This window comes from Sciurus vulgaris (assembly GCF_902686455.1).
Source record: "Sciurus vulgaris genome assembly, chromosome: 16".
Classification (NCBI taxonomy): Eukaryota; Metazoa; Chordata; class Mammalia; order Rodentia; family Sciuridae; genus Sciurus; species Sciurus vulgaris.
Genome location: NC_136477.1, coordinates 9796789 through 9940050, shown reverse-complemented (window position 1 = coordinate 9940050; position 143262 = coordinate 9796789). Strand labels below are relative to the sequence as shown.

Below are 143262 nucleotides of genomic sequence, written 5' to 3'. Positions count from 1 at the left end.
TGAATGCAAAAATGTAGGAATGTTTTTAGTAAATGCACCTATCTTTAGAGATGCAGAAAATATTCATTGTCCTTGCTGAAAGGATAAACTACAAATTTGAAAAATTTGGAGAAGATAGGTGGTATTATAATTGCATATAAGATAACTCATTTTTGAAATAAATGAACAAATTGAAATGAATGATAGAAAAATGAGATTACTTTTCTGTGTGTCTTATTCTCAAGGCACCTAAGCCCTCAATTTTCTGTGGATGTTTTACATTTTACTGTTTAATTGTTTTAAAAATACCTTCTAAGTAGAATTTACCACAATATTATACTGAGGATAGCAAGAGGGAAGTATGGGACTGGTATAATGCAATAGGCATTAGGATATTATGTTTAATCTTTATGGCAATCACAAAAATATGTAGAATATACACAAATGAAGAGGAAATTTCAGAGGAATATGTATATATTAGAACACAAGACAAAAAGCCCATAATAAAATTTTCATTCTGCTCACAAATCCTGGAGCCAGGAGTCACTGCCTGGCCCTGCTGATACTCAGAATGCCCTGCCAGCCATGTCCAGACATCCAGATAGAATTCAGCAGAATAAACATCCAGCCCATCCCCACACTCCAGGACTTGGTGATACAGAACCTGCTAAGCAATGAGGCCTTGCCCATCTCCATTCTGGAGTACCTGACCAGGGTACTCATTCTACAATTGTACAAAGCAGCTTTAAAGGGGATCACGTGGAAATGCTGAAGAAGATGGTGCTGTCCTGCCCCTTGGCCTACCTCCCTTGAGTCCCTGATGAAGACATGAAATGTGCCTTAAAAGACATTTTGGGGCCTGGAGTTGTATAGCTCAGTGGTGGAGCTCTTGCCTAGCATGTGAGGCACTGGATTCAATTCTCAGCACTGTATATAAATACAATAAAGGTCCATCAACAACTAAAGAAAATTTTTTTAAAAATCATGTTGGATGGGCTGGATATGCTGCTTGCCCAAAAGGTTCACCCCAGGCAGTGGAAACTGCAAGTACTGGATTTTTGGAGCATGACTCAGCACTTCCCAGTCATGGGGTCCAGAGCCCCAGTGGGTGCCTGCTTACAAGAGGCCACGTGTCCAAAGAAAAGAGGGAAATGCAGCCAAAGGAGAGCAAAGCAGAACTGGAGAGTGTTCATAGATCTCATGATGGATGAACCCACCAAAAATGAATTCATTTTCAAGCTCACAATGTGGGTCTTGCGGAGAAAGGCCATGGTTCGTATGTATCATGAGAAGCTAAAGATAAGTGATTACTTCTCCCATAAAGTCATGTGTGCTCCGCTGTTGGTCTGTGTTCAGGAGCTGTAAATGGATATTTCCTGGGGTTGGGAAAAAAATGGAATGTTTTGTTTTTATTTACCTGGGCAGGATTGAGGAAACCTCATGTATTTTGTTTCACCAGCAGGAGTTGGCACATCTTCACCTACCACTTGCTAAATAGGTGGTTCTCCCACAAATACAGCCTTCACTTAAGAAAGCTTCCAGGAACTCTACATGCAGGATGTCTTCTTCCTTTACAAAGCACTACATAAAATCCTCCTGAACCAGAGCCCCTTAAAGACTCTCTCTCTGACTTCAAGTCCACTTAATTATACATGAAGCATCTAGCTGCATGTCCACACACTAATCATCTGGATCTCAGCAAATTATCAGTGAAAAAGATGAGTCCCAAGCCCCTCTGTGTTCTGCTAGAGAAGGTGGCAGACACCCTTGAGACCCTGGTCTTAGAGTTTTGTGATATCACAGACTCCCAGCTGAATGCCATCTCACCAGCCCTGGGTTGCTGTTCCCAGCTTAGAACCTTCTGCTTCTGTGGAAACCACATCTCCCTATCTGCCCTGAAGAACCTGCTGCACCATACAGCTAGACTAATGCTGTTGACACAAGCGCTGTACCCTGTCCTCAGGAGAGCTATGATGTCATCCCCTGGACTTATGCAGATGAAGTCAACACTGTGAAATTTGACCAGGTTCAGAGGGGGTTGATGCAGTCAGTAAAGGACTTTGGGCCTGGTCACAACTTCCAGGTTCTTGCTTCCTGCTGTGTTCTCCACCTAAATATACATATTTTATTGCCCGAAATTCAGTAGCATTTGGGTAGTCAGGGGATTACTGACATGCACATAATGTTAGATGTTTCTTGGGCTAGGGATGTGACTCAGGTAGTGTGCTTGCCTGCAGGCATGAGGTACCGAGTTCAATCTCCAGAAGTACAAAAAAATGCTTCTTATAAACTTCAACTTAGGGCCTTGCACATGTAGACACTAGCACTCTGCCTCTGAACTCCATCCATGCACAACCCCTCTTTTTGTTTAAAGTTTGAGATAGGGGCTTACTAAGTTGCCCAGGCTGGCCTAAAACTTGTAATCCTCCTGCCCAGCCTCCTACGTAACTGAAAATACAGGTGTATGCCACCACACCTGACTCATCACCTCTTAACACCTCCACACTAAAGACCAAGCTTCCAAAGCATGAACTCTTGAAAAACACATCATATTCAAACCATAGCACTAGAGGACCTTGAGCTCTGGCCCAGGCATTTCCTTTGCTGGCCCCCCTAATTTGGACATCTAACTTTGAAAGGATGTCCACGAGAAGAGGGACACCTCAGCACATGTGCCAACCAGATTAACAGATTGTGCATCCCAGAATGAATGCTGCATGTAAAGTACAGGACCCTCTGTGCAACCTGCCACAGTAAGCCTATGTCTCAGAGGCCTATTCACCATAGCCCTCCAGATATGGACACTGAGGGTTTAAAGTCATTTACTACTAATGCACTTACATCACTTAATTGAGTTTCTTGGAGGAAACATATAAGTTAGTCATGCTTCATCTTTCATTTTGCATGTTTAAATCATTTATATTGAATGTTTCAGATTACAAATGGGATTCAATTCTATTATGTTTAGTCTCTTTTTTCATTATTGTTTTTCTTTTATCACTGTGCTTTTCAATTGTTTAACCATTTATTGGAGATCCAAGATGGCAGACTAGAGGGAGGCTGTGTTCCTTTTCGTTCCATAACTTGGGTTTCGAGCAGAGGATATCTCTTTCTTCATGAGGCAGTTTTTGCTGCTTTTCAATCCCCTGCTGTTTACCCCATTTGTCTACTGTGAGCACCTGCAGTCTGCCAGCATATTGACTACTTTTTGAGTGCAGGTTGCTCACTGACTGGCACCTTTCATTTGCCATTTGCCTGCCTCTTGCCTGCCCATTATCTGCCTTTCACCTACCCATCACCCACCATTTATTAGTACTCTAATTTACTGTATTTTTTTACTGTGTCTCTGCTTTTTCTTTCTTCTTTTGGGTGGAACTAGGCATCAGACCAAGGACTTCTTGCATGCTAAGGCAAGTACTCTCTGAGCTAAATTCCTAGTTCCCTCATTACATACACACACACACACACACACACACACACACACACACAGTAATGCACTTACATATATATATATATATATATATATATATATATATATATATATATATATATATATTGCAGCTGGACACAACTAAATTTTTATGTGGTGCTGGGAATCAAATCCAGTGCCTCACACATGCAAGGCAAATGTTCTACTACTGAGCCACAACCCCAGCCCTGCTAACTGCATATTTTTTAGTGATCAAAATATACATAACTTATTAGATTACATGGAGTATTGTATTACTGAAATGAAATACTGACACTTGCATCAACTTGGCTTACCTCTCATTATTATGTTGTATTTGTCTTATGTACTAGATATACATAAATTGAGATATCTGTATACCTGTAGGATGTTTTATTCTTTCAACGATCATTTATAAAGAATTCAAGTGCAGCTAGTTGTGGTGGTGCATGCCTGTAATCCCAGATACTCAGGAGCCTGAGGCAGGATGGCAAGCTCAAAGTCAGCCTGGGCAATTTAGAGAGACAAAACAAAACAAAACAAAAACAAAAACAAAAAAAAAAGGATGAGGGGCTGGGTGGGGTACATCTCAGTGGTAGAGTGCCCCAAGTTCAATCCCCAATACTGCCCCCCAAAGACCTCAATTTCCTTTAAAGTACTTGAAAAATGTTCCCACATTCTTCTTGGTATTTATGATTTCAGTTCAGAAATTAATGGAATTTTTCTACTACAAGCATTCATATTAGTTTTCTCAGTCTTTTTTCAAGGTTTTTTATTTTTAATTTCACTACATTTTTGAGATTGGTTTTATTTAGATGTTTTGTTCACTGAACATCTTGCACCTATGTTGTTCACCAAATCTGAGAAAATTTTCTTTTTTCTGATACTGGAGATTGAAACCTGGGTATCCTACCACTAAGTTATAGTCTCAGCACTTTTTTTGGGTGATCTCATCATTTCACAAACATCATAAAGTATACTTACACAAACCTAGATGGCATGGCCTATGAGAAACAGCCCAGATGGCATGTAGTCATATGTGATCTATTGTTGCCTATATTTGGTTGCTATGCTGCACAAGACTGTTTTTATTGCATAGCTTTCTATTCTTCTTTTGAGACTCAAAAGTCACTTAATTTGGCCTTTTGTTTGATAATTGTCACACAGCACTCTGAGACTGTTGCTCATATGGTGAACAAATTGGGATTATACTGTGGATGTTTGGAATGTTACTAAGCTTTTGGTTTAAAAAAAAAAAAATCCTTTGGGAAATGTAGATATATCTATGACCAGGCAAATGATTCAGGTTAAGCAGGTAAATCTCAATAGGGAACCTGTGAGTTATTTCAATGTGAATTCTTTTGGTGTGGGGGCAGTACTGGGGATTGGGCCCAGAGCCTCACACATACTGGGCAAGTGCTCTACCATGGAGCTACACTTTGAATTCTTTTCAAAGCTTTCTGCAGTGCTATTCGGGTCTGAAAGGCTGTTTTGCCTCAGTATAGTTCTCAAAGCATTTCCCTGCCACCACAGGATTGCCTGGAGAAAGTAGGCAAGTGAATGATGTTGACTGACACATAACAGGTGACTCCTGGGAAACCAAAATCAAATTCTGACAATGTTTAGAATAGTGCAGATAGTAACCTCTCAAAGAGGTAGCAGCAACCTACTACTGTAATCTGAGAGCAAACTATCAGATTTTCCAATATGCACGGTGTACAGAGCTGTGTGTTTTGGCTGACTTTATAACATGGGTCACAGGCTAAGCTGACTGCAAGCTTGGGCATACATCCAAACCCCAAATATCAAAGTAAGAAACAAATCATGGAGTGAATCTAGAAAGAAAAAGAAAATCTAGGTCTCTCTATCCCTCCCTAAGTTAAAGGAATTCCCATTCTCAGGTGCAAGGGATCTGGCTCTTCTTCCACAGCCATGAAATTGGGGTCTCTCACACTACCAGGCTATTCACGCAAACTTTTCTCCACTCACCCCTTTTTATCTGAAAAAAAATCAGGTGAGAGGTGCAAGGTTATTTTAACAACATGAGAACTGTATCATGGCCTAAACTTGGCAACTGTGAGTTACGATAGAGCATATTTAAGAGCATGACAACCACAGAATCTTCAATGCTAAATAGGATTTGTGCTGGAGGTACAGCTCAGTGGTAGAATGTACCCTTAGAATGTGTGAGACCCCAGGTTCAATCCCAGGAATGACAAATAGTATAGGATACATTTGTTTCCCAAAGGCTCATTTTTGGCCAGATGCCACCTGGAAGGTGTAGCACCTTGACTGGAATGGTGTTGCTGTACAAGAAACATAGATATATTCCACCAGGAATGATTAAGGTAGACTCACAAATGTCCAAAATAAATATGAAGAACCACTCAGAAGGCTACCTGTCAGCATACAAGATTTCAGGGGTGTGGATGCAATTTCCATATTCTAAACATCCAGTTTTTCTTGAATGTGAACCACTGTTTTTAAAGGCTAAAGGCTAATAAAAAATTATGACTGCATTCTTCCTTACCTTTATAATAAAGTTTTTCTCCACCGTGAGATCAAATGAACATCAAAGTATTTAACAGAATTACAACCTTTCACATATCATACATCGACAGTGTTTTCTCTCTATTGGAAGAGGCTAAATATTTAATAGGTCCCTGAGAAACAGGATTTTCATGTTTATTACATAATATGTCTCCAGGACGAGTTCTCACAATACTGCATCGTGATCAGATTCCAATGGCTCTCATACATTCCTTAAATTCCTGGGGCGTCTTGAGAATAGAAAGCTTTCAAGTCTTTGAAATAAACTGGCATAATTGAGGGCTCCTCCACCTTCCTCACATTAATAAGGTTTATCATCAGTAAAAATTCCAGTGTGATGATTAAGACGTGAAGAATTCCTAAAGGATTTTCGGCATTCCTTCCATTCAAAGGGTTTCTGTTCAGTTTGAGTTATTAAATGTTCTGTTAGCAAATAAAGCCTATTATAGGTGTTCCCACATTCCTGATATTTATAGGGCTTCTCCCTAGTGTGAATTCTTACATGATGATATAGGTTTGAAGATGTAGTGAAGGATTTCCCACATTCCTTACATTCATAGGGCTTCTCCCCTGTGTGAGTTCTTACATGTTCAGCTAGGCTTGAAGAAACAGTGAAGGCTTTCCCACAATACTTACATTTATACGGTTTTATTCCAGTATGAATTCGGACGTGCTTATTAAGACATGAGGAATTTCCAAAAAATTTCCCACATACCTTACATTGAAAGGGCTTTTCCCCTGTGTGAGTTTTTACATGTTCAGTCAGTAGGTAACACCTTTTGTAGGCTTTCCCACATTCTTTACATTCATAAGGTTTCTCTCCAGTGTGGGTTCTTATATGCACAATGAGACATGAGGAAGTTGTGAAGGCTTTCCCGCATTCCTTACATTCATAGGGCCTCTCTCCAGTGTGAGTTCTGACATGTTCAGCTAGGCTTGAGGAAACAGTGAAAGCTTTCCCACAGTATTTACATTTATAGGGTTTTACTCCGGTATGAATTCGAATGTGCTTATTACGGCAGGCAGAACTTCTAAAGGACTTTCCACATAACTTACATTCAAAGGGCTTCTCCACCGTGTGAGTTTTTAAATGTTCAGTCAGCAAGTAACACCTTTTGTACGCTTTTCCACATTCCCTACACTGATAAGGTCTCTCTCCAGTGTGAGTTCTTACATGTTTCCGTAGGTATGAGGAAGCATGGAAGGCTTTCCCACACTTTTCACATTCATAGGGCTTCTCTCCAGTGTGAGTTCTTACATGTTTACGCAGGTAGGAAGAAGCATGGAAGGCTTTACCGCATTCCTCACATTGATAGGGTTTCTCTCCAGTATGAATTCTTAGGTGTTCAGTTAGGTTTGATGCGGCAGTGAAGGCTTTCCCACATGCCTTACATACATAGGGCTTCTCTCCAGTGTGTGTTTGTACATGTGTGGTAAGGCCTGAGCGTTTAGTGAAGGCTTTTCCACATTCTTTACATTTATAGGGTTTCTCTCCAGTATGAATTCTGAAATGTTCAGTTAGACTTGAAGAAGTAGTGAAGGACTTCCTACATTCCTTACATTCATAGAGTTTCTCCCCTGTGTGGGTTCGCATGTGACTGTTAAGATTTGAAGAATAACCAAATACTTTTCCACAAACCTTACATTCATAGGGTTTCTCCCCAGTGTGGGTTCGCATATGACTATTTAGGTTTGAAGAATATCCAAATACTTTCCCACAAACTTTACATTCATAGGCTTTTATGGTATACATTTGAATAGGCACAGTTCCATTTGTGGGAAAAGTAAAATCTCCTGCATACTGCTTTAGTTCAAAGAGTTTTTCTCCATTGTGATTTCTCAAATGAGCCTGAAAGTATGGCTGACTAAGGAAGGCATAGTCATTGCATTCAAAAGATTTGTCTTGTGTGACGTTTCTCTGGTAAATGACATTTGGAGTCAGGCTAAAGGCTCTTTCACACTGACTCAATGCAGATACTGTCTGTTCAGTAGAGGTTTTGTGAGGAGTAGGAAAATACCTTCCATACTGATTAGAGTCACAAGGGTTCCTTGAATTTTGAATTTTCATGTGTGTCTTGAAATATGAGTGTTCACTGAAGATTTCTCCATATTGCATATAGTTATAGAGTTCGCCTGCACAGTGGTTTCCCGCCTGTTGATAAGGGATGAAATACAGTTAAAGGATTTTTCAGACTTAATGGATTGAAAACAAAAACAAAAACAAACATTATTATGATTCTTACTATTTTCATTACATGTATATAGTTCCTGCTCTATGAACTTCTCTCAAATTGAATGAAGGAGTACTGCAAGGATTCTGTACTATCTGTTCTAACCTTAGGATGATTCCTGTATGTTCTCATAAAATTCTTTTAAGAATTCCAGTACCCAACTATATATGTGGGAATGTGTACTTCTTGGAACTCTGAAGGTCCAGGTTTTGAGCTAGGATTAGAGTATCCTAAATTCATCACATTAAGGATCTCAGGATCCCTTCAGAGACATTTCCCCAGCTAGGGTCAATGGCACTTCTCTGAAGCATCTCTTGGGCCAGGGATACAGCTCAGTGGTAGAGTGCTTGACTAGCTCAAGATCTTGGTTTGATATCCAGCACCACCAATAAATAAATAAAAAATAAAAAATCTCATTGATACTGATTTTCAATAAGAGAATTCCCCATCTTTTGCAAGTATGGTAAATGAAGGTTCACCAATACTGCAACTTCCTCCCTGTTGACAAATGGTTAAACAATGATTAAAGAATATCTTTAGAGGGTAAATATAATTTTTGCCATTTTCACTTTTTCATATAGTTATTGCCATGTGTATTCTATTGTACTCAATGAAGGAACAATAGGATTAAAGTTCTGTGATAGCTGTTCTAATGTTAAAAAAAATTAGGATTGTCATATAATTGCTTTAAAAATTCCATGTCCAGTTGCATATGTGAGACTGTGTATTTGTGGGACTCCTAAAGGAACTGGCTTCATGCCAGTCTGGGATATCCCCAAATTCATATTATATTCAAAGTACTTCTCCTGACATATTGCTCCCACTCCCACTTGGATAAATGTTACTATCTATAGCAGAATTCACATCTTCTCTGAGTGTGGAAAATAACAAACATCTTTTGTTGACCTTACCATTTTTATACCACTGGAAATTTGTTCCCTCAAAATATTCTGCTGAAATGCTGACTCTTCAGTGCTAACTTGCATTTTCCATTCTAAATATAAACAAAGACAAATTTAAGATTTGGAGAAAGAAATGGTAGATTATAGAAGTTAAAAATGATAGAGCTTCTGTGTATTTTTTTCCCCTTTCTTTCTTTCCTTCTTTCTTTCTTTCTGGATTGAACCCAGGGGCACTCAACCACTGAGTCACATTTCCAGCCCTTTTTATATTTTATTTAGAGACATGGTCTCACTGAGTTGCTTAGGGCCTCACTAAGTTGCTGAGGCTGGTTTTGAACTTGCAATCCTCCTGCCTATGCCACTACACCCAGCCTGTGTATTTGTTTTCAAATTAAACATTGTATTAAAAAAAGTGGGCTGGTTTGTCAATCACCAGTATACTACTTGCCTTGCATTCCTGGGTTCAACCTCCAGAGTCAAAAGAACAAAACAGAACAAAAACAAAAGATAAAAGAAAAAAACATGGAAAAAAGAAAGCAAAGTTTGAGCATTTTAACTAGATAAAGAAATTTAGCAATGGTAAAGTTGTAGATCACAGTTTTAAACAGTTTATTACAAACTTTCTTTGAAAATTATAACTGATGGTGAACAATAATAATAATATCAGGCATGAAAAGAAGCAAAGATCTAGACAAAGAACAAACAACAAAATGATTATTAAAAAAAAAGACAACAGTTCATTTTGAAGATCACAAGAAAGTCTGAGTAGACAGAGTATAAGAAGCTGAGGATTTTCTACCTCCTCAGAGTAATGTCCCAAACCTTCTTAGATCAAGTACATCTTAAAAAGTTTCACTGTCCTTCCAAACTCAATAAACTTCTCTTTGATCAGTTGCCCTCCAGACTCACCTTGGAGACCTCCTGTCTGCACATTCTCTTCTTGTTCCAACCATGAGATGAGACTGGGTTTGATGGGTTCACATCCTGTACATGGGGAAAGACATTCATGAAACAGGTTCATGCAACAGATCATAAAGAGTATAATTCTAATTATATTGTTTCTAATGAAAGCAGGAAAATTATTTCAAAAGAGTAAAGTATGCAGGTATCACCTCTTTCTGTACCCCAAAATGGTCAGTTACCACTGAATCCTAAAATGCAAATTAATGCTTATTTGCATAAAAACAAAACACTAACACTGAATCAAATAGAAAGTAGAATGAAACAAAAAGATTCTTGTTCTTCTGGGGAAAAACTACACCAGTGACTCACAAATTATAATGCATCAGATGCACCTGGGTGGCTTGCTTAAATTCACAGGACAGGGATCTATCTGGAGTTTCTGATTCAGTATGTCATAGGAAGAGACTGACAATTTACATTTCTAACAGGATGATGGTGATTTGTTCATCTTGGACCACATTTTGAAAACCATCATATTAGATCACGGTTTTGCTTTCCACACTTTTAGTTACCTACCATAAACTATGGTCCAAAAATACTAAGTAGTAAATGCCAGAAATAAACAATTTCAAAGTTTTAAATCACATAATGTTCTTAGTAGCTGATAAAAGCTCACAATGTTCTGTTCTGTCCTATTCACGGGATATGAATCATCCTTTTATCCATCACAAACACACGTTGTATGCTATCTGCCTGTAAGTCTTTTTTTTTTTGGCCATGGGGAGGAGTACCAGGGGTTGAACTCAGGGACACTTGACCACTGAGCCAGATTCCCAGCCCTGCTTTTTGTATTTTATTTAGACACAGGGTCTCACTGAGTTGCTTAGCACCTTGGTTTTTTTTTTTTTCCTTTGTACTGGGGATTGAACTCAGAGATACTCGACCACTGAGCCACATCCCCAGCCCTATTTGGTATCTTATTTAGAGACAGGGTCTCACTGAGTTGCTTATCGCCTCGTTCTTGCTGAGGCTGGGTTTGAACTCAAGATCCTCCTGCCTCAGACCTCCTGAGTCACTGGGATTACAGGCATGCACCACCACGCCCAACCTGTTAATCTTTTAGTAGTCATCTCACTTATCGGGTTGACTGTCACAGTATTGCAAATAACCCTTGTTTTACCTAATAATAATAATGGACCCAAAGTAAACAGTAGTGATGATGACCATTTGAACATGCCAAAGAGAAGCCACAGTGCTCAATTTAAGTGAAAAGTTGAAAGCTCTTGACTTAATAAGGAAAAGAAAAAACATCATATGCTAAGGTTGCTAATATCTACTATAAGGAGTCTTCAATCTGTGAAACTGTGAAGTAGGAAAAAGAAATGCACACTATTTTTGCTATTGCACCTTAAAATATTATTGAATTTGTATGAGGTCAGTTTCAGACCTCCAATGGGGCTCTGGAACATATCCCCCATGGATAAAGGGGAATCACTGTATTAGGGCAGTCTATGCTCCTATTATTTCCCAATGTATTCAGAGTTGAGATCACTGATTGTGCAGTACTAAAAGTACAGAACATCCATCTCTTCCCTAAGCTACAAGGAACGACGGCACTCTTACCTAATGAGGCCAGGTTCTGGTAGTTCTCCAGCATCACATCTCTGTATAGGTCTCTCTGAGTTTGATCCAACAAAATCCACTCTTCTTGAGTGAAATCCACAGCCACATCCTCAAAGATCACCAAGTTCTAAATTGTTACACACATGGCAGCCTGAGTAATAAGTAACAATAGTAACATCTCTACCAAAGTTGACTACACATTGAGGAAGTGAGGCCAAGGGTCTGAGGGTTTTCACTGTCTACTGAAAAGTTCAGTGGTCCCAGGAACTCTTCTCTCCACCCACATGCACTCACTGCCCATCTTCTGAATCATGGCTTTTATGGCCTACTGAAACATAAATTTATCTCACCACACTAGACTAGAAGCTCTTCTCTGTATACTCCTAAACACATTGCACATGCTTGATGAACATGACAAATGAATAGTCTTTCGTGGAAAAGGACACTTTTTTCTTCCTTAACATCTGGCAGAATACGTGGCAAAATGATAATCATACCTCTGTCACCATAAGTGTCATCATTATTTAGTAATTACTGAAATACTGGGATGATTTTCAGGTAGTACCTCGCCGATAAGAAGATGCCATTCCATGGGTAAATTCAGCTGGGGACTCAGTCCTTGACTGAGGCTCTACTGCCTTTAAGTAGTTGTGTAGATAAGTCTGTCTAGAAGAAAATGTGCCTACCTGGGGAAGACACGTATGTTATTTGTCGGACAGTTTCTGCATACCTGATAACAGTTTGTCAGGCAGTCTGCCATCTTTCCTGGCTTTATCTTTTCTTCAAGTAGGCCAAATGTGTCCCTGGAAAGAAGAGCTCCTAGAAAAGAAAGAAGGCATGAAAACCTGGAACTGCCCTAATTCCTACATTCACATGCTTAGAAGCCACTCCACCCTAGTACGAAATTGCCATGTAATTCTGCACATTTGAAACACACACACACACACGCTCATATGTGCGCTACTGCCATACAATGTCAGAGCAGTCCTGTCTCACCTAGAACTAGAAACAGGAATGGTGAACTGTGCTGCCCATTACAAAAACTATGATAGTCTCATTTTACAGGAAAGCAAACTTAAACTCAGAGAAATTGTCTTAATTTATTCATGGTGAAAAATCTCAAGAATATTGTGCAGCACATACACCAGGGAGCTGATATTATCTAGCCCACTTTGACATCTCCAAAAAGAACAGCTGGGTGGCATGACTGCTAAGGCCTGGTCACTGGGCTCTGTTACACAAGGAGGACATATAGCGGAATCTCTGAATCTCTGTAAAAGAGCTTTAAGAGGACTGGTCATGGGTTAATCAATGGCTGTCATTCTGTGAGGCTGAAAGCAAAATTTGCTGGAATGCTCTTTTCTTAGATGCCAAGACCACTTTAGGCAGTTGAGAATCTTAGTGGATAATGGAACTCTCCATTCCTCCTTATACAGCAGTACTTCATCAGTCACCAGACATTGGCTTACTCTCCACAGATGATATAAGTAAAAGCCACTAAATACAGTGTAGTCTGTTGACACAAATATTACTAACACCCACTGTCATATACTGAGGACCAGAAAGTATAAATTTGCACTATGAGGTTGGTATATACATAAGGTCACTTAGGTGTCCTATCAACCATTCACAGTAGATCTCAGTATCTCTATTTAATGCTGGAAAAGAAAAAAGAAAAAAAAAAAAAAAACTGGATTCAAACACTAAAAGGATTTGCTCCCTATCACCCATTTTGGAAGTGGTGAACCAGGGCCTGACTGCAGTTCAGTTGGTTCCTACACTGATCTCCTGAGGTTGATTCACACTCCAGGATGACTAGAAGTTGGTCTAGACCTGCAATGTCTAAAGCACCACAATGTAGTGACTCACCATGTGTCAGTGATCATTTCATATGAAACCAGTATCATGGAAAAGAATTTTTAAAATTTGATTTTTCCTTGCAGTGCTAGAAATGGAACCCAGAGCCTCACACATAGTAGGCAAGCACTCTATTGCCACTGAGCTAATCTCTAGCCCTAGGATTTTAATTTTTTTATTTTTACTTTTTGTACTGGGGATTGAACCCAGGGGTGTTTAAACACTGAACCACATCCTCAGCCCTTTTTATTTTTTATTTTGAGACAGGATCTTTCTAAGTTGCTTAGGGTCTTGCTAAGTTGCTGAAGTTGGCCTCAAACTTGCAATCCTCCTGCCTCAGCGTGACTTTTTTTTTTTTTTTTTTTTTTTTTTTGGAAGGGAATAGGATTTATTCAACTGTGAAGATAGAAACAAAACTCTCACAGGGCAAAAGGGGACCCTGAAGAGGGTTGCCCTGGGTATGACTTTTAATAGTTAAAGTAGCTAAATGACTAAAATTTGGACTCAGTGATGACCTACAGTTAGTGAGGTTGACGTGCCAGACCTCCCTGGCATAAGGTGACAGAAGGAATCCTAGAACCAGGAAAGTTCTACTGAATTTTTCATCTGATTTCCACACCCCTCCCATCCTCACCCTAACCTATATCGATGACCCAGAAGATAATACTCTTTTTATGGAGATAACAAAAAACTATGCCAGGTATTCATGTACTGATACCATCATTGAAATGAGTTCTCCAATTCCAGTGGCAAAGGCCAGAACCCAGAGCAGCAGAAATCAAGTGTACAGCACTTAATCTTTATCCACAAGGCCACATCAACTCTCTTCTTGTTACCACCGCCCATGGGCTCACAAAATACTTTACCTACAGAGACAGCATTCACGTGGCACTGATTCTTATCAAGAGAACCATTCCAGTGCAGATTAGTGCAACAATTAGAGTGTGTGCCTGCAATCAACTAGTCTTAACACGTACCCCATTACCGAGAAGTGGCTGATCTAAATGAGAGGTGGAATGCCTTCCTGAAAACTCAGTTGCAGGGTCAGCTGTGAGACGACTTTAAGAAAGGGTGGAATTCTGTCTCACAAGACACACTGCTTTGAATCAGTCTTATGTACTGTCCCCCCACAACCAGACTACATGGACCCAGAGATGGGTGAGGGTAGAAATGGCTCTACTGACAGAAATTTTGCTTCCAATCCCAATAACTTAGATCACTTTGGGATCTCTGCCCCTATTTGGGCACAATTATAGTCCTAATACCTTTAAAGATTAGATAGCAACCTGGCCATTAGGGGCTTCTTATACCATAACACTAAGAGGAAAATTGGGGGTGGTGGTGGATAATCTACTATCTAGACTGACAGATCTCAATTACCAAAGGGAAACTGGGGTAATGCTATACACTTGAGGCAGAGAATGAAGACTGGAACCTTAATATTTCCATGCTCCACAGACATGTTCATAAAGCTGGGTGTGGTGGTACATAACTGTACTCTCAGCTACTCCAGAGGCTGAGGCAGGAGCAATGTGTGCGCCCATGAGTTCAAAGCCAACCTGGGCAACATAGTGAGACTCCATCTCTTTTTTAAAAAAGAAAGAAAATGTTGATAAAATAACTTGGAAAAGGGAGGACATCGGAAGATTTATGCTCTTTGCAAATAAAGGCTTAGCTCACTAAGCAGTACAGAACCCAGCAGTTTGGGCTGAGGAGCAGGGAAACAGGGAACTGGTCACTGAAGTGGTATACTGACAACATACAGAACATATACACTGATATATATTTGTAAATTTGTTCATATGAAAGTGTTTATATAAACTAACCACTCCTATTTCCACATTCTTATTTCATATGTAACTTATTAGGGGTTAAATTTACAATTTAGTTCTTAAGTAGCAGAATATTCAGTGAAAATGTTACTAAGATGAGGAGCTATTAATATGGCCTGTGATGGTGGACTGTATACTTTCTTATTATGGAAAAGGTTGAGAACTTTTCCCTTTATATATTTAGGTAGACATATACAGTTGTTTTATTATTGTAAGTGAATTCACATGTGTGTGGGGGGATGCCTATGAATGTTGACTAGACAAAGCACAGTCTGTGCCTGTTATCCATTTAGTCATCTCAGCTTCAGATTTAACTTCAATACCTGCTTTACAACAATGCACTGGATTCTTTAAATCTGCATCATTTATACTAAGCCTGTGAAGTTTAGTCAGTACACAGGGCACTCAAGGAACAAACAAAAAGAAAAAAATTTCTATTGCTGAATCCAGCTGTGCATGGTAGATCAGTGCTGCAGGGGTAAGGACGTCCTCTGGTGCTCTGCCCATGCCATGTGGTCAGAACAGTTCCCAGAGGATCTCATCTACACATCAGGCACCACATTCCTGTAACTCTCTTAACCTGGACACCTAAACTCTCAAAGGGCTCTTGCTAGAAGAGGAAACTCAACATATGTGTTACCTAATTTCATAGTTTACTTCCTGTGTCCGACAAGATATAGGACACTCTGAATTCCAGGATGTTTGCTGCTCATTGGCCCAATCCGAAATAAGCCTGTCCCAGACCTTTGTTTCCCACAGCCCTCCAGATGTGGACACTGAGCACCCCAGGTCTCAAAATGTTTGTGGCACGCACATTCTGAGTACCTGCCCTCTAGATTCAGTTTGCAGGTGCCTTGAAGTTATACTGCCATACCTCTCAAAGAAACACTGCTGCAAAGCTTCCTGCTTCTAGTGGTGCCAACTCCCTCTGCACTCTGCCCACCAACTGTAGTACCTCCAGCTCTGAGCATCTGCTTTGAACATTGTGTGGCTGCTGATTATAGGCAAGTTCAGGCCTAGAGAAGCCCACTAAGGCTTCGTGTACTGGGTTACAACTACCATGGATCACATATAATAAGACCCAGCGATCCCTACCTTCTGGTAGCCACCCTCTTGGATGATTCCCTTCTGACAGAAATGTGGTAAATACGTAGGGATTTTGTAAATGTAATTAAAGTCCCAAGTGAGTGAGTTTTATCAATGGGGAAAATGTCCTAGTGGACTTGACTTAATCATAGAGAAGTCTTTTTAATGAGTATCTAGGCTTCTGCAGTCCAGAAATGAAGAGTGGGCCATGTAGATGTGTAGGAAACACCAACCAACCCAAACTCAGTTTTTTCCCCAACACTCACAACACAGATAACTTATGAAATCAGATGTGTTGGAATAGTCCTCATACACAGCAAATAATTCCTTCTGCTGCAGTCCTCTAATTCTTTAATTCAGTTCTGACACTATGTACTTGGAGATAGTATTAGAGCTCACAGGTTGAGGGCTCAGTACCCAAGACTGCTCCCCTTTATCTATTTACTAATTTATTTTGGCTGGGGATTGAACCCAGAGCCTTGGGCAAGCACTCTACCACTGAGCTACACCCTCTGTTGAACACCTCCACCCTTTACTTGCCTGTGCTATGAGCCGGGGTTCCCATAAACCCCTCCTCAAGTACAATTAATTTGCTTGAGCTTCTTACAGAATTCAGGGAAACACATTTACCAGTTTATTATAAAGGATATTTTATAAAGGATACAGAAGAGGTGTATAGGTGAGGTATACAGGAAGGGGTATGGAGTATCATGCCCTCGTAAATGTCCCATCCTTAGAAAATTCACTTGTTCCGCATCTGTGAATTCTCCAAACCCAGTCCATTTGGATTTTTATGCAGCCTTGACTGCATAGACATGATAGGTAACAAACTGTGCAGAAGGGCCTGTCACTATTCTTCTTGGCCTCTCTTTGTGCAGCAGTCCTTCCTCCAGGTTATGCAGAATCTGCATTTGGATTGCTTCTAATTTAGGGCTCTTATAATAATACTGGTATGAAAAGTATTTACTTTCATCCTGACATGTGCATGCACTGCTCTTGTGTTATACACCCTGCAAACACAAAAATTTAGTAGATACTGTTAAGTTTTTAAAATTGTTTCTCTGATAAATTCCCAACCAACAATACTAGTGCATCTTTACAACATCTTCAGAACTCTAAAAAATTGTTTCACTACGTCCCAGGACTGCTAAGTGGCAATCAGAAGGTAACTAGGATATTAACAAGACACTTGACTTCTTCAGAGCCTTCTGGCAGCCTACAGTGACAGAAGAATTATCTGGTCATGTACCTGTAGAGTGACTCTACCCCCAGATGTGTGTCTATGAGGAGACCCACTGAAGGAATTCAATAGTCATTTGTGGACTGCCGGACAAATGCTATTTCCCACAAGAACATTACAGAACAGCTATACACAAACAGAAGACACAAAGAAACATCAAAATTCAAAAATTAGAGTCCTATGAAGTGTCTGTCCTTAATATAAGTCAAATCACTGTACTCCTGAAAATATAGTAGAGTATTCTTATTCAGGATCAAAGCAGACAGATCAAAGCAGACAAGGCACTGACTTTCTTTCTGAAAATAAGTACCTGCAGTTAAAATTTGTTCCTTATTTTTCTCCAGAATAACTTTAAGGCGTGTGTATGTGTGTGTGTGTGTGTGTGTGTGTGTGTGTGTGTATATATATTTTTTTTAAGTTGGCAATGGACCTTTATTTTATTTATTTATTTATATGTGGTGCTGAGAATTGATACCAGTGCCTTGCACGTGCTAGGCAAGTGCTCTGCCACTGAGTCGCAACCCCAGTCCAGTTTTGTTTTTTTTTTTTTTTTAAGTTCACTTAGAAACTGTCAAATGGTATAAAAAATAAGGGAGGGGAAAATTTAATGTACGGCAAAATTAAATGAACATTTGTCTTTTGACCTAGACTTCAATCCTGAAAGTTTACCTTGAAAATAAACCTCCACAAATAGGAAGAAAAAAGAATTATATTTGCTGCATTTTACTCATGGATTAGGAAGAAAGGTTGCTGAAGAATTAAAACATTCCTTTTTTTAATAGACTTTTTAAAAATAGTATATGGACACAATATTTTTATTTATTTATTTATTTTTATGTGATTCAGAGGATTGAACCCAGTGCCTCACAGGTGCTAGGCAAGCATTCTACTAGTGAGTTACAACTCCAGTCCCAGAATTAAACATTCAGAGTGTCAAAAGTTCAAAACAGGGCTGGGGAGATAGCTCAGTCGGTAGAGTGCTTGCCTTGCAAGCACAAGGCCCTGGGTTCGATCCCCAGCACCGCAAAAAAAAAAAAAAAAAAAAAGGTCCAAACCACAAGTTACTTTCTTATTCAAATGGAAAAAATCAATCTTTAAAACAGGTTACTATGATGGCTAGAACCTTAAGCAAGTATCAAACTTTCCACCATTAACAGAAGGACAGTATAGATGTATGTGATCCTGATAAAATGCAATTGGAAGCACAAAATATTACCTAAAAAATATTTGGCAAATGATTTTTTGAATTCTCTACACCAGGCGTTAAAGTTAAAGCCTGGCTTTTTTGGTTTACTGGACAAAACCATGCTTGTTTACTAACCTATCTGGCTGCTTGACTACAAAACAGACATGGTCTGCAAAGCATCAAGTACTTACTACATGGCTCTTTTCACACAGTTTTCCAACCTCTACTAGGGATCCAATCGTCAATTACGGGAAACTGAAGAAATGGAGGGCTCATTTAAACATGCCACGAGAAGACAATAATAAGTAACAGAATGTCTGACTTTTTAAAAGGATGACTGGCTCCTCAAAAAGCCAATATAATGGATAAACAACAGGTGATGCTCAAAAGGACTAAAAGACATAAACAAATGTAATAATAAACCTTGAATGGATTTTAGATCCAAGAACATCCAAAAACATATTTTGGAACAATGTGAATAAATTAACATTTGCTTGAGTAGACATGAGACAATACTATGTATATTAGTTTTCTTTTTATGGGTTTGTGTGTGCTGGGGATTGAACCCAGGGCCTCCTGCATGCACTATACCAAAGAGATACCCACCCCCAGTTCACTATTCATTTTCTTGAATAAAATAGTAGTATTGTGGATTTAATCCCTTTCTTTAGAAGATGCATCACTAAGTATTTAATGTTTAATATCCTGCTTACAATTTATTTTCAACAGGCTTGCTTTCAAATACAATAAATGTACCTGGGGAAAGAGAAAACATAAAAAAAAAATGCTAAAAATTAGTGAACCTACTTGTCACGATTTAGAGATGAGGTGTTCTCCAAAAGCTCATGTCTGAGACAATACAAGAAAATTTAGAAGTGAAAAGACGAGTTGTGAGAGCCTTGTCTTAATCAGCGCATTAATCCACTTGAATGGTGGTGCTTAGCAGGCAGGTAGGGGAGGCCATAGGTTATTGGTGGCATATTAGGTCTATATTTTGTCTCTCATGAGCAGAGCTCTCTCTCCGCTTTCTGATTGCCATGACCTGAGCTGCTTTCCTCCTCCATACCCTTCTGCTATGGTGCTCTGCCTACCTCATGCCAAAGCAACTAGCCACCTGTGGACTGAGACATCTGAAACCATGAACACCAAATAAACTTTTACTTCTCTACATAGTTGCCGGATCTTTTGATCACAGCAGCGAAAAGCCGGCTAACACACTACTACAATGTGTACATGTTGTATGTTATGTTCAAATGACCCGTTAGTAGCTTCAAATTTTTCCAAAGAAAAATGTGGGGGAAAACCATACTTCGTCCAACTAGCTTGTCAAAAGATAAACTCGCTTTTTCTACACCTAGTGCAATAACACCTCCATCCTTTACTAGAGGCCCGGCTTTTAAATTCTGTGGGGATGGATGTACAGCCCTAAGAAAGTCAAATGAAGAGAATGCCTGTAAATTCGAGGTCTTGTTCAGAAAAAGACTTGTGGTCTACAAACGTTCGTGTTCACAATAAAAAAATACGCACACCGTCGGCGAAAGTACATTTATCTTTCTAGCAGAAAATAACGTGTGAAAAATAACTATACGACGCGCAAAGAAACGGCAGAATCTCACACGAAACACCGATTTGCCTAAGAAAAGGAGAAAGAGGTCCTCCTGAGCCCTGCCCGCGTCGCCCGCCGGCGCAGGGCGCGGAGCGCTGGGCTCGCACTCGGGGCAGGCGCTCCAGCCCTGCCCAGCCCAGCCCCACGCAGTTTCCTCGCAGTGCTCACCCGGACTCGCAGCAGTCGCCAGGTACTAGAGGCGGGAGGACACCGCGGCGTCAACACGACTCCAACGGCGGAAAGTCCTCTTCTTTCCAAAAAGAAAATTTACAAAGGGAGCTTTTGAACAGGGCAGCACAGGGGATGAAACCGCCGAGGACGCGTCAACGTCACTTCCCGGGCCCACAGTCCGACCGCGCTCTCGGACCCGCGGCCGCAGCCCCGACAGCGGAGTGGCCAGTCTTTGTACCGAGGTGCCTTCGCGGCCGGGCCAACTCGGTCCTTCAACACCCCTTCCGCCTCAAGGAGGCTCCTCCAGGCGAGCGCATCCGGACCTGGACGGTTCCCACCACTGGGGAAGCCAGGAGGGTCCGGGTCGCGCGGAGATTGCGTCAGGAAAAGCGAGTCGCGTCGTGACGTCACCTCCGCCTCCCGCCGCAGACAACTGGACCTGAGAGGGCAGAGAAATCCTGGTTTATTCCCGCGTGGACCGGGAAGGGCCCCCGGGGGTGGGCTCGCCGTGGGACGTGAGGGCAGAAACACCAGGGCTGTAGGCGGTTAGAACGCGGCCTTCGGCGGGGCTGCGGCGGGACCGGGCCTGCGCGGGTGTGGACGGCGGAATAGACCGGAACCCCGCCCCCCCATGTTCCTGGAGCCCTTAAAACTATGTCACGTGTTAGTAAATCTGTCAATCAGTGGAATGATTGACATACACTCGGTCTAATTGTTAACTTTTCTTTATTTGGCTACCCTACTAAACTCTACATGTCGATTGCTTTACGCTTACGAAGATGTATATTTTTAAAAACCTTGAATTGTTTTTCTTCTTCAGATATATTTTTACTGTTCAGGTCTTAGGAGATGATTCAGGGCCTCCCATTTGGATAGTAAAATAGTGCTGATATCAGGCATTCTTCATTTATTCAGTACATGGAGTGGTATTTCTCCTGCCATACCACTTGGCTGTGGTTTTCTGTAGGTAGCATTTGTAGAGTTAACAAATATTTTTTTTTTCTTTTTCTTTTGTTTGTTGGTGCTGGGAATAGAACCTGGGACCTATGCATTCTAAGCACTAATTCCACCAATAAGCTATGTCCCCAGCCCCAATAAAGATTTATATTTTAAAATCATAATTATACATAAATGTGGGGTTCATTTTGGCATATTCATAAATGTATATGACATAGTTTTGCTCCATTTCAGTCTCCAGTACTAAACCCTTCCCTGATCCCCTTCCTTTATTGATCTTCCCTCTGTGGTTTTTTAATTAGTACATTAGAGTTATGTATACATAAAAGTGGAACTCATTGTGATATATTCATACATGTCCATAACATAGTTTGTTCAGTGTCATGCCACTCTTTTTCCCTTTTCCATTCCTCCTCTCTTCCTCTGGATAACCTCTCTCTCCATTGTTCTCCCTTCTATTTTCTTGAAATTCCTCCCACCCCCTTTTTAAATTGCTTATTTTTCTCTAGTTTCTACAGAAGAGAGAACATTCAATCCTTGACTTTCTGAATCTGGCTTATTTCACTCAGCATAATGTTCTCCAGTTTCATCTACTTACCAGCAAATGACATAATTTCATCATCTTTTTGACTGAGTAAAACTCCATTGTGTGTGTATATACCACATTTTTCTTTATTCAGTTTCTACTGAGAGACACCTGGGCTGGTTTTATAAAGTGGCTATTGTGAATTGCAGTGCTATAAACATTGGTATTCATGTATCAATATAGTGTGCTGATTTTAGAGTTTTTTGCTTTTGTTTTTGGTAAACACCTAGGAGTGGGATAGCTGAATCAAATGGTGGTTCCATTCTTGGTCTTTTAAAGAATCTCTATACTGTTTTGCAAAGTGGTTGCACTAAGTTGCAGGCCCATCAACAATACATGAGTGTACCTTTTCCCCCACATCCTCACCAGCATTTATTATTATTTATATTCTTTTTTCCTTTTCTTTTCTTTCCTTTTTTTTTGTGCTGGGGATTGAACCCAAGGCCTTGTGCTTGCAAGGTAAGCACTCTACCAACTGAGCTACATCCCCAGCCCTGTTATTTATATTCTTAATGGTGCCGTGCTAACTGGAATGAGCTGAAATCCTAGTGTAGTTTGCTTTGCATGTCTCTAGTTATGGCAGATGTTGAACATTTTTCATATATGTGTTGTTTTCATATATTTACATTTCTTCATTTGAGAGATGTTTAATTCATTTGTGCATTTATGGATTTGGTTATTGGGGGATGCTGAATTGTTTGAGTTCTTTATCTTTTCTGAATATTAATCTGCAGTTGGAAGATTACCTGGCAAAGATCTTCTCCCATTCCATGGGCTCTCTCTTTATTCTCTTGTTTCCTTTGCTGTGCAGAAGCTTTTTAATATGATGCTGTTCTACTTATTGATTCTTGGTTTTATTTCCCGGCTTTAGAAGTCTTATTAAGGAAGTCCATGCCTGTCCCAATAGGCTGGAGTGTTGACCCTATGTTTTCTTCTAGCGGTTCAGTGTTTCTGGTCTAATTCCTAGGGCTTTGATCCACTCTCAGTTGATTTTTGTGCGGGATGAGAGATAATTTAATTTTTCTACATATGGATATCCAGTGTTCTCAGCAGCATTTGTTAAAAATGCTCTTTTCTCCATTGTACAATTTTTGAGAAGAATCAAATGTATCTATGTGAACTTGTCTTTTTGTCTTCTATTCCATTGGTCTTCATGACTTTTATGCCAAAAACATGTTGTTTTTGTTACTATAACTCTGTAGCATAATTTGAGATCAGGTATTTTGATACCACTGCATCACTCTTACTGCTCAGTATTGCTTTGGCTATTCTGGGTCCACAATAAAGGTATTTTTAAATACTGGTTTACTACCATTTTTATCAAGAATTCTTGGGCTAGGGCTGGGAATATAGTTCAGCCTTGTTTCACAAGGCCCTGGGTTCAATTCCCAGCATCACAAAAAAAAAAAAAAATATTGTACTGGGGATGTGGCTCAGCGGTAAAGGACTTATTTGGCATTCCTGAAGCCCTGGGTTTAATCCCTAGCACCTCTTAAAACAATAAATATCAAGAATTCTTCAAGAATTGATGATTAGGGCTGGGATTGTGGCTCAGTGGTAGAGCACTTGCCTCACATGCGTGAGACACTGGGTTCAATTCCCAGCACCACATATAAATAAATGAATAAAATAAAGGTCCATCAACAACTAAAAACATATATAAAAAAGGAATTGATGGTTATTTTGCTATGCGAATGTGCAACATTTGGGGGTGGGTACCAGGGATTGAACCCAGGGGTGCATAACCCCTGAACCATGTGCCCAGCCCTTTTTATTTTTTCATTTTTACAGACACATTTTGATTCATTGTACACAAATGGGGTACAACTTTTCATTTCTATGGTTGTACACAATGTATATTCATGCCATTCAAGTAATCATACATATATATAGGGTAATACTGTCTGTTTCATTCTACTGTTTTCCCATCCCCACCCCCTCCCACCCCTTTTTCCTCTACACCATCCAAAGTTCCTTCATTCTTCTCTCCCCCCTGCATCATTATATATTGTCATGCACTTATCAGAGAAAACATTCGACCTTTGGTTTTTTTGGGCTTGGCCTATTTCACTTAGCATGATATTTTCCAACTTCATCCATTTACCAGCAAATGCCATAATTTTATTCTTCTTTATGGCAGAGTAATATTCCATTGTGTATATATATACCACAGTTTCTTTATCCATTTGTCAGTTGAAGGGCATCTAGGTTGGTTCCACAATGTAGCTCTTGTGAAATTAGCTGCTCTGAATGTTGATGTGGCTGCATCGCTGTAGTATGCTGATTTTAAGTCCTTTGGGTATAAACCGAGGAGTGGGATAGCTGGGTCAAATGGTGGGTCCATTCCAAGCTTTCTGAGGAATCTCCATACTGCTTTCCAGAGTGGCTGTACCAATTTGCAACTCCACCAGCAATGTCTGAGTGTGCTTTTCCCCCACATCCATGCCAACACTTATTATTGCTTGTGTTCTTGATAATAGCCATTCTAATTGGAGTTAGATGAAATCATAGGGTGGTTTTAATTTGCATTTCTCTAATTACTAGGGATGATGAGCACTTTTTCATATATTTGTTGATTACCTGTATATCTTCTTCTGTGAAATGTCTGCCCTTTTCCTTAGCCCATTTATTGATTGGGTTCTTTGTATTTTAGGTGTAAAGTTTTTTAAGTTCTTTATGAACTTTGGAAATGAGTGCTCTGTCTGAAGTGTGAGTGGAAAAGATTTTTCTCCCACTCTGTAGGCTCTCTTTTCACATTGTTGATTATTTCCTGTGCTGAGAAAAAACTTTTTAGTTTGAATCTATCCCATTTATTGACTCTTACTTTTATTTCTTGCACTGTGGGGTCTTGTTAAGGAAGTCTGGTCCTAAGTCAACATGGTGGAGATTCGGGCCTACTTTTTCTTCTATTTGGTGGAGGGTCTAGGTCTAATTCCTAGATCCTTGATCCATTTTGAGTTGAGTTTTGTATGGGGTGAGAGAGAGGGGTTTAGTTTCATTTTACTGTATATGGATTTCCAGTTTTCCCAGCACGGTTTGTTGAAGGAGGCTATCTTTTCTCCATTGTAAGTTTTTGGCACCCTTGTCTAATATGAGGTTACTGAACTTATGTGGGTATGCCTCCAGGTCCTCTATCCTGTACCATTGATATACCTGTCTATTTTGGTGTCAGTACCATGTTTTTGTTACTATTGCTGTATAGTAGAGTTTAAGGTCTGGTATAGTGATACCTCCTGCACCACTCTTCCTGCCCAGGATTGCTTTGGCTATTCTGGGTCTTTTATTCATCCAGATGAATTTCATGATTGCTTTTTCTTTTTCTATGAGAAATGTCATAGGGATTTTAATTGGAATTGTGTTAAATCTGTATAGCATTTTTGGAAATATGGCCATTTTGATAATATTAATTCTGCCTATCCAAGAACATGGGTGATCTTTCCATCTTCTAAGGTCATCCTCAATTTCTTTCTTCAATGTTTTGTAGTTTTCATTGTAGAGATCTTTTACCATTTGGTTAGATTGATTCCCAAGTATTTTTTTTTTTTGAGGCTATTGAAAATGGAGTTGTTTTCCTCATTTCCCTTTCAGATGTTGTGTATAAAAATGCTTTAGATTTACACATGTTGATTTTATAACCTGCTATTTTGCTGAATTCATTTATGAGGTCTAGCAGTTTTCTGGATCCTCTAAATATAGAATCATGTCATCAGCAAATAGTGACAGCTTAAGTTCTTCTTTTCCTATTCGTATCCCTTTAATTTCTTTAGTCTGTCTAATTGCTCTGGCTAGTATTTCAAGGACAATGTTGATAGAAGTGGTGAAAGAGGGCATCCCTGTCTTGTTCCCGTTTTTAAAGGGAATGGTTTCAGTTTTTCTCCATTAAGAATGATGTTGGACATGGGGCCCCTACTGCAGAAAGACCCAAGAGATCCTCAGTCAAGTGCCCTTCAAACAAGGGCTGCTGGAATTTGTTGATATCACAGCAACAAGTGACACAAATGAGATTCAAGATTATTTGCAACAGCTCACAGGCACGAGAACCATACCTTGGGTCTTCATTGGTACAGATTGTATAGGTGGATGCAGTGATCTAATAACTGTGCAACAGAACGGGGAACTGCTGACGCGGCTGAAGCAGATCGGAGCTCTGCAGTAATTACAGTGGAGCAGACACCACACAGATGTCCCCCTGGAGAGCTGAATGGAAGCACAGAAGATGACAGCATTTCCTAGTGGATGGGATTTTTGACCACAAATGGATTTTTCTTCTTTTGCCTCGGTATTAAAAAGTGGACCAACTTGTCCCTAACCATAGGGCCAAGAAGATTGATGGATCATCTTGGGTTTCTTCTGGATTGGTCCTTTAGGTTCCAGAAAACCATGACAAGTTTTGATTTAGTATTCACTGATCCAAAAGATGTTTTTCTCTTTAGCATGTGCTTCTTATTAACTGTTCTCTGTGTGCCAGCAAGCCTCTACCTCCAAGCCAGTGTTTCTCAACCGTACGTATCCAGATGCCCCAAGGATGAATCTACAGTTGGTTTTCTGCCATTTCCCGTAAGCTGAAATTATTTTGCTGAACATGACTTTATGCAATTTGTATTATGAAATCAATGGGTATTTTGAGTGTGTTTCTTCAAACCTACCCCACCCTATCCCACTTTGAGGGTCACTACTCTGAGCCACTGTTCTCACCTTGCCATCTCACAGATCTCATTAGAAACATTGCACAATTCTGAAAGGGCCTGAGGACCCAATTTGAGAACCTATGAGGAAAAGTTGAGCATCGGGTTAGTCTTCACCAGGGTCACGTGAATAGAGGCAGCAGGGCAAAGAGGCAAATGTGGCAGCACTAGATAAGATGGTTCCAGATCATCCTGAACAACTGTGCAATCATTGGATTTAGATTCCAGCAAAATTAAAATATAAAATATAAAACATTCACATAGAGAACCTATATCCCAAGTTTGTCCCAAACAATCCTAAAAGCATATCTGAAAGGAGCCAAATTTTGAAAAACACTGTCCTAAATAACTACCTCCCAACACACACACATCGGAAATTTAAGACTCCCTTAACTGAAGTTTGTCTGTTCAAGAATTGCAAGATTAAGTTAATTTCCTTCTGTGTATCTAGTGGGAATGGTTAATTTCTAATAAAGATGTACATACAGAAAAAAAAAAAAAAGAATGATGATGGACATGGCCTTAGCATAAATAGCCTTTACAATGTTCAGGTATGTTCCTACTATCCCTATTTTTTTCTAGTGCTTTGAGCATGAAGGGGTGTTGTATTTTGTTGAACACTTTTTGTGTCAATTGAAATAACCATATGATTCTTATCCTTAAGTCTACTGACATGATGGATTACATTTATTGATTTATGGATGTTAAACCATCCTTGCATTCCAGGGATGAACCCCACTTGATCGTGGTGCACAATTTTCTTAATATGTTTTTGGATATGGTTTGCCCAATATTTTGTTAAGGATCTTTGCATATATATTCATCAAGGATATTGGTCTAAAATTTTCTTTCCTTGGTGTGTCTTCCTGGTTTGGGTATGAGGGTGATATTAGCTTCATAGAATGAGTTTGGTAGGGTACCCTCCTTTTCTATTTCCTGGAATACTTTGAGAAGTATTGGAATGAGTTCTTCGTTGAAGGTCTTGTAGAACTTGGCTGAGAATCCGTCTGGTTCTGGGCTTTTCTTGGATGGTAGGCTTTTGATAGCTTCTTCTATTTCATTGCTTGATATTGATCTGTTTAAATTGTGTATGTCCTCCTGGTTCAGTTTGGGAGAAGCTTATTTCTCTAGAAATTTGTCAATGTCTTCAGTAGTTTCTATTTTGTTGGAATACAGATCTTCAAAGTAGTTCTCATTATGTTCTGTATCTCAGTGGTGTCTGTTGTGATGCTTCCTTTTTCATCATGAATTTTAGTAATTTGAGTTTTCTCTCTCCTTCTCTTTGTTAGTGTGGCTAAGGGTTTGTCTGTTTTGTTTACTTTCTCAAAGAACCAACTTTTTGTTTTGTCAATATTTTGAATTTTTTTTGTTTCAATTTCATTGGTTTCAGCTCTGATTTTAATTATTTCCTGTCTTCTATTACTTTTGCTGTTATTCTGTTCTTCTTTTTCTAGGGCTTTGAGCTGTAATGTTGGGTCATTTAGTTGTTGACTTTTTATTCTTTTCTGGAATGTGCTCCATGCAATGAATTTTCCTCTTAGTACCGCTTTCGTAGTGTCCCAGAGATTTTGATATGTTGTATTGTCATTCTCATTGACCTCTAAAAATTGTTTTGTCTCCTCCCTGATGTTTTCTGTTATCCACGTTTCATTCAATAGCATATTATTTAGTCTCCAGGTTTTGGAGTAATTTCTGTTTTTTATTTTGTCATTGGTTTCTAATTTCATTCCATTATGATCTGATAGAACACAAGGCAATATCTCTATTTTTTTGCATTTCCTAAGGGCTGCTTTGTGGCATAACATATGATCTATTTTTGAGAAGGTTCCATGTGCTGTTGAGAAGAAAGTGAATTTGCTCATTGATGGATGGAATATTCTGTATATGCCTGTCAAGTCTAGGTTATTGATCGTGTTATTGAGTTCTGTGGTTTCTTTGTTTAGTTTTTGTTTGGAAGATCTATCCAGTGGTGACAATGGTGTGTTAAAGTCACCCAGAATTATTGTGTTGTGCTGTATGTGATTCCTGGAAATGAGAAGGATCTGTCTGATGTACATGGATGCACCATTGTTTGGGGCATAAATATTTACGATTGTTATGTTTCCCTGATTTATTGTTCCCTTAAGCAGTATGAAATTTTCTTCTTTATCCCTTCTGACTAACTTTGACTTGAAGTCCACTTTATCTGAAATAAGGATGGAAACCCCTGCTCTTTTACTGAATCCATGTGCATGGTAGGTTTTTCCCATCCTTTTACCTTTAGTCTGTGGATGTCTTTTTCTATGAGATGAGTCTCTTGCAGGCAGCATAGTGTTGGGTCTTTCTTTTTAATCCATTCTGCCAGTCTATGTCTTTCGATTGATGAGGTTAGGCCATTAATGTACAGGGTTATGATTGAGATATGATTTGTATTCCCAGTCATTTGGGCTTATTTTTGGTTTTTAAGTTGGCTTGGTTTCTCCTTTGAGTGGATTTTTCTCTAAGGTAGTTCCTCCCTTTGCTGACCTACATTGTTGTTTTTCATTTCCTCCTCATGGAATATTTTGTTGAGAATATTCTGTAGCACAAGCTTTCTATTTGTAAATTCTTTTAACTTTTGTTTTTCATGGAAGGATTTTATTTCATCTTCAAATCTGAAGGTTAGTTTTGCTGGGTATAGGATTCTTGGTTGGCAATCATGTTCTTTCTGAGCTTGAAATATGTCGTTCCAGGCCTTTCTAGCTTTTAGAGTCTGGGCTGAGAAATCTGCTGATATCCATATTGGTTCCCCCCATATGTAATCTGATGCTTTTCTCTCACAGCCTTCAAAATCCTATCTTTATTTTGAATGTTAGGCATTTTCATTTTCATTATAATGTGCCTTGGTGTGGATCTGTTTTGGTTTTGTGCATTTGGTGTTTTGTAAGCCTCTTGTATTTGATTTTCCACTTCATTCTTCAGGTTTGGGAAATTTTCTGATATTATTTCATTGAATAGGTTGTTCATTCCTTTGATTTGTATCTCTGTGCCTTCCTCAATGCCAATAATTCTTAAATTTGGTCTTTTCATGATGTCCCATAGTTCTTGGATATTCTGTTCATGATTTCTTACCGCCTTCTCTGTTTGGGCAATTTTATTTTCAAGATTAAATATTTTGTTTTCATTGTCTGAGGTTCTGTCTTCCAAGTGGTCTAGTCTTTTGGTGATGCTTTCCATTGAGTTTTTTATTTGGTTTATTGTTTCCTTCATTTCAAGGATTTCCTTTTTTTTTTTTTTTTTGAATCTCTTTTTGTTGAAATGATCTTTTGCTTCCTGCAGTTGCTCTTTCAACTGCTTATTGGTATTATCATTCATTGCCTGCATTTGCTCTCTTATCTCATCCTTTGCTTCATGAATCATCTTAATCATGTATAATCTGAAGTCCTTTTCTGACATTTCTTCTAACATACTGTCATTGGATTCTATTAATATAGAATCTAGATTTGTTTGGATCATTTTCTTCCCTTGTTTTTTCATGTTGTTCATGAAAAGACATTCCCTGTAGCAGTGCGGATCTGGGGTATTTCAGTTCCCCCCCCCTATAGGCTTATAGTGACCCTATAGGTTACCAAAACCTTTTCTTTAAGGGGGAGATCAATATTAGCAGTGCCCATTTCAGACAGTATGCAATCCTCAACCAAATAGCCCCTATGAGGACATTAACAATATTGTCATAATAAAGAGAATGAATTCAATTATTATCTTTGGTGTTACAAACAGATTTGCAATAAGGTCTGCAGTTTCTAATGGAGGACAAAGAGGATGTGGAGGGGTGTAGGATGTAGCTGTTAATGGGATAAGAAAAGAATATATAGAAGTTCTAGAGAATAGAATGAGAGTGTAATCAAAAGAAGTTGGTTGTTAGCATGTGTAAAAGGGAGAAAGAGACTCTGAGGGAACAGGTAAGCAAAAGGAAAAGAGAGCAAGAAAAGTAAAGAAATTTTTCAATAAGGAGAAAAAAGAAAATCTATACTGTAACAGTCATATAATATTCAAACCTCCCAGTCTTCAGTAGCCTGATGCATGAGAGGTACCTGACAATGAGCTTCCAGTCTCCAGCAGGTGTCTCAGGATGGGATTTGCCCCATCCTGATGATGGGAGCTAGGGCTTCCAGGATTATCCAAGATGGCTGCTTTGGCTTCCAAATGTGTTGGCGAATGGGGAGCTGCAGTTCGGGGGTGTGGGTGTGGTTGGCTGGAGGTCCTGGAGGCGGGGTGCGGTTGGTCTGGTTGAGGCATCCTGGAGGTGGGGTGCAATCAGTCGTCTGGGGGTCCTTGTGATAGGGTTCAGTCACTTGGTCTGGGGGGTCCTAGTGGCAGGGAGCAGTCAGTCTATGTGAGGGCCCCAGAGGCAGGGAGTGATCTTTTGGGCTGAGGGATCCTGGAGATGGGGCTCAGTCAGTCCTGCCAGGGGTCCTACAGGTCCTGGCTGTTTTCTCAAAATGGCAGTAGCCACGTGTAACCAAACCTACAGGTACTGTGACAGTGAACTTCCAGGCAAGAGAAGGCAGCTGGCGCTACACTAGCAGTCTGGGGTCAGTTTGCTGACTGCTGTTGGATGATCGGGAGGTGAACCTTGGGTGGTGGATAATGGATAGGTGAAAGGCAGGCGATGGACAGGCAAGAGGCAGGCAAATAGCAGATGGTAGGTGCCAGACAGTGAGCAATCTGCACTCAAAAAGTAGTAGATATCCTGGCAGACTGCAGGTGATTGCAGTAGACTAATGGGGTAAACAGCAGGGGATCGATAAGCAGCCAAAACTGCCTCACCAAGAAAAAGATATCCTCTGCTTGAAACCCAAATTTCTTTGGACCTCACTAGGTTGCTGAGCCTAGTTTTGAACTTACAATCCTCCTGCCTCAGCCTCCTGAGCCACTGGGATTACAGGCTTGTCACACTATGTCCAGCACTATATGCAGCTGTTGATATATAAAATATTTACTTTTTACACAGTCCGAGATTGTTTTTCTATAATTTGAATGTAATAACTTGCCTTACATCTTGTTACTGGGGATAAAATTCAGTGGTCAAGTGCCTGTGTGGTTTTGATCCCCAGCACCGCACACACACAAAAATGTCCTATCAAACAGGATTATATACAGATTGCCAAGTTTTCTTTTGATTTTTTTTTCAGTACTGGAGATTGAACCCAGGGGAACTCTACCACTGAGCTATCTCCCCATCCCTTTTTATTTTGAGTCAGGGTCTTGGCTAAGTTGCCCAGGCTGGTCTCAAACTTGTGATCTTCCTGCATCAACCTCCTAAGTAGCTGGAATTGCAGGCATGCACCCCTGCACCTGACCCAAATTTTCTTTTGAAATGTACAACTTTATGAAAGCTTTATATCTTGGGATTGGGGCTGTAGCTCAGTGATAGTGTTTGTCTGGCATACAAGAGGCCGTGGGTTTGATCTCCAGCACTGCCAAAAAAAAAAAAAAATTAATATATTTTGGCATGTATCTTGGGATAGTGGGTCCAATATTTCTTCCTCTGGAAGGATGGCCAGTTATTGGAGTACTGCTTATTAAGAAACAGTCCCTGACCTACTGATTTGAAATTCCACCTTGAATGAACAATAATTCCTGTCCTACTTGTGTCAGTTTCTAGACCTATGTTAGTAATGTATTTATTTACTCATGTCAATATCAATATCATATTCTTTTTATTCCTTTTTTTAAAAAATATTTTGTTTTAGTTGTAGGTGGACACAATTCCTTTACCACTGAGCCCTATTCCTTTTTTTTTTTTTTTTTTTTGGTGCTGGATACATGACCTCCTGAATGCTAAGCATGTACTTTACCACTGGCCTCAAAAGTTTTGTATCAAGTTCTAGTACACAGTGCTAAAAATATAATGGTAGTTTATGTTTGTTGCCTACTACTACTATACATGCTTCATAGATGTTAAATTCTTTATGGTCACAATTAGGTTGTGATTTTCCCTTTTATTCAATTTATAGAATATCATAAGTTATAATTTGCATACTGTAAACAATGTACTTGAAAACTATATAATTTATTTTTTAGTATATTTGCAGAAATTTGTAGCCATCCCAATTTTAGAACCTTTTCATCACCCCACATGAACTCTTTCTCTTATAGCCATTTTCTTATTCCCTGAACAACCACAGAACTACACACTAATTATCACTTTTGTAGAAATTTCATGTAGTGAAATTTGCCAGTAGTTTCTTTCACTCAGCATTTCTTTCAGGGTTCATCTGGGATATAGCATATCTCATTCCATTTTTTTGCTGAATGATAGTCTGTTGTGTGGATATACATTTATTTATCTGTTCATCAGTTCATGGACATTTATTGTTGTTTTTTTTTTTTTTTTTTTTTTTTTTTTTTTTGCGGTGCTGGGGATTGAACCCAGGGCGTTGTGCTTAGGAGGTAAGCACTCTACCAACTGAGCTATCTCCCCAGCCCCCATGGACATTTATTTGTACTTTTGGAACCTCATGAGTAATGCTGCTTTAAAAATTTACCAACATCTTCTTGTATATACAGAGCTTTTAGGGATATCCCAAGGAGTGGAATTGCTGTCTCAATTGGGAACTGTATGTTTTAAAAATTTGCAGAAGTACCAGGCCATTTTCCAAAAGGGCTGAAGCATTTCCATCCCTGCAGGAAGTGTACGAAGGCTCCAGTGTCTCCACATCCTTTCTAACACGTAGGTTTTCATTTTGGTCATCCTAGTGAAGTGATGTAATTTTAACTTACATTTCCCTCATGATTTCTGAGATTGAGCATCTTTTCATGTCATGGCCATCTGTAGGCATTCCTTGGAAAAATGTCCTTTCAAATCCTTTGTCACTTTGAAAATGAGATTGGTTAATTCTCTTTTTAAAAATTCTTCTTTTTGTAGTTGTAGATGGACAGAATGCCTTTATTTATTTTTATGTGGTGCTAAGGATCAAACCCAGTGTCTCACATGTGCCAAGGCAAGCACTGTGCCACTAAGCTACAGCCCCAGCCCAAGATTGTTTCATTCTTAAATTCTAAGTGATCATCATATATTCTCTATGGAAGTCCCTATCACAATTATGATTTGAAAAGAATTTCTTTGTTCCATGGATTATTTTTAACTCTTCTGCAGGGTGTGGTGCTGGGGTTGAACCTAGAGGCACTTTACCACTGAGTCACATCCTCAGCCCTTTTATTTTCCATTTTAAGAGAGGGTCTCACTAAATTGCTTAGGGCCTCACTATGTTGCTGAGGCTGGCCTGGAACTTGCAATCCTCCTGCCTTAGCCTTCTGAGTCACTGGGATTATAGGCATGTGTCACCATACCTGGTTTCAACTCTTAATAGTATCCTTTGGAATACAAAAGGATTTGCCATTCTTGAATGTTCTTTAAATACAAAAGTTCAATTTTTTTGTGTGGTACTGGTGGTTGAACCCAGGGGTGCTTTACCACTGAGCTACATCCATAGTCCCCTCCCCACTTTTAAATTTATTTTTGTTCTTCCTTCTATTTCTGTGTGATGTTTAGGATTAGTTTGACTCTGCCGAAGTCAGCTGGGAGTATCAAAGTGATTATGTTTAATCTGTAGACCAATTTAGGGAAGTATTGCCATCTTAACAATGTTAAGTGTTCCAACTAATAATCATGATATGTCTTTCCATTTATTTAGGTCTTCATTAATTTTGTGCAAAGTGTAATGTATAAAGCGGCCTGCCTCTCCCGTTACAGGAATTTCCGGCTTATGCTGTCGCCATTTTCCTGCTTCCCACGTTATGTCCTAACATGCTATTTGTTCATCAGTCAGCTTGCAAGAATTCTCCTCCGCTATTGGTTCCTTCCAGCCCGCTAGATTCCAATATCTGGGAGAAGCCACGCGCCATCTTTCTCTTTTGCCCCTTCTTTTCGCCCCGAGCAGATAATTAACACGTCCACATAAAGTCTCTTGCGTGAGACCTCATGTCTGCGGAGCATTTTTTTCTGGGAGCTATTGACGAGCCACAACTGAGCCAAGCAAGCGAGCGGCAGTTCAGCGGGATTGCGCAGGGGCGGCTGCCTTACATCTTGGGAGCGCTAGCCGCTGCTGTGGATCCTATCCTGAGCTGCATTTTTTCCCCTACACAAAGTTTTATAGTTTTCAATATATGTTGCACATCTTTTGTTAAATTTATTCCTAAATATTTTATTGTTTAGTGCCATTGAAAATGGAATTTAGGACTGGGGGGGGGGGGGAAGCTCAGTGGCAAGCACTTGCCTAGCATGTGTGAGGCACTGGGTTTGATCCTTAGCACTGTATAAAAAAAATAAAGGCATGCTGTCCGTACACAACTACAAAAAAACCCGGAATTTGTTCTTTGTGTATGCATGCATGGTGCTGGGGATTAGAACCCAGGGCCTTGTAGAGGTAGAGGCAAGCACTCTACCAACGGAGATATATCCCCAGCCCTGGAATTTGTTCTTAATTACTTTTTTTGATTGCATAATGCTAGTAAATAGAAATATAATTGATCTTATTTTTTCTTTGTTTTTTTTGTGATGTTGGGGATTGAACCCAGGGCTTCATGCATGCTTGGCAAGCATTCTGCCACTGAGCTATATCTCCATCCCCAGAATTAATTTTTATATACATCTTGTCAGACTTGGGAAACCTGATCAGAGGATGGAAACCAGAGAACAGACAGCCCAGATGTGAATCAAAAGGCAACTTTATTGCAGGTCAGCTCTGGGGAGAGATTCACTGGTCCACCACGGTGCTGGGCCAGGGAAGTCACACATGGCCCCTAGGAGGTTGAGTGTTTCTAATCCTGGGATGGGGGAGGGGAAGCTTGAGGACTCTGTGTCCTCCTGGGATTGGCTGGGGTCCTTTGTCAGCGCCTGATTGGTTGTTCCTTTGGACATGCACAGGCTACATTGTTTCTCTGTGCATGCCAGGCTGCTTCATGTCCTGCCCCCATTCAGTCACCCTGAACCGCCCTAAAACATGTAACCTTGCAGAATTCCTTTTACTTATAATAGTTTTTTTTAGTGCATTTATTAGGATTTTCTCCATAGGAGATAGTGTTACTAACATAGATTTATAATCCCTTAAGTAAATTTTTGTATGAAGTTTGAAGTTTGGGTCTAGTTTTTCATTTTACCATTTACTGTATATACAGTGTAAACTCTATATATATCTGAACTTTCTGTTCTGTCCCATGGTAAATCTATTTTAAAAAAAAAATTTAGTTGTAGGTGGACATAATAACTTTATTTATTTCTTATGTGGTGCTGAGGATGGAACCCAATGCCTAGGCAGTGCTCTACCATTGAGCCACAACCCCAGCCCCACATGGTAAATCTTGAATCAGGATAGCTAACTCCTCTGATTTAATTATTTTTAAAAATGACTTTGTGTACACATCCTTCACCATTCAAAGTTTTAGAATCAGCTCATCTCTACCTACCAAATTCCTGCTGAGTTTTCACTGAAATGATTTAACTTGTAGATCAAATTGGACAGAATTAATATATTTACTAGGGTAAATCTTCCAAACCTAAAAATAACACACCCACCTAATTGTTTAGGTATTCTAAACAATCATGTTTTAGGTATTTTAAATAATCATTAGGTATTCTAAACATCAATGTTCTCTGGGTTTTTTGTTTGTTTGTTTGTTTACTGGGGATTGAACCCAGGGCGCTTACCCACTGAGCCACATCCCCAGTCCTTTTTTTGTATTTTAGAAACAGGGTCTCAGAGAGTTGCTTAGGGCCTCACTAAATTGCTGAGACTGGCTTTGAACTTGCAATCCTTCTGCCTCAGCCTCCTAAGCAGCTGGGTTTATGGGCGTGCAACACTGTGCCCTGCAAATTTTTTAATTTCTTTTCAGTACTGGGGATTGAATCCAGGGCCTTGCATGTGCCAGGAAAGTGCTCTACCACTGAGCTCCGTCCAACCCTTTTCTGTTTTGTTCTTAATTTCTAGTCTAATTTTATCATAGTCAAATAATATACTTTGTTTTACAGTTCCTTTAATGTCCCAGGATATGTATGGTATTGGAGAATATTCCATGTACATGTGAAAATAATTACATTTAACTTTTGCAAGATCACATTTTATAAATGTCAGTGTGATCCTTTTGGTAAATAATATTTATTCACTTTTCTTAAAACCCTGCTCATTCTGTTTACTAGTTCTATTTATTACTGATGAAAAAGATTTTAATGTATATGGATTTGTCTACTTTTTTCCCCAGTGTCTCTTTTAGCTTCATGTATTATGAAGTTCTATTGTTAGGTGTCTGTACATTTAAGATACTTTTCAGTGAATTGATATTTTATTATATTACCAGCATTCTGTTATGTTCTTCTGATAATTTTCTTTGCTCTGAAGTATATTTTGTGTAATGTTAAATGTAGACTCTCTAGCCAGACATGGTAATGTATGCCTGTAATCCTACCTACTTGAGAGGCTAAGGCAGTAGAATTACAAATTCGAGGCCAACCTCAGCAACTTAGTGAGATGTTGTCTCAAAATTTTTAAAAGGGCTGGGCTGGGGATGTAACTCAGTTGGTAGAGTACTTGCCTTGTAAACACACACCCCTGGGTTTACTCCCCAGCACTGCAAAAAAAAAAAAAAAAAAAGGTTTAGGGATGTAGCTTGGTGACAGATCACTTGGCTTCAATCCCAGGATAAAAATGAAAGGCCCAAATGTAATGTCAAATCCAAACCCACAAAGGAAAATGAGTTCACTTCCCAAGAGAACAGTGAAAGCATAACTATGTGAAACCTTGGAATATATTGGCATTAAATTAGTACTGCTGAAACTACATTGAGGATTTACAGTAAAATCTGAAAATTCCTTCTAATGTACATATGAATGGAATCATGAAAGATCTTTGTATTACCTGGTTTATGACCTTACAGACTTAATGAACTGAATGAAAACTGAATCTCCATTCCACACCCCGCATTCTTTATCTCTAAACATAAAAATCTGTTCTTATTTTCAAGGTAGAATTTTAAGTGTCCATATTTCTTAAGCCACATTTGAGGAAGTCATGTCTTTGGTTTAGATGTCTCTCCTCATCTTGTACATAAAACTTCAACAGATTTAATATTGTCATTCATCATCTGTCAAATTATTTATATTCTTCAAACCAAATTTCATAATTCTCAACATTTTCCTATATCAGTAAATAAGGTTTGGAGTAGTATATTTGATGGAGACCTGTTTCTTCCTTGTCAGACTGGACTTCTAGTTGCCATTTGGATTGGGTTTAGAAGATGGGGAAGCAGAGATGGTTCTTGGCCTGAGTCTCTTTAACAGTAGAGACAACAGAGCAAGACTGTGAAGAGACTGACTGTTGACTGCAGGGTCCTGCCACCTGTCTTGGTGGTGGAATTGGTAGCATTTGGGACAGCAGAGATATACTGAGAGGAGTTACTTGAAATTGTCACAACAGCTGTTTAATTTGAATAAACCTGCAATGGGTAGGAGCAGTGCCAGAAGCAGCAGCCTCAGCCTAGTATGGCCACTGTTGCTCTGCTCCTTCCGTGCTCAGCGCACCTCCCTGGACACCAGGTGTGTGGAAATCTGCTGGGTCTGGGCTGGCACAGGCAAAATGGGGTCCATCCTTTTAATTACATTTAATGTGTCTGAGTATGCTGAGATTCAATTCTGTATTATTATCTCCATGGTCTCCTTTCTCATTATCCAGTTTCCTCTTTATTACTATTCTTTTGGGTGAACTACTTTTTTTTTCATGAGGTTTTGAATTTTTTTTTTACATTTGTTTATTTTTATGTGGTGCTAAGGATCGAACCCAGTGCCTCATGCATGCTAGGCAAGTGTTCTACCCCAGAGCAACAACCACAGCTGCAGGTTAACTATTTCTTAAGGACTGTTTTCATTTACCTTTTTTAAAAAAACAATCTCATTGTATCCTTCTTAGTGATTAAGACATACATGGTTAAAAAAAAAAATATATATATATATATATACATGGTTTCTCTTCTCCAGTCTACATGGAATATTTTACCATTGAAGTAGAAGATAGAATCCAAGACCATAGAAGTCACATCAGCCTTATATCTTTGTTGTAAATGTCCTATGGATTATACCTACATAATTCGAAATCCCCATGTTTGTTTTCAACAATATATATTATGAAGGAATCACTCTACCTTTCACCAGTCTCAATGATATGCTTAGTTTGGTTTTTGTTTTTTTGTTTTTTTTTTGGCGGTACTGGGGATTGAACTCAGGGCCTTGTGCTTGCAAGGCAAGCACTCTACCAGCTGAGCTATCTCCCCAGCCCTATATGCTTAGTTTTGACTATATATAGATTAACCAAGTTTTAGTTTCACTGAATTTCTTGAATCTATAAGTTTATATCTTACACCAAATCGAGAAATTTTTCATTATCTTTCAAATATTTTTACTGAATCACTCCTCTTCCTATACGACTCTGATGGTTGTTTTAAAAATATATTTTAGGTGTAGATGGACATGATACCTTTATTTTTTTACGTGGTGCTGAGGATTGAACCCAGTGCGTTACATGTTCAAGGCAAGTGCTCTACCACTGAGCTACAGCCCCAGTTGATGGACTATGATGTTGAAAGCTTTTTGGTATTTTCACAGTCCCTTGAGACATTGTTGATCATGGAGAATTTTGAATTATGTTCTGACATTTTTAATATTATGACACTCTGGGTCTTTAAATCATATGGAGAATGTAGATATTTGTATTTGGGTTCAGTGTGCAAATTTCAGGGTAGGGAGTGCAGCTTAGTGGTAGACTACTTGCTTAGAACGTGTAAGGCCCTTGGTTGAATTCTCAGCACTACCAAAAAAGAAAACTGCAAGTTTCAATAAGCATTTTGTGGTTCTGGTTTCAATGTGAATTTCATTTCTAAAGCCCTTTCCATGCACAAACTGGCCTACACTGAGGGTGGAGGTGATCTATCTCATAGTCTTGTTTGTAAAGGTCTATGCTATGTCTCATATCCACCACAGGATTGCCCAGATGTTGGAGACATGTAAATGGAGGGGGTAAAATGGCATTAATTTCTCTCTTTTCTGTCACCGTGAATCCATCTCTTCCACTGCTCTTGACAGAAATAGAGGACCTGTGGTAATCTCTTGTCCATAGGGAGAAAAATGACCAATGGTATAGATTTGGTATATAAATTTTTAACTAGAATTATAAAATGTGGAAGACAAGGTAATGGAATGTATTTAAGGTCTCAAATTTCTGAAACATAAAGGCATGGTTGGGGAAATTTGGGCAGGCCAAAATGAAGATATTGATAAGACACCATCAACGAAAGGAAAAACACGAACATGTAAACACCTACAATCTTCTTTTATCCCTCCTGCATGTGGTAATAAAAAAATTACAAGTCAGGCATGGTGGTGCATGCCTGTATTCCCAGCAGCTCAGGAGGCTGAGGCAAGAGAATTCAAGTTGAAAGCCAGCCTCAGCAATTTAGCAAGGCCCTAAGCAATTCAGCGAGACCCTGTCTTTAAATAAAATACAAAATAGGGCTGGGGATGTGGCTCAGTGGTTGAATGCCCCTGGGTTCAATCCCCAGTTCCCCCTCAAAAATTACAAAGGTTGGGGATATAGCTCAATGACATAGACAGCATTGGCCCAGTATATATAGCTCTCGTGTAGTACAAAAATAACCTAAGAAAGCTAACATCTTGTTGTGGGATGTGTACATAACATCTGTGGGAGGTAATAACATCTATGAAGAAAAGCCAAGAAATGGAATCCAAGTATGTGGATTCATAAAGATGACTGAGTAAACAAAGAGGCTCCAGTGACTAAGTTTTTTCCTTGTAGTACTAATAGAAAGGGCACAGCAAAGGCCACACAGGACTACAAGGTGGTGAGACAGAGTTGGTCAGGAGACAGATGCATGAGCAAGAAGAGAGCATCAGCCACAGCATTTATTTGAGTTTCCATCGCAAAGGCAAAGCAGGGCACAAAAAAGTTTAGGATCAAGTTTGAATAATTCTCATGGGTAAGGGCATAGGAAATGTATCTGTCTTCAGCCTTTCCCTGTGTTGATTTTGGGCAGGGGAAATACTGACTTGGTATGTTAGTTAGACAATCAAAAGGCCAGATTCTCACTGGCCTTTTGATTGGTGCGCTTGAATATGAAATTCATGTCTCCACATATGTTGTTTACTATCTTGAGGAACAACAGCACTAGGAGGAGCAGCCTCTTCCCAGACCCCCAGGTTTTCAGCACATCCCAATGTACAGGAAATAAAAATATATGAGTAATGCTATTGGCCCTCAGAAATATACCAAACATGATAGTAATCCCAGCAATTCAGGAGGCTGAGACAGGATTTGCAAGTTTGAGGCCAGCCTCAGCAATTTAGCAAGGCTGTCTCAAAAAAAAGGGGGTGGGGTGGGGATGGGTGATGTAGCTTAGTGAGATCACCCCTGAGTTCAATCAGAAAGGAAGGGAAGAGGGAAAAAAGACAAGGAAAGAAAAGGAAGGGGAAATATTGCTAGAAGTAAGTACAGTACTTGTGGGCTTGGACACAACAAAGTTCTCAGAAATATGGGATTGATCAAGAAAATAGACCTGAAATGTTGAGAGGTCAATAATAATTCTGCAGATTGTAAAAAGTGTGCTAACAGTATGAATTTGACAGTGATCAAGATGCTAGGTCTGGATTATATTGTTGTGAGGGTATGAATTCAAACATTAGCAAATCATAAGTAGAGATAAACAGTTTTGAAACCAAGGGAAAAAGATTCAGGATAATGTAGAAAGCTGCAGGGCTCACCAGAAGGCACTGGGAAGATAGTGGTCTTCCCCTTTGGTGTCACTGCATTATCTGACATGCAGCAGGTGCCTCCTGGGGAAACCAAAAAAATTCTGTCAACTTTCAGAAGTGCAGGTAGTAACTTCTCTCAGGTAGGAGCAACCTCTATTAGATTTTTCTATAGGCATGGGGAATAGACCTGTATGTTTTGACGGACTTTATACCAGGGTCACAGGCTAAACTGATGGCAAGTTTGGGCATACAACCAAACCCCAAATATCAAAGTAAGAAAAGCAAATGTTTTGTGTGCAATTTGTGCCTGAGGAGTACCAGTGCACAGACATTGCTACAAAGAATGCCCTGGTGAACCTGAACTCATCTCTAGTGCACAGGGAGAAGTCCTCTTCAGTGGCGAGGTCTTCAGTGGAGTGATGTCTTCACCAGCAGCTTCCCAGGCAGGGTGATGTCTGGGCTGTGAATGCTCTATGGTTATTTGTTAATGATACTGTCACTAGGAGTCCAGACCCAAGGATGAGGTCAACCTGCAGGAGTGGCTTCACCCATACCCACATGTGCAAATGTCAGTGAGATCCAGGGGGACCTACAGGTCTTATTTCAGACAGTTAGGATGGCCAATCCATGGGCCATAACAACTCACACAAGGCAGCCAAGACTGATGTGATCACCTTTAGTGTCACTGCCCACAGGAAATGGCAATAACAGTCAGGCCTAATAGTTAATTCATACCACAAGAGAACCATTCTATAACCCACTTCTCGCAGGAAACACATGGAACACAAAAGTGCACAAGTCTCTTCCATCAGGCTTTATTTCATTATGATTTTGATTACCGATACACTGGCTGGATTAAGAGCCACAGAAAGGGCTGCAGCCCTGATGGTAGCCATCAAGGGGCTGAGCTCTGATGGCTCCACGTGACAGAACCCAAAGTTGCACACGCATTTAAAATTTGGATCACTCAGGCTGAAACCTCATTGTGCTGGTCTGTGAGTCTAGCCAAGGGCCACATTCAGAGCCAGTGATGGTTTCCAGCACAGTAGAACATGATACCAGTCATGTTCAGAGTTTTTCTGTTTCCATAGTGCATCGAAGGACAAATCCAGAAGCAGTTCGTATTGCGAGTCCAAGCTGTTGCTTGACTCAGGCATACATGAGTGCTTTGCAAGCTGTGTAATGGCTGCAGAGGTCAAAGATGACACTCAAGTCTCTCCCTGACTCCCTGCACTGCCCAATGTTACAAGAATTTCCATTCTCAGGTGCAAGGGGTCTGGCTCTCTCTCCATAGTCATTAAACTGAAGTTTCTACACCTAGTACACCTAGTAACTACTCACCACTCATCCTTTCTCCACTCACCTCTTCTTGCACTCTCACCTTTTATCTGAAAGGATCAGGTGTGAGAGAACAAGGGCATTTTAACAACATTAAATGTGTTAAAGTGATGAAGGCTTTCCCACAGTATTTGTACTTTCAGGATTTTATCCTGGTGTGAAAACAAATGTGCTTGGTAAGGTATACACTGCATTACACCCCAAGCTCTTGTGAATCACTGTAGGGTTAGCATGTTTAAGAGCATGACAAGCTGGGCACATGGTGCATGCCTGTAATCCCAGCAGCTTGGGAAGCTGGGGCAGGAGGATGACAAGTTCAAAGTCAGCCTCAGCAACTTAGCAAGGACCTAAGCAACTCAGTGAGACCCTGTCTCTAAATAAAAAGACTCAAAAATAGGGATGAGGATGTGGCTCAGTGGTGAAGTGCCCCTGAGTTCAATCCCCAGTACCAAAAAAAAAAAAAAAAAAAAAAAAAAAAAAAAAAAAGAGCATGACAAACCAAGGAGATTCTACACACTAAAATAGTATTAAGTTTGTATTCCAAAGGCCCACTTTTCATCTGGTGGTTATCCAGAAGTTGTAGCAATTGAAATGAAATAGTGTTGCTATGGAGGGAAGGAAAGACATATCACTCCAGAATGATCAGGTAGAATCACAAATGTTCAAAATAAACCAGAACCATTCAGAGAGTGGTATCTGTTGGGACACTAGATTTCAAGACAAGGGGACACAATTCCCAAACCCCTATATTCAATTTATCTTGGATCTGAATCGGCATGTTTGCTAAAGGTTGATGTCAAATAAAAAATGACTTTCCCATGGTCCTTTCCTTCATAAGTTCTCCCCACTGTGACAACACAAGTGAAGACCAATGTATTTGTAGAACTACAACCTTCCCAGGTATTTTACGTCAGGAGTTCTTCCTTCTGTGGCAAAGTCTCACATTTAGTAACTTTCTGGGAATTAGTGAAGGATTTTATACTTCCTCCTTAAGATGTGAAGAATTCTTAAGGGATTTCTTTGCATTTCTCCCGCTGAAAGGGTTTCTGTTCAGTATGAGTTATTAAATGTTCAGTTAGTAGGTAGAACTTACTGTAGGCTTTCCCACATTCCTGACACTTAAAGGGTTTCTCTGTTGTGTGAATTTTCACATGATGAATTAGGTTTGAGGATGAACTGAAGGATTTCCCACATTCCTTACATTCATAAGGCCTTTCCCCAGTGTGAGTTCTTACATGCTCAGTTCGGCTTGAGGAAGTGGTGAAGGCTTTCCCACAGTACTTACACTTATAGGGTTTTACTCCGGTGTGAATACGAATGTGCTTAGTAAGATAAGAGAAATACTGAAAGGATTTTCCACACACATTACATTCAAATGGCTTTTCCACCATGTGAGTTTTTAAATGGTCAAGTAACAGATTGCATCTATTATAGGCTTTCCCACATTCCTTACATTCATAGGGTTTCTTTCCAGTGTGGATGATTAAATGTTTACGTAGGTATGAGGAATTGAGGAAGGCTTTCCCACATTCCTTACATATATAGGGTCTCTCTCCACTGTGAGTTCTTACATGTCTACGTAGGTATGAGGAAGCATGAAAGACTTTACCACATTCACCACATATAAAGGGTATCTCTCCACTGTGAGTTTTTCTTACATGATTATGTAGGTATGAGGAATTAAGGAAGGCTTTTCCACACTCCTTACAAATATAAGGTCTCTCTCCACTGTGAGTTCTTACATGTCTACGTAGGTATGAGGATGAATGGAAGGCTTTTCCACATTCCCTACATATATAGGGTTTCTCTCCACTATGAGTTCTTCTTATATGGTTACGTAGATACGAGGAAGTGAGGAAGGCTCTTCCACATTCCTTACATATGTAGGGTCTCTCACCACTGTGAGTTCTTACATGTTGTGTAAGGCGTGAGGATGAAGCAAAGGCTTTCCCACACTCGTTACATTCATAGGGTTTCTCTGAAGCATGTGTTGGTTCATGTGTGGTAAGGCCTGAGCGCTTAGTGAAGGCTTTTCCACAATCCTTACATTTATAGGGTTTCTCTCCAGTATGAATTCTGAAATGTTCCATTAGCCTTGAGTAAGTAGTGAAGGGCTTCCTACATTCCTTACATTCAAAGGGTTTCTCCCCAGTATGGGTTCGCATGTGCCTATTGAGGTTTGAAGAACGTCTGAAGACTTTTCCACAAACCTTACATGCATTGTTTTTCACTGTGGGCATTTGAACAGGCACAGAAGGACTTGTAGAGTGAGTAAAATGCCCTGTGTTCCTCGTATTTTGAGTTTTCATATGAGTCTTGAAATACGAGTGTTCACTGAAGATTTCTCCACACTGCATATAGTCACAGAGTTCCCCTGAACTGTGGTGTCCTGCCTGTTGATGAAGGGATGAAGGGTAGTTAAAAGATTTTTCAGTCTTCTTAATGAATTCTTACCTATCTGAAGACAGAAACATTATGATGATGATTATGATTCTTGCCACTTTGATTACATGCAAAGATTCCATATTCTGTGAATTTCAAATTGAATGAAGGAACCTAACTGCAAGGATCCTGTGATATCCAGTCTAGTCTTAGAATGACTACTCTATGTTTTTATGAAATTCCTTTAAAAACCTCAGTGCATGGGAATGTGTATTAGTGGAACTCTGAAGCTTCATGTTTTGAGCTAAAATTAGGATAAAATCCCAAATTCATCATATTCAGAGTATCCCCCAGTGGGTGAATGCTACTGCTCTCAAAAATCTCTCATTTATGCTTTCTATAAAGAAATTCTCAATCTTTTGATATTAATCTCTTTCATTAATATCAGAATTCACCAATACTGTTGCCTACTCCCTATAAAAGAATGAATGATGATAAAGTGTATTTAGTTAGAGGATACTTATGATTTTTAATATCTTCATGACGTTATAGATCCTGGCATGGTTTCTTTTAAGTTGAATTATGGAACAATAGTGCCAGAACCCTCAGCCATCTGCTCTAATCATAAAACAACTATTGAAATATTTACAAAATTGAGCCAGCACAGTGGCATACACCTGGAATCATAGATACTCAGGAGAATTATAAGTTCAAGGGCAGCCTGGACAATTTAGCAAGACCCTGTCTTACCACTTTAAAAAAAGGCTGGGAATGTAGCTCAGGATAGAGTGTTAGCCTAGCATGCATGGGGCCAGGATTCACTCTTCGGCACCATACCCCACTCCCAAAAAAATAATCACTATACTGCCTTAAAAAGTCAATGTGTCAATGTCTAGGGTTGGGGTTATAGCTCAGTTGGTAGAGTGCTTGCACAATGCCCTGGGTTCAATCCCCAGCACCAAAAAAAAAAAAAAAAAAAAAAAAGTCAATGGCTAGGTTGGGCATAGTGGCGCACACTGTAATCCCAGTGGTTCGGGAAGCTGAGATAAGAGGATCACAAGTTCAAAGCCAATCCCAGCAACTTAAGTAGGCGCTTAGGAACTCAGGAAGACTCTGTCTCTAATTTAAAAAAAAAAAAAAAAAAAAAAAAAAGGGCTGGGTATGTAGCTTAGTGGTTAAGCACCCTGGGATTAACTCCCAACATCAAGTTAAAAAAAAAAAAAGTCAATGTCTAGTTATACATGTGGGACTATGTACTTATGAGACCTCTGAAAGAACAAGCTGTTTGGTATATGTTCAAAATTAAAATTCATCACCTTCAGAATGTTACCCCTGGGTGAATGCTACTTATTTTCTATATGGCAATGTTCTCTGAGTGGAACAAATATCCCATGTTAATCTTACTGTTTTTATCCCAGTGGAAGTTTGTTCTCTCAAAAAATCCCGCTGAAGTGTTGCCTCTTTGGTGTTAAGTAGCATTTTCCATTCTAAAGATAAAAAGAAAAACGAAATTAAGGTTTGAAGAAAGAAACACTAGATTGTAGGAGTTAAAAATAATAGGATTCATTTGTATTTGTTTTCAAATTAAAACTGATTAAAGAGAAAGAAAAGTCTGACCATTTTTAAGTTATTCAAAACTTTGGCAATGGCTAAAGAATCATAGTTTTAGGCAGTTTATTAACAAATAAATTCTTTGAAAATTAAAACTGATGGTTAACAAAAAAATATTTTATCAGGCACAAAAAGGAGCAACAACCTGGACACAGAACATGTAACAAACAATAAAAAGAAACCATGTCATTTTGTGAGATTACAGGAAAGTCTGAATAGACAGAAAGTAAGCATATGAGAAATTCTTTACTTTCTTACCTTCTCAGAGAAATAACCTGAACTTTCTCATATCAAGTGCATATTAAAAGGTACCTCATAACACTCCTAAACACATGATGTGTCCTTAACCAGGACTATTCTTCACACTCACCTTGTAGATTTCCACTCTGCACTGTCCACAAATCCTCTTCTTGTTCCAACCAGTAGATGAGATTGGGTTTGATGGGCTCACATCCTGTATATAGGGAAAGATACGTTCATGAGTTTCATACAAAATATCATAACACAATTCAGGCACTATATTTCTAACAGATGCATGGAATCATAAAAGGCCTAAGCATGCAAATATTATCTCTTTCTGTGCCCCCAAGTGATCTCTGAATCCTGAAACCCAAACACTAACACCTTGATTGAAATAGAAAATATGGTGAAACAAAAATTACACCAGTGATTCTCACATATGACACTGCATCAGATTCATGTAGGTAGCTTGTTAAAACTCACATGACAGGTTTCTACCTGGAGTTTCTGATCCAACAGGTCAAAGGAAGAAACTGATAATTTACATTTCACTTTTGTGGGATTAGTGCCAGGGATTGAATCTCAGTACCTTGTGCATGCTAGGCAAATAGTCTACCGCTGAGCTGTTCCCATCCCAATAATTTTTATTTTCCAGGGGTTGATGGCAACAATATTCTTCTTGGACCCACATTTTGATAACCACCAAAGTGTATTAAAATGTACAGTAGTCCCCTCTTATCCACAGTTTTACTTTCATGGTTTCTTACAATCCACCCTATCTAAAGATACTAAATATAAAAATTTCCAGAAAAAAATTCACTAGTTTTAAATTGCACACCATGATTGTGAAATCTCATGTGATCCTACTTGGTCCTGCATGGGATATGAATCATCTGTTTATTCATCATATCCACACTCTGTATGCTACTTGCCCATTAAGTCATTTAGTAGCTGTCTCACTTATGGTGGACTATCACAATATAACATTGCTTGTGTTTAAGTAATCCTTACTTAACAGTAAGAATAATAAGCACCCCAAAAGAACAATACTGATGCTTCCAATTCAAAAATGCCAGAGAAGACATAAACTGCTATATTTAAGTGAAAGTTGAAAGTTCTTGACTTAAAAAGGAAAAGAATATATATGCTCAGGCTGCTAATATCTATAGTAAGAAAAAAGAAATCTTCAATCTGTGAAACTACAAAGAAGAAAAAAGAAATTCATGTTACTTTTGTTGTTGCACTCAAAACATGATTGAAATTGTTTAGGGCAGATACCCTAAACAATACCCCTGTATTTCCCAGCATACTCAGAGTTGACATCACTGATGCTGCAGCACAGCAAGTACGGAACATCCATCTCTTCCCTAAGCTACAAGGAATGACGGCACTCTTACCTAATGAGGCCAGGTTCTGGTAGTTCTCCAGCATCACATCTCTGTATAGGTCTCTATGTGTTTGATCCAATAAAATCCACTCCTCTTGGGTGAAGTCCACAGCCACATCCTCAAAGGTCACCAAGTTCTAAAAAAGCGAAGTCACCAAGTCTAAATCATTATACACATGCCAACCTGAGTAACAAGTACAAGAGCAACTTCTCTGCCAATGTTCACTAGAGAATGAGGAAGTGAGACCAATGCCTACACAGGGATCTGAGGGCTTCCACTGTCTACCAAGGGTTTAGTGATCCTAAATGTAAGGCTGATCTCCCTCAGTCATGTAGCTTTAATGGGCCTTCTGGCACATGAACTGATCTCACCACAACCAGACTACAAGCCCTTATTTTGTACTATTAAAGTACATTCCTGGAGGCTGGAGATGTAGCTCAATGGTAGAGCAGTCGACTAGCATGTGTGAGGCCTTGGTGTCCATCCCCAGTACCATACCAAAAAAAGCACACTCCTGAGCCTGTAATCCCTGCTACTTGGGAGGCTGAGGCAGGAGGACTGCAAGTTCAAGGCCAGCCTTAGCAACTTAGCACCATGTTCCAAAAATAGAAAGCAAACAACTTAGCATCATAAGTGTGAAGATTAATTCATAATTACTGAAATAATAGGATAATTTTCAGGTAACACTTCACCAATATCAGAGGTTTCACTTTAGAAATTCAGCTGGAGATTCAGTCCTTGAGTTTGTCTCTACTTGATTTAAGAAACTCTGGAGACATGCCTGTCTGGAAATGTGCCTACCTGTAGAGGCAAGCTGGTCATTGTGTGAGACCTGGTGTCTGCATACCTGGTAACAATTTGTCAGGCAGTCTGCCACCATCCTTTCTGTCTTAATCTTTTCTTGAAGAAGGTAGACTGGGCCCCTAGAAAGAAAAATGCCTTTAAAAAAAAAAAAAGAGAGAAAGAGAAAGCATGAGAACCCAGAGCTGATCGTAATTCTTAGTCAAATGCTGGGAAATTAGTCCATTTTAGCATGAAACCCTATATAATCCACACTCTACAGACATACAGACTATGTAGGGCATTGTATGCCCTATGATGTCAGAGTAGTCCTTTCTACCTAGAATCAGTAAAAGGGATGATGAACTATGCTGTGCACCAGAAAAAGATAATAGTCTCATTTAACTAGGAAGACATTTCAGGCCAGGGAAGATATGACACTTTATTTCCCCATTGTGATAAATGTCATGAGGGAGATTATGCAGCATCTCTTTTCAAAACACACACACCAGGGGGCTGATTTACACAACTGCATTCTCTGTCTACCGAGGTTCCACCTACGTGAATTAAGCCAGGTAGAGTGACTGATCCAGCACTGACCAATGGACTCTACACTGTACAGGGGGGACCTAAATCAGATAGCCCCCAGGCTATATCAAATCCCTATTCTTTCCAATAACATAGTCCCCGAGGGACTTGACATTTCAAGTGAAAGTTTGCAGGTCTGTGGTCTGGATCTTGTAAACACATCCCTCAAAGATTTCACTCCAAGAGTTTGCACCTCATACAAACCAGCAGCCAAAATAAAGGGGTATGACACTCCACAGACCTTTTGAATTCCCGATGCAACATTTCAAGATTTGGATGCATTTTTACATAACTTACAGTCACCTGTAAGGCTTCCAGTTTCAAGTAGAGACAAGAACACGTTAAAGATGCAGTGTACGAGCCTCTCAAGCACCTGGTCCACATTATGTAGCAGACCCAATAATACTCGAAGTGTCCGTGATAGACAGTGTGTACTATTGGAAGTCTCTGGCAAGCACCAACAAGAGAAGCACAGCACAGTCCTTTGGTACTTTTAAGCAAATCTATGTGCACTCTCGTTTTTTGTTTTTGTTTTTGTTTTTCTCAATGCTGAAGACATAACAGAGCCTAAAAAATGCTAGGCAAGCATACTACCAGAGTTACATCCCTCACACCTATGCCTTTTTTGAAGATAATTATTTTGTTTTTGAGAGACATATTGTCAGTATGCAGAAGAATAAATATGGACATGAAGTGATTAAAATAGAACTGAGTAATTCAAGAGCACAAGGCCCAAAAAGCATACATTACTGTCAACCTTTATCAGTTTGCAAAACTCTCCTGTGGAGCCAATTACAAGTTTATAGATAATAGCAGGAAGTGGAGGAATATTTAAACATTCCATGAGAATGCAATCAAAATGTGTGACTTTCTCAAATAATGTACAACTCTTCAAAAGTTTATAACGGGCTGGGGTTGTGCCTCGGGGTAGAGCCCTTGTCTAACAGATGGGAGGACTGGGTTCCATTCTCAACACCGTATATAAATAAATAAAAATAAAGGTCTATTGCCAACTGAAAATATATATATTTAAAAACAGTCAATATAACAGGGGCCCTGGGGGTAGCTAGTGGTAGAGCTCATGCTTAGCATGTATGAGGCCCTTGGTTTGATCTCTAGATCCTCAGCAGGAAGAAGAAAAGAAACAATAGAAACCACTCTAAATGATAAGGCACTAAAAGACATGAATAATTGCAACATAGAAGCTTTCAATGTCCCTTAGACTCCAAAACTTCCAACAGTGTATGTTGGAATAATGTGGGGAATTTCAGTCATTACACAAAACAAACTTTTAATGACATTATTATTTTTAACTTTCTAGGTGAAATGGTGTTGTTTTTAAAAAATGTTATTTCTTAAGTTTTTTTTTAGTTTTTAATGGACTTTTATTTTATTATTTATATGTGGTGCTGAGGCTCGAACCCAGTGCGGGGGCCCTGGAGGCCCCCGTTTTGAAGCTCTGAGGGGACGTACAAGCTTTGGAACTTCAGGAGGGAAGCTGAACATTATCGTCTCCAGTAAAAGAATCTCTCTCTACATAGAAACAGTCACACCTAGACCCCTATTCGAATGTCATGTGTAAACTAAATAACGTCAAAGACAATGCCAAACTCTCAGATGAAACATTCTTTTAAAAAAGAAAGAGAAGCAGAGGCTCTTTTGAACCAACGTGTACCCCGGTCTCACCTGAACTCGCCAGATTCGCCCATTCGTCAGGGGGGTGGGGGCCGAGTCTGGAGCCGGGGTTACTACACCGCGGAAATGCTCTTCCTCCTGGGAAACAGCTCGGGAAGACTGCTTTGCAGGCTTTTGAAAAGGGGAGCGCGGTGGAAGACAAGCGCCCGGAGGGCGCGCCCCGAGGACACTTCCTGACCCAGCTCCACCCGGGCGCCTCTCGGACCCGCGGGGAGGGAAGGATGCGCGGTTCCGGGCACGCCAGCGACGCCGGCCGTCTCTCTGCCGGGCCCGCTGCCACCACTGGGACCCCCAGCACGCAGAAGTCCCCCAAGGCGGGGAGAGGTGCACCCTGAGGAGGGCAACTTGACATACACCGCGCAGCCGGCGCTGAAAAAGACGCCGGCGCCCCGCTGACGTCACTTCCGCTCGCGGCTTCGGCCTTCAAGACTGTTCCTCAGGCCTCAGCCACGTCGAGCCACGTCGGGCCTGGCCGGGCACGGACGTTCGTGTTCCCTCCCGGGAGGATGGGGCTGAGACACAGGTCGGTTCGTAGCTGGCGTCAGAAGCAGGCGCAGCGGCCAAGGGCGACGTGAGAGCTAGGCCCAGGGGCGGGGCCGGAGGCGGGACCAGGCCCGGTGCTGGCTCCGCCCACAGCCGCAGAGCGCAGAGTTGATTCTTCATACTGATGGACCTGCCAGTGCGTGGCATGGTCTCTGTTCTTCATTCTCTTTGTGACCTTTATGGTCCTTTATTTCATTAATTTATCTGAACACCGTGCTAGACTCTAAGTTTATTTCTTTGCGTTTTTCAATGTAATCATATTTTCCGCAAACTGTTATTTTTTTCCGTTATTTTTAGGGTTTTGCCATAGGGCCTGGGAACCCCTAGACGATGATGCAAAATAGCCACTGTTATTACCGAGTATTCTCCAAGAGTTTATTCAGAAATGGGACGTCATCACAACAAGAATGCCAAAATTTTTAAAAAAGAATTAAGCATATTGATACTGAAGTTAATACGGAAGAACAAATATCTGATGATAGCCTAGGAAACAATGAAAAACAAAATTGATGATAACGTACAGATATTAAAACATATATATAAAGCCTCTGTAATTAAGTGTGTGATACTTACATATGAACAGGAAACATTAGTAGAATATATCCGAATAAACTCAATAACATGAAAGTTTGGCTCATGAATATATTTTAGATTAATGGAACAAAAACGCAGTTTGAAATGAAAGGTGCTAAAAACTGATTTACCATCTGGAAAAAGATGAAAATAAATCTGTCTCTTTTACCATATACAACAATGAAATCCAAATGAATCTGGACTCTAAATGTAAAAAACAAAAACACACGTGTATGGTATTTCTGTGATTTTGATTTTGCTGATTAAAGAAAAAGATGTGACCAGGAGGTGGCAGTCGTACACAAGCTTTATATGGGTAGTGCTTTGGCAGGCGAGAAGTAGCAAGGAAATTCCGCACACCAGGAGAAAATTTTGACCATCTGCCCAGTGGGGTTTCATGACTGATAAACTAGACAAGCCTGTAAAGTGAAACTTTCCTCTGTTGTATATTAAGCACCTTCTTTTTGCTTAGGAGGCAAGCACTCTACCGACTGAGCTACCTCCCCAGCCCCTATTAGGCACCTTTTAAGGATTATAGGGAGCACAATGTTTAAATTTAGTGGGAGGAAAATATATAAATGGTTTATCATATATTTTCTTATATTAAAATATTTTCCATATGTATATATAATCTAATTATCTTACATCTTTGCTCCCTATACCTAGGGGTTTTAAGTCATTAAGTGATCATACCATTATATTTGCTTTATCTGGCATTAGCTCACTACATAAAGTTTAAAGATCCTCTTGTTTTCCCTGAGCTCCTGGCCACTTAAAGTGGCAGTCTTCCTCCCACCTCTTATTTTTATTTGTTGTAGCCTAGCTCTTTAGTTTCTCTGGCTGCTAAAAGAGGAGAGGAACAGGAATTTGGTGTCTCTTAACAACTTTATCCTGAAATGGCCCCTTGTCTACAGAACTACAGAATAATTGACCCCCCCATATCCTTTTATATTTTTAAATTATTTTATTTTATTTGCAACCAGGATCTTGCTCATGCTAGGCAAGTGCTCTCCTACTTAACTGCATCCCCAAACCAGCCCCTCCTTTTAATTTTAAGGGTCTAAGAAATCTTCCTGATGACATTCCCCAAAGATTCAGTGTCCAGGGCTGGGGATATAGCTCAGTTCATAGAGTGCTTGCCTGTCAAGCACAAGGCCCTGGGTTCAATCCCCAGCACTGCAAATTAAAAAAAAGAAAAAGAGATTCAGTGTCTATTTAGGGTTTGCTCTTTGCTTCCAAGATGGTGCCTATTGCCACATCTTCACATGGCAGATGGGCAAAAATGAACAAATGTCCTGTCTTCACAATGCAGAAGAGATGGCAGGGGTGAAAAGGACAAATGTTTTGTCCTCACAAGGCAGAGGAAATGGAAGGTCCAGGTAGCTCTGTAGTCTCTTTTACAATTTACTAATCTCACTTGTGAGGGTAGAACCCTTATGACTTAATCACTTCCCCCAAAACCCCATCTCTTGATGCCACTACAATGGGAATTAAGTTCCAACCTGAATTGTGGAGGAACACAAACATTCAAACCATAACAAGCAGCCAAGGGTTTAGCAGAGAATAGGCCACTGCCCTGGCAGCATCACCCATAGGAAGTTCCGCTACAGAGGACTCTCAGAGGAAGGAGGACCCTGGATGCAAAGAGGAGGAAAGTGCTGGGGATGTAGCTCAGTGTACGGCATGTGCTTAGCATGTAAGAGGCTGTGGGTTTGAAAAAAATAAAAATGAAAGAGAGGAGTGTGGATTCTTTCTCCCAAGTACCATTCAAAGAGACACTGAACTGTAAGAAAGGACAACACATGTGCTGTTGCATATAGGCCACTCAGATTTCCAGGCTACTACTTAACAATATGTACTCAATACAACTCTTCTTCCTCAAATTGCAGTCACACAGATGGGCATTAAGAATTATCCAGTCTATGGCTGGGAGATAGCTCAGCTGGTAGAGTGCTTGCCTCACAACCATAAGGCCCTGAGTTTGATCCCCAGTACTGCAAAAAAAAAAAAAAAAAAATTATCCAGTCTAGGGTTGGCAGAGTGCTTGCCTCACATACACAAGGCCCTGGGGTCAGTCCCCAGCACCTCGGAAAAAAAAAAAAAAAGAAAGAAAAAATAATTATTCAATCTAGGTGGCACTTGCCTGTAATCCCAGCTACTTGGGAGGCTGAGGCAGCAGGAAGATCAAAAGTTTGAAACCAGCCTCAGCAACATAGCAAGGCCCTAAGCAAGAGAGGGTGCCTTCAAACAAACAAAAAACCTAACCCAAGGCTAGGGGCTTAGCTCAGTGGTAGAGTACTTACCTAGTATGCACAAAGCCCTGGGTTCAATCCTGGCACTGCAAAACAAATAAAAAGAATTACCCAATTCACATGAACCAAGATTTCAGAGCTCTGGGAATAAAAGGATAATCATCCCTTGACTGGGATCATGACTAATAAGTAGTATCGAGGAGTGCATTATTGGGGTTGGCACAGGGTAAGAATGTGAGGATGAAGAATCTTGGCAGCTCTCAGAAGGGGCAACACAAAGCATTTCATAGCAACAAGCATTCAGGCCTTTGCAATGAGAGCCTTTGCAAATGGTAGAGCCCAAGTGGGGCAGACGGTAAGTCAGGGGTAGTTAAGAGGCAACTCTGAAGAAGGATTTTTCCTACTGAGTTTGGAATTTTCCATCCTCATCATCAGCTATTGTAAATGCAGTAGATCCCCCTTGTGGGATCCTTCAGATCACTCCAACAGCTGTCGAGGAAGCACATGTCTATAACCCCAGTGGCTCAGGAGGCTGAAGTAGGAGGATCTCGATTTCAAAGCCAGACTCAGCAAAAGCGAGGTGCTAAGAAACTCAGTGAGACCCTGTCTCTAAGTAAAATACAAAATAGGACTGGGGATATGGCCCAGTGGTCAAATGCCCCTGAGTTCAATCCCTGGTACCCCTCCCACTGAAAAAAAAAAAGATCACCCCAACAGAGTCACAGAAATTACGCTCAGAGGCATATGAAATTAAAAGATGTTGAGCCCTTGAGTCCCTAGAGAGGAAGGCACAACATGATATGAAGGAAGCCACATGGCCTGTAAAAGGATCAAGGGAATAGACTACCAAGAGGGTAGGTAGCTGAGCAAGTAAGGACCTGTGGTCAAGGACCTTACTGGAGATCTGCATGGAGTACACAGCAAAAGGCAGGAGATAGCATTGATAGTAAGTTTGAATGTCATCGGTCAGGGGAGCACGAGAAAAGTGGCATGAATCAGCTTGGTCATACTGATGTACCTGATCATTTGAGCAGGATCCTCACAGACTGTGGGGATGTTTTTTGTGGTACAGAGATTGAACCTAGGGCCTTGAGCATGCTAGGCAAGCACTCAACCACTGAAGTACACCCCAGGCCCTTTCATTTCAAGACAGGGTCTCACTGTGTTGCTCAGACTAGACTCAAATCCTCCTCCTCGGTCACCTGAGTCACTGGAATTACAGGAATGCAGCATCACGTTGGGCTGTGTAAATGTGCTGAAATCAAGAAAATTTTTAAAAATTAAAAAATTTATAACAGCAAAAGGGCAGAAACTTGGAATGAGAGTACATAGTTGAACCCAGAAAAGGAAAGTAGCTTTTCCTTTTGTCTCTGCATTCCTCTGCTTGAAACCCCTGTGGTAAACTCTCACGGAAGGCAACACACATTTCCCTCAAGATGCACCACACCTGCCTGCTGCTGCCACTAGTCATAACCAGTGCAAAACCCAGGGGCATGAGTGTACAACATCAAGCAAGAGAAAAAAGCTCACATAACAAAATGATTCCTATTGTGGTAATATTTGTCAGAAGAAAACCAAAGAACATGTATGAGAAAGGATTCTAAAGATGTTAGATGAAGAATGGTGGAATGCAACACTAGACAGGGCCAAATACTGTCATGAGAAGACAACTGGACTTCATATATAAGCTCATGGACCTGGGTGTGCCTTTAACAGTTAAATTGGGTGAGGGGCTGGGGTTGGGGCTCAGTGGTAGAGCGCTTGCCTAGCATGTGTGAGGCACTGGGTTCAATCCTCAGCACCACATATAAATAAATAAGTAAAAAAAAAAATGTCCATCAACAATCAAAAAAAATTTTTAAATAAATAAATGAATCATTTGGATGACTTGAACTTAAACTCATTGGTCACCTACAGTGATTCAGGTAATATGCCAAAGAGATTCCCTGGCATAATAGGAAGGAAGTATCCTAGAGATACAGGAATGTTGTACTAAATTTTTTTTTTTTTGGTGGTACTGGGAATTGAACCCAGGTGTGTGTGTGTGTGTGTGTGTGTGTGTGTGTGTGTGTGTGTGTGTTTTGCGGTACCAGGGATCAAACTCAGGGCCTTGTGCTTGCAAGGCAAGCACTCTACCAGCTGAGCTATCTCCCCAGCCCCAGGTGTGCTTTTTCACTGAGCTGCATCTCCACCATTTAAATTTATTTTTTAATTTTGAGACAGGGTCTTGTTAAATTGCTAAGGCTGGTCTTGAAGTTGAGATTCTCCTGACTTGGCCTCCCTAGCTGCTGTGATTACAGACATGCATCACAGTGCTGGGCTCCTAAATTTGTTATGTGATCAGCACCGCCCTCCTTCCTTAACCTATAGGGAGAACTCAGAAAGCACTGTCTTCGTAAAGGTATTCAGAAATAGCTCAGTGACAGGAGAACTTCTACAAATGAAAAGCTCTGTGCTTACACTCCTTTATATACCAGGTATGATTCTAGGGGAATCATTGAGATGTTTTCCCCAATTTCAGTGGTGATGATGAGAACTCGTATTATCAGAAATCAAGTGGGTAGGTCTTAACCATCAAAGACCACAAGGCCACATCAGTTAGACATCTAGGGAAGGTGGAACATACCAGTAAATCAGAATACTTTGGCCTACAGATCACAATGGTGGTGGCAAAATTATCAGTGTCCGTAGAAATGTCAATCAGTAAGATTGACAATATTTAAAGAAACAGTAAAATTTCATTTTATAAACACAGGTTTAGGGTCACATGTGAAATTGGGGCTACAAATCAGTCAGTTAGTTAAGTATTCTTACTTAGGATAAAAGTGAAGAGAAGGGTTGGGGATGTGGCTCAGTGGTAGAGCACTTACCTGGCCTGTGTGAGGCCTTGGGTTTGATTCCCAGCACTGAAACAAAAGTGAAGAGGACATTGACTGTTCTTTTGTAAATGAGTGCCTAGCAATTAAAACTAAAATCTGTTCCTTATTAAAGAATACTCTTTAAACAAAATTTTAAAAATTTGATTCAGAAATTGCGAATGGGATAATACCTGTGGAAAGAAAAACATTCATGTATGGTGAAATTAAAACTACATTTTATACTTTTACCTAGATAACCCATCTTAAAAACTTGCCTTGAAAATAAACTACCACAAATGTTGAGAAAGTAGACAATTTTATTCAGTGCAGGTGACTCTTGGTTGCTCAAACAATAAAGAAGGTTGTTGGGGGAATGATATGCTCTAATATTAAAATATCAACCTACAAATCACTTTCTTATTTACAAGGAAAAGTCTATATTTAAAATAGAGTGCTCTAATAGTCAATATTTTAAGCAAATATCAAACACTGTATCCCTAACTGAAGGACAATAAATGTACATCTTCCTGATGAAATGTAATTGCAAGTACAAAATATTTTGCAAATGAACTCCGAATTCTCAAAACTAGGAGTTGGCTTACTCCTTACATTCATTGGGTTTCTCTACAGTGAGACAACTTTCCTGTACTTGAAAGAAACTGGAGCAACTGAAGGCTGCATTGGGGTTTTTTTGTTTGTTTTGTTTTGCTTTTTTGTTGTTGTTGTTTTGTTTTGGTACTGGGGCTGGAACCCAGAGGCACTTAACCACTAAGCCACATCCCCAGCCCTTTTTTGTACTTTATTTAGAGACAGGGTCTCACCAAGTTGCTTAAGCCCTTGCTAAGTTGCTGAGGCTGGCTTTGAACTTTTGAGCTTCCTGCTTCAGCCTCCTGAGCTACTGGGATTACAAGTGTGCACCACCATGCCTGGTTTTGTACCACTGTTTACATTCAGCTTTCCACCAGTGTGGAATAACATGTAACTATTAAGGTATATAGAAAACAAACATTCCCACTTTCCTTAAATTTCTATAGTTATTGGGCTTTGTGAGTTCGTAAGTGATTATTGCGACTTGAGGAATATGTAAAGACTTTCCCACATATCTTACATTCATAAGGTTTCTCTCCAGTGTGAGTCCTTTGATGTACAGAAAGATTTGAGTAATGAGCAAAGGCTTTCCCACATTCCTTACATTTATAGGGATGCTCTCCAGTGTGAATTCTTACATGTCTATTTAGGTCTGAAGAAGCAGTATAGGCTTTCCCACATTCTTCACATTTATAGGGTTTCTCTCCAACATGAGTTCTTATATGTTCAATAAGGCAAAAAGATCTAGCAAAGGCTTTACCACAGTCTTTACAAACAAAAGGCTTCTCTCCAGTGTGAGTTCTTATATGTGCAATGAGGCAAGTGGACGTAGTGAAGGCCTTCCCACATTCCTTACATTCATAGGGCTTCTCTCCACTGTGAGATCGTGCATGTTTAGTAAGGCCCGAGGACTGAGTAAAGGCTTTTCCACATTCATTACATTTATAGGGTTTTATTCCTGTGTGAATTTGAATGTGCTTTTTAAGGTATGAAGGATTTCCAAAGGATTTTCTACATTCCTTACATTCATAGGGTTTTTCTTCGGTATGAATTCTTACATGTTTAGTTAGGTATGAAGAAACAGTGAAGGACTTTCCACATTCCTTACATTCATAGGGCTTTTCTTCACTGTGAATTCGTACATGTTGAGAAAGGCCCCAGTACTGAGCGAAAGCTTTCCCACATTCTGAACATTTATAGGGTTTCTCTCCAGTGTGGGTTCGCATGTGTTTACTAAGGTAAGCAGGGTATCTAAAACTCTTCCCACATTCCTTACATCTGTAGGGATTTTTTACATTGAGACTTTCTATATGCACAGCAAGGTTTGTGGAGATAATAAAACTGCTCCCATATTCATTCCATTCACAGAGTTTTTCTTCATTGTGAGTGCCCATAAGGGCCTGAAGGTATGATCGATTCATGAAGGCCTTCCCACAGTCTCCACAATCAAAGGGTTTCTCTTGTGTGCATGTTCTCTCACATACAACATTTGGAGTTGAGCTGAGGGTTTTTCCACATTCATTAAACTCAGTAAGTTTCTCTCCAATAGAAGTTTTCATGTGCAGAGTAAGGAAGTCTTTTCCATACTGATCACATTCATAATTGCTCCCTATATTTTGAGCTCTCATGTGTTTCTTAAAAAATATATGTTCATGACAGGCTTCTTCAGGTTGGTTATAGTCACAGAGTTCACCAACACTGTTGCTTCTTCCCTGTTGATACGTGGATAAATAATGATTAAAGTATATCATTTTAAGGATGGAAATGATTTTCCCACACTGTGCTACATTTATATAGTCCCTTATTTTTGGTGGGGGCATGGTGGTTGGGGATGGAACCCAGGGCCTTGCATATGCTAGGTAAGCACTAATATGGAACTCAGTCTAGCCCTTTTTAATTTTATTTTGAAATAGAGTCTTGCTAAGTTGCCCAGGCTGGCCTGGAACTTACAATCTTCCTGCCTTAGTCACTCAAGCATTGGGATTACAGGTGTGCACCACCATACTCACTTTATCATGTTTTCTTCTAATTGAGCAACAAGAGAATACTGCCAGAATCCTGTGCTATACTCTAATCTTAGACTGTTAAGAAGGATGTATTCTTCTGTACACTATACACCAACAAGTTTCATAAGACATTTGGGGCACTCTTAAATTCATTATATTCAGAGTATCCCTCTGAACATTGCTCCCTCTTGGATGAATGCTACTTCTCTCATGTCTCTCTCTCCTTTGGACAGATTTTCTTTTTCTCTCTTTTTTTGGAGAGGACTATTGGGGATTGAATTTAGGGGCACTCGACCACTGAGCCACATCGCCAGTTCTATTTTTGTGTTTTATTTAGAGACAGGGTCTCACTGAGTTGCTTGGCACCTTGTTTTTGCTGAGGCTGGCTTTGAACTCGTAATCCTCCTGCCTCAATCTCCCAAGCCACTGGGATTACAGGAGTGTACCACTGCACCCAGCTCATTTGGACTGATTCATGAGTACAGAAAATAAGAGACATCCCCTATTAATCTTACCATTTGTATCCCAGTGAAGGTTTGTCCCCTCGAAAACCCTTGCTTAAGCATAGACTCACTGGGACAAAATCTCATTTCACATTCTGAAAATAGACAGAAAAAACAAAATTAACAATTGAAGAAAGAAATGGCCTACTGAAAGAGTTAAAAATGATATGACTGGGTGACAGCTCAGTAGTAAAGTGCTTTACTAGAATGCATGAGGCCCTGGGTTCCATCCCCAGCAAAACACACACACACACACACACACACACACACACACACATACAGAGTTAGGGATGATTTTTTTCTTTTCTTTTCTTTCTTTCTCTATGTGTGTGTGTGTGTGTGTGTGTGTGTGTGTGTGTGTGTGTGTGTGCATGCACCCATTCCTGTTTCAGTACTAGGGATTGAACCCAGGACCTTGTAAGGCCAGGCAAGTACTCTATCACTGAGCTACATCCCCAGGAAGATAGAAATGATTTTTATTTGTTTTCAAATTAAACCTAGCTTAAAAATTGGAAAACTTAAAGTCAGGCCCAATAGCTCATACTTACTCAGGAGGTTAATGCAGGAGGATCAAAGTCATGTGGGCAATTCAGTGAGACCTCTCAAAATAGAATAAAAAGGGGTGGGGATATTGCTTAGTGGTAGAGTGTTGCCTAGAATGTGCAAGGTCCTGGGTATGTACCATCCCCAGCACCACAAAGAAAACAAAACAAAAATTTTAAAACTTAAAAAAATCAAAGTTGGGACACCAGATGCAGTGGCGCATGCCTGTAATCCCAGTGGTTCAGGAGGCTAAGGCAGGAGGATTGCAAGTTCAAGGCTAGTCTCAGCAACTTAGCAAGGCCCTAAGCAACTCAGTGAGATCCTACCTCTAAATAAAATTTAAAAAGAGAGAGAGAGAGAGAGAGAGCTGGGAATATGGCTTGGTGGTTGAGTGCTCCTGAGTTCAATCCTTGGTACCAAAACAAAAAAAAAAAAAACACAAAAAAACAAAGTTGGGAATTTTGACTTGTTCAAAAAATTTTCAAAGCTATGGATGCAAACAATTTTAAATGGCTTTTACAAATTGACTTCTTGGAAATTAAAGTGGATGGCAAACAGGATGAATGTTTGTGTATGTGTTTGGTGGTACTAGGGATTGAACCCAGGGTCTCAAACATACTGAGCTACTCCTTTAATCCCAGGATGAATATTATCAAGTATAGAAAATATTCAAGATCTTGTCAAATAGCATACATCAAAATGATAAAATTCAAGAAGAAATAGAATAGGTTGTTTTGTAAGATTATAAGAAAATCTGAGCAGACAAAAAAATAAATGGAGATGGGAAATTGAAGATATTCTAAGTACTCAGATACATGTCCTCAATCTTCTGAAACCAAATGCATCTTAAACAGTTTCAGTCACACCCACCTTCAAGATCTCCTCTCTGCACTGCCAACAAATCTGCTTCTTCTTCCAACCAAGAGATCAGGCTGGGTTTGATGAGCTGACATCCTGTACATGGGGGAAAATGCACTAATAGAAGAGACTTACGCAAGGATCATAAATCTTCACATAATTCAGGAATGTTGCTTCTAATTAAAGCAGTGAAATTATTTCAGATGGGTTAAAAATGCAAATAGCATCTCTGTGCTCCCAAAAGATTGGTTATACCTAACCTCTGAAACTCAAATTAATGATTATGTATACAAAGTGGTAAAAGTTTTAGTCATTTAGGAAATAAAGTGAAATGAAGAGATCTTTATTCTTATGGGTGAAAAACTATCCCAATTATTCTGAAATAATAATGCATCAGATTCATTTGGAGGGATTATTAAAAACATGCATGAAATCCAGGCGTGGTGTCTCATGCCTGTCATGCCCATGACTCAGGTTGAGGCTGGAAGATCATGAGCTCAAAACCAGCCTCAGCAACTTAGCAAGGCCCTAAGCAACTTAGTGAGACCCTGGGGATGGGTCTCAATGGTTAAGAGCTTCTAGGTTCAATACTTGTGGTTTAAAAAAAAAAAGTACAACAAGGATCTACCTGGAGTTTTGACACAATTTAGTATGTCAAAGGGGACTAGTAACTTACATTTCTAACAAGGTCATCATGATATGTTCATTTTGGACCACATTTTGAGAACTATCACATTAGTTTAAAATGTATTAGAACAGACACTATGCCCCTGTATTTCCCAGCATACTCAGAGTTGACATCACTGATGCTGCAGCACAGCAAGTACAGAACATCCATCTCTTCCCTAAGCTACAAGGAATGATGGCACTCTTACCTAATGATGCCAGGTTCTGGTAGTTCTCCAGCATCACATCTCTGTATAGGTCTCTGTGTGTTTGATCCAATAAAATCCACTCCTCTTGGGTGAAGTCCACAGCCACATCCTCAAAGGTCACCAAGTGCTTAAAAAAAAAAAGTCGCCAAGTCCTAAATCATTACACACACGCCAACCTGAGTAACAAGTACAATAGCAACATCTCCATATGCTTCATAGGCAGTGTGAATGAATAAGCCTTTAGAAGAAGACATTTCCTTCTTCCTTATCATCTGTCAGAGCAAACAAATGTGTACTCAGAACTAGGGATGTCATGATCAATTAGCAATTAATAACTAGGGAGGCTTTCAAGGCAACATCTTGCTAATATGAGGAGCTCCATTCCCTAGGGAAAACTAACTGGGGACTCAGTCTTCAGTGAGGCTCTACTGGCTGGAAGAAGGTGTGGAGAAAAATCTGCCTAAAAGGAAATGTGTCTACGTGTATAGCAGGTATGTGGGACACTGCTTCTGCATACCTGATAATAATTTGTCAGGCAGTCAGTCGACATCCTTGATGTCTCTATCTTTTCTTCATGAAGGTAGATTGGGGCCCTAAAAAGAGCTCCTGGAAAAGAGAGAGAGCATGATAACCCAGAGCTGACCATAATTTGTATACTTGCATGGGTAGAAGGCACTCCATTCTAGAATGAAATTACCATATAATTGCATATCCAATAAAATTCACACACACACAAATTTCTACCATACTGTGCTAGAGTATCTTGAATCACCCAGAGGCAGAAAAAGGATGGTGAGCCACACTGTTCACCAGAAAAAAAAAAAAAAGTCTCATTTTATAGTTCAGAAAGATGTGACTTCCTTTCCCCATGGTGATAAATGTCATGAGGGAGATTATGTGGCATTTCTTTTCAAATACACATGTCAGGGGAGCTGACTTACACAATAACATTCTCTGGCTACCTCAACACCTTCTAAAGGAACTAAGCTGACTCGGGTGACTGCTTTGGCCCAAACCGCTGGACTCTATGTTGTGCCAGGTGGAGCCCAAGTCAGAGTCTCTGAAAAGAAGCATCAACGGGACTGGCCAGGGGCCAGATCAATGGCTGCCACTCTGTGAGTCTGAAGGTTGCCTGAATGAGCCTAGATGCTAAGACCACTTCACGGCAGTGTTCTCTGTAGACATGTAAGTGAAAGCCAATGTAAATGGTACACTCAGTAAGTACCAGGAACACTAATTATCATTTACTGAGGACCAACAGACCTGAATGTGCCCTAGGATTTTTTTATTCATAAGGTTCACTTAATTATAAACTATCAACCCGTCACACTAGATATCACTATTTCTACTTAATGCTGAAGAAACACAGATTCAAACAATACCATTACTTGTTCCAATATCATCTAGTAAGGAAGCAGTGAACTGGACTTCAATGTAGGTAGTTGATCCCTAAGTTGTGATTTCCACAAATTAGTTTAGACTCCCAGTATCCCATTCAGTGTTCACTTGCTACAGGTGTTTCTGATCATTTCATATGAAGTTAGTATGAAGAAAATAATTTTATTTAATTTTAATGAATTATATTTTAAAACTAACATTTCATTCAGTTAATTGAAAACATTTGCAACAACTTGGATATAAATATTTTCTCATGTTAATTTTATATAATTTTTATATATTTTATATAAATTTTTTAATATTTTATATAAAGAAAAATAAAGTATATCTCAATGAAATTTAATGTTATCAGTGAATTTTGAAGACTCATTATGGAAAACGAATGTAATTAAATCCATTTTGTATAAATCACATACTGAAATAATATTTTTGACATATGGGGTAAAATAATTATTACTAATTATTTCATTTCTACCTTTTTAGTTGACTGTGGGTACTAAGAAGTTTTTCCCATGTAGTTTTTTTTTTCCATGCCCATTACATTGTACTATACAGCATTAATTCAGTCCACTCCTGGGCATTCTAAGGAGTAGGATAATGATCTCTATCATTTGATTGACAACTTTGAGCTTCTCTTATTGGAGCAGCTTGGATCTCTGGGCTCCTTTAAGATTTTAGCTATAGCCTATTGCTTCATTCTTTCAACAAATAATTAAGAAATTCTGTCCCCAGGCCAGGAACTGTAGAGAGAACAAGGAATTATCCAGAAAATGTCCTAGGCCATAAAATTCAACATCCCTAAGGCAGAAATTGGAAGGGACCAACCTTACTACAGTGGTGCCAATTGTTCCCCTAAACAGACTGTTGGTGTGAATGCTTGGCATTGAGAAACTGCTAAATTTTAAACATTTGTGATTCAATCAGGTAGAATAAGAGCCTGAAACTTGGAATGGAGACATGTTATTGGACCCTGAAGAAGGTCAATCTTAACCCCCCAAGACAGTCTGGGCCCCAGTAACCAGGAAGTAGGTTGTCCTTGGTATCTAAAGAGGCAACCTACTCTCAAGGAAAATCCTGTGATAATCCCAACTGGGCCTGAGATCTTGGAAAGAAATGTACATTCTCAAGATCTGCCATGATCTGCTGTTGTCACTAAAGTAATAACCAATAAAATCCAGGGATGTAGGTATACAATATAATGCAAGAACAAAAGCTCATGCAACAAAATAATTCCCAGTCTGGAAATATGTATCAGAGGAAAAACCACAAAACAAGTATGAGAATGGATACTAAGGATGTCAAGACCAGGGACAGTAGAGGGTGAAACTATCTTAGACAGGCATTCTATATATCACATATTAGCTAACAGTTAAACAATATTTAGTTAGATGATAAACCTGGACTCAATGGTGATCTAACAGTTAGTGAGGCTGATAATGCAAGAGATTTCCTGGCATAATGAAAAGGAAGGAATCCTAGAAATAAAGGAAGATTGTACTGAATTTGTATATGATTTGCACGGCTCCCCTTCTTCAACCTACGTTAAGGATCCAGAAAACATTCTCTTCATGAAGGTAGTAAAAAAAAATAGGTCAGTGAATGGAGACCCTCCATGCCTGAAAAACTCTGTGGTTATACTGTGCCAGACCATCATTGAGATGAATTCCTTGTTTAGAATAAGAACGACCAGAAACCAGAGCAGCGGAAACCAAGTGTCACTTAACCATCTATAAACCTGAGGTCACACCAACTGTCTTTCTGCTTGCTATACTTCTGTTGCCACCACAATCTGCACACTCACAAAATAGTTCATAAGTAGTCACAGCATTCACAGTAGTACTGGGTCTACTTGAGGAAAATGTTTCAATGTAAAGAAGTGCAACAAAAGGAGCATGTTCCTACAATGAACCATCTTACTACGCCCACCACCACTCAGAAATAGTTAGACATCCCTTCAGGAGATCAGAGGTATAGGATGGGTAGGAGGTTGAATCCCAGCTATCCACTCAAAGAGATTCTGACACCGTGTTTGTGAATACAAATAATTGCTGAGATTGATAATTAACATAAGAGGATTTTTATGGAGAATTTATCAATGTTCAACCTGATTCTGATGAACTCCTTGAATTGGTTTCCAATTCGTGAAATGAAAACACTTTCATATGTTCTTCTATTTTCTCTTGATTTACCGCATTGAAATAAATATCACTTAGTTTTCCTGTCACTTACATATTGAAGAATAGATTCTTTCTTTGGCTTTTTCCCCCAGCAATAGAAAAGAAGTCTTCAAGGGAGAAACCCTTGAAGAACTTTCCTTGGTCTCCCTTAGAAATGAACTCAGTCACCAAGTGTGGTGGCATATGCCTGTAATCCCCAGCTCATGAGACTGAGGCGCGAGGGTCATGAGTTCAAAGCCAGCCTCAGCAACTTAGTGAGGGCCTAAGCAACTCAATGAGACCCTATCTCTAAATAAAATACAAATAAGGGGATGTGGCTCAGTGATTAAGTGCCCCTGAGTTCAATACCTGGAATTAAAAAAAAAAAAAAGAAAAGAAAAAGAAAAAGAACTGAATTCAGTCAACTCATAGGACACTTTCCCAACCTGGTACTCCCTTCCCTTTCATCATTACCTTTTCTTTTTGGTCTCTGCTTAAAAATTCCTCTCTGTTCTTACCTTTACTTATTGCCTTGTAAAGACAGAGAAAAATCACACTGACCTCTACTGTACTTCCAGAACATTCAATCAATTTGGACTTTATTTATATACTATACTTATTTGCTTAGTTAGATGACAGTCTACTCCACTAGTTTACAAGTTCCCTGAGAATAGCTCTAGGTTGAATTTTTTTCACTATCTTTGATCAAGTGCTCAAGAATTCATTAAGCATGCCATAGCCTACAGTAAATAAAGAAAGAGATGAAGAAATGACTAGGTTTTAGCAATCTTAACTCGGTTAAAACTCTTGAATGGGCTGGCCTAGGTGCCTCTATGTGCAGCCTGCAGGAGGCTCAGTGAGCACAAATTTGTCAGTATTCTTAAATCACTTGGCTCTGAGGAAGGCTCTGCCAGAAGAAAGATCCTTCCTTAGGAATCAATAGCTCAGGGTCCTCCATCACATTCAGAATTATCCTGAGACCTATAAATTTCTTTCCCCAAAACAAGGCAGAAGGCCAAAGAGAAAACCCTAAGATGAGGGAGGAAAGAAGGCTAGGAGGGAGCCCTGCCAAGGCCTTAATCTTCAGCCCAGATGTTGCTGTGGGCAGAGGTTGTGTGCAAACCTAGACACTCAGTCTGTCTTACTGAGAAGAGGACTCTGTGTGGTTCCCAGTATCCAGCAGTAATTTCCCTTTTGAGCTGAATAGCTCTTACCATCTTACCAAGGGCAGAGGCATACGAAAGACCATCTCCCCTGATCTTTGCTACCCTTCCTTCATCACAGGGTTGCCACCCTCATCATATAGCTGAGAAAGAAACTGAGGCATGCAGTATCAAGTGGTTTGTCCAAGGTCCCTAAACCAGTAATTGGGAAGCCAGATTCTAAGCTGCCGTCTTTACTATTACAATAAAAGTGGGTTGCTGGGCATGGTGATGTACGCCTGAAATCCCAGCAACTAGGAAGAATGAGGCAGGAGGATCGCAAGCTCAAGGCCAGCCTCAGAAACTTAGCGAGGTCCTAAGTAATTAAGTGAGATGTTATCTCAATATAAAAAAATATTTGTAAAATGGCTGGGGATGTGGCTCAGTGGTTAAGTGCCACGGGTTCAATCACAGGTACTGCCCTCACCTCCCCCTCATGAAAGGAACAACTTCTTGTCTACCTATATCATATATACTTATATTCCTCGACTCTGTCCAGAACCATGCCTTGAGAATGCAAGGTTGTTTCTCTAGCCAAAGCAGAGAGCTGGCCAGGATCTCAAGCATAGCTCTCAGAACCCTCTCTAAAGAAAGATCCACATTCTCCTCCCCTCCCTCCTCCCCTGCAGATGAAGACCCACCTTGTCTGTGAGCCTGAGGGAGAAGAGCAACCTGAAGCATCTTCCCTGGCAACACATCCTTTGGGCGAGTCTTAGGGGTAATAGAGGATTTTTCCTCTCAGAATTCTGGCTTGGCAACAGTAGGCTCCTCATGAAGATAGGCCACCAAGTCTGCTGAGGTTCCAAGGGGAACCCTGAAGAAGTTCACACACATGCAAAGGAAGCTGAGTGGGGAGAGGGAAACACAGCAAGCAGCCCATGGGCCGTCCAGAAAATCTGCTTGCCTTGATCAGATGTTAACAGTGAGATTCAGAGAATGGAAGAAGGGGCAATGGAATATGATAGTATCTTCCAGGTCACTCAAGAAGCCTGAACATGAGGATTTTGCAACAATAGGACATCCTAGCTCTCTGACCTTGAACTGGGAGCAGCAAGGATGGAGTGAATTGACAGATACTCTTTGGAAACTGTCCAGTTCATCCAGAATGTGGATTTGAGAGGTCCAAACAGCAGGCTATGAATCCAGGACAGAAAGATGCCACTGCAACACATCATAGCAGAGCTTCAGACCTGGGTTCCAAGACCACAATGAGGGCTTGGGTACTTCCTATTCCTAGAAACCTGGAGTTGCATGGCTTTTGTCTAGAACCCTACATGGAAAAATGAGACAAGGTAGTAGAGGAAGGGGAAAGAAAAATGACTCATGTGTGCACATTATAAGAATCCTCACTCTTCCGTCTGGATAAAATTTAATAAAGTTTTTAATTTAAAAAATATTTTAATCTAGAAAAATGAATGAAATCATTTTGATCAAAACCACTTTGATCACAACATTGATCAAAGTCTATGTTACCACAATCATATTTTAAAGTTATTCTGGGGCTGGGGAGATAGCTCAGTTGGCAGAGTGCTTGCCTTGCAAGTACAAGGTCCTGAGTTCAATCCCCAGCACCGCAAATAAAAAAAAAAAATGATTCTGAGAGAGAGACACATACAGAGACACACATAGATACAGAGACACACATAGACACTAGACAAAGTCCCTAAGGGCGCACCCTCAGTGTCTTACTTAGTCTAATCATGCTCCACCTCCCTTCAGTTACCTTCAGTTACCTTTCAAATTATTAATATAGCAAATGGATTAATCCACTGGTGAGGATTGTGCCCTCATGGTCTAATTGTTTTATAAAAGCCTTACCTCTGAATAAATACGGTATTACCTTCAACACATGAAGTTTTAGGGGACACCAGATTCAAACTCTAACAAAGATTTCCCTACAGGCATGGGAGTATAGGGGTGTACATTTTGACAGAGAGCAAAGAGTTTACTAGGATGACAGACCAAGTAGCAAGCTCAGGAACAAGATAAGAGAATCTAAATGAAAGAAGAGTCAAATACAGTTGTGTGTGCCTGTAATCCCAGCAACTCAGGAGGCTGAGGCAGGAGGACTGCAAGTTCAAGGCCAGTCCAGGTAACTCTTCAGGACCCTGTCTCAAGATTTTAAAAAGGACTGGGGATGTAGCTCAGTGATAAAGTACCTTTGGGTTTAACTCCCAGTATCTAAATAAATAAATAAATAAGTAAATAAAAGCAAAAATGTCTCATGTCCAATTTGTGCCTTTGGAGAGACTGTACATTCACAACCCCAAGGTGAAAGTTTTACTAAATTAAGGGAGTATCTCTGATAAAGGGAGTGAAATCTTCCTCAACGGCAAGATATTAGGGAATGAAGTAATTCCTCTAAAATGATATTGTCACCAACTGTGAAATTCTGGGACAGGTTGACATTGTGTGAGATAACAGAGTGTGGGGTTCTTTCCCTGTTTATACCCACATAGATTGATGTGTGTATCAATTTTCATCATGTTTGGGAGAAACAATGGCTTATGTGGTGAGTATATGAACCTCTACATTGTAAACCAATTGAAGTACTTATACAAATATAATAAGACTGCTGGTGCAGTGCCTTGGGAGGCTGAGACAGGAGGATCTTGAGTTCAAAGTCAGCCTTAGCAAAAGCGAGTTGCTAAGCAACTCAGTGAGACCCTGTCTCTAAATAAAATACAAACTAGGGCTGGGGATGTGGCTCAGTGGTTGAGTGCCCCTGAGTTCCATCCCTGGTAAAAAAAAAAAGTACATATAACTATGTGAATATAAATAAATGTAATTATATATATTTTTATATAAAATTTATATGTATATACATATAAATATATAATATAAATATATATATATATAAAACCAACAGACAACGGAACAGTGTGCAGTTGTACCTGACAGGGTTTTTGGATTTTATTTTTGATACTAGGGATTGAACCCAGGGGTGCTTAACTACTAAGCCACATCCCCAGCCCTTTAAAAATTTTTTTTGTTGTTGATGGACCTTTTATTTATTTATATGCTATGCTGATGAGACTGAAACCCAGTGCCTCAGGCATGCTAGGAAAGCACTCCACCACTGAGCCGCAACCTCAGCCTGCCCCAGTCCTTTTTTATATTTTATTTAGAGACAGGGTGTTGCTGAGTTGTTTAGGTCCTCGTTAAGTTGTTGAGGTTGGCTTTGAACATGAGATCCTCCTACCTCAGCTGCTGGGATTACAGGCATGCACATTGTGCCCAGCTGGGTTTTTGGATTTTAGAAAGCTTAGGCTCCAAAAGGTCCCATATTTGAAAAGCAGCTACCTGGCCCATGGGACAACTTATAGACACAGTTCCCAGGAAAGTATACACCCTTGATCTGGCCTCCAGCCTCTATGGGATGCATAGAAACCTATTTAGAGGTCCATTTGCTGAACTGGAATTTTAAAAGTTGTTTGAAGACTTGTTATGTCTGTCAGTTAAATTGGCCATCTGGGATTTGTGAGGGATATGAAAATTTTTTTGAGTACCATTTCCAAAAACCTAATATGCATTTTGTTTTTAAAATTTGTTTTTAATTAAAAATTTTTTTTTAGTTGTAGGTGGACACAATACCTTTGTTTTATTTTTATGTGATGCTGAGGATGGAATCCAGAGCCTCACGCATGCTAGGCGAGCACTCTACCACTGAGCCACAACCCCAGCCCTCATGTATTTTGATAAACGAAATGTGTACTGTGGTTGCTATTAACAGCACATGTAACTCCGAAGGCAATAAGTGCTCCAATAAGAGTTTGCATCTTGGCCATCATACAGGTGGAGGTGGAGGTGTGTGTGTGTGTTTGAGTGCTGTGGAATCTAGGGCCTTGCACATGCTAGGAAAGTGCTCTACCACTGAGCTACACCCCCAGTCTCCTGACCATACATAATTTTTATTTATCTTTTGGAATCTGTGAGATGAGATTCTTAGAGTTCTTTATCCTGAAAAGAACAATTTTCTTGGGGGGTGGGTTGGAGAGGGATACCAGGGATTGAATCCAGGGGCTCTTTACCACTGAGCCATATCCCTAGCCTGTTTTTACTTTTCATTTAGAGCCAGGGTCTTGCTGAGTTGCTTAGTGCCTCGCCAAGTTGCTGAGGCTGGTGTTAGAACTTGCAATCCTCCTGTCTCAGCCTTTCAAGCTGCTTGGATTATAGGCATGCACCATTGTATCCAGCCTGAAGAGGACAATTTTTAGGCAATGACCAATATCATAATTGTAAAGTGGGTATTTATTGGCCAGAGCCTCCAGAGAAGTGGTTTGTGATTTTTGGGAGGTGGGTGGGGAGGTGTTGTTTTTTAATGGTAACATTCTGGCCAGCTTGTAGGATATTGCTTCCACGAACAAAAGTATAATCAGCAATTGGGGGATTAAGGATGTGGTTCAGTAATAGTGTGTTTATCAAGTATGCATGAGGCCCTGTGTTCGATCCCCAGCACAGAAAAAAAATTTTTAAAAATCTGCAGTTGGGTAGGGAGGATAATGGCTCAAGCTCTGTGAGAACCTCAGCTTCTATGGCATTCCATTAAGGAGCCAGCAACTGTGGATATTAAGACACATAGCAAGAGGCCAACAGTGGCAGTTTCTTCCATCATAAATCCCTGAGCAACTAAAGGCCATCATAGGTGATCCAGAGATACCAGGAGGGATGACAAGAAGTTGCCCAGACCTTTATCATGATGGAGTGTCTAACGGCACTAATGGGAATATAAGATAATTTTAATCTGAACAGATTTTAGAGACAGTTGAATTTAATTTAACCAGATTTTTTAGGGAGCCCTATTTATGGTGTATATTTAAGTAGCACCAAATGAGATTAAGAACAATTTATAAACGAGGAATGTGTTGCCACCATAATTCAAAAAAGGATAAAAAGATGTACCTGTATGCATTTAATGGGTGTGTCCAATATATGTCCTTGGGAAGAGGATGTCACTCATGTAATACCAGACCTGTGTTCCTGGAGAAAGGTGTATATAATTATGATCTTGTTTGTAAGACTATGTGTGACAGGGCTACTGAGGTTTCCCATGGCAGTTTGGAAAATGTGTATTATGTTTCCTCAGAGGTGAAGGTAAACTGCAGCTGAGAACTTACTGAAACAGACACTGCTGGGAGCACTGGCACACACCTGTAATTCCAGCAGCTCAGGAGTCTGAGGTAGGAAGATAGCGAGTTCAAAGCCAGCCTCAGCAACTTAGCTAGGTCCTAAGCAACTTAACAAGACCCTATCTCTAAATAAAATATGAAAAAGGGCCAGGATGTTACTCAGTGGTTAAGTAACCCTGGGTTCAATCCCTGGTACTAAAAACAAAAACAAAAACACTGACCAGAATATGTTGGCTAAATCTATAAGAGCAAAACATTTACAGGTTATTGATTAGGATCTGACGTTTAATACTGCTACATATTGGGTACAGAGATCATAATGGATGGAACCACAGCACTGAGGTTATAGTAATCTGCTATTAAGAAGCATTTATAAACCTAGTTAACCTATTTTCAGGTTTAAGAACAGACAAGGGCTGGGGAGATAGTTCAGTTGGTAGAGTGCTTGCCTTGCAAGTACAAGGCTCTGGGTTCAATCCCCCAAGAACAGACAAAATTGAACTGATTTGCAACTTAGTGGTACAGCAAGCACTTGCCTAGCATGGGTTCAATCCCCAGCACTGGGGGGAAAACAGGCAAATGGAGTCTTTATTCTATTATTATTATTATTATTACAGTACTAGGGAATGAATCCAGGGTTGCTCTACCACTGAGCTATATATCCAGTTCCTTTTATTTTTTATTTTGAGACAGGGTCTCACTAAATTCCCCAGGGTGGTCTCAAACTTGTGATTCTCCTGCCGTAGCCTTCCATGTTGCTTGGGTTACAGGAATACACCATCTCACAAGCCTTGGTCTCTCCATTTAAAAACTCCATTTTGGCCAGGTACGGTGGTGCACGCCTGTAATCCCAGTGGCTTAAATGGCTGAGGCAGGAGGATTGTGAGTTCAAAGTCAGCTTAAGCAAAAGTGAGGCACTAATCAACTCAGTGAGACCCTGTTTCTAAACAAAATAGAAAATAGTGCTAGAGATGTGGCTCAGTGATTGAGTCCCCTGAGTTAAATCCCCAGTGCTCCCACCAAAATAAATGAATAAATAAATAAATACTCCATTTTGGCTGGGCATGATGGTGCATGCCTGTAATTCCAGGGTCCTGGAAAGCTGAGGCAGGAGGATGGCAAGTTTGAGGCCAGGCAACTTAGTGACACCCTGTCTAAAAATAAATAAAAAAATAAATAATAAAGGGCTGAGAATGTAACTCAGTGGTAGAGTGCCCCTGCATTCAATTTCTAGTACTGAAAAAAACAAAAACAAAAAAGTCACAAAACAAACAAAAGAAACCAACATTCATACTTTCTCCTATTTTCTTTTTGTTGATGTAGCATTTTAACATACAGTACTAATTTTTTTCCTGTTAGTTATGAATTGGAAATCACACTCCTCCTTTAGCTCTTTTCCCAAAAAAATAGCACGAGTGTGAAACCTGCCAATTGTACTTGATGTACTCCTTTCACCCTAGAAATCTCAAGAGTCAATTTATAGTATGCTTCCTTTACCTGTTATTCCATTCCTCTTCAGCATGACTAATTCCCATCATGTGTATAGTTGTTTTGCTCTGTTTACTTAGCACTCTCTCCTTACTTTCACCAACTGCCATACAAAGACAAAACAAAATAATATTGTCCTTTACTTCCAAAACCCTCGCCGATTTGTAATAGTATATTTATTTCCTTGGTTAAATGCTTGCCTCCTCCTCTGGTTTATAATTTCCTAAGAACAGTTCTTGGTTGAATTTTTTCATTTTCCCTTATTTAACCATCCACACACTATGCATGAAAAGTGCATGAAGAGATGAAAGAATAACAAGATTTTGGCAATTTCACCTTCTTTAAAACTTGCAAATAGGCTGGGTAAAGTGGTGCACGCCTGTAATCATAGCGACCTGGAAGGCTGAGGCAAGAGGATGGCAAGTTTGAGGCCAGTCTTAACAACTTCGAGAGGCCTTAAGCAATTTAGTGAAACCCTGTCTCTAAATTAAAAATAAAAAAGGTTGGGATATGGTTCAATGTTAAAGCAGCTCTGGGTTCAATCCTCAGTACAGAAAAGAGAAGAGAAGAGAAGAGAAGAGAAGAGAAGAGAAGAGAAGAGAAGAGAAGAGAAGAGAAGAGAAAGGAAATGCAAACAGCCAGTTGCAGTGGTGCGCACCAGCAGTTATTTGGGAGGCTGAGGTAGGAATATCACTTGAGCCCAGCCTATGCCACACTACAAGACCCCATCTCAAATAAAAAACAAAACAAAACAACTTTGCAAATCATTTTATTTATTTTCTGTTCTGTAACAATCACCTAAGTATAGTTACTACAATCATGTTTAAAACTTACTCATCTTAAGCTGCTATTTTGACTCTATACCTTCATTCTTACATTTCCTGAACTCCATTCTCAAACTAGGAAGTTCGTGGATCCATTATAGTCGATATAAATTCAAATCACTTTCATGCTTAAAACATTTCATAAGGTCCCATGGCCTCACAATATAACCCAGTCATTTTTCTGGTCCTACCTCACTCCAGTCCTCTCCCACCACTCTCCCTCTTTCTGCTCAGCTTTAGCCAACTCCCTTTCCTCAATTCAGGAAATGTACGAGGCTCTCAACTACTCTGGGACTTTGCTCATGAAGTTTTCATCTCCTGAAATCTTTCTTACTCTACACCTCCTCATTCTAGCTCAATGATCTAACTATCAAATCCTACTCATGTCTTACTCTCAATGTAAGTATCAATCCCACTCAATATGCCTTCCCCTTTTACCAATTCTTGGTGTTCAAATTATCTGTATGCCTAAGGATTTCTGAAAGAAAAAAAGGTGGGGAAAAGTATTTACTTAACAACCCTGTTGAAGGTAAATTCGATTGCGCAGAGCTGTGGGTTGGAGAGGAAATCCAGCGGTAAAGTGCTTGCCAGCATTCACAAGGGCCTGGGTTCCATCCTAAGCACACAAAAGAAAAAAACGGGGGGAGGGGGAGGAGGGCGGGGTACAGCGTAATAAAACCTCCATCCTTTCTCCTGTAGGTCTTGGTTTTGAAGCTCTGTGGGAAGGCACAGACCCAGAAACTTCAGATAAAGAGAACGGCTGAGTATTCTTTAGCTTTCTTTAGCAGAAAGACTCGCGGTCTATAAATGCTTATGGTAGTCACACAACAGCGCCTAAGAAAGTATCTGTATTTAACTACCTTAACACAGTGTGGCAAAAATAAATACAAGGCTAGCAAAGACAAAGTCAAATTCTCATATGAAACATTTGTTTGCATAAGAAAAGGAAGATTGTCCCCCCAACTCCTTTCACCCAGGGCTCACCAGAACGTGTAGGAATCGCTAGGTCCTTGGGGATGGAGGACGCGGGGCCAGAATCTATGATTCGATAGGAGAAAAAATTTTTTTTCCTTCTGGAAAAAAAGGGTTCTCTGGAGTCTTCTGAAGAGGGCAGCCCAGTGCACGCGGTCACCGACAACGCAGGTCACTCTCCGACCCGGCTCCTCCCGGGACCAGCCACCTGACGGCTCTCGGACCTGGCCGCGCCGGGAGGACTCGCGGCCCCGGCGGCAGGAGAGGAGCGGGCGAGGCCTTTCCACCAAGGCTCCTCCGAGGCCGGGGTCAGACCTGTCTTTTGTGGCCTCACTCCTACACCCGGACACTCCGTTTCACGCGAGCATCTCAAAGAAAGGACAGATCGACGACCACCCAGGCTGAGCAGCTTTGACAAGCGCCGTCGGCGGCGGAAGAGGGGCACGTCTTACGACGTCACTTCCGCTCCAGTCGCAGCGGGCCGGGCGGGGTCCCGCCGCGGGAAACCTCTCTTCCGCGAACAGGCCTGTTCGGCCTTAGGGCTAGACAGAAACAGACCCAGGGCCCGCGGGCTAACTGCGAACCAGAGCTCTGGGCCGGTGCGGCCGGGGAGGGTGGGGGACCCGGCCCTGCCAGCGCGGCCGCGGGGTGGATGAAAGGGCAGGGCTGGGGGCGGGACGCTCACCACCGAGGCCCCTGGAAGTTCCCGCGTCCTGTCACCTATCCTCTGACCTACACAGCAGCCAAGAGACTTACACGCTGGCATAGAAGCACAGCGGGTCGCACAGTGATTCACAGGTGAAACGGTGACAACTAAACCCACGGAGCTGAGGCACCAGCCACACTGGAGCAGACGCCGAGAAAGGCACACGTGAACAGGACCGACCTTTTGATACAGATAGGAAACCCTCGGATTTTCGTGATAGATTAAGGACAGATGCAAATTATTTTCCTTTGTCTCTTGCTGTTCTTATAATTTATTTTTTTTGGGGGGGGGGTATGGATACTGGGGATTGAACCCAGGTCCTCACTCACTCTACCAGTGAGCTACACCCACAGTTTTTTGTCTTTATTGTTATTATTATTGTGTTTATTATATTTGGTACTGGGAATTGTATCCAGTAGTGCTTTACCAATGAGCTACATCCTCAAACCCTTTCAATTTTTTGAGACAGGATCTCACTAAGTTGCCGAGGTTGGTCTATAACTCGGCCTCAGGAGTAGCTAGGATTACAATCCTGCACCACCATGATCGGCTATGATTTTTTTTTAAGCAATATGTTTTGGAAAAGAAATTGGCATTTTCCACTAAATTTGGTGGGGTTCTTTTTTTTTTTTTTTTGGAACTGGGAATCGAACCCAGGGCGATGCGAATTCGAGGCAAATGATTTAACCCTAAGCTACATTCCAGTCCTTTCCACTGACTTTGAATTTGTGCGACCCATATGACAAAACTCATGTTCATTAAGAGAAATGTAAAAGATTATTCATAGGAACTTGATTTGACAATATCTTGAAGTAGAAAAAAATCCAAATTCCCCTTAACAGAAAAAAGGAAAAACTCTATTATCCTCATTTATTGAAATACTCCAAGAAAGTCAATAATTTACAGATTGTAGTAGCTATGGTTGCCACAAATCTAGTGGTTTAAAATAACACCAGGTAGGCTGGGGATGTGGCTGTGGGGTAGAGTAGTTGCTTAGCATACTTGAGGCCTTGAGTGCAATCCCCAGTACTGGTTTAGCCAGGTTCTCTGCCCAGGATGTCATAATGCTAAAATCACATTTGGCCAGGCTGTAGTCCCATCTTTTTAAAATTTTTGTTGTGCCAGTGATTGATTCCAGGACCTCATGCATGCCAGGCTACCACTGAGCTATACCCCCCTACCCCGTCCTCTATGTTCGTCTTAAGAACATAGGTGAAGGGTGTCCTTCTAATTTCCCTCACGTTATTGGCAATTTATTTCTGTGTGGCTGTAGAATTCTTGACTGCTTATTTCATCAAAGCTAACAACAGAAACTGGGCGCGGTAGGGTGTGTCTAAATCCAGCTACCTGCTTCTCATAAGGCTGAGGATCTTCACTTGGACACCAGCCTGGGCAATTTAGTGAGACGCAGGCCAAAAAAAGAAGAAGCAGCAGCAGCTAGCAACAGAGAACAGAGAAAGTGTTTTGTTCCTGAGTCTCTGATTTGCTACATCCTTTAGGTTAGGTCAGGCCATCTCCAGGGTAGTCTCCCATTTGTTAATTATTGTCCACTGACTAGGGACATTAATTTCATCTGAAAAAGTCCTTAGTCATTGCCACAATTTTAGCTGTGATAACCCATCACATTAATATATTTTTTTCTTTTTTGGGAGGGGGACTTTACCAACTGAACTACATCCCCAGACCTTTTTATTTTTTATTTTGAGACAGGGTCTCACTAAGTTGCTGAGGCTGGCCTTGAACTTTCGATCCGCCTACCTCAGCCTCTCAAGTTGCTGGGATTATAGATAAAAGCCACCATGCCGGGTTCCAAATCATTCTTTTAAAAAAAAAAAAAAAAAGGTGTTGGGGAGAGGTGCTGTGTGCTGTGGTAAATGCCTATAATTCTAGCTACTCAGGAAGTTGAGGGAAGAGAGAAGAGAGTCACAAGTTCCAGGCTGGTCTGGGCAGCTTAGGAAGGCCCTGTCTCAAAATAAAACAAAAAGGGCTGGGCTTTGGCTCAGTGGTATAGTCCTTGTCTAGCATGCACAAGAGCCCTGGGTTTGACCACCAGTGCTTGATGAAAGGAAAAGAAAAGGTAAAGACAAAACAGAAGAAAGGTACTAATTATCCGTGTGTGTGTGTGTGTACGTGTACTGGGGAGCAAACCCAGGACCTTGAGCATGCTAGGCAAGGGCTATACCATTAAGCTACATCCACCACTGTCTTTTACTTTATTATTCTATTTATTTATTATTTTGCAGTGCTAGGGATCAAAGCTGGGAAACTCTTGCATGTTAAGCAAGTACCCTACCCACTAAGCCATACCTCCATCCTAGGGACTAATTATCTTGAGGCTATTATCTAGAGGTAATTTCTCTCTCTCTCTCTCTCTCTCTCTCTCTCTTAGTTGTAGGTGGACATAATATCTTTATTTTATTTATTTATTTTTATGTGGTGCTGAGGATCCAACCCGGTACCTCACGTGGTAGGCAAGTGCTCTACCACTGAGCCACAACCACAGCCCTAGGTAATAGGCTCTTATTTTTCCATCTTTCCCTCTTATAAAAGAGAGAGAGTTGGTCATGGTGGTGCAAATTTGTAATCTCAGTGACTGGGGAGGGTGAGACAGGAAGATGGCAAATTCAAGGCCAACCTCAGGAATTTAGTGAATGCTCTAAGCAATTCAGGGAGAACCTGTCTCAAAATAAAAAATGAAAAGGGCTGGGGATATAGCTCAGTGGTAATGTGCCCCTGGGTTAAATCCTTAGTACCAAAAATATATAAATAATAAAATAGGCAGATACTAAGAACTGTGGCTTCACCTGGGCATGGTAGTACATGCTTGTAATCTCGGCAACTCAGGAGGCTGAGGCAGGACGATCTCAAGTTCAGGCTGACCTGGGCAATTTAGGGAAACTCTGTCTCACACACACAAAAAAATATTTTGAAAGGGATGAGAATCTAGCTTAGTGGCAGAGTACTAAGCTAGCATGCACAGGGCCCTGGGCTCAATCCCCAGTACTACACACACAAAACAACAACAAAACAAGACAAAAACCCCCCATACCAAAACAAATGATCTTGATAAAATGGGATCCCTTAATCCCCCATTTAAGGTAGTTAATATGGACCAATGTAAGTTAAAATAGGGTCTCCAAATAGTAAAATTTATTATGTAGTATATACAAACCCTATTTGATAAATGGGTAGTTATCCCCACTATTCTTCATTCTATAGCCTCATTTTTCTTGCTGTTAAAAAAGAAATAAGAGCTGGTGGTGGTGGCACATCCCAGTGGCTCAGGAGGCTGAGGCAGGAGGATAGAGAGCTCAAAGCCAGCATAAGCAAAAAGTGAGGTATTAAGCAATTCAGTGAGACCCTGTCTCAAAATAAAAATAAAAAATAGGGCTGGGGGTGTGGCTCAGTGTTGGAGTGTCCTGAGTTCAATCCCTGATACCCCCCTACCCCCCAAAAAGTGAGAAATGCTCCCTTACAGTTGTTGGGGCTGTCCGAAGTGACTGAACAACCTTAATGCTGTAGTCTTGTCCTTGAAGGTCCTATGTGCAATGCCCAGTATTGTTGTTAGTGAGTCTATTCAATCAACAACTGGTAAATTATTTGCACTTATAGATTGGCTGACATTTTCTATTCAGTGGCTATTTCAGTAGCCTCTGCAACATTTTTTTCCCCCTTCTAAAGGACACATACATTTTTCAGGTCACCATGAGGTGCCTCAACAGCTTTGTCATCACAATCTTTGCAGACATGATTGTTTTCATTTCTTTTTGCAATAACTTAGCAACCTCCCAAACCCTTTTTACTTTTAATTTTGAGACAGGATTGCACTAAGTTTCTGAGGCTGGTCTTGAGCTTGCCATCCTCCTGTCTCAGACTCCCGAGTGGCTGGGATTACAGAGGTGGGCCCCGGCGCAGACAAAATCTTGATGATATCCGCCTTGCTACAGGAACATTAAATTAACAACGTCCTCCTCCAAAGAGATCGACACTTATTAAGGACGAATAAATCCAAAATTTGTTTAGGTTCTGGTGGCACCACAGTCCTCATCTATAAATATTACTTATAAATCAAAACCAACAGTCACTCCTGTTATTGTCTGCAAAAACAATATTCACTGGAATAGCAGAAATGCTTTTGTGAGCATCCTGAGGGGTGACTCCCCACCCCCACTCTTGCCCTACCGGTTTCTCCGTCCACACCCGGCGCACAGGGCCTGGTCCCGCCTCCAACCCCGCCCCGGGCGTGGGCCCCGCCCCCGCCCGCCTCCCCGCTCAGAGGCCGGGTTCTAACCTCAGCTTTGGCCTCTGGACTTCTTTCTGCCTCCAGTCCCCTTGATGAGCCCACCCGGTAGCCCCCCGACACGAGAGGAAAGTAATTTCTCCGGCCGAAGAGGTCTTACGTGCGGTCTGCCCGGAAGCGGAAGTGACGTCAGTGGTCCACCGCCTCCTTTCTGGCCCGGTTCGCCCGAGACCTCACGACTTGGTGGTCTTAGGTCGCAGCCCGGCTTTGGTGAGGCGTGATGGAAGGGATGGGCCGGCGGTGGAAGGGGTGGTGGAAACACGAGCGTGGCCCCGGCGGTCCGAAGGACGTCTTCCGAGAGTCCGGGCCCGCCCCGCCCGCCGGGCCGCGCGTCCTCCCGGCGTGGCCTGGTCCGGGAGGCCGCCCGGGCAGTGGGTCCAGTCCAGCGGCGGGCTGAGCTGCGTCCCAGGGCTCGTCCTGGACGTGTTCCCGTGCACCGTGCGCCCCTCCTAAAAGCCTCCGAAGTAACCTTTGTGAATTTTTTTCCAGAGGGAATAGAATTTCCGGCACTGGAGTCACGTTGATCCAGACCCTGCGTGCTCCTCCGGGGACCCGGCGATTCCTGCGTGTCCGGGTGAGCGCTGGGTGAAAAATGCGACGAAGGGCCCTTCTCCTCCCTTTTTATGCACACTGATATCTCATCCGGAAATTTCGCTTTCTTTGTGCGTCATGTATTTATTCGTGACACGTTGTACTCTGATAGAAAGAGAAAGGTACTTTCTAGGTGGCTTGTGAACCTACGCAGACCTGTATGTAAATGTAAACGTGCGTAGACCCCAAACGCCACCTTCTCCCGAAGAAGAACAGAAGCGGTTTTTTCTTTCGGATGCTGCAAATGGAACCCAGGGCCTCATGCATGCTAAGCGTGCTCCAACACAGAGCAGTACCCCGATCCCCAGTAATAACTATTATCTGAACCTTATAGGTCTCTGCCTCCCCACCAACCTTATAAACCGACCTCCAGGAGGAAAGAATGAAGGCTTTGTTTTGTTTTGTTCTAGGTACTGGGGGTTGAACCCAGGGGTCTTGCAAAGTTGCTGAGGCTGGCCTCGAATGTACCATCCTCCTGAGTCAGCAGGAGGATTACAGGTGTGCCACCCCACCCGCTAAGAAGTCTTTGTTAGACCGGTACCACCAATTGAATTAACCATTTGATTTCTCCACAGAATAATAAAATACATTTTATGGTGAACTGTTTAAGCATATATTGAAATTACAGGCATGATACTTTTATGTAGTTCGGTGATATATCACCCAAAGATAAGAATATTGGCCTACTATAACCACGATATTAATATTTCATCCAAGAAAGTTAAAAATAATAATGTATTATTAATCGAATTTACTTTTTTTTGAAATTAAAATTCTCCACGTTGTTCCAAAGTAGACTTTTGGGTGTTACTGGATCTAATATCAATCTCTTTAAAGTTGTTGTTGTTTTTTTTTGTTTTTTTAAGGAAATTATGTCAACTTGTTTATTTATTTATTTAATGTCTCTTAGGATCTTGAACTGAAAACAGTCACTGTTGTTTCTCTGTTGGCTTTTTTTGAAAGGACACATTTTGTTTTTTGTTTTTTCTGATGGGATGTTTAAATATTTTCTTCCTTTCTTATATATCCTATAAACTGATGAATGTCTGAATGACAGAGGTTAGAGAAAAAAATTCAAGGTAGGTCTATTCTTTTTTTTCAAATGTACTGAGAGAGGTTTAGGAAAGTAGACGTAGTTACATATTCAGTGGAGGATGGGGACAATCTTGAGAGAGACTGTTGTGGGTAAAGCGAGGAATACACATGAAAGCTATCTTCAAAGGAAGAGAGAGCCCTAGGCCCGTTTTGAGGGAAGTTACTAATAAAGAGGGCAGATGTATTTATGTAGTGATCAGAATTTTGGAAGTAAAGTATAATGTGCTTTGTTAGTATATGAAAGTAGATGCAGGTTAGAAAAAATGAGTTTTATTTAAACTGAGATCAAAAGACCATAGGAATTAGCCTTTTGAACTAGGAAGTATGGAAAGCATTGTATGACTAATTTTATTTCTACAGTGAAAGGGGAGTAAATCAATGGTTACTCCTAGGTTTAACAGTAATTTTCCTTGGGGAAACAAGTGAGGGACAAATCTAATCTTCAATGTATAACTAACAGGAAAAATAAGTGTTAGCAGATCAAATAATGTAAATCAAAAGAAAATAAGATATAGTGTGAATATATTTTATTTTCATAAATAGGGAATTAATTCAAGGAATTAATGAGAATGAGTGACTAAACATTAAAAATAAGTTCTCCATGAAAATTCACACGTTAATTATCAATCTTAGGATATGTTTGTGTTCATAAACAGTTAAAGCCTCTTTGAGTAGTTTTCAGTCCATTTTGGGATTCCCACCAAAGTAGGACTCAATTTCTCTGAGACAAAGTTCAGACCAGCCACTCCTTATATAGGCTGACCCATCTAGGAGTTTGATATCACTCCATAGGTGTATAACCAGAAGATTCCCATGCGAATGTGACCTGACAGAAAGCTCTGCAGGGACCCTTTGGTATAAAAATATTCATGTTACCTTAAGTGTTTGCTACTTGGAGGTCTCAGTGAACTAGCTGACCGACCATAAAGAAAAAATTTGATGAGGTTTTGTTTTGTTTGTACCAGAGATTGAACCCAGGGCCTTCCACATCTTCCACATGCCAGCAAGCTCTCTCCCTCCAAACTGTATCTCCAGATTTTTTTTTTTTTTTTTTTTTTTTTTGAGACATGATCTTGCTAAGTTGCCCAGGCTAGTCTAACACTTGTGATTCTCCTGACTCAGCTTCCCTAATAGCTGAGATTACAGGTGTGTGCCACCACACCCAGCTTTGATGAGAGGTTCTAAAGGTAAAGTTGGTGAGGATGTGTATATTCTGCTGGTGGCAGAGTTTATTGAAGAAGCAATTTGAGTTGTTGGCTATATCTACTAAATATGTGCATATGCTGTAACTTTACAGTAGTGGGTGCAATGTCTGTTATAAAACTAAAGACATTTCATCACTATTATTTGAAATAGTCCTTAATTAGAAACAACCAAATATGGCTTAACAGAATAAATAATATTATTGGAATTCTTATTGTAAAAAAAGGAATAAATCAATAGTAGATGCCACAGTATAGATGAATTTCAGTAACATCATTGTTGTTTTTGGTTGTTTTATTTTTTTGTGTGGTACTAGAGATTGAACTCAGGGCCTTGTGTATGCTAGGCAAGTGCTTTACCATGGAGCCATCCCCCCACTTTTAATTTATTGTGAGACAAGATCTTGGTAAGTTACCCAGGCTGCCTTAAATTTGTAATCCATCCTGGCTTAGACTCCTGAGTCACTGGGATTATAGGAGTGTACTTTCATACCCAGCACTAGCATAATTGTCAGTGAAAGATAATAGCCAGGTGTGGTGGCATATGCCTGTAATCCCAGCGACTCAAGAGGCCAAGACGGGAGGATAGTCGGTTCAAAGCCAGCCTTAGCAACATAGTGAGGCCCTAAGCAACTTAGGGAGACCCGTCTCAAAAAAAAAAAAAAAAAAAAAAAAAAAAGGGTTGAGGATATGCCTTGGTGGTTAAGTGGCCCTGGATTCAGTTCCTGATATTAAAAAAAGTAGATTCCAAACATAGAAGAATGCCTATTGGGCTGGGGATATAACTCAGTTGGTAGAGTGCTTGTCTTGCAAGCATAAGACCCTGGGTTTAATCCCCAGCACCAAAAAAAAAAAGAAAAGAAAAAAGAAGAATGCCTAGCCCTTCCAAGGCCAACTTCTTTAGAAAACCTGAATATATTTATCTATTGGTGCTTAATGAATTTCAACAAATTCAGTGACTTAGAATAGCACATGCTTATTTCATAGTTTCTTTGGATTGCAAGTCCAGTCATGGATTATGTAGGTTTTCTGCTCAGGATCTCATCTCTCTGCAGTCAGGGTGTTGGAAGAGTCTATTTTCATCTGGTTTAAGTGAGAAGAATCTGTCTCCACACTGAAGTAATTTCCAAAATTCATTTCTTTGCAGCTATAGGACTTGTCATATATGTGTCAGCTGAATACTTACCTTTGTTTCTAGAGGCTACCTATAATTTTTGCAACATGGCTCCTTCATTAATCCAGCTAGCAGAATATCTGTACCTCACAAAATGCCTCTTGAAGAGACTTTCACATGATTACATTAGTCCTACCAGGATAATTTTCCTGTTAATGAATACAAAATCAACTTATTTGGGGCCTTAATTGTATCCGCAGATTTCTAGCCACATTCTCTTGGCTAGAAACAAATCTTGAGTCTTGTGTATCATCTGGAGAGGGGATTATCCAAGGGCACAAATACCCAAAAGTGGAGATCATTAAGGTCCTGTTAGGGTGAATTGGCTGCAGTGTAGGTGTAGTCCACTAGAAGGTAGAGAAATTTCCTGGTTGGTTCTGAGCCGGAGTTGCTCTCCAGTCACTAGTCAAGCATGAGGGATGCGTTGAGGCAAAAACTACCTGGAGTTGGGTCAGTGTACAGAGGGAATTAGGGAGGCAATGTAGTCATGGGATATGAAATGGGCCCCTGGAAAACTATAGGGAACGGAGGTCTAAGACATAGGCTTCTTCCAGGGTGGATGTATAGAGCGAGTTGGATCAAATGCATCTTGCATCCTGTAATGTACCATGACTTATTATGGAGTACACAGGGAACTCTGTGAAACTGATGAATGTGCTGATGTGCTTATGCTAATAGGAGTCCTTGTAATGTCTGCTATCCCTGTTAGGAGGGCTGCGGGATGATGATGATGAGAATCCATATTGCCTAGGAACCGTGTATTCTGGGCACATGGTGGGAACAGCACCAGAGGATGTTTCATTCCCATACTGATGACCCATCATGCATCAGGGGGATCCAGCAGAAGTTTCTATCCTTCTCCAGTGTCCCTGTAATGCCCCTATACTTGGAAAACTTAACACATTCAGGATAAAAGATAAATGTTTAAAAAAAAAAACAGTATTGTATTTCATAGCAAGTGTTGAAGGGGAATTTGAAGTTGAGATGAAAATATAGCATACTGGCACATTCTACTTTCTGGCTACTCAACCTCTATTCCCCCTCCTACATATGTCTTAAGTTTCTTATAGTAATTAAATAAGTCTATATTTCTAGCTAAGAAAATATGAGGGAAGAAATTCTAACCCAAAAGTGATACCATGCATGTTCCCATTAGACGTGGTATATCACCATCATAAGCCATATTAATTGCACCTTATATTTTATCACATTCTCAATGAATATTGTTACCTAAGGACTAAATTACAAAATATAACCTTAAATACTTGTGTATTACAGTGACGGTAAATATTTGTTACCTCCATGCTAGTTGAGGTCAGTGTGATCAACTTGTAATCAAGACACCTAGTGAAGTGCCTGTGTGGTCCCCTGTAGGGAATGGTGTCATAGTGGACACTTACTGTTGGTTTCTACTTTTAGCAGATCAGGCCCACTGCAGTCATGTTAGATGGTTCAGGCTTGGTAAGGGAGAGTCCATATTGTTGAACCATGAATGGCCTTATTGCTGCTCTTATGGCAGTTTTGTTTTGTTTTGTTTTGTTTTTTTTTTTTTTTTTTTTTTTGCGGTGCTGGGGATCAAACCCAGGGCCTTGTGCGCATAAGGCAAGCACTCTACCAACTGGGCTATCTCCCCAACCCCTCTTATGGCAGTTTTGTTCATGGCCCATTAAGCAAGCACCCATTGGGGTGTCTGGGAAAAGTAACGACATCTGAAGAGTGTATCATGTTGTTCATGTAATTATTAATCTTTTTTTTTTTTCCTTTGCTGTGCTAGCAGTGGAACCCAGGGCCTTGGACCTTGTGTGTGCTAGGCATGCGTTGTCACACCCCCAGCCCAATTATCTTAGTTCTAGTGAATCACCTTTGGGGAGTATTCATTTAGGTCACAAATACCTTGATAGCCTGTATCATTTCTGAGAAGGCCATCCATGATACATTTTTTTCTGACTTGCTTGTCACCAGTCTTGATTTTCTACATCCTTGAACATCCAGCTAAATCATTGGCAGCTATTGATGAATCATTATGTATACATACCTCTGGCCAAGTGAATAGTCAATTGTACTGCTTGAAGTTCTGCCACTGGGCAGTGAGTTTTTATTACAGTATTCCACCTATTGTGGCATATCTAATAAGACTAGTTTATTTATGTGGACATATTCCTATTGGTATACTTCCTTTACAGTGAAGCGAGTTTCTTTAATTAGAAATAATGCTATGTGAATTTCATGATGAAAGATAAATTATTTTGTGAAGGTACAGATGGTGATGCTGACAGCAGTATTACTAATGGTGCTATTACTACAGTCCTTGACAGTCATTGTTCAGTGGTACACCATGCTTCAGCTCTGTACTTTCAGGTGGTACTAGCATGTCACACAGACACATCTGTGAAGGAGGTTTGGGTTGTGTGTTAGTACACTGGGTGGAAGGAAGCCATAGACATAGGTTGAGGGAAAGGGACAGTGCAGTTGAAGATGGTGTTGAAATAGCTTTTGCCATCTGCTCATGCAATTTTGTGCTCACTGGACTTGCTGGAGCTCAGTGTCTTATATGCCATTTCCATTTGGTGTAAATTGTTGCTGCATATGCCCAAACGTATGGCAGGGTGGGTCAAAAAAGTCCCAGTTTATTTAAGAAAGCTCAGGCTATTTGGTCACTTGATGTCCCACGATTGTTCATTCTCTACCATGTGTCAGAGCTAAGCTGTTTCTCAAAAGGAGAATAATTTTCTGCATAAAATTGCAGAGATTGGCTACCTGCTACTGGAAGGCTGTACTGTGAGTCTCCTATTGGTGCTTGCAGAGGATGCTAACATATCCAACTTTCCTTGGAGAAATTGAGTATGATTGGATGTCCTAGATCATCAGGACTAGGTGCTTGAGGAGCTTATAGTATAGCCTGAACTTGCTGCTGAGCATGCTCTTGTTCTGGTTTCTTTTGGGACACAGAATCTTATAGGTGACTCTGTAGATTGGTCAAAGCAGGTTCAAAGGTGGTATTTGTTTAAAAAGAACGAAATTCTGTTGTTTGCAACAATGTGGATGAACCTAGAGAATGTTATGGGAAATAAGCCAGGCACAGAAATGGGTATACCTCATAATCTCCTTTATATACCTAAGCTAATAAAGTTGAGCTCATAGAAGTAGCAAATAGTTATCAGGAATGAAGAGGGGGCTGTTGTTCAGAGGATATAAAATTTCAGTTGGGGTTAGAAAGATCAGAAGATCTCGTGTATTCTTGGTGACTATTAGTTAATAATGTGTTAGATCCTCAAAAATTGCTGAAGATTTTAAGTGTTCTCATTACAAAATGAATATTTATTTCAAAACAACATACTGTACACTATATATAGTTTGTCAATTATAAGTAAGCAAATTATGAAAAGTAAAATAAACTGTAGGTAAACTGTATAAGACTATTCTGTGATTTCAGAGTAGGTTATGGACATATTTACATAGTTTTGGGTACATGTGTAATTATTACAGGGCTTTCAGAGAGACAAAGGTTAGTCTACTGAGAAAATAAAGGGGAAAATACTTCCCTGGGAAAGAAGGCTTATAGGGTTAAGAGTCTGACTATCCTCTGGATCCAACAAGATGCCCCCATTCTACATTTCACACCCAAATACTTCCCTGATTGTTTTGTAAATCTTAAAACTTCATGTTTTCCTGATGCTTCAATATTTCTCATTCAAGGCAACCAGGTGTGCCAGTGTGATAAGGCTGGTTTCTGCTTCAAATTCTTATTATCCTCCTCTGACTGTGAACTACTGACATTCAAAGGCACCAATGGAATCCCTTCACTGCTTTTGCTTAATTACTCCAGTCAGTCTTCTAGTAAAAACCCCCATAGGTTGTCACCCTCTTTCAACTGCCCACCTGCTTGGTTCAACCTGCTTTCCCTGCTTGACTTGCTATACTTTCGTCTTTAATAAATCTTTAATATCATAAGCTTCTCTGAGCGTAATTTCCTTGGCCATGCTGGAGTGATCTCCCGTTTATAACACACTGATAATGCCCTAATTTTCAAATAAGAAACTAGGTCAGACCGACATTGACCAGGGTTGTAACTTTTTTTTCCCCCCTGAACTAGGGATTGAACCTATGGGTGCTTTACCATTGAGCCACATCCCCAGCTCTTTTTATTTTTTGAGACAGGATCTCACTAAATTTGAGACTGGCTTTGAACTTGTGATCCTCCTGCCTCAGCCTCTGTAGTTGCTGGGGATTACTAGCCTGTGCCACCACACCCAGCACCAGTGTTGTAACTTAATCCATTCACATAAATTTTATGTTTAATTTTTGACAATAAGAGCCCCTGTGGTGACCAAAAAAAAATTTTTTTTTCCATGAGGACTATCATAGAAGCTCTTTGGTTCTCAGATCTTAAATTGAGCTGCACATTAGCGTTCTGAGCTTTTTACTTTCTGCACAAGCACACTTGGAAGACACAGTCCTTGTAGTGATGATTACTGCTCTACTAGTTAAAGTGCACTATTCGTTTGGCCTTCTGAGGCAAGTGTTAAGAGTTGGTACTTTATCAGACACATGTAACAACTTGTTCAATGTGATTCTGCTGAATGTCTTTCCCATTGGTAAGGAACTCAATTCTTTCTGTGACTCAAAGGCTCAGGGGGTACGGGTGAGTGAATGGACTGGAAGGGAATGATTGTAAGCATATTATAGTAGGCACTATACTTGGATCTAGATCCCCTTTTCCCCATATTGGGGATTGAGCCCAAGGGTACTCTGCCACTGAGCTGGATCCTCACCTCTTTTTTATTTATTTTGAGGCAGGGTCTTACTAAGTTGTAAGAGGTTAGTTAGCCTTGAACTTTGGGTCCTCCTGCCTCAGCCTCCTAAGTAGTTGGTATTAAGGTGCAAGCCACCCCACTGATCTAGATATGTGACTTCTATGATATTATGTCAGTTTAGCATTGGAGACATCCCTTCTGTAGAGTAAGATCTGTAGGGTTTTTGTTAGGGTGAATGAAGTTCATGGATGATGAACTGTGAATCCTTCAGGGGGTGGTCATTTAAATTCCATTCTGCAGATCACTATTAGGCTGCTGTTCTATTCGATTTATTGAAGATTGTCTTTTATTGTTTGTTTGGGGTACTGGGAATAAACCCAGGGGTACTTTACCACCAAGCTACATCCCCAGCCCTTTAATTTTTTTATTTTGAGACAGGGCCTTGCTAAATTGCTGAAGCTGACCTCAAACATGCAACCCTGGATTATAGATGCGCACCATCACATCTGGCTTTTTTTTTTTTTTTTTTTTTTTTTAAGAGCTAATCTTTTAGCTAGGCACAGTGGTGCATACCTTTCTAATCCCAGCTACTCAGGAGACTGAGATAGGAGAATCACATGTTCAAGGCAGTCCTGTCTCAAATTTTAAAAAATCAAAAGCTCTGGGGATATAGCTCATTGGGAGTACATTTAATCCTTAGTACTGCCAAAAAGAAAAATAAAAAAGAGGAACTCTTTAAAATGGATGTTACAAGGTAGTACAAGAAACATGTAGGAAGTGTGAGGAAGAAATGAATAAAAATGACAGCAAAACTTGATGTATAAAAAAATTGTTCTGTCTTTTCTCACGTGATGAATACTAGGAAAGGTATTACTTGAGAAGATCCATAAAGTAGACCAGTGTTGGGCAATCTGATTTGGCATTCATCTTTTACTGATGTCGGGGAAGAGGACAGATTTCTTCATTTTGAAAATTTTTTCAACCAAGATGCCGGTGAGACTTATCAGTACTAGAAATGTGTTCTGAATTTCTTATAAACTTCTTGGTAATCTTGTTGGGTCCAAGGTGAAGTACTCAATGTTTATTTCACTTTTTTACCATCATCTTGCCCCAGAACCAGTTCACAGTATCTGTGTTTTCTAGTTGGACACAGTGGTGCACACGTATAATCCCAGCAGCTGGGGGAGCTGAGGCAGGAGGATCACAGGTGTGAGGCCAGCCTCGGCACTCAGCGAGAACCTGTCACAAATAAAAAATAAAAAGGGCTGGGGATATGGTCAGTGGTAAATTGTCCCTGGATTAAATCCCTACAGAAAAAAAGTATTTGCACTTTCTGTGTGTATACATGTACAGGACACTGTTTTTCTCAGCTGCTTGGGTTTTTTTCCCCCATAGCACTTACAAAGTAATATGTTAGTTATTTTGTTATTGTTTATATTATCCTATAGAACTTCGGATCTTTAAGGACAGGACATTTTCTGTGTACTCCTGCTCTGGTTATGCCTACTACAGAAACAGGACTTCCTAATTATTTGGTGAAAGAATGAAAGAGTAAGCCAGACCTGAGATAAACTTCCAGTAGCCACAGTAAACAAAGTAGAACAGGTAAGGTTTTTTTGTAATAATATATTTTATTTTGTCACATATGTTGAAAATTATTTTAGTATGTCATCAATTTAAAAAATTGAGATAATTACGTTCCTTTTTTCATACTAAGTCTTCATTATTCACTGGACATCAAAGTTTGATTGATGTATGGTTTTGTGTTTATATATCTCATAAAATTAATACAGAAGGGAAGCAGTGGGAGGAAGGGAAAGAGAAGGTACCTGCTTGGCTTTCCTGTGCACATCCACACTTTTTTGCTGTGCTTCTTGCCATTAACTTGGGCATGCTGCCTTCCGTCCCCCATAGTCTGTGCTGTCCCCAGTACTGGCTGCACAGAATAGACATCCCCTGTCATTGCAGCTTTTTGAAGTGGCTGTGGATGGTGATCCCTTGCTCTCCAGTTCTTGCAGGTGTCTGCTATCTTCTAGCCAGCTTCAAATCTTCCTCTGGTTTCTTGGATACCCTCTCCCTCTGTCCACCCCTACCCAGAGTGAGAGATATGGCCTCCATTCTCCCATCTTCCCTCCCCAATTCCTCCCTCCTCTCTGTTCTTGGTCTCATGCCCATCCTAGAGGAAGGCCATTCCTTGTTCTCAAGTTAGTGTTTCTTTCTTTTTTTTTTTTTCCCACTGGGAATTGAACCCACAGCCTTGTGCTTGCAAGGCAACACTTTATCGACTGAGCTGTCTCCCCAACCCTCAAGGTAGTGTTTCTAAAATGAGAATAAACTTGCTTCATTTTTTAAAAAGGGGGAAAAAAAGCTATGCCTGTAATCGCAACATTTTAGGAGGCATAGCAGGAGGTTTGCCATATTGAGGCCAGCATGGCAACTTATCAAGGCTGTAAATCGTGAGATCCTGTCTCAAAAAAATAAAAAGACCTGAGGTTATGATTCAGTGCTTAAGCACCCTGGGTTCAATTTCTGATACCACGAAAAAGTAATCTCAGGAATGGGATGTAGCTCACTGGTAGAGTACATGCTTAGTATGTGCAAGACAGGGTTCAGTCTCCAGTACACGTATATATACACAAATAGATTCAGATATCCAAGTTATTCCAAACATATTTAAGAGTTTTCAGATAGCTAAATCATGTTCATTTTTTATTCTGATTTTAATTTAATTAAGCAAAGTTATTTAGTCGTACTATATCCATATGAAGTGATCAGTAACACTTGGGGTTAGTGACTACTGAATCCTACTGTATAGTTCTAGACTACCTTCTGGTTGTGTGGGGAGTACTGATAATCACAGGAGATCAGGCTTTTAGGGCAAGCAGCAGCATCCAAGTCCTGGTTCTCCACTTCCAAACAGGATAATACTAGTCTGATTATAAGTGTTGTCTGAGTTGTAGGTTTCTTTTAGTATTAAGTATGGTAATGGTAGGATGGTTATGATAATTGTCTGAGCTTATATATGGACAGGTATTAGAGCAATCTCTGTATTTGTGTAATAGTACTTATTATTGAATACTCAGTTTTTGTCAGTTTGTATAATAGTATTTGTTATTGAATACTCAGTTTTTAGTGGCTTTCACATGTTAACTGCAGAGAGAACACTAATGATGTTTAATGACTGATATTTGATGTTAATTAATGATTGATATGAACGGGACTCCATGTAACCCTGTATGAAAAGGAATGGAGATTGCTTCTGTCCACTTAGATTCATACGCTGCCCTAAAGTGGTCTTGGCATCAGGGAAGGGAGCATTCAGGCACATTTCACCATCAGCATCCCAGGATGGCAGCCATTGATTTGCCCCATGGTAAGTCCTTGTTGATGCTCTTTTTCACAATCCGTTTTAGGTCTCCCTTGCAGAATATAGAATCTAATGGACGGTACTTCAGCAGTCCAGCTGCTGGTTCATTTAGGAAGAGCTGAAGTGGGACATAGAATGCTGTTTTATAATTCAGCTCCCTGGTGTCTGTGCTTTGGGAAGAGGTGCTGCATAATTTACATGAGTTCTACCACCACGGGCAAATAGAGTTATATGTTTTCAGGGCTCAGGTTTTTTTTTTTTTTTTTCCCTGTAAGATGAGATCATTACCCTTTTCCCAGTGGGCAGCATGGCTCACAATTGGCTTCTTAGGCTGTAGGTGAGACATGTCATGGTTACTGTGGCATTTCATGGTAGTGTTGTATATTTATGTGTTTTATGAGTATGTAAGATTGTAAGGGAATTTCCATCTAGGATGGAATGACTTCATAGCATGTGAACGTAGGACTTATGGGCAACTCTGGGTTCTGATGCCATTTTTCTTTTCCATTAGGCCTTCTTTCCAGGGAACCCATCTACTTTTATGAAGAAAAGACAAAAGTAGAAAGGATGGTGACTGACTACCAGGCAAATTATTACCAGGTAAAAAGAAAGGGTATCTTTCCACAAAGTGGAATATTTCTATGCATTAGAGACATTGCCTTTCAGACAGACTTGTCTCCAGATAATCTTAATGGAAATAAAGCCCCATTTAAGGACTGAGTCCCCATTTGAATTTCCCCAGGGAGTAGAAGCCTCAGATTGGTGAGGTGTTACTTTGAAAATCATCCCAGGATTTCAGTAATCACTTTGATCCTTAATGGTACCCACTGCATGTTTCTCATTTTGCTGAGTGCTCTGACACATGGTAAGGCAGATTAGTGTCCTTTTTGCAAATAAGTTATTCATTAGCATTATTTGCAGTGTGCTCACGAGTGTGTTACAGTAGAGACAGGTAGGACAAAAGCTCCTAACCTGGTTGTGCTGAGATAAATTTGTGAAGTGCTGTTCAAGAGATATAATGGTAGGTGGTCAACAGTGAGTGAGTTTAGATAGAGAGAGGCATTCCAAGGGCCGTTGAACACTGGGGATGGAATATGGGAGACCTCAGAACCATATATAGGTATTAAGCCCCCTTTCCTAATTCTCCAGTGAACATTGGTGGAAGTGTTAATTGGCTCAAACCAGCATGTGTGTAATGGTTTAGGATTCAGTGACCTTTGATGATGTGGCTGTGGAGTTCACCCTAGAGGAGTGGACTTTACTGGACACAACTCAGAGAAACCTATACAAAGATGTGATGCTGGAGAACTTTGAGAACCTGACCTCAGTAGGTAAGGCTGCTGTCATTCCTTGTAACTTGTGGAACAGATATATCTCATGCTTATTATTGTCTTGCAGAATTACGTTAATTCTGAATATAGTGGGAAATAACACATAGTTCCTGATGTAATACATTTTAATCTGTGACCATTAATGTCATCAACACCATGACCCTCACTTGGCCTGTTAGGAATGTACACTTTCCTCCTCCAACTTTAAAATAACTAAACTGGAAACTTGGTTTGAGGCTTGGTCGTTGGATTTGAGAAACACTCCAGATTAATCTAATGGACAGTAATGTTTGAGAACCAGTGGGAAGAGTTGCTGTCCCATCAGAACAAATATCATTTTGTTGGATTTGCCTTATTTTCTACTCGAAGAATACTTGTAACTGTGTATGTCAGCCTCCATTTGACTTTCAAAAATTAGAGAAAACCAGTCTTTTGGGGGCTCAGAAATGGAGATACATGTTTTTTTCTTTTTCTTTTCTTTTCTTTTTTTTTTTTTTTTTTTTTTCTTTTTTCTTCTTTTTTCTTTTTTCTTTTTTTTTTTTTTTTTTTTCCTTTTTGGTGCTGGGGATAAAACCAAGGACCTTGCACATGCTAAGCACATGCTTTATCAATAAGCTATACCCTCAAGCCATGTTATTTTCCATTTTACCCATTTTGAAATAATTGCATTACTCTCATTAGAACTATAATTCCTTAGTCATAGGAAGCATTGTCATCTCTTGCATGAGTCTCTTCCATTCATGCATCTTTCCACCTGCACAGGATTTCAGTTCTTCATACCTAGTTTGATCTCCTGGTTAAAAGAAGAAGAGTTGAGGACAATGGAAAGTGAAGTTCTTCAACGTGAGTAAGAAGAACTCAGTTTAATGAGTCCAATATGGGAATTTTTTCCCCTAGTTCTGAGGATTGAACCCAGGGGCACTTTACTCTTTAGCTACATCCCACCCCTTTTTAAATTTTATTTTGAGACAGGTGATCCTCCTGCCTCAGTGTCCCAAGTATTTGGGATGATAGGCGTGTGCTACCTCACCCAGCAATGTGGGAAGTTTTTTTGTGTGTGTGTCTGTGGTTTTTTTTTTTTTGTTCGTTTTGTTTTGTTTTGTTTTTTGTTTTTTTGTTTTTTGTTTTTGTTTTTGTTTTGTTTTGTTTTTGGAACTGGGGATTGAACCCAGGGGCACTATACCACTGAGCTGTGTCCCCAGTCCTTTTTATTTTTTGAGATAGGATCTCACTAAATTGGCCAGATTTGTCCCAAACTTGTGATCTTCCTGCCTCCACCTCCAAGTGGCAGAGGTTATAGGCATGTGCCATACATATGAGAAAAAAGTTAGTTAGTTGCTTTTTGTGTTTGGGATTGAACCCAGAGGTGCTTTAACACAGGTAAGGTAAACAAGGAATATTTGTTATTTCCCACCCTAAGAAAAGATTGGGAATTCCATTATAGAGAGAGAACCAGTACAAATGAGAGATATTGAGAGAAATAGTTTATACTCAAGAAATAGTTTACACTCAAGACTATCTTTGGAGAGATAGTCTAAATATCATGAAGCTTTTTGCCTTTGAGATCTCACAAAAGCATTTCTAAATATGTAACTGGATAACGTGACATGGAGGGTTTAAACAACAAACAATTTTAGGGAAATATTATATTCCCAGCCCTTTTTATCTTGTAAGACGGGGTCTTATCTTGTTATGTTGCTTATGGTCTTGCTAAGTTTCCGAGGCTGGCCTTGAACCTGTGATTCTCCTGCCTCAGCCTCCTGGTTGCTGGGATTACAGGTATGCACTACCATGCCTGGCTAATATGGGAAAACATTTAAAAATGTACTTTGTCTCTGAAGCTTGAAGCCATTTTCCTAAGAATTTGAGATATCTTCAACTTCCTACAACCTATTACTTTGAATCTATCCAAATATTCCTGTAATCTCACAAAACTACCTGTCTGTTCCCTCTTTAAGTTTATTGTTTCTGTATATGCTTTTACCAGGTCTTTCTTACTTTCCTTTTCTGATAATCTTCACTTTAATTTTCACACAATCAGTATGAAATAAGTCATTTAAAATGTGACCCTGTGTCCTTATTACTGCCTTTTTTTTTTTTTTTTTTTTTTTTTTTTTTTTGCAGTGCTTGGGGTGGAACTCAGGGCGTGTGCATGCTAGCAAGCACTCCACCATTGAGCCATACCCCAGCTGTATTGTCAGATTTTTAACATACTGAAATCCTAAATATGTGGTTTTATTTTATTACCATGTTTAATTTGAAAACAAGAATATGTTCTCATCACTTTTAATTTCTATCTATCACTTATTTCTTCAAATCCTTATATTTCTCTTTCTGTTTAGCTTCGGAATTGGAACTCCAACCTAGCACTCAAGGGTCAGAGCTTCAGAATGACTTTTTGACACAAACTTCCATTGGGATACAAACGGTAAGATTAATAAGGGGTATTTGTTATTTCCCACTCTCAGAAAAGATTGGGAATTTTTTGTAGAGAACCCAGTACAAAGGAAAGATACTCGAGAGCAGTATGTACCCATGAAGCTTTTTGCCTCAGAGTTCTCTCTAAAACACATTCCCCAATATGTAACTAGATAATTTTGAGACTTGTCGGTTTAAACAATTTTATGGGAATATTATGTAGTCTTTTTACAATTAGAGTCAGTCGAACAGGATTTTGATGAAAGGAGCCATCATCCAATTTGTAGGAAATAAAGAAGCCAGGAAGTCAATCTGTGCATGTAATGGAAATTGTAAAAATCATAATGACCATGGACCTGTTCCTGTCTTCTGATGGGTAAAATCTATTTCATCTATCTGAAATCCCTTAATCCTCATTCATACATTCATCAGCAGGCAAGCCTCAGTGATGGAGGGAAACTGTGTGACTATAAGCCACGTGGAGAAGCACCCTTTGAACAGTCATGCATTATGACAGATGTGAGAATGCCAGATCAAGGGCACATTTCTGAGGGTAGTGGGTATGGAGAAAACATCCTCACTCTACATGAGCAGACCTCTACTGAGCAGGGCCTCTCTGAGTTGAATCAGTGTGAACAAGTCTTCAGCCTGACTCCAGACATGATGTACCAGGGAACCAGCATGACAGAGAAACCTTTTGAATACAGAGACAGTGGGGAAGCCTTCTTTAATCAGTCATACCTTCAGGCAAATATGAGAACTCACAATGGAGGAAATCCGTATGAATGGGAGAAATATGGGAATGAACCTATTCATGCCACAGACCTTGATGTACATCTTCAAATTCTCAATGCAACAAAACCCTACAAATGGGAGGAATGTGGAAATGGCTTTCAGTGTTTTGTATGCCTTAATAATCCCATGGGAGCTCACACTGGAAATAAACTCTGTGAATGCAAGGAATGTTGGAGAGCTTTTGCAGTTTCCTCACACCTAACTCAGTATGTAACAATTCATACAGGAGAGAAATCAAAAAAATGTGAGCAATGTGGGAAGTGCTTCAATACTTTTTCTCAACTTTCTGCACATATAAAAACCCATAATGGAGAAAAGGCTTTCCAATGTAGGGAGTGTGGCAAGTGCTTTAAAAATAATGCATACCTTAATGATCACAGTAGAATTCACACTGGAAGAAAATCATATAAATGTGTGGAATGTGGGAAAGCCTTTCTTCGGTGGTCAGGCCTGACTGAACACATACGAGTTCACACTGGAGAGAAACCTTATGAATGTAAGGAATGTGGGAAAACCTTCTCTAGATCTACTCAGCTTACGGAACATATAAGAACACACACTGGAATCAAACCCTATGTATGTAAGGAATGTGGGAAAGCCTTCACTCAGTATTCAGCCCTTGCTACGCATGTGCGAATTCACAGTGGAGAGAAGCCCTATGCATGTAAGGAATGTGGGAAAGCCTTCACTAGGACTTCAGGCTTGATTCATCATGTAAGAACTCACACTGGAGAGAAGCCTTTTGAATGTGTTCAGTGTGGGAAATCCTTCATTACTTCCTCTCATCGTACTAAACATTTGAAAATTCACAGTGGAGAAAAGCCCTTTGTGTGTGACATATGCGAGAAAGCTTTTATATATTCTACATCCCTTAACATTCACATGCGAACCCATACTGGAGAGAAACCCTACATATGTAAGCAATGTGGGAAAGCATTTGCTGTTTCCTCACGCCTAAACAAACATGCAAAAATTCACACTGGGAAGAAGGCCTATGAATGTAAAGGTATGGGTGTTACTATTTAGCCCGTCTGTTGCGACCTTTAAAGTTGACAGTGACACCAAAGATCATCAGATTAGTCTTAATTGCCTTGTATGGGTTGTAATTGCTCAGATTATCCTTAGATGCCATCATGATTGAAATAAGATATGTTGATCCCTGGAACTTTTTATTTTAGTAATGTTTTGGATCAACCACAGGGTTGATGTACCACTGAGCTACATCCCTGGCCCCTTCCCTGTTGCCCATTCACAGATACCCAAGTCTGAGCACTTGTGGATCTTAGGTGAGGTCAATATTGCAGGTTGGCCTCATTCTGGTGCTTGGACTCAGTGATTGTAGCATTAATACATGCTATATGAGATAAATGAAGATTTGGTTCTATCCCTTGTTGGTTAGTGGCTGCCAGTGTGGCTTATGCATGTGATAATTCACCAGAACTCAAGATGATATAGGACACAAGTGGATTGTTAAAAGACACTCCTCCAGGCATCTCCTCTGACCTCAGTGATCTCACTGAGCATGCCAAGAAGGAAACCATCTTTACCTATTTTTAATGGCTAGTCCATATTTGTAACTGATTATTCCTATGTCCCCTTCTTATAAAATCTAAGAAATTCACTATCTTGTCTGCTGGGGTCTTTATAGATCTAAACAGCAGTGTCTTTGCTAGTATAATCTTTAATTTCTCTTCCTTAGTTTGTTTTTTTGTGTTTGTGTGTTTCCCCTGTACTGGGGATAAATCTAGGGCCTTGCCATGCTAGGCAAGCACTTTCACTGAACTACATCCTCAGTCCTTTAAAAAAAAAAAAAAAAAAAAAAAAAAAATTCCTTTTAAGACAGGGTCTCACTAAATTGCCCAGATTGGCCTAGAACTTATGATCCTCCTGCCTCAGCATCCAGAGAGGTTGAAACTGCAGGCATGGCCACCATGTCCGGCCAACCCACGATCTCCTTATTGAATAGTTGCTCAACCACATTTTTAGTATAAGCTTTCTCAGTTTTTGTAGTACTTTTTAGGCTTAAAGTTTTCCAAATCTCCCAAGCTGTGGTTCCTTTTTGCTTAATATTTTTTCTTCAATTCAGTTCTTATCATTTTTTGTTTGTTTTGGTTTTGGTTTTGTTCTGGGGATTGGACCCAGAGGGGCTTTACCACTGTGCCACATCCCCAGCCCTTTTTATTTTTTTGAAACAGGGTCTTGCTAAGTTGCTTAGGGCCTCACTAAGTTGCTGAGGCTGGCCTTGAACTTGGCAATTCTTGTCTCAGCCTCCTGCATGGCTGGAATTACAGACATGCACCACACTGCCCAGCTCAGCTCTTGCATTTTAATAAGAGGAGTCAGGAGGAACCAAGTTGCTCCTTCAACATTTTAATTACAGTTCTGACTTTCAGTTGTATTACTAGAATTCAGTTCTGCCAAGTCTTTACCTCTGCCTTTCAAGGATTGCATTTTCTCCATTTTCTAATAATATGCTCTTCATTGCCAAGTGACATCTCACCAGAATATCTTTTCATGTCCTTTTTTTCTAGCATGTACTTTAAAATTTTTTCAGCCTCTACACACTACTCTGTTTCAAAGCTGCTTGCACATTTTTAGGTACTTTTTACTGCAAACCCCACTGCTTAGTTCCAAAATCTATCATATTCAGCTGAGGCCACCATCACAAAATACCTTCGACCCAGTGGCTTAAAAAGTGGTTCTGTTTTGAATCTATAAACTGAAAAGATACAGAAATTTATTGTCTCGCATTTCTGAAGGCTGAAAGTCTGAGATCAGGAGTACCAGCACAGTCGACTTCTGGTGAGGCCTGTGTTCCTGGCATGCAGTTGCCAAGCTTTTTATTGTGTCTTCACATGATAGAGACTAAGAACAAGGTCTCCTCTTTCTCCTCTGAAGAAATCATAGCCCTATCGGATTTGTTCTCCACTCTTGACCTCACTTAATCATTCAGTGAAGACCTAAAGGCCCCACTGTAAAAGTCACATTGGGGTTTAAAATCAACATGAATTTTAGAAATCACAACTTTAGGGCACTTAAACACATAAATTCTTTTGGTTTTCCATCAAGCAGTCATATCTGTAGAGAATGACTATTATTTTTCTACTTCAAATTGTTATAATTATTTTTTTTTTAAGGAGTATGATTGACGGCACAATATTTACCAAAAGTAGTAAAAGCAGCATATTTTTTCTTCAGAGTTCTAATGAGATGCTCTCCATTTTATTGACTTGTTTGCTATAGGTTTTTACTTATTACCCAGTCTATGTGTAAAGGTTTCCCAATATTCCATAGTTTGTGAGGCTGCATTCCTCTTGGAATTGCCTTCCCTGCATCCTGTGATCATGTTCGTTCACTAGTAAGACTCAAGTACTTAGAACTCCAATTGGCCCGTGATGCCTAATAAATACTTGAATGAGTGAATGAATGAAAGGACTCTCAAATGTGGTCATTTATTGATTTTTATAATTTATTGATTTAATTTTTTTTTTTTTCATATCTGGCCAAGTTGCTCAAGGCCTCTCTGAATTACTGGGTCGAGCCTCGACTTATAATCCTCCTGCCTCAGCCTCCCAAGTCTCTGGGATTATAGGCATGAGGTGCCATGCCTGGCTATTGATTTTTTTTAATCTTAAAATTTAAAAAATGTTTTGGTGATCAAACCCAGGGCCTCACACATGCTAGGGAAGCAGTCTACCACTGATATACCTCTAGTCCAGCTAGTGTTAACCTTGTGTTCTTAGATTCACTCAACTTGGATTCAATAATGGATCATCTTTAAGGTAACTTGCATTTACTAATGTTATAAAATCTCACAAATATATGTTTAAATAACAATGGCATGTAATTGTTCTGTAACAAAAAGTGGGGCATGTGCTTAGCATGTGCAAGGCCCTGGTTCAATCCCAAGTGCTACCAAAATAATAATTCAAGAAAGACTTGAATGATATTTATATGTAGATTATGACGGTATCATACATTGCATTGGGGAATATTGCCATGTTTTCTAAATTCTTAACCTGTTGACTTATTCAGATCTAGAGTAGTTCTCACTGTTTTAGGTACCCATTTTCTACAATGATTTTAAGGTATTTGCTCAATTTGTTTTATGGTTATAGGACAACTAGGGTTTCCAATTCCATCTTATACATTGTGAGTTAAAATCTTCTAGGCATGTTTTCATTTTTACTTGTGCAGCAAAAATTTTCTTTTTTTCCTTATATTTTTAATGTTTATTGGTTGGATAATGAAATTTACTTTAGGTCTCTTGCATTCTGGAATGATTTCTTTGGCATTTTTAACCTTTAATCTTGGCAAAAATATTTAGTTTTGTGATTTCTTTCAGATATTTGTTTTGAAAAATCTAAACTTTCTCATGTTTTCTATTCTTTTAGATATTTATATGGATATATCAACTTGATTTTCTTTTATTTCTTAGTCTCTTTGACCCTTTGTATATATTTTGTTGTTTTTTGGTGCTGGGAATCAAACCTAGGGCCTCATGCATGCTAATCACGTGCTCTACCTCTGAGCTACAGCCCAGCCCCAGAGGTGTCTTTTTATACATACTTTAGTAGCTGGAGTTTAAAAAGAATTGAATACTTGAAAAATCCCTACTAACAATACTTTTCTTTTTTCTCATTTAGTCCATTATGTATGATATAATTAGTAATAAATTTGGAGTAATTTCTAGCTTCTTGTTTTTTCTGTTTGTCCTTGTGCTCATCTGTATTTGTATTGGTATTTTTCATTGAGATGATTCTACTCTTGGTGTTTTAAATTTAGGTACTCCATTACTTTTTAGTTGCTATCTGAACCATTAAATTCATTAAAAATGCTTAATTCTTTGTTAATACTGTTTCTTTCTAACGAAGTGGATCAGCCATTTGCATACGTTGATTCCCATGATATACCTCCAGAGCTTCACACTGCAGAGACCCAGGAGTGAGTGCATCCTTACGCAAGCCATTACAGATCTAACTGAAAAACAAAACAAAACAAAACAAAACAAAAAAAAAAAAAAAAAAAAAAAAAAAAAACAGTAGTTCCCTTGACCAAGACCCAGCACATCCTGTGACAGATTACAAACCACTCCAAATTCTTTGAAGTTATTCCCATCAGAAGGTGGAGTGTTTGGTTTCCCCTTTCATATGCACTGATCTTGTGACTGACTTTGACTTTTACAAATAGAAATCTGAACTGAACTATGCAAGTTCGTCCTCAAGAGGCGTCTATTAATAATGGATTGTTATTTCCAGCTAAGTTTTGGGGATATTTGTAAATGCCAAGTAATAACATCCTCCCTGGCAGATAGCTGATAAATTGGTTCATATCAGGAGAGCCTCAGAACCAGGCCCAGCCTCGTGAAGAACTGTCAATAGTGATGGAGAAACCGGGCATCCCCCTGTAACCTCAGATGAGAAAAGTCAAGATTTGAGCTCAACTTTGTAAGCTTAGGGACCAGGCCCCTCGCAATTAATGGGAAAGATGAGAAGTGGGTTTGTTATGAGTTAGGAGAATCCTAAGTTATTTCAGTGATTTCCAAAAGCACTGTCAGAACCCTTTAGCCTCTTCGCCATTCTTGCCATTGGCCCTGAACCTGACTGGGTGGACTGGGAGCGGAAGACTGTGTTGGAAGCACCCAGAATGGCTGTAATCAACTTAAAATAGTGATTCTAACACCATCCAGAGGCCCAGAGTTGTCAGAGCTCGACTGCCATTCCATACTGAATTCCCTACCGAATTCCCTACCAAGCACGGCTCCCTAAGAACGTGGGCTGAGGCAGGAGGAAAAGTCTGGCGGGAGCTGAGCACCCCCACCCCGTCTGGTCCCGCCTCCGCTCGCCCCGCCCGCAGGCCTGGCTCCAACCTCGGTCTGGGGCCCTGCGCTGCTCGGGCCCCAGGGCCCATGCGCGCGCACTCAGGAAATCAAGAGTTATGCGCGGGGGCGTCTGAGCCGCCGAGCGTCGCTGATCGCGCGGAAGTGACGCCAGGGGCCCCGCCGCTTCTGCGGGACTGAGGCTTTGAGCGCGCGGCGGGTCCGCGGCTCTGCGGTTGGGGTAAGTTCCAGGCCGGTTTCCCCGGGAGCCTCCTGTAGAGGCCTGGCGCGCCCTGCTCGCGTGCGCTGGGCCCGGGCGGCGCGGGCCCGAGCCCCTCCCCTCTTTTTTTTTTTTTTCCTGGAAGGAAACGAATTTTCCCTGGAATTCCCAGTATCAGACCCAGCGCTTCCCGCGGCTTCTGGGGAGAACTTGTGAAAGGTGGTTGGACAAGAACCTCTTTTTACATTTTTTGTTTTTTTTAATAGGAACGAATGTTTCAACTGAGAATTTGGTTGTGGTTGGACAAGTCTTACTAAAAGCAATATTATTTAAGGGCTGGGGTTGTGGCTCAGGGGTAGACTGGGTTCCTCAGCACCACATAAAAAAAATAAAGAGCGTGTCCATCTAAAACTAAATATTTTTTAAAAAATATTACTTCAAGGAATTTAAAAACACGTCATGAGATGTCAAGTCTGTAAAAAAAAATACACAAGAAAACTCCATTAGGACATCCTTAGGAGAAAATATGTGTAGTTGTTATCACTTCGAACAAATTTTATTGGCTTTAAAACAACACACTTTTTTATTGTAAGAGACATCCATTTGATCAAGTTAGGCCTGCCGGGATAATTCCTTTTTGATGAACTCAAAACCAGCTGATTTGAGGCATTATTCATATTTGCCATCTTCTGTTGTCTCAAAGCAAATCAGGGGTCTTGCATACACTGAAGGGAAGGGAATTATCGAAGTACATGATATCGGTGGAGAACTTTGGGGTCATATTAGGGTTTGTTGGGCATATAGAGTGGAGAAATTTGCTGGGTCTCTTGGCCCGAGCTGGATGAGTCAGGCGTGAAGGGATGCTCCAAGATGTAGGGCAGCTGCAGTCGATAGGCAGTATGCAGAAGGAGTTGGCACAGCTATCAGCATGAAGCCTTGAATGCATGTGTTTGCCTCAGGAGGGCTTTGACAAACACACCTGTGGGGCATGCAGGCACTGATGCTGGTTGAGGGGTTCACATTCAGTTTGGGTGCCTTTGGGGTAACAACACCTGGGATGCTCAGTGTCCCCATTAGGGTGCCTGTGAGGAACCAAGCCCTAGAGCACAGACTTGCTGTGGGTGAGTATGCAGAGGAGGCTGGCCAACATGCAGCATGCATTGTAGAATGCAGTGTCTGCGTCATGTAGCAAAAGAGAAAGAAGCCATCAACCTGGTTGGTGTGTGTGCAGAAGATGCCTCTTCTAGTGGAAGTTCTTTGAGTATCCAGTGTCCAATTAGGAGACCAGAACTTTGAAATTGTTCAGGGATGGTGCATTGTGAATCCATGACATGAGCCCAGCAACACAAGACTCACACATCACTTACCAGTTGTACAGTGCTCCCTCTACTGACAGAACTTAAAGATGTTTTATGTAAGAGAAATGCTTAAAGAATCCAGACCTTTATTTTATTGCAGATCATGAAGGTAAACTTGGAGCCAAAATAAATTATAGACACAGGCCATGCTTTGACTGCCCATTATCCTTGTGTACCCTTATACACACATTTGAATTCCCTTACAATAATTAAGCAGCTCTATATTTCTACCTAAGAAGATTGAAGGAATGATGTTCTCATCCCTCTCCTAAGTAAGAAGGAACACATCCTCCATCACAGGCCGTATTAATTTTTACTTGAATGTAGTCGTGTTACCATATAATATCCTGTTACCTACAGACCAAATTGTGAATTTATCTTCCAATACCTTCCAATACCTCTATACAAAATAAAAATGGAAAGAAAATAGAGGTGAATGATTATAAAAATAAACACTGAAATAAAAACATGCATATAGAACTCAAAAGTGAGAACACATGCAAAATTACTACAGTTCTTGTTTCTGTCATTGGTTTTTAGAGTGTGGTTTTTTTATGCATGGCTTAGTTCAAAGACCAGTTCCATAGTTACCTTGCACTGTGAACCCAACTGTTTTGTGTTCTCTACCTGGTAGAATGACTCAGATCTTCATTTCCCACTCATTCATTCTCGGGCCTTCATTGTCTTGCCCTTTTACAGTTGTAATTTTCCATCAATCTTTACAGTGTGGATATTCTAGGTGATCCTATTCTTTTTTTATTATGTATTTTTTATATTTTTAATTGTAGATGGACGCAATACCTTAATTTTGTTATTTTCATGTGGTGCCGAGGATCAAACCCAGTGCCTCACATGTGCTAGGCAAGCGCTGTACCACTAAGCTATGAGGAAGACCCAACCCCATGGTCCTACTCTTGCTCTTCCTTGACTAGTTGTGTAGTGGTACTCCAATTTCTCCCCCCACCCTTTTTTCTTTATTGAATTACTCTGTTCTTTTCTCAATTCAGTGGTGTTCTACCACTGAACTACATACCCAACTCTTTTTTGAGTCAGGGTCTTATTAAGTTGCTCAGGGTAACCTCAAACTTGTAATCCTCCTGTTTCAGCCTCCTGAATTGGTGAGATTTTAGAGATGTGCCACTGCACCCAGCCCCTGGTTTCCCTGTCATAGGTATGATCTATCATTCTATTTAGTAGAATAACAGTTTCCCAACACCCTCTTAGTTTAGCAGTATAAGGAGCAGGTAGCAGCCTTACTTTCTAATGTGTTGGGACCATAATAGTAACCCCTGGGGAAAGCACTGCCCATTAGAGATTAAGATTTTCAAATATGTGCTTCTCTTCATTGGGTATGTAGCTTAGTGCTAAGTGCCCCTGGGTTTCATCCCCAGTACCACACAAACAAGCAAACAAATGCAGGAATGCTGCTTCTTGCAATGTAGCCTGTTCTTAAGCAGAAAGTTAATATGGGGATAAATAGATTTGATACATTGATAGATCAGAAATATACAAGGTAGGCAGATACATGTATAGATAGCCCCTCATAATGAATTACTGCAGCTTTAATGCTGTGGTTCTATCAGTTGAGGTCCTCATGCCCAAAATTGTTTTATTAAAATTACAGATTCTACTCAGTTAACAACTGATTAGTATTTTTGCTGTTATATATGGGCGAACATGTACCTTTCAGTGCCTCTTTCAACAGCCTCTTAGCTGCAGTGTGCCTGCACTTCAGAAGGGACACAGTGTACTTTTTCCAAGCTGCCCCTGGGGTACCTTAGCAACTTTGCCATCACACACAATTTGTAGATCATATCTGAACAGTATCTCCCTTTCTCCATGACCATAGATGTGACATGACACTCATAACATTCCCTTTGAGAGCATTCCTTTTTTGCTCTTTCTAATGATACATAAGTCCAACATCTTTTAGTCCTCCTTCAGTTCTTGTGGGAATATATCCATCATTTACAAATTTTACTTAGGAACTAAAGCCAATATACACTCCTTCACTGTAGAGGTTTTGGAAACCTCATGCCTCCTGGAGTTTCTCGACCAGTTAGGATGAACTTAGTTGTCCCGGGCTTCTGATTGAAAAAATTGCCCCTCTTGGCCTTGTGCCATACATCATTAAAACAACAAATGACAAGCCTTGTATTGGACTGTCCATGAAACAGGCTTTCACAGGTGCTGAGCCTGTGACCCTCTACACCCAGCTGCCCACTGTACTCTGGGCAATGGATACCCCACAAGCTTGGCTTAGGTGTTAAGACCTCCCAGTGATTCAAGGCTGAAGCAGGAGGTGTTGAGAACAGGGTGATATCTGTGCAGCTAACTGTCTTAATCACCAGGATGCAGGTAGTTGCAACTGCACCCTCAAGAGCCAATACAGCACAAACAGGACTGCTGGGCCCCTGTGCTTATCGAGGTTGTTAAGAAATATTTGTCTGAGAAATGTGTAGCTGCCTAGAAACCTTATCTACAAGGACAGGGGGGCCTAACTCCGACTCATCTCCTGCATAGTTCACCCCTTCCCTCCTCCCTTCTTCCTCTAGGACTGTTCAGTTCAGGTGGGACCCAATGAGAATCAAATAGATTGGCAGGACCCAACCAGAGGAGGACTAATGTTTAGCTGTTCAAATGTTAACCAATAATGTACAGGTCTTTGTGTGTGAATGCTTGGAAATCTCTTAAATAGAGGGCTTTCTTGCCCCTCAGGGCAGCTCCCTCCCCCAAGCCATTGTATCGGTCTGAGGGGCTGGTTGCGGTCCAGGCTCCAGCTTGCTTTAATAAAACCTTGTTGTGTGATTTGCATTACCGTGTGTTCACTTTGACTCTCCGGGGATTAGTCGGAATGGGACCCTAACAGAGGTCACAAGTTTGAGGCCAGCCTTGGCAATTTAGCAAGGCTGTCTCAAAAAGGTCTGGGGATCTAGCTCAGTGATAGAGTACCCCTGAGTTCAATCTCCAGTACCACCACTAGAAAAAAAAATTTAAATAAAAGTTATATGAATTTGAATTTGGTCTTGGGCTGGGGAGATAGCTCAGCTGGTAGAGTGCTTGCCTTGCAAGCACAAGGCCCTGAGTTCCATCCCCAGTACTACAAAAAAAAAAAAAAAAAAAAAAAAAAAAAAAAACACAAAACTGAATTTGGTCTCTTTCTCTCAAAATATCTTATTGTATTATAGTCACCATGCTGCTTTTTTCAGATGAATTGACCATGAGTAACAGAAACTGAATATGGGGCGACTACTGTATTTAGTCCTGTTAACACGACTTGCTGTGGACACAGGAGCCACCAGCATTGGCCCCAGTTCAGCAGCCTTTGTCAAACAGAATCACAGTATAACTGCCAACCGACACCTTTCCATGGCCCTTAGAAACTGTTTAATGGCTGCAGGAAATGTCTGTTATGCAACAAGCCTGTGCATCTCTAAAACAAATAGACTAATAATAGGTGGGCTCTTAACCAGTTACTCACCAGGGAAGGAAAGATTGTGCCATTCAGGACACCTCCTGTTGCCTGTGCTTGCTTTTTTTTTTTTAATTTAATTTAATTTTTTTAATTGTCAATGAACCTTTAATTAATTAATTAATTAATTAATATATGGTGCTGAGGATCAAACCCAGAGCTTCACACATGCCAGGCAAGTGCTTTACCACTGAGCTACAACCCCAGTCCTGCCTGTGCTTTCTTAACTCTACATAATCACAGGTTAAGGAATAGGCAAGAGGGAAAGATGCTTCATAAGATAGCCAAAATCTTTTACCAGGTTTCCTAAAATTCAGAGATGCCTGTCCTGTTTCCTTTGTATTGATGATAAAGCAGAATGCTTGGGTTAAGGACTGCGTTTCAAACCTATCATATGCCTAATAGGACTCTTTCTAGTGATTGTGCTTAAGTTTGTTTGTGGGGGCTAAGTTTTTCGGTCCTGCTCACTAATGTCTCCATAACCCAGATGACAAGTGCTAGCAGTCCCAGTTAGTATTGTTAAAAATGTGAAGTTGCAGAATGGTGTGGTACTGGTGATTGAGCCCAGGGCCTTACATGTGGCTAGGCCACAGAGCAACATAAATCTCCAACACTTTTTATTTCGAGACAGAGTTTTGCTAAATTGCCCAGGCTGGCCTTGAACTTGCAAATCTCTTGTCTCAGCCTTCTTGGTAGCTGAGATTGCAGGTGTGCACCACCACAAAAAAATTTTTTTATAATTTATATTTTCCTTATGTCTCAACACAAGAATACTGGAAATGCTGGGCATGGTGTCAAGTATCTGTAATTCCAGCAGCTTGGGAAGCTAAGGCAAGAGGATCACAAGTTCAAAGCCAACCTCAGCAATTTAGAGGCCCTAAGCAACTCAGTGAGACTCTATCTCTAAATAAAATACAAAAAAGGACAGGGATATGGCTCAGGGGTTGAGTGCCCCTGCGTTAAGTCCCCAATTTAAAAAAAAAAAATGCTGAGGTCTGTGCCCCATGCCGCGCATCCTCCAGAAGGCTCGCCATGGCGATGGGCCCAGGTGGCGGTAGCAGTAGTGTCCCAGAGCAGGAAGACTCAGTGCTGTTCCGGCACGGCACAGGCCAGAGTGATGATTCTGACATTTGGGATGACACAGCATTGATAAAAGCTTATGATAAAGCTGTGGCTTCCTTTAAGCATGCTCTAAAGAACAGTGACATTTGTGAAACTTCAGATAAACCAAAGAGCACACCTAGGCGAAAACCTGTTAAGAAGAATAAAAGCCAGAAGAAGAATGCTACAACTCCCTTGAAACAGTGGAAAGTTGGTGACAAGTGTTCTGCCATTTGGTCAGAAGATGGCTGTATTTACCCAGCTACCATTGCTTCAGTTGATTTTAAGAGAGAAACCTGTATTGTGATTTACACTGGATATGGAAATAGAGAGGAGCAAAATCTGTCTGATCTGCTTTCCCCAACCTCTGAAGTAGCTAATAATATAGAACAGAATGCTCAGGAGAATGAAAATGAAAGTCAAGTTTCAACAGATGAAAGTGAAAACTCCTCTAGGTCTCCTGGAAATAAATCAAATAACATCAAGTCAAAAGCAACTCCATGGGACTCTTTTTCTCCCTCCACCACCCCCAATGCCAGGGTCAGGATTGGGACCAGGAAAGCCAGGTCTAAAATTCAGTGGTCCTCCACCACCTCCACCACCCCACTTTTTATGTTGGCTACCTCCATTTCCTTCTGGACCACCAATAATTCCCCCACCACCTCCCATATGTCCATATTCTCTTGATGATGCTGATGCTTTGGGAAGCATGTTAATCTCTTGGTATATGAGTGGCTATCATACTGGCTATTATATGGGTTTCAGATAAAATCAAAAAGAAGGGAGGTGCTCACATTTCAATTAAGGAGTAAGTCTGCCATCAATATAAAAGTGAATCTTTTGTATAAATTTTATGATTTGTGGAAAACCAATGTTTTCTGAATATCTTAAAAAATTGAAATGTTAAAAAATTGAAAAGTTAAAGATATTTTGATGCCAAAACTATTAGATAAAATTTGATCTACAGCCCCACTAGAATTATCTTGGTGTCCGAATGTCATTTCACCAAACACTTGCTGGTTGGTCATGTAGACAAAACATAATTTACAAAAAAAAAAAAAAAAAAAAAGATCCTCAGGATTTGGTGACACTTTTCATGACTGACAGCGGTCAAACAGCCAGGCAGCTTTTTAATTTGTGATGCAGTATAAAGTGTACTGCGTCACCTATGAAGTTTTTTTTTTTTGTCAAGAAAGTTTAACTGAAATCGAATCAGGCTTTTAGGTCTAATTTCCTATTTGCAGGAAATATTGGGGATAGAGCAACAAGTTCAAAGATATTGATAAAGAAGCTGTTAAACAGGTTTAGAATATGAAATGTTATAGATCATAACTGGTCTCATTTCTTCAAAATATCAGGAAAGAAAAGAGAGGGATTGGGTAACTGTTCTTGATTAAAACTTACTTAAGAGATATAATAGACTAACGTAATGTGAGTTCTTTTCTGGTGCTGTGGATTAAGACCTTGTGCCAGCTAAGCACCCACTGGACCACTGATCTGTGTCTCCAGGCCCCAGGGTAACAGCCTTGAACAGACTCTGGCTTGAAAAGCCATTCGTAAAAACCTTGAGTTGGGGGCACTGAGGAAAATTTGACTATGGATTGGATTTTAAATATTAGATCATTTCTGATTTTGTCAGCTGTGATAGAACTTGTTCATAGAGTGATGTCTTTTAATTAGTGCACTGAAGCATTCAGGAATGAAATGTTATAGTGACTCTAAAATATTTTTAAGTGGTTTCACCAAGTGTGTTTGTGTATGAAACATACATGGCAAAAATCTAACTGGTGTGTATATGGATATTCACTGTACTATTTTCCTATTTTTTGTATGTTTAAAAGTATGTAATAAATATATTTAATTAAAAAAATGCTGAAAGCACCCTACTCATATGATCAGATATAACAGTGTGATGACACTGGTCCCTGTCCCAAGTTCTTGTGTGTCCCCTCCCACATGTGTGACCTAGTAATTTTCAAACGCACCACTGAAACCTCCTTTTGGCTTTGAAGCCAAAATTGAGGACAGTGAGTGAGTGTAGAACAGGGAATCAGGTCCCATCGAGAAAATGGAGGCCATCTGAGTCTAGGAAGTTGGAGACGCCCCTAGGAGAATGGAATGTCAAAGTCTCCAAAGCCCGTTGATCACCAAGTTTACCTGCCTATACTGCCCCTCCCAAAATGCTGCAGGCAAGGAATTGCTAATTAATGCCCCCAGGGCCCCTGCCTGCTGAAATCACTCCATTTGGCCCTTCCTCCTGCCCATCTGCTTCTCACCTTTTTGCCACCTCACTGGCATCTCCTGGGCCTAATCACGTAGGCAGGAAAGAGAGAGATAAGGGGGGAGAGAGCAGGAGAACAAAGGAAACTGTAGTTTATAAAAAGGGCAGGGCACTTTCGCTTCTTCGAATACCAGAACACCAGCCAAGGCCCTCTTCTCTCTCCCTGGAGAAGTCTGTGTTACTACTTTTAAATAAGACTTGCTTTATATATGTAAGGGAAATCCCACGGAACCACACCAGACACGGGAAATCACATAAGGGAGTTATTAAGCAAACAGAGTGTCTCCCTGCAGGGTAAGAGAAAATGAGAGGAAAAGAGAAAGGAAAGAGAAAGGGTGCGCGCTAGAGAGAGTGGAAAGCCAGGAGGATAGAGAAAAGTGAGGAGGACAGACAGAAGGATGGGAAAAGATGGCAGGGAAGCTATAGTAAACAATTGAATTCCACCGGGCTAACAGGGGACCAATATCGGAGAAGGATACTTGCAAGCTGACTGATGAACCAATAGCAAGCCAGGATGTTCACAGATTGACAAGTAGTTGGGAGGCGGGGAAAATGACTGCAACGGAATGGGCGGGGGAGCAGCTTTATACATTACAATATGCTTGCCTGGGCGTGCTTCCCCGTGTTATACTTCAACATCTGAGGAAGAAGAACTCATCACCAATAACGAGTGGTACCAGCTTTTGCTTGTGTCCTGCATCCTAACCCCCAATAAGGGCCACAAGTCCTTTTCTGTCGATTCCCTGTCTCCATGGTACAGTTGAAAAGGGAGCTGAACCGTGGCCATGACAGGCTGTGTTTAGAGCATGAAAGATTTGAGGCCTAGGTTTCTATCTAATCAGCTCAGATAGCCGATTCCAAGAAGGCCATTAGAAGAAAGAGCATAGGCCTTTGGCAAACAACCAATCGGGAGCTAACAAGCCAATGCCTAACATTCCAAACCATATATGTCCATATGTTAAGACCTGGGTGCCCTAAGCCAATGGAAACATGCCAAGCCACACATGCTGAAAGATTAGCCAGTCGTGTACTTTGCTTTGTTCAAATTTCCCACTCTGTTGAGGAGCTCATAAAAATCCCGCTGCATCGAGACTCGGGGCTCTCAGTCAGTACCTCAGCATCAGTGAGCACTGTGAATCCGAGCTCCAGCTTGCAATAAAGGCCCTCTTGCTTTTGCCTTGAAGACGGCTCTCTGGTGATTCTTGATCTGGGCACAACGCAGTCTGCTCTGTTGTTCCTCCATCATGACCCCTTGCATGGTACACCCTCTTCCCTTGCTAGTGCTTATGAATACGATACATTCTTTATTTATTGTGGTGCTGGGGATTGAACCCAGGGCCTTGTACATGCTAGGCAAGCTCTCTAACACTGAACTTCACCCCAGCCCTAATAAATCCTTTAAATCTTATGCCTCTTGGGATATAATTTCTGCAGCCACATTGGAATGATCCTTAAAAAGTGACAGAGTGGACTGGGGTTGTGACTCAGTGGTAGAAAACATTCCTAGCACATTTGAGGCACTGGGTTCAATCCCCATCACCACACACACACACACACACACACTCACACACACACACACACACAAACTAAACAAAATAAAGGTGTCCATCTAAAACTAAAATATTTTTTAAAATGATACTGAGTTATTTTTTTCCCATTTACAACACACTGACTGCTACCCTAATTTTCACCCAAAAAACTAGGTGAGGCTGTGACTTTGTGGTTGTAGGTTGTTTTGCTTCCCAGTACTAGAGATTAAACCCAGGGTCTATGGCAGGCTGCACAAATGCTTTGTCATTAAGCATCAGACAGATTATAGTGTAAAGATAGAAAGAGCCCACACCTGTGTAAATACAAATACGAGGCTCTTCCCAAACTGCCCTCAACCCCTCATAAAAGCTGCAAAGAATTTTTGTCTCTTATCTGTAAAGGCCAGGTGACTGACCCAAAAGCAAACTTTGCTGGCACAAAAGCAAACTTAAAGATAATGATAACCTTCCTCTTGGAGGTCAGGGTGACCCACAACTTAAAATGACATGCTTTGTATACAATTTTGTATGTTAGCCAATCAAAAAGAACACTGTAAAACTGTTTGCCTTTCATTATAAAAAGCCTGCTAAACCAGGGCTCGGGGCCTCTTAGCGTCACCAGTTACCGAGTGTGCAGAGGACCAGGCTCAAGCTTGCTAATAAATGACTCTTTGTTGCTTGCATTGATCGTGGTCTCTGGTGGTCTTTGTGGGGTCTCGAGCCGCTGGGCATAACATATGGGGGCTCATCCAGGATACCCCAAGCCCACCCAGACACCTGATCATAGAGTCATAAGTGACATCATTGGCCGGTGAGTAAGGCATTGCTGTATTTCTGTCTGGATTGCCTGCAGGTTCTGGTTCTGGGCTGGTAAAGTCGTGGCGGGCGCGCTATAGGACCCCAGCAGGGTCTCAGGAGATGTCCCCTCGACCCATCTGGGTGACTCTGTCGCATCTGGGCAGCCTTTGTGCTACATCTGGGCAACCTTTGTGTTGCATCTGGGTGACTCTGTCGCATCTGGGCTTTTGTTTTTGTCGACAAAATACGAACTAGCCAACTTTGATCTAGCGTGCTATATGTCTGTCTGTTTGTGAATTGTACCATACAGTCTTTACTCTTGTCTCATATTAAATTATTTATTGTGTTAGTCTGATCTTAGGCTTAGGGACACTCATTGCAGGGTACTTTACAGTTCTTCTCCTTGTTCCTAAGAGATTTGTTTACTCCAATCCCCCTAAGCAGAGAGCTCAGCAGCTCCATTCCTCAAAAGTAGAGGGAAATAATGTTTTGTGATTTTCTGCATTCAAATCTAACCTGATTTCTCAACCAGAAAAAAAAAAGGTTAAAAAGTTCTGGGCAATACCCCCTCCCCCCTGCCTGGCCTTGCTGAAGCCTGCATTGGAATGTAAACAGTAGCAGTCTCAGCGGGAGAGGGGGGAGTAACCTGAGGGGGGGGGAAGAGGTGTCCGTTTTACACTCCTGGGCTACTACACAGAACTAACTCATTTTCCAGGATTCTTGTTTTGTTTTGTTTTTCTTTAATGCTGTATTTCTGAGCTCATAATTTTGATACTACATACCTAGGTTAATGATTTTTTTTTGATCAGTTCTGTTTTTATCCAACTCTAGAGTTATTTTTAAACATCTGTTACATTGCAATGGAGATTCACCTATAAAGTTACAAGGCCTTTGATTTTGTGTTATTTGTTTTTGTGTCTGATGTCATGTTTTGTCTGTATCAAAACTGAGTGCTCCTAAAATTAAAATTTAAAAATGGATCCAAATACTTTTATCCACGTGATTTAAAAGGGTTCGATTTAAATTGGGTAAACTAAAAAAGTGAAATGCCTTTAGAAATAATTTGCAAGTCTCTAGGTGGTCAAACTAATGAAATGTTGATGTTAAATAATGTCTAATATCAATTGTTTCTAGGACTTTTCTTCAACAGGAAAGAGACAGCAAATACTGTTCAGGACACTTGTCTGATATCTTGATTTTTGCAGAATAAGTGAATTAAATTTAACATGTATGGGACTACTCAAATGTGTTTGTAGAGACATCTGATTAATTTGTAAAGTTAAAATGCTAATTGTTAAATAACATTAAGTACTCTTGAGTCCTTAAAGTCCATGGAGTAACATACTTAAACATTATTGGTGTTTTCATAGGTTGGTAAATTAAAAAGTGTTTAAAATTGCTTTGTGTCATTACTAAAAACAAGGTTATTAAGAATTATGTCCTAACAGGTAAAACCCCAACCCAGAGGGTGAGCGTTCCATCTGCTCCCTTACCACTTCCCCTTGCTCCCCCTCCAGTTCTGCAAAGCTCCAAGGAGCTCTTAGGTTTGGATTTAGAGTTACCATCTCCCCTCTCACTGTGTTTCAGTTAGAGTACTATAAACAACAAAGTATTTTATCTTGTTAAAATGGAGTAATTTATCTAAATTCAGAAATTTCATGAGAGTTGTTTCAGAATGTGAACAAAACATGTCGACAGAAAAGAAAGAGAAAATAAAAGGTTCTGGGTATGGAAATATATTTAGTAAAAGGAAAAAGGAAATGTTTCTGGGTAAGAAAGTGTTTATGTGATGAAATAAATGAAGGTCTAAGTAAGTGCTAAGAAAGTCTGTGTGTAAGTAAAGAGCAAATGTCAACAAGTTTGCATGAAACTAAGTTGGTTACAAGTATGTGAGACAATCAGTTAAAGCTGTTTAAGGTTTTTCCTAAGGTGAAATACTAATGTTCTGATATACACCAAAGTTTAATCTATATGGTAAAATGACATGGTAAAATGACAAGGATTTGAAACACTAATTTACTCTTAACTTTGTGTCTATTAAGTTTTATTCTTTAGAACAATTAGTCTTAAAAATTGGGGTGTATACAATTATGGTTAAACAACTGTTAGAGTATTGTACTATGTTACAGAGTCTAAATTTTTCTTTAAAAACTAAATTTGGTAAGATAAAAGTGTCAAGGTAATTGTGAAATGGTCACTAGTTGTATATTAAATGTGTTCATATTTTCCAGGTATACAAGTTTTTAAAGCAGGGAATTTATCAAGCGCTGCTATTCTCCAGAATAAACTTGTCTGTAATGGTAATCTTAAACTTAAGGAGTACATTTTATTGGGGATTTATTTTTATCATTTAATATTCTATTATGGGACCTATTATCAATAAGATATATGTAAAATTGGTTACTTGTTTCACTGAGATAAAAATTTAAATGTAAATATATATCTAAGAGTTAGTGACAGCCTGATTTGTTTAAAGGTTCATATCGTAGAAGGTGAAAGCATTTTGCCACACAAAAGGAAAGTTAAAAGCTCTCTTAGCCTTTCTTTGATTCATGTTTTAGATACAATGTTAAATTGTGTTAATTATAAAGTTTATATAGACTCAGGAAACAGTATATGTAAAACTACTTAATGATATTTAAGGAAGAAGCAAAGATCAACATCAAAATTAGAACACTTAAGATCTGTAAAGAGCCACGCCTTACCTGAGATAAGGCTCTGCCTCCCACCTTACTGCATGTTAGAGTGACTCCAAAATAAGTCAGACTTCAGCTTATTTAAAGTTATAGTCAAAAGATTGTTTTTTGTTGTAAAATTACTATGATCTCAAATAGGGGATATAATGTGGTTCTCAGTCAAAATTCAAGATGGCTATTATACAAGCTGAATATGTTTTTACTCTTGCTAATTTCATTTTGTAAAACTGTTGCCTGTTACTGTTTTGCAGAAGTAGCTGCTTCCAGAACATACAACCTAGGTAACTTGTGATAATAAGCCATCACCTATAGAACAGATAGTGGTAACTTCCAGTACTAATACAGACTCCAGTTAGATAAAAGAGTAAATAACTATAAAGTTATGGACATTAAAATTAAAGCCCAGTACTCTTACTTTATGACTGGTGAGACTGGCTTGCTGGATGATTATGATCAAACTTAGAAATTGGAATTAAATACAGAGGCCAAGAAAAAACAGTATCTTGCCCTCAAAGTCAGCCTGAGCCCAGGGAATAAGGAGACTTCTCTAAGGAGCGCTGCAACTCTGGGTCACATTACCTCCTGATCAAGGAAATTGTTGAGACTAGAAGATGAAAAATCACTCAGTGCATCTGCTGCAGAGGGTCATGGAAAAAGGGAGACATCCCTGACGCTTTCAAGGAAAGCCACGTCATCGAGAAGACCCTGCCTAACCAATGGCACTGGTGGAGCTAAGAAGCTGCTCTTAAGTTCTCTACGAGTGGCCCCTGTGGGAACTCAGCTGAGTCTTTAACAAGACAGGAACCAGGTCAATTTGACCAGATTGATCCTAGACACCCAGCAAAACAGTTAAAACCAAAATACAGCCATTCTTGGGCATTTAAAAGAAATAATAGTTAAATGTAACTTAAGATGTACACTTGTATTAACCCACTAGAATAAAGACTGGAAGCTACAAATGAAAGAAAGATTCTTCAGCAAATGTGCCTGATAACTATCAAGAGAAACTGCCAGAGTCAGAAGTTTTTAGTCAGTTTCAGACCTTCCTAAGCTACACAGGTAGACTTAATCTATGTTTGCTAGTATGATTACCTAGCCCTAAGTAACAGAAGTATAGAGATCTCTACTAAACACAGGTTATACCAATAAAGGGATATTTTACAAAAATCAGATGACATTAAGTAGCTTAACTATATTTTCTGGGGACATCTATGACATTAAGAGTTAAATGTTGTGTTTACATTCCTGATAACCTGGACAATGTTAAAGTCCCCAAATAAAGGCCTTGTCCTCTCCAGCCTTTGCTAGGCCTAGTTATGAGAACAATTTCTCAGTTCTTCCACCTCCTGGTGAGAGATTGACTTCTGTCATTTTCATGATACTCAGTGGCATGTTTCAGATGCTGCAACATTTACTTTGTACTAATCTCATTTCAGTACTCATGTCTTTTTGTTCTTCTCTCATAGAAGCACACACCCCCAGATGACTTTACAACCTGCTCTTCCCCAGCCAGACTTCTACCTTGGACTCCTCGATTGACTCAATTTTTAAAAAAGGGAACTCCAAACTGCTTGCCCCACACTGCCCCCTTTCAGCTTTGAAGCAGCCAGAACGATCAGCACCCCTTTCCCTACAGCAGCGAGGAGTTCCTATAGCAAAAGGGGGAATGAAGCCAGAACTGGGAACAGGTAGTTAGTGTAGAAATAGGTGATCGGGTCAAATTGAGGAAATGAAAGCCATGAAACCCATCTGCCTCTGGAAGTTGGAGACTGCCCCTGGGAGAATAAAATGTTAAGGATCTCCAAAGCTTATTGATTACCAAATTTACCTGCCTTTAAAGACTGTAAGCAAAGAGGTCTATGTGCAGCCCTAGGAGAAGAATGTTATTTTTATATAGATCACTCTGGGATAATCAAGGATAATATGGCCAAAGTCAGAGAAGAACTAGCAAACAGAAAGAAAGAACGGGAAGCTAGTCAGAGCTGGTTTGAATCCTGGTACAATTTTTCCCCTTGGTTAACTACTCTGGTGTCCACTATAGTGGGACCCCTAATATTGTTGCTACTAGCTTTAACTATAGGACCTTGTATAATCAATAAGATAATTGCTTTTGTTAAAGATAGAATAAATACGGTACAGCTAATGGTGCTAAGGGCCCAATATTAGCCCGTGAAACAGCAAGGGTTAAAACTATAGCGACCCAAGATTGGCTCTCTGAATGTTCTTGGAAAGGGGGGAATGTAAAGATAGAAAGAGCCCGCACCTGTGTAAATACAAATACGAGGCTCTTCCCAAACTGCCCTCAACCCCTCATAAAGCTGCAAAGAATTTTTGTCTCTTATCTGTAAAGGCCAGGTGGCTGACCCAAAAGCAAACTTTGCTGGCACAAAAGCAAACTTAAAGATAATGATAACCTTCCTCTCGGAGGTCAGGGTGACCCACAACTTAAAATGACATGCTTTGTATACAATTTTATATGTTAGCCAATCAAAAAGAACACTGTAAAACTGTTTGCCTTTCATTATAAAAAGCCTGCTAAACCAGGGCTCGGGGCCTCTTAGCGTCACTGGTTACCGAGTGTGCAGAGGACCAGGCTCGAGCTTGCCAATAAATGACTCTTTGTTGCTTGCATTGATCGTGGTCTCTGGTGGTCTTTGTGGGGTCTCGAGCCACTGGGCACAATAATAGTTTAATCTGTTAGCATTTGTATTTGACTTTCAACAATAGTTGCTACAAGAAAATACATGTCTTGCCTGGTGCACACCTGTAATCCCAGTGGCTCGGGAGGCTGAAGCAGGAAGATTGCAAGTTCAAAGCCAGCCTCAGCAATTTAGTGAGACCCTGTCTCAAAATAAAAATAAAAATGGATGGGGATGTGGCTCAGTGGTTAAGCTCCCCTGGGTTCAATCCCTGGTATCAAATAAATAAAGTCTTTAAGGGCTATCACAGAAGCCCTTTCCCAGACATTGAGTTGTCCTGCAAGGGAGAAGATCTGAGTGTGTTGATTTCAATACAAGTACACTCAAAAGAATCCATTCATCATTGGTCTTTGTAGTTGTTATTATTACTGTGAATGGTTAAGTGTAGCACTCAGTTGGAGTTCCAAGGCAAGTACTTTAGTGGCCACTTCCAGTGAACCATAAATGATACTTTGATTAAAGTGAGGTTGAATGTTTTTCCCATTGGTGAGGTCAGCTCTTTGCTTAATCCTAAAATCTTGACCCAAAATAACCCCACATTCTCTTTATGAACATAACTGGGGTTGTGGCTTGTGGTAGAGCACTTGTCTAGCACATAAGAGGCACTGGGCTCAATCCTCAGCACCACATATAAATAAATAATGGTATTGTGTCCATCTACAACTAAAAAACAAACAAACAACAACAACAAAAAAAAAACCCCACAAAAAACAAGAAACCATAACTCCTGAGATCTCTGTCTCAGTACTGTGTAACTCTGGATCTAGTCAGAAAACAAGTCACACATTGACTTAAACTGAAGAAGTGTAATATAAAGAGAACTGCAACTTTTATGCTGTGATTGACAGTACCGAGGGAAAATAAACTAGTGTGCATGGGAGGGGGATCTTTCTCCCCAAGAAGCTTTGGATGTTGAGTGGTGTTACAGCAGCCCATCAGATGGTGACATTTACTTGGTTACCAACCAGAGCTAGTCAGCAGTCACTGGTAAACAGGACGTAGCCCTCTGGAAAGCAAACAATCCCTGGCTATTCACCTGATAAGCAGAGGGAATTAGGGTGACAGTCCATGTACAAGACCAGGAGCCCTAAGTATCCACGTTAGGAAGCCACAGGACACTGGTCTCAAGTGTGTACTCAAGCTGTGGCTGGTAAGTGAGTACACAAAAGAACCACTGTTCTTGCCAGGCACAGTGGTGCACACCTGTAATGCCAGCTACTTGGGAAGCTGAGGCAGGAGAATCCCATGTTTTAGATTGTAGGACCCCCCAAAAGGAAGACCCTTACTCGAGTCTCAGGATGGCGCGCTCCAGGAAGCACGAGAGACCGGCTTGATGCAAAAGCACGAGGCACTTTAATAACGGAGCTCCGGGCCAACACGTATCTCACGCAGGAGATAGAGGAGTTGACCACGAGGCTCAGAAGTCAGGGGTTTATATAGGAAAAGTTAGGGAGTTTGGCACGGGTACACATAATTGGCTGATTCAAACATAAGCGGGCACATGACTACATTGATTACATCAGCAAGTAGTACGTGCAAATTGACATTCCAGCAATGTGGTAGGGCAGTTTATTTTGGTTAGCAGGGGTCAAGTTAACCTTAAAGAAAAGGGAAGAAGAGGGAAAGTGGGTGACACCAGATGGTCCATGGCCTTGTGGAGATTGTTTATCCTCCATGGCCAGTTAGTTTTTGATGTTTTGGCAGTCTTATTTTAGGCTTGTTAAGGTATGTTCAGGCCTCAAGCCTGTCCCTCTTTGTTTCTTTTCCTAAGTTCATTTGCTAGACTACAGATTCTGTGCTTTAATTGTGGGCACTTAAATTTTAACTCCTTCAAGATCAGTCTGGTCAACTTAGTGAGACCCTAAAATAAAAAGAGATGGGGATGTAACCTGGTGGGAGAGCACTTACCTCGCATATATGTGGTCCTAAGTTTAATCCTCAGTAGCCTAGGAGATGAGAGCAAACTTTAGTGAAAAAAATGAAACCGGTAAATGCTAGGAGTAGGTGGTTCTCAGAGACAACCCATAAAACAGTGAAGCACTGGGCACAGTCTGATTTTACATCAGTCTCCCAGTGCCAGGGGGAGAAGGCAGGTCTGTTTTGAGTTGAGTATTTCTAACCAAGACCCTGCTGAGGCTGCCTACTATTTAAAATGTATTCAAAAAGGGTTTTTTTTGTTGTTGTTTTTTACTTTTTTTTTTGTTTTTTTGCATAAAAATCTTACCTGCCTTTATGTCCTGGTTCACCACTTCTGAACTGAATGATATTGACCAGTTACTAATGTCATCTGAACATAGATCTTTTCAGGATTACATAGGGGCAATGATATCTACTATGCAGGGTGGTTATGCTAATTAATTGAGCAGATAGCTACTGGTGCAATTTCTAACACACAGTATTACCCAATAAATGGCAGTTGGTGTTATTAACATTCATGTTTTAGAAAACAATTGATGTAAACAGGAATGCTAATAACCCTGTATAATGAGTGTTAGGTCACAATTTAGGTGACAGTAGGAGGCAGAGCTGAGCAACTGAGACAAAGGGCAGCCAAATGGTGACCAATCAAGTAGGCTGGAAAACTCCACTGACCTTAACATCCACCTGTCACTCAGCAGGACCCCCTCCCATTCTGGCCTATAAAGACCCTGGCCAGCCGGGGCCATGTGCGATTTTCTCCAGCTCCCTACCCTGACCTGTACCCCGCGGGTCTGGGAGTTTCCTCCGAGAGCCAAATTCCAATAAAGCTTGCTTCGCCACTTTCTGTCCGGTTTTATTTGGCCACTAACTGTGCCCCCGAGCTTACATTTGGTGTCGAAACCCGGGAGGGTTTTTGGGCTTCCTCCTCGGGGTTGAGGCTCACTCCCTCCCTCAGAAGAACCAGGAGATTCCGTTCCATTCCGGTCAGCTCTGCTCCATTCTGCTCCATCCCGTTTCTCTTTATCCGGCATCAGATTGGTGTAAGTTCCCTAGGGGTTTTTTCCCCCCATTTGCTGTTTCAATTTTTACCCTCCATTCCTCAAGGGGTCTATCCATTCGTGCGTGCCATAGGACCCCCCCCCCCCACCATTCTGTTTGGGCTCTGATCACTGCGAAGACATTTCGGCCTCCAGTTAGCCCCCCATTTATTCCATTCTGGACCCCCAAAAGTTGAAAGATGTTTTGGCTTTTGGCTTGCCCGCCGTTTTTCCAGTGTGCATGAGCTGAAATTGGGACACCTTTTCTGGCTTCTGCATACCTATCTGGATAAAGTTGGACAGCTAATGATAAAAAACCAGGAGCTCATTGGACCCCAAAACTCCTTTGGGCTGTCTCCACTGTAATGTAACTAAACAGGGACTTCCCCAAGACTTAAGCCATAGCGGCTAGGTTTTTTTTTGGACCATGGCCTGGCCTCAGTATATTCTAGATAATAGCTAAAAATGGCCACCAGAGGGCACTCTTGACTTTCAAATTCTCACCCATTTGAGCAATCATTTGCAAGCTTTTCATTTTCACTCTACCTGTTCCTCCACCCAAGTTCTCCTCCCCGGGGAGGTCCCAAACCCCGCCCCCCTCCGTGCTTTGGTCAGAATTCTGCCTCCTCTTCTTGCCCTCCTCCTGCAAACTCTCCTCTTCCTCCCGCGGATGCAGCTCCTCCTCTGCTTCCGCCTCAGAGCCCTCCCACTTCCCCTCCTTCTCCTCCTTCAGGCCGTTCCTCCACCCAGTCTGTTCCCGCCTCCCCTGTTAGTGCTGACCCATGGTCTCATCAGGCCCTTTCACCATCTGACCCAAAGCTTCTTTGTCCTCTCTGGGAAGTAGCTGGTGCAGAGAGCATTGTGCGAGTTCATATTCCATTTTCACTCCAGGATCTTTCCCAGATTGAGAAACATTTAGGGTCTTTCTCTGCTGATTCCTCTACTTATATTAAGGAATTTAAATATCTTTCCCAAACTTATAATCTCACCTGGCATGATGTTCATGTTATTCTTTCTTCCGCTGTCACTCCCAACAAATGAGCCCGCATCCAACAGGCAGCACAGGACCACGCTGACCAAACCCATTTAACGGACAACTTTACCCACAGGAGCAACAGCGATTCCAATGACCGAACCAAACTGAACTATCAGGAAGGCAGCAAGGCCACCGTCACTGTGCTCGCATGGTCCAATACCTCATAGCAGGCATGCAAGCAGTCTTCAACAAGGTGGTAAACTTTGATAAACTGAGGGAAATTACCCAGAATCCAGAGGAGAATCCAGCTGTTTCTTAACTGCCTTACAGAGACCCTTATTAGATATACTAAACTGGACCCTGAATCTCCCTCTGGGGCTACAGTGTTAGCAACCTACTTTATTTTTCAATCAGCCCCTGATATAAGAGAAAAGCTCAAACGAGCTGAGGAGGGCCCCCAAACCCTTATCCAAGATCTGGTGAAAATGGCCTTTCAAGTCTATAATGCCTGAGAGGAATCAGCCGAATTGGCCAGGCAAGTTCCTTTACAGAAGAAGGTGACGCTCCCATCCCAAGCTTCGGTAGCTGCCCTGTGGCCTGCGGCTCCAGCAAGAGCTTCAAAGGGGGACCAGCAATCCTCTCCACCAGGGGCCTGCGTCAAGTGCAGAGGCGAAGGTCACTGGGCTCGTCACTGTCCAAACCCACGCCCCCCCCCCCCCCAGGCCATGTCCTGCCTGCAAACAAGCAGGACACTAGAAGAGTGACTGCCCTATGGCCAGTCCCTCCCTGGCACCTCTACGCAGGGGTGTGGCTAGCCAGGTGGTCCCTTCCCATGAGCTTTTGGGATTCATGGAAGATTGAAGGAGCCCAGACTTGAGGATCCCCATCACCCTTTGCCAAGCCCAGGGTTATGCTCCAGGTAGCAGGTAAGTCCATAACTTTCCTTGTGGACACGGGGGCCACCTATTCTGTCTTGCCTGCCCACTCTGGCCCTTTATTTTCTTCCCAGGTTTCGGTTATGGGAATTGATGGGAAACCCTCCTTCCCAAACAGAATAGCTAAATTAGCTTGTGCCCTAGAGAGACATTCTTTTACACACTCATTCCTAGTTATTCCCTCCTGTCCAATCCCCCTCCTAGGAAGAGATGTTCTCCAACCTCTAGGATCCACCCTACAGCTTCTTCCCAGGCACACTGCTAGTGCTCACCTTCTTCTACCTCTGTTTTGTACATTCTCTAGTGCCCCCACACCACCTACCCTACCGTTGCCCCCAGACCTGGTCGACTCCCAAGTCTGGGACACTTCCAAGCCAGTCATAGCTTCATACCACGAGCCAGTCCTTATCCAATTGAAACCTAGAGCTAAGTTTCCTTCACGTCCCCCATTTCCAATTTCCTGTACTCATAGGGAAGGACTTAAACCCATTATAGACCAGTTGCTTACTCAGGGATCCTTATCCCTACTGACTCCCCTTGCAACACCCCATACTGCCAGTGCGTATACTGGCGAGAAATGGCAGATTACATTCTCTCCTTCCTGGGTTTGGCTGTTTTTTTCAGACACTGGGTCCCTAATTTTGCACTTCTTGCCAAACCCTTATATCAGGCAGCAAGGGAGGCTCCACATGGGCCCCTTACCTCCAAGATGATAGCTAACTCTTTTTACAAGCTCAGGGATGCTCTCATGTCCTCCTCCCCTGCTCTCTCTCTCTCTCTCCCCAACCCTAACTGTCATTTCCACCTCTTCATAGATGAAAAACAGGGTGTTGCCACTGGCCTCCTAGTGCAACCAACTGGACCTTCTTACAGACCGGTGGCATCTCTCCAAGCAGCTTGATACCACAGTTCGTGGGTGGCTACCATGTCTCTGAGCACTGGTGGCAGCAGCTGAATTAAATAAGGAAGCTCTAAAACTCACTTTACTTCAACCAATAACTGTGTTTTCCACCCATCGACTGCAGGATCTCTTAAGCCACAAATCCCTTCCACTCCCTCAGGTGCTAGAAGCACTAACTCACCTCCTGAAGACCTCTTCAATCACCCACTCCCCTCACCTGACCTAACCATTTTTGTAGATGGCAGTTCCTTGCTGGGTCCCGATAGATGCCATAGAGCCGCTTACCCAGCGATCACCACTGCCTCAGTTCTAGAAGCCAATTGCCTTCAAAAAGGGACCAGTTTCCAAAAGGTCAAACTCTTTGCTCTGATTAGGGCTCTAATTCCATCCAAAGGTAAACAGGTTAACATCTACACAGACTCCAAATATGCCTTCTTGATTGCTCACTCACATTGGGCTATATGGAAGGAGTGTGGATCTTTCACCACAAAGTGCTCACCAGATAAGAAAGAAAAACAGAAGGTTCTAAGTATGGGGATGTATTCAGTAGAAGGGAAAAGAATGTTTCTAGGTAAGAAAGTTCTTGTGTGATGAAATATATGAGGGTCAAAGTAATTGCTAAGAAAGTCTGTGTAAGTAAAAGGCAAATTTCAACAAGTTTGCATATAACTAAGTTGGTTATATGTACGTGAGACAATCAGTTAAATCTAAGGTTTTTCCTAAGGTCAAATACTAATGTACTGATAATCTATATGTTAAAATGGCATTGTGTCTGTTAGGTTGTATTCTTTATAAGTTTCTTGAAATGACATTTAAGAAAGAGCGTAATGCACGAGAGCAAAAAATGGGATGATAGTGACTGAGATTTTGGTGTCTGATGACCTCATGGCTGTGGCATGCCTGGTGCCTGGGAATGTTTCTGTGCAAGGGCACAAGATGCCTGGCTGCTGTGGCAGTGCCCTCGCTGGGGAGACTCTGCGCAGGAGTCCTGTCAGCTCTGACATTGATCTCAGGCACACAGCTCTCGGGCAGGAAGAAATTCTTTTGCTAGATAACCAGTGTTTCCTCAGTTCCCTTCTCTGGTTCCTGCATGCCTTACAGTAACTATGGACAGTGGACTTTCTTGAAAGCTACATAGAACTCCTAACATTGCATTTTGCAGGGGTGAAAAGTTACATAGATGTCCTAGTCTCTGTAACTTTCCTGAAAACAAAGAAAAATGTTACATAATCTTTAACCTGATAATAAGACTTACATGAATACTGCTGATGTAACTCTTTAGAACTGCATTTCCAACAAGAACAGAGCTCCATCTGATCTCAACTTAATCTTCAAAATCTGTGTTTTGTGAAGAGCCCTGCCTTACCTGAAATAAGGCTCTGCCTCACCCTGCTGCATGTTAGAATGGCTCCAAAGTAAGCCAGACTTTAACTCATTTAAAGTTGTGTTCAAAGTTTGGTGTTTATTGTAAAGATTACTGTGATCTCAAATGGGGTATGTGATGAATAACTCAGCCAAAATTCAAGATAGCTCTTGTACAAACTGAATGTTTTACTGTTGGTGATTCCATTATATATTTTCCTTGTAAACTCTATTAACTGTTGCTTGATTAATTTTTGCAGAAGTACTGCTTTAAGAGCAAACACTGTAAACTAACTTAAAATAGTAAGCCATTACCTATAGGACAGATAATGTAGATCCCAATTAGATAAAAGGGGGTAAATAACTGTAAAGTCATAGACATTGAAGTTAAAGCCCAACACTCTTACTTTGTGACTGGTGAGACTGGCTTGTTGGATGGTTAAGATCAAATTTAGAGATTGAGATTAAATACAGAGGCCAAGAAAAGTCAGTATTTGGCTCTAGCCCTAAGTCACAGAACAATAGAGATCTCTACTAAACATAGGCTATACCAACAAGAGGACTTGGTTATGCAGTCAGCGCCAACCAAAAGCTACAACAGCAACTCCAAGAGGCAGTAGAGGCATCTGCTGCCTCCCTGGCATCCTTACAAAGACAAATAGCATCTATTGCTCAAGTCTCTACAGAACCGTCGAGCGCTAGATCTTCTGACAGCAGACAAAGGGGGAACATGTCTATTCTTAAGGGAAGAATGCTGCTATTACCTCAATGAAACTGGACTGGTCAAAAAGAACATCAAAACTCTCAGACATCTGAGTGAAAGGCTGAAACAACTTCAATCAAATGACCCCTGGCCAGGATGGCTGAAATCCACTTTTGTCACCTGGCTGACCCCTATCCTTACTCCCCTATTTGTGATAGGATTTCTGCTAATGATTGCTCCCTGTCTTCTCAGGTTTGCCTGGAACCACATGAGTGAGGTTGCCAGGGTGACATAAAACCAGATGCTCCTACACTCTTATAACTGCCTCCCCACTGACCTAAAACCCGAACATTTTTTTCCCCACGATGCCCCCTAACATGCAGGAAGTAGCCAGATGGACTCTGGCGCCCTATATCACCAAAAATGTCAGGATGTTAGGTCAGAATTTGGGTGATTGTAGGAGGCAGAGCGGAACAACTGAGACAAAGGGCAGTGCACCAAACCGTGACCCATCAAGTGGACTGGAAAATTCCACTGACCCTTAACATCTACCTGTCACTCAGCAGGACCCCCTCCCATTCTGGCCTATAAAGACCCTGGGCAGCTGGGGCCATGTGTGATTTTCTCCAGCTGCTTACCTGACCTGTATGCCAGTGGGGGTGGGGGGGTGGGAGGGGCTGGGAATTTCACCTGAAAGTCAAATTCCAATAAAGCTTGCTTCGGCTGCTTTCTGTCTGATTTTATTTGGCCACTAGCCATGTCCCTGAGCTTTCAATGAGGAATGGAGGTTGCTGCTGTCTAGTGAGACTCTTACGCTTCCTTGATGTCATGTTGGCATCAATGAAAGGAGTGTGCAGGCACATTCTTGCCTTACATCCTTATTCAGTGAGATCCTATCTCTAATAAAATACAAAAAAAAAAAAAAAAAGTGCTAAGGATGTGGCTCAGTGACTAAGTTCATTGGGTTCAATCCCCAGTACAAAAAAACAAAACAAAAGTTTATTGCTTTGATGTACACTCTTCCCAGAAATTTCCTGCTTCCCCCCCCCGTATTTTCTTTTTTGCTCACTGTCAGCTTTAATTTTCATAGAATCAATTCGTAATTCTAAAATGTTAACTCCATGTCTTTATCATTGTCAGATTTTTTTAAAATTTATTTTTATTGTAAACAAATGGGATACATGTGTTTCTCTTTGTACATGGAGTAACAGCACACCATTTGCGTAATCATACATTCACATACGGCAATGAGGTTTGATTCATTCTGTTATTTTTTCCTTCCCCCATCCCTACCACCCCTCTTTTCCCTCTATACAGTCCCTCCTTCCTCCATTCTTGCCCCCTCCCACACCCCATTATGTGTCATCATCTGCTTATCAGTGAGATCATTCATCTTTTGGATTTTTGAGATTGGCTTATCTCACTTAGCATGATATTCTCCAATTTCATCCATTTGCCTGCAAATGGATGCTTTAGATTTATGCATGTTGATTTTATAGCCTGCTATTTTTCTGAATTCATTGATGAGGTCTAGAAGTTTTCTGGAGGAGGTTTTTGGATCCTCTAAATATAGAATCATGTCATCAGCAAATAATGACAGCTTAAGTTCCTCTTTTCCTATTCATATCCCTTTAATTTCTTTGGTCTGCCTAATTGCTCTGGCTAGTATTTCAAGGACAATGTTGAATAGAAGTAGTGAAAGAGGACATCCCTGTCTTGTTCCTGTTTTTAAAGGGAGTAGTTTCAGTTTTTCTCCATTAAGAATGATGTTGGCCATGGGCTTAGCATAAATAGCCTTTACAATGTTCAGGTATGTTCCTACTATCCCAATTTTTGCTAGTGCTTTGAGCATGAAGGGGTGTTGTATTTTGTTGAACGCTTTTTCTGCGTCAATTGAAATAACCATATGATTCTTATCCTTAAGTCTATTGACATGATGCCTTATGTTTATTGATTTATGGATGTTGAATCATCCTTGCATTCCAGGGATGAACCCCACTTGATCGTGGTGCACAATTTTCTTAATATGTTTTTGGATACTGTTTGCCAGTATTTTGTTAAGGATGTTTGCATCTATATTCATCAAGGATATTGGTCTAAAATTTTCTTTCCTTGATGTGTCTTTTCCTGGTTTGGGAATGAGGGTGATATTAGCTTCATAAAATGAGTTTGGTAGGGTACCCTCCTTTTCTATTTCCTGGAATACTTTGAGAAGTATTGGAATGAGTTCTTCTTTGAAGGTCTTGTAGAACTTGGCTGAGAATCCATGTGGTCCTGGGCTTTTCTTGGATGGTAGGCTTTTAATGGCTTCTTCTATTTCATTGCTTGATATTGATCTGTTTAAATTGTGCATGTCCTCCTGGTTCAGTTTGGGAGGAGCATATGTCTCTAGAAATTTGTCAATGTCTTCGGTAGATTCTATTTTGTTGGAATACAGATTTTCAAAGTAGCTTCTCATTATGTTCTGTATCTCAGTGGTGTCTGTCGTGATATTTCCTTTTTCATTACAAATTTTAGTAATTTGAGTTTTCTCTCTCCTTTTTTAGTGTGGCTAAGGGTTTGTCTATTTGGTTTACTTTCTCAAAGAACCAACTTTTTGTTATGTCAATTTTTTGAATTGTTTCTTTTGTTTCAATTTCATTGATTTCAGCTCTGATTTTAATTATTTCCTGTCTTCTACTACTTTTGCTGTTATTCTGTTCTTCTTTTTCTAGTTCTTTGAGCTGTAATGTTAGGTCTTTTAGTTGTTGACTTTTCATTCTTTTCTGGAATGCTATCCATGCAATTAGTATCGCTTTCATAGTGTCCCGGAGATTTTGATATGTTGTATCGTCATTCTCATTGACCTCTAAGAATTTTTTTATCTCCTCCCTGATGTTTTCTGTTATCCATGTTTCATTCAATAGCACATTATTTAGTCTCCAGGTGTTGGAGTAATTTCTGTTTTCTATTCTGTCATTGATTTCTACTCTTAGTCCATTATGATCTGATAGAACACAAGGCAATATCTCTATTTTTTTGCATTTCCTAAGGGCTGCTTTGTGGCATAACATATGGTCTATTTTTGAGAAGGTTTCATGTGCTGCTGAGAAGAAAGTGAATCTGCTCGTTGATGGATGGCGTATTCTATGTATGTCTATTAAGCCTAGGTTATTGATTGTGTTATTGAGTTCTATGGTTTCTTTGATTGGTTTTTGTTTGGAAGATCTATCTAGTGGTGACAGTGGTGCATTAAAGTCACCCAGAATTATTGTGTTGTGGTCTATGTGATTCCTGAAATTGAGAAGGATTTGTTTGATGTACAGGGATGCACCATTGTTTGGGGCACAAATATTTACTATCATTATGTCTTCCTGATTTATGGTTCCCTTAAGCAGTATGAAATGTCCTTCTTTATCCCTTCTGACTAACTTTGGCTTGAAGTCCACTTTCTCTGATATAAGGATGGAAACCCCCGCTTTTTTACTGAGTCCATGTGCGTGGTAGATTTTTTCCCCATCCTTTCACCTTTAGTCTGTGGATGTCTTTTTCTATGAGATGAGTCTCTTGCAGGCAGCATATTATTGGGTATTTCTTTTTAATCCATTCTGTCAGTATATTTTGATTGATGAGTTTAGGCCATTAATGTTCAGGGTTATTATTGAGAAATGATTTGTATTCCCAGTCATTTGAATTATTTTTGGTTTTTAACAAATCTGAAGGTTAGTTTTGCTGGGTATAGGATTCTTGGTTGGCAACCATGTTCTTTCAGAGCTTGAAATATATTGGTCCAGGCCCTTCTAGCTTTTAGAGTCTGGGTTGAGAAGTCGGCTGCTATCCGTATTGGTCTCCCCCTATATGTAATCTGATGCTTTTCTCTCATAGCCTTCAAAATCCTATCTTTATTTTGAATGTTAGGCATTTTCATTATAATGTGCCTTGGTGTGGACCTGTTGTGATTTTGTGCATTTGGTGTTCTGTAAGCCTCTTGTATTTGATTTTCCACTTCATTCTTCAGGTTTGGGAAATTTTCTGATATTATTTCATTGAATAGATTGTTCATTCCTTTGGTTTGTATCTCTGTGCCTTCCTCAATGCCAATAATTCTTAAATTTGGTCTTTTCATGATGTCCCATAGTTCTTGGAGATTCTGTTCATGATTTCCTACCATCTTCTCTGTTTGGGCAACTTTATTTTCAAGGTTAAATATTTTGTGTTCATTGTCTGAGGTTCTGTCTTCCAAGTGGTCTAGTCTTTTGGTGATGCTCCATTGAGTTTTTTATTTGGTTTATTGTTTCCTTCATTTCAAGGGTTTCTATTTGTTTTTTTTTTTTTGAGAATCTCTATCTCTTTGTTGAAATGATCTTTTGCTTCCTGCAGTTGCTCTTTCAACTGCTTATTGGTATTATCATTCATTGCCTGCATTTGCTCTCTTATCTCATTCTTTGCTTCATGAATCATCTTAATCATGTATAATCTGAAGTCCTTTTCTGACATTTCTTCTACCATACTGTCATTGGATTCTATTACTATAGAATCTAGATTTGTTTGGATCATTTTCTTCCCTTGTTTTTTCATTCTGTTCATGTATATTCCCCTCTAGCAGTGCAGATCTGGGGTATTGCAGATTTCCTCCTGTAGGCTTATAGTGGCACCATAGGTTTCCAAAACCCTTTCTTTAAGGGGAGATCAATATTAGCAGTGCCCAATTCAGACACTATGTAATCCTAGACCAAATATCCCCTATGAGGATAATAACAAAATTGTCATAATAAACAGAATGAGTTCAAATATTATCTTCAGTAAAACAAACAGATTTGCAATAAGGTCTTCAGTTTCAAATGGAGGACAAAGAGGATGCAGAGGGATGTAGAATGTGGCTGTTAATGGGATAAGAAAAGAATATACAGAAGTTCTAGATAATAGAAAGGTTGAGAATGTAATCAAAAGAAATTGGATGTTAGCATGCAAAAAAGGGAGAAAGAGACTCTGAGGGAACAGGTAAACAAAAGGAAAAGAGAGCAAGAAAAGTAAAGAAATAAAAACTTAAAATTTTTCAATAAGGAGAAAAAAGAAATTCTACAGTATTGAAAGAATGGACTTTTTTAAAGTTGTCTGTTTTATCTCAACTCCCTAAGGTCTCCCTCCCAGTGATGGGAACAAAGCCCTTAAAGCTGTTCCAGGAAACAGCCCCAAACAGAGAGTAAAAGAGTAAATTGAGCAAGATAGTGCTCAGACAGTTAAGATATATAGGATATAAGATTACCAGAAACTGTTGACCAGAATCTACACCCTGTTGTAAAACTTTGTGAAACATGTTGTATATTATCAGCAAACCCAGACCCCCTTTGGAATTTCCCAGCGGCTTTGTTCCCCTTTTCCCTTCCGTGTGCGACCCCTCCCAATGTGTGGTTTCTGCCTTTATAAACTTGTAAGATTTTCTGCTAGGGACTCAACTCCTCGACTCCTGCGTGAGTAACAAGTTGGGTCCCAGCGCGCTGGAATAAAAGCCTCTTGCGGTTTGCATCAAGTGACGCCTCCTGCGGTTGATTGGGGTTGCCGTCGATCCATGGGACAGAGTTAGGGTCTCCTTTTTGGGGGTCTTACAGTATAACAGTCATATATTAGTGAAACCTCCCAGAGTTCTGTAGCCTGATGCATGAGAGGTACCTGACAATGATCTTCAAGCCTCCAGCAGGCGTCTCAGGATGGGTTTTGCCCCACATAAAGATTGCAGCTCCGGCTTCCAGGATTACCCAGGATGGCTGCTCTGACTTTGAAATGTGTTGGCAAATGGGGACCTGCAGGTCAGAGTGTGGCCATGGTCAGCAGGAGGTCCTGGAGGTGGGATACGGTTGATCAGGCAGGGGCCCTGGAGGTCGGGTGTGTTTGGTGTGGTTGTGGAATCCTGGAGGCCGGTTGCAATCAGTCAGTATGGGGTCCCGGCGATAGGGTACAGTCAGTTGGTCTGGGGGTCCTGGCAGCAGGGAGTAGTCAGTCGATGTGAGGGCCCCAGAGGCAGGGAGTGATTGGTAGGGCTGAGGGATGCTGGAGATGGGGCTCAGTCAGTTCTGCCAGGGGTCCTATGGGGCCTGGCTGTTCTCAAAATGGCGGCAGCCACATGTAATCTAACCTGCAGGTACTGTAACAGTGAACTTCCAGGCAACAGCAGGCAGCGGTGCTCCACCGGCGGTCAGCGATCAGTTTGCTGATTGTTGTCAGAGGATCGGGAGGTGAATCTCATGCGTTGGGTGATGGATAGGTATAAGGCAGGTGATGGACAGGTGAGAGGCAGGCAAATGATGGATGATAGGCACCTGACAGTGAGCAATCTGCACTCAAAAAACGCGTGGATATGCTGGCAGACTGCAGGTGATCACCGCAGACAAATGGGGTAAACAGCAGAGGATCGACAAGCAGCAAAAACTGCCTTACCAAGAAACAGATATCCTCTGCTTGAAAGCGGAGTTATAGAATGACAAGGAATGCAGCCTCCCTCTAGTCTGCCATCTTGAATCTCCCCATTGTCAGATTTTTTAAAAAATATTTTTATTAGTTGTTGATGAACCTTTGTTTATTTATTTGTATGCAGTGCTGAGAATCAAACCCAGTGCCTCACAGATGCTAGGCAAGTGCTCTACCACTGAGTCACAACCCCAGCCCCTTCATTGCCAGATTTTTAACATAGCCAAAATCTTCAGATCTCTTTCTGCTCTTCTCTTATATTGCTTAATTTGAAAACAAATATAAATGAGCTTCAATTAAAAAAAAAAAACTCCTTTAACCTTCCATTTCTTTCTCCCTTACATTTGTTTTTATGTTTTACTTCAGAATGGGAAATGCAACTTGGAACCAAATGTTCTACACTTCAGCAGTAAATTTTGAAGGATACAAATGGTAAGAATAATAAGAGGTATATCTTATTGTCCTCCCTCAAATAAAAAATTAGCACTTTGCTTTTGCTGAGGCTGGCTTTGAACTTGCAATGCTCCTGCTGCAGCCTCCTAAGCTCCTGAGATTACAGGTGTGTGCTACCATGCCTGGCAGACATTTAGTTTTTAAAGCACTTTCTTGGAACTCTACATAAATCTTTGTAAGATTAGAGTAGATATCACAGCATTGTGGAGTAGGTGTTCAGTCATACCACTTGAAAGAAATCAACAGAGCAGGAACAGTATGCATGTAATGAAAGCATCAAAAATCATATCATCATGTTTCTATCATCATATAGGTGAAATTATTAATTTGCTTTGTAGATCCTTTAATCATTATTCATCCCTTTTATCAATAGGCAGAAAGCCACAATGGAGGGGAGCTTCATGACTGGAAGCAGAATAGAGAGTTCTTCAATGAACAATCATGACTTAATCAGTCACACTTTCATGCACATAGGAGAACTCAAAATGGAGATAAACTCTGTGAATGGAAGGCAAATGGGAGAAGTTTTACAAAACCCACAAGCCTTGCTATACTTACAGAACCTCTTAATGAAAAAACAAAAAACCCTACAAATGTAAGGAATGTGGGAAAGGCTATAGATATCGTGCATACCTGTATATTTATATGCAAACCAACACTGGGGAGAAACCCTATGAATGTAAGGAATGTGGGAAAGATTTCAGTTATTCCAATTTGTTTCAGACACATGGAAGAACACACACTGTTGAGAAACCCTATCTACATAAGCAATGTGGGGAACTGTGCCTTCACTCAGTACCTAGGCCTTAGTGTACACATAAGATCTCACACTGGAGACAAGCTGTATGAATGCAAAGAATGTGGGAAAGCATTTCTTACATCCTCATGCCTTATTCTGTTGGGGTCCTCTCTGCCATATCCTGTGTGGAGGAGTAAGGGATTGACTGCTGGAGGAGGGTGTTGACTGGTTTTCTCTATTACCCAAAAAACTCATCTACTCAATAAACACCCAAGAACCAATACTCTTTTATGAGAGAGGGGGTGTGATGGGTCTGGACATAGCAACTCTGGCCTCTTTACAACAACTGAGTCACCCAACTCTCTTTTATTTATAATATGCAGGTAAAAGGAGGCAAGGACAGGAGGAGCTTATTCTGTGATGGGCAGGATAGGGTGGAGTCAGGGGAACCATCCTCTTAGGGGGAAAATTCCAGAAGGAGACAGGGAACCACTCCTACACAGCACCACATACTTCCCAGCAGTTCCTAGAAGCCAGGCCTCTGTGTCACATGGCTCAACCTAGTCTGATTCTGCTAAATAAGGATGGTTTTCCACATTATTCAACATATAAGGACTCATGGGAGAGAAACCTTTTGTGTGTGTTGAATGGGGGGAAGCCTTCACTGGTTCCTCAAGTCTTTGTGGACATTTGAGAACTCACACTGAAGAAAAGGCCTGTGAGTGTAAGATATGTGGAAAATTATTTGGGTTCCCCTCATGTCTTAATATTCATATGCAAACTCACTGTGCCTATAAATCTTACACATGTAAGGAATATGGAAAAGCTTTTAACTATTCCATCCACCTTAAAATTCACATGCAAATTCACACTGGAGAAAAATCCTATGAATGTGAACAATGTGAAAAAACCTTCAGTCATTGCAGTTCATTTCAAGTACATGAAAGAATGCACTGGAGCGAATCCCTATGAATGTAAGGCATGTGGTAAAGCCTTAAGATGTTTCTGTTCCTGTAGAATTCATGAAAGAACTCACACTGAAGAGAAGCCCTATAAATGTCAGCAATGTGGGAAAGCCTACAATCATCCTCATTCACTCTGAAGACATGAAAGAACTCACTAGTGAGAAACCATATCAGTGTAAACAACCCGAGGAAGCCCTCATTTGCCCCAGTTTACCTTGAAGACATTAATGAACTCACACTGGAGAGAAATTCTCATAATCTAAGTAAACAAGTGTGGTGGTGTGTTCCTGGAATGACTGAAGAAGTCCCATAGCCCCAGCTACTAAGGAGGCCAAGGCATGAGAATTACAAATTTAAGGTTAGCCTGGGCAACATACAGCCTATCTTTAAAAAAAAAAAGTTATGTAGGTAAAATGAGTCTGTTAGTGTAGAACCCTAAAGCAATATGATTAGCGTCCTTATAAGAGAAAGATGTGGCAGGGATACACATAGAGGCAATGTGAAGTCTTGAGAAGATGGCTATTTGTAAACAGAGGGCTGGAACAGATTCCTCTTAAGGCATCCAGAGGAAACCAACTGAGTAGGCACATTGATCTTTAACTTCCAACCTCCAGAATTGTGAGAAAATGAATTCTATTGTTTGAGTCACTTGATCTGTGGTATTTTGTTATATCAGTTCTAGCAAATGAATACTATAAGTAATGTGGTAAAACCTTTAGATTGTCCAAATTGTTACATGATAGCCACAGTGACACAAATAAACAAAAACTGGGAAGCTAAAGTGTAGGTTGCAACCTTTAGGTATTTCACATGCTGTAAAATTCACACCAAATCTGAAGTTAGCGAAAGATCCCATGAATGTAAGAAATATGGTAAAGCCTTCACATATTTCACAAGGTTTGATATCCAGAGGGAACCAGGCATGGTGGCACATGCCTATATTCCCAGTTACTCAAAGCCAAGGCAGGAGGATTGCAAGTTTGAGGTCAGTCTCAGCAACTGAGACCCTGCCTTGAAATTAAAAAAAAAAAAAAAAATGTAAATGGATTGGCTGGGTGTAGCTCAGTGGTGAAGTGCCCCCGAGTTCAATTTCCTAGAACCAGAAAAACAATTAAAAATCCAAATGAGAAATCACACTGGACTAAAACGCTATGAATATAAAGAATGAAGACCTTCACTTCACTCATACTTTACTCTCAAATAAGAACTCTTAGAAGGATGCTAAGTAGATTTAAGGAACATGGTAAAGACATAAGGGTATCCACAAAGTGCCCTCCTGGTGCCTGCACATATAGTAACGGGTAGTTCATGGGCAAGGTTGGTGCTGCAAGTTGGTCTCTTCTCACTTTTGGACTCCTATTTGAAAGTACCCAGAAAGCCACTCCAGACATGGGAACTCACACAAGAGATTTTAATAAGCAGATGAACAGAGTGTCTGCCCTTAAGGGCAAGGGAAGGAGAAAGAGTGCTAATAGCAGGAAAGTAGTGGAAGCCCATGGGCTAATTGGACCAATGACTAACAAGGAAGTTAACAATCTAGATTGAAAAATAGTGTGTGCAGAGGGGGCAGAATCAGGGGAGAAATGGCTACAACCTTGTTCCTTTTATTCCCCCATTTTTGTTTTTATAAGAAGATCCCTTTTGGGCGTAAGAGCGAAGATCCATCTTCAATGACTGCTTCCTGCTGGACATGGGCATAGAACTGGTTCAGGGGAGGGAGATGTCATCGCAGTAAATGGGGGTTGGGGACTGGATAGTTCCCCTAGGAAGTGCACTTGTAGCCAGACTCTGATTTATCCTTTATAAGGTCCTGATATTCCTGTAATACAAACTGGAAAGATCTATTGGGGAAAAATTCCAATAGTTAGGAAAATGGTAGATAGGGTGAATACGAGGAAAGGCAAGAATGTAGCTGGCAGTCCAGTCCTCATGGCTGGGTGTGGTTGTCTGGTGCCTTGGTGTTCTGGTCCTCGGTCTCTGGAAAGGGAAGGAGGGTGGAGGTTGATGACTTCAGCCTGAGGCAGAGAGGTCCCACTGGGGTGACTGAGTTTTGGTTGAAGAAGCCTGAGGGTTAGAAACTGGAAACTGGATTGAGAGTAAAGCTTAACCCAAGAAATGTGTAGCCATCCCAGTAAACCTTGCACCTTAACAGCCATTGGTATAGCTAGGATCATCATATGGGGTCCCTGATATTTGGGAGATAGAGGGGCTGTAGCCTCCTGAGGAGGAGAGATAAGAACCTGGTCTCCTATTTGAAGAGACTGAGCCAGGGGACCAGACAAGGGTCTGGGCAGGGAGGAGTCAGTGTAACCCCATAGGAATGCCCAAATGTGGGATGAATTACGAGAAGGAAGAGGGGAAGGAAGGGGCACTATCCCGGGGGAAGGATGAGATGACCATACATCAGCTCAAAGGGAGATATTGGCAGGTTTCTTGGGAAGTGAATGAAGGTGCAGAAGAACAAGAGGCAGGAGTTTAACCCAGTCAAGGTGAAGTTCTAAAGAAAGTTTGGTTAAGACATTTTTAAGCGTTCAGTTTGTTCGTTCTACTTTACCCAATGAGTTTGGGTGAAAGGGAATGTGGAAGTGCCAAGGGACCCCAAGGGCCTTGGCGGGTTGTTGGGAAACTCGGGAGATGAACTCAGACCCATTATCTGCCTGGAAGGAGGACTCCAAAGCCAGGAATGAGCCCATGCAGGATGCAGGGAGAGACGGGTGGTGCCCTTCTGTGGGAGGTGGGACGGCCTCAGCCCATCCTGAGAAGGTGCCTCCCGTGACCAAAAGGCATTTAGACTGTGGCGCATGAGCGAAGGCACGGTGCCAGTCCACCCTGGAAAGGCGCCACGGGCCTGGTGAGTCGGAAAAGTGGGGTCCGACGCTGTGGGATTGGTTCGTGGGCAAACTTCCCCTGTGGCGGGGAGATGCCTCAGAAGTGGGACGTCAGAGGGCAGAGCTGCAGGTGGGTCTCGGTGAATCGTGAGAGTGAGGAAAGGTCGGGGAGTAGACGGAGGAGGCGGGAAAGCCTCTCCTGCTGGGGGCGGTGAGGTGCGGGGTCGCGGAGAGCCATGGTGGGGGCTGGCGTGGACGGCAGTCTGACCTTCTAGCCTCCTCATCTGTGCTGCTGCCTGAAGGGATGATCCATCGGTCTGTCTGAGGGCTTGGCAGTTACACGGCCTATGGTTGCTGGGAGGTGAAGAGCCTCAGGGAGGGTCAGGGTGCAGCTGGGGGTGGAGATGGAGGCCCTTTCGTGGTAAGAAGGCCCCTCTCTCCGAACAGCGGCCTGGGCGAGGATGATGTGGAAAGTGTATTTGGAGTCATTTTATTGTGAGGGGCTCTCCCTTTGCGAGGATGAATGCACGGGTGAGGGCAATTAGTTCCGCCTGTTGGTTGGCGGTGTTGTTAGGCAGTGGTCCTGACTCTACAACCTGTTCCTGGGAGACAATGGCATATCCAGCCTGTCAGATCCCTTCACAGAGAAAAGAGCTCCCATCACTGAACCATATGAAAGTAAAGTTGTGTAAAGCCCACTCCTGAACATTGGAGGGGCAGGGAGTAACTCTTCCAGAGTCTCAAGGCAGCGATGGGTTGCTGAAGCATGTATGTTGGAAGGTGGGGGTAAGAGGGTGGCTGGATTTAAAGAAAGGCATGTCTTAAAGGAAATGGAAGAGTCTTCAATAAGAGTAGTTTGCAAAACTAACACCCGACAGGGCAGTAGAGTTTGCAGACCTTTATAAGTAAGAAGTTCAGACAGATGATGAGGTGAGAGCACTTCCGTGGGAGTCCCAAAGAAAAGTTTTTTTTTTTTTTGATTCCAGGGTTAAGACAAATGCTGTGGCCAATACCCTAAGACATGGTGCCCAGCCTCTTACAGTGGGGTCTAGCCATTTTGATAGGTATGCCACTGGGCCAAGGGTGGGGCCGAACATGTGCCCTAAGGCCCCCTAGAGGGAACCCACTTTTCTCAGAGACAAACAGGTAGAAGGGTCTGGTGATGTCAGGGAGCTGTAAGGCTGGGGCTTGAAGAAGGGCTTTCCTTAGGGTCTGGAAAGGGGCTTCCACTGGGTTAAGAAGAGGTTCAGTGGGAATGCCCTTTGAAGCCTCATACAAGGGAGCAACCACGATGGAAAAATTTGAGATCCAGGATCTTAAATATCCTGCTAACCCTAAAAAAGAAAGAACTTCTTCCTTGGTAGATGGAGTGGGCATGTTCTGCAACAATGCGTTTCTCTCTACAGTGATGACTTAAATCCAGGTGGGAGGCTTACACCTAAGTAAATAACCTGAGGTTGGCGAAGCTGCACCTTTGCTGGAGAGACCTTATAAACTCTGTCAGTCAGAAAATTTAGAAGCTTGGAATGGAACCACCATTTGACCCAGCTATCCCACTCCTCGGCCTATACCCAAAGGACTTAAAAGTAGAATACTACAAAGATGCAGCCACATCAATGTTCATAGCTGCTCAATTCACAATAGCCAGATTGTGGAACCAATGTAGATGCCCTTCAATTGATGAATGGATAAAGAAACTGTGGTATATTTATACAATGGAATATTACTCAGCCATAAAGAATAATAAAATTATGGCATTTGCAGGCAAATTGATGAAACTGGAGAATATCATGCTAAGTGAGATAAGCCAATCTCAAAAAACCAAAGGAAGAATGATCTTGCTGATAAGTGGATGATGACACATAATGGGGGGGCAAGGATGGAGGAAGGAGGGACTGTATAGAGGGAAAGAGGGGTGGAAGGGGTGGGAGGGTAGGGGGAAAATAACAGAATGAATCAAACAACATTACCCTATGTAAATGTATGATTACACAAATAGTATGCCTTTATTCCATGTATAAACAGAGAATCAACATGTATCCCATTTGTTTACAATAAAAATAAATATATAAAAAGAAAAAAAGAAAAAGAAGCTTAATAGTGTCCCCTTGGGAGTCCTTGAGAGAGGGACTATGTAGAAGATCATCAACACACTGTAAGACAGAGGAGGAAACGACAGTAAGAGAGGCGAGATCATGAGATGGTGTTTGGCCAAACAGGTGAGGGGTCCCGAAATCCCTGCGGGAGGACTGTCCAGGTCAGCTGAGAAGAAACTCGAGGGAGAGGGTCAGTCCAGGTGAAGGCAAAGAGATCCTGCGAGTCAGGATGAAGAGGGACAGTGAAAAAGGCGTCCTTCAAGTCCAACATGAGCAGCAGGTGGTGGAGGAGGGGGAGGAAAGCAAGGCCAGGGACTGGGCACCAAGGGGAAGATGGGGACACTGCCGAGCTGATGCTGCGGAGGTCTTGCACCAAATGGTTAGATCCATTAAGCTTCTAACAGCTGGGATGGGAGGTGAGTTATGAGGGGAGTTGGGGGCGCAGGAAGCCTTTCTGCCTTAAATCCTGGATGGCTGGTCAAAGTCCTAAGAGGCTCCTTTGGGAAGGGATGTGGGTCCTTCAGGCCAGTGAGTCCAGGTGAACATGTGGCTACAGAGGGCGTGTGGGTGTCCCAGACCTTGGGGTCCGCAAGGGAGGGAAGAAGAGGATATGAAGACTCAGGCTGGGTTGTATGTGCCTGCAAGGTCGTGAGGACAGGAACAGCAGTGGAGTCTCGGTGGAAGCATATGGTATATGAGAAGGAAATAGAGGCCCCAATTCAGTTAGGATGCCCTTCCCAGGAGGGAAATGGACACGCAGGAATTATCAAAGAGGAGTGAGTGAAGCAGATTTGTCAATATGGCAACTTACAGGAGGGGTTTGCAGGGGGTGGTATGGTTTCCCTCTACCCCAACTATAGAGGCTTTGGCAGGGGAAGTGAATCCTCAAAACTCCCACACCATTGAAAAGGTAGCTCTATAAGGAAAGGGAGCTGCCCGCCTGCTACTGTAAGGGTCAGCCGGGGCTCCTGAGTGGTGATGGTTGTCGGTGTAGGAGTCCTGGGCCCCTTTAGTCATCCATTGACAATCCCAGTAAGTCACTGGAGGAAGGGAGGAAGGGTAACCTGGCATGTTTCTGAGCACCAGGGCAATCCACTGCCCAATGTCCCAGTTGGTGGCATTTTGGTCAAGGACCTTGCGGTAGGCTCATGCCCAGTGGCCTTCTTTTCTGCACTTGAAGCAGGGGCCTGGGGGTCTTCTGGGAGCTAGGGTGCTCCTAATAGTGGCCAACTGGCAGGTCTAGCTGGCTGAAAGGCTTTGGCTAGCATTGGTATTTTAGCTTTTGTTTTTTCTTCCCTTCCATTATACACCCTGAATACCACCATCAGAACCTCTGGCTGTGGGGTAAGGGACCCCCCTGTCCAATCACCTCAGTTTATCCTTTATATCTGGGTAACTTTGAGAAAAAACAATAAGTCATGAGTAGCTGTCATCCCTCTGGTGTTTCAGGGTCCTGGTTAGTACATTTGAGCATGGCCTCTGTGAGGTGACTCAGAAAGGCAGATGGGTTTTCAGTTTTGTCCTGTATTACTTCCTGAAGTTTATCATAATTAATAGGTTTAATGGTGGTCTTTTGAAGGCCTCCAAGGACACAAGTTTGGAACTTGTCCCACTGCAGACATTCGGTCCCCATGTTATAGCCCCACTGGGGCTCCCTATCTGGTACTGCTTCACCCCAATGGGATGGGGTGGGGTTGATTGGTGAACCTCATCTGCATAATTGCTCACCTGTTCCCAGACTCTCCTGTGCTCCTAAGGGGCCAAGCTGTTGGACATGATCTTAGAAATATGTC

At 40.9% G+C, this 143262-nt stretch overlaps 5 protein-coding genes, 1 long non-coding RNA gene and 1 pseudogene across 22 annotated transcripts; 2 read left to right on the top strand and 5 right to left on the bottom strand.

Annotated features, from left to right (window-relative positions):
* Window positions 1-6043: 6043 nt before the first annotated feature.
* LOC306646087 (uncharacterized protein) lies at window positions 6044-9255 on the bottom strand. The gene is made up of 2 exons (XM_079114533.1): window positions 9120-9255; window positions 6044-8129 (listed from the first exon to the last, which is right to left on the bottom strand). Exons 1-2 carry the CDS (start codon window positions 9192-9194, stop codon window positions 6279-6281), a joined length of 1926 nt encoding a protein of 641 aa, XP_078970659.1. The 5' UTR covers window positions 9195-9255; the 3' UTR covers window positions 6044-6278.
* Window positions 9256-9921: 666 nt separating this feature from the next.
* Window positions 9922-20749, bottom strand: LOC306646191 (zinc finger protein 426-like). The gene is made up of 4 exons (XM_079114644.1): window positions 20612-20749; window positions 12367-12455; window positions 11637-11763; window positions 9922-10094 (listed from the first exon to the last, which is right to left on the bottom strand). The coding sequence occupies exons 2-4, from the start codon at window positions 12394-12396 to the stop codon at window positions 9937-9939; spliced, it is 315 nt and encodes a 104-aa protein (XP_078970770.1). The 5' UTR covers window positions 12397-12455; window positions 20612-20749; the 3' UTR covers window positions 9922-9936.
* Window positions 20750-20891: 142 nt separating this feature from the next.
* LOC306646086 (zinc finger protein 426-like) lies at window positions 20892-53155 on the bottom strand. Of its 5 annotated transcripts, XM_079114530.1 has the most exons (7): window positions 51629-53153; window positions 49422-49513; window positions 48584-48710; window positions 47317-47400; window positions 46740-46822; window positions 45169-45346; window positions 42404-42801 (listed from the first exon to the last, which is right to left on the bottom strand). In XM_079114530.1, exons 1-7 carry the CDS (start codon window positions 51987-51989, stop codon window positions 42617-42619), a joined length of 1110 nt encoding a protein of 369 aa, XP_078970656.1. In that variant the 5' UTR covers window positions 51990-53153; the 3' UTR covers window positions 42404-42616. The 5 variants fall into 5 exon arrangements, with proteins under 5 accessions (XP_078970657.1, XP_078970658.1, XP_078970656.1 ...); XM_079114531.1 differs by lacking the exons at window positions 42404-42801; window positions 45169-45346 and adding an exon at window positions 20892-21053 and having other exon boundaries at window positions 51629-53155; XM_079114532.1 differs by lacking the exons at window positions 42404-42801; window positions 45169-45346 and adding an exon at window positions 40433-41696.
* Window positions 53156-58160: 5005 nt separating this feature from the next.
* LOC306646090 (uncharacterized protein) lies at window positions 58161-81563 on the bottom strand. 2 transcript variants are annotated; one of them, XM_079114546.1, is made up of 7 exons: window positions 81512-81563; window positions 68634-68806; window positions 63754-63842; window positions 63237-63363; window positions 62374-62457; window positions 60973-61055; window positions 58161-60163 (listed from the first exon to the last, which is right to left on the bottom strand). In XM_079114546.1, the coding sequence occupies exons 2-7, from the start codon at window positions 68671-68673 to the stop codon at window positions 58898-58900; spliced, it is 1689 nt and encodes a 562-aa protein (XP_078970672.1). In that variant the 5' UTR covers window positions 68674-68806; window positions 81512-81563; the 3' UTR covers window positions 58161-58897. The 2 variants fall into 2 exon arrangements, with proteins under 2 accessions (XP_078970672.1, XP_078970673.1); XM_079114547.1 differs by lacking the exon at window positions 62374-62457.
* ZNF561 (zinc finger protein 561) lies at window positions 81484-99737 on the top strand. Of its 11 annotated transcripts, XM_079114538.1 has the most exons (10): window positions 81484-81621; window positions 81901-81985; window positions 82413-82500; window positions 91676-91832; window positions 93384-93600; window positions 94106-94194; window positions 94799-94925; window positions 95688-95768; window positions 97268-97353; window positions 97776-99737. In XM_079114538.1, exons 5-10 carry the CDS (start codon window positions 93474-93476, stop codon window positions 99162-99164), a joined length of 1899 nt encoding a protein of 632 aa, XP_078970664.1. In that variant the 5' UTR covers window positions 81484-81621; window positions 81901-81985; window positions 82413-82500; window positions 91676-91832; window positions 93384-93473; the 3' UTR covers window positions 99165-99737. The 11 variants fall into 11 exon arrangements, with proteins under 11 accessions (XP_078970664.1, XP_078970668.1, XP_078970663.1 ...); XM_079114542.1 differs by lacking the exon at window positions 82413-82500 and having other exon boundaries at window positions 93499-93600; XM_079114537.1 differs by lacking the exon at window positions 82413-82500 and having other exon boundaries at window positions 93472-93600.
* Window positions 99738-99837: 100 nt separating this feature from the next.
* On the bottom strand, window positions 99838-103968 carry LOC306646197. The gene is made up of 2 exons (XR_013759824.1): window positions 103148-103968; window positions 99838-103114 (listed from the first exon to the last, which is right to left on the bottom strand). It is a non-coding gene; the product is annotated as an uncharacterized lncRNA (long non-coding RNA).
* A 6036-nt stretch (window positions 103969-110004) lies between these two features.
* LOC306647309 (survival motor neuron protein-like) lies at window positions 110005-111955 on the top strand (annotated as a pseudogene). Its single transcript has one exon. The product of its transcript is annotated as a survival motor neuron protein-like (transcript).
* Window positions 111956-143262: the final 31307 nt, after the last annotated feature.

Bases quoted from the DNA above. Each gene is read 5' to 3' on its own strand.
- ZNF561 (XM_079114537.1), top strand. From the start codon at position 93,474: ATGGAGATTGCTTCTGTCCACTTAGATTCATACGCTGCCCTAAAGTGG. The intron at 95,769-97,267 runs GTGAGTAAGAAG...CTTTCTGTTTAG, and splicing joins GGAAAGTGAAGTTCTTCAAC to CTTCGGAATTGGAACTCCAA. The intron at 97,354-97,775 runs GTAAGATTAATA...TACATTCATCAG, and splicing joins CTTCCATTGGGATACAAACG to CAGGCAAGCCTCAGTGATGG.
- LOC306646191 (XM_079114644.1), bottom strand. From the start codon at position 12,396: ATGGCAGACTGCCTGACAAACTGTTATCAG. The intron at 11,764-12,366 runs GTATGCAGAAAC...GTAACAATTTAG, and splicing joins GCCTGACAAACTGTTATCAG to AACTTGGTGATCTTTGAGGA. The intron at 10,095-11,636 runs GTAAGAGTGCCG...CCCCATGTACAG, and splicing joins CCAGAACCTGGCCTCATTAG to GATGTGAACCCATCAAACCC.
- LOC306646087 (XM_079114533.1), bottom strand. From the start codon at position 9,194: ATGCAAGTTAGCACTGAAGAGTCAGCATTTCAGCAGAATATTTTGAGG. The intron at 8,130-9,119 runs GTAAGGTCAACA...CCTTATCAACAG, and splicing joins TTTCCAGTGGTATAAAAATG to GCGGGAAACCACTGTGCAGG.
- LOC306646086 (XM_079114528.1), bottom strand. From the start codon at position 51,989: ATGTCAAGTTGCCCTCCTCAGGGTGCACCTCTCCCCGCCTTGGGGGAC. The intron at 48,711-49,421 runs GTATGCAGACAC...TCGCTTTTTTAG, and splicing joins GCCTGACAAATTGTTACCAG to AACTTGGTGACCTTTGAGGA. The intron at 45,347-46,739 runs GTAAGATTAACA...CTTCATCAACAG, and splicing joins CTTCCACTGGGATAAAAACA to GCAGGACACCACAGTTCAGG.
- LOC306646090 (XM_079114546.1), bottom strand. From the start codon at position 68,673: ATGCTTCAGGTTGCTCTTCTCCCTCAGGCTCACAGACAAG. The intron at 62,458-63,236 runs GTAAGAGTGCCA...CCCCATGTACAG, and splicing joins CCAGAACCTGGCATCATTAG to GATGTCAGCTCATCAAACCC. The intron at 61,056-62,373 runs GTGGGTGTGACT...GTCTATTTTCAG, and splicing joins GCAGAGAGGAGATCTTGAAG to AATGTGAAATGAGATTTTGT.